Source organism: Chlamydotis macqueenii, chromosome 11, assembly GCF_036417535.1.
Source record: "Chlamydotis macqueenii isolate bChlMac1 chromosome 11, bChlMac1.mat, whole genome shotgun sequence".
Taxonomy (NCBI): Eukaryota; Metazoa; Chordata; class Aves; order Otidiformes; family Otididae; genus Chlamydotis; species Chlamydotis macqueenii.
In genome coordinates, this window is record NC_141566.1 from 12,413,869 (window position 1) to 12,525,122 (window position 111,254).

General features: G+C 41.8%; 5 protein-coding genes across 22 annotated transcripts; all 5 read right to left on the reverse strand.

Moving 5' to 3' along the window:
* Window positions 1-2,339: 2,339 nt before the first annotated feature.
* Window positions 2,340-20,864, reverse strand: GCNA (germ cell nuclear acidic peptidase). Of its 3 annotated transcripts, none has more exons than XM_086756421.1 (10): window positions 19,688-20,864; window positions 18,815-18,861; window positions 16,298-16,349; window positions 15,856-15,929; window positions 14,138-14,578; window positions 12,611-12,782; window positions 10,457-10,601; window positions 8,480-8,618; window positions 5,587-5,791; window positions 2,340-3,524 (listed from the first exon to the last, which is right to left on the reverse strand). In XM_086756421.1, the coding sequence occupies exons 1-10, from the start codon at window positions 20,044-20,046 to the stop codon at window positions 3,272-3,274; spliced, it is 1,887 nt and encodes a 628-aa protein (XP_086612547.1). In that variant the 5' UTR covers window positions 20,047-20,864; the 3' UTR covers window positions 2,340-3,271. The 3 variants fall into 3 exon arrangements, with proteins under 3 accessions (XP_086612547.1, XP_086612546.1, XP_086612548.1); XM_086756420.1 differs by having other exon boundaries at window positions 12,611-12,815; XM_086756422.1 differs by having other exon boundaries at window positions 12,611-12,815; window positions 18,815-18,952; window positions 19,688-19,754.
* Window positions 20,865-21,000: 136 nt separating this feature from the next.
* OGT (O-linked N-acetylglucosamine (GlcNAc) transferase) lies at window positions 21,001-49,411 on the reverse strand. Of its 6 annotated transcripts, XM_086756414.1 has the most exons (23): window positions 49,148-49,410; window positions 46,446-46,521; window positions 45,215-45,365; window positions 43,933-44,176; window positions 42,376-42,444; window positions 39,255-39,371; window positions 37,817-37,896; window positions 36,216-36,411; window positions 35,857-35,997; window positions 35,511-35,611; window positions 35,166-35,319; window positions 34,960-35,061; window positions 33,798-33,977; window positions 32,364-32,522; window positions 30,606-30,695; window positions 28,887-29,012; window positions 27,916-28,086; window positions 27,702-27,818; window positions 27,455-27,622; window positions 23,972-24,124; window positions 22,923-23,175; window positions 22,608-22,731; window positions 21,001-22,027 (listed from the first exon to the last, which is right to left on the reverse strand). In XM_086756414.1, the coding sequence occupies exons 2-23, from the start codon at window positions 46,495-46,497 to the stop codon at window positions 21,853-21,855; spliced, it is 3,123 nt and encodes a 1,040-aa protein (XP_086612540.1). In that variant the 5' UTR covers window positions 46,498-46,521; window positions 49,148-49,410; the 3' UTR covers window positions 21,001-21,852. The 6 variants fall into 6 exon arrangements, with proteins under 6 accessions (XP_086612540.1, XP_086612542.1, XP_086612539.1 ...); XM_086756416.1 differs by lacking the exon at window positions 46,446-46,521; XM_086756413.1 differs by lacking the exon at window positions 46,446-46,521 and having other exon boundaries at window positions 45,215-45,395.
* Window positions 49,412-50,085: 674 nt separating this feature from the next.
* TAF1 (TATA-box binding protein associated factor 1) lies at window positions 50,086-82,552 on the reverse strand. 5 transcript variants are annotated; one of them, XM_086756096.1, is made up of 40 exons: window positions 82,414-82,552; window positions 82,060-82,177; window positions 81,571-81,687; window positions 80,437-80,556; window positions 79,732-79,973; window positions 77,170-77,388; window positions 76,519-76,737; window positions 76,135-76,336; window positions 74,762-74,878; window positions 74,192-74,359; window positions 72,469-72,596; window positions 72,257-72,364; window positions 71,267-71,440; window positions 70,993-71,166; window positions 70,805-70,909; window positions 69,214-69,414; window positions 68,206-68,347; window positions 67,310-67,440; window positions 66,681-66,761; window positions 66,135-66,284; window positions 65,855-65,974; window positions 65,500-65,675; window positions 64,559-64,800; window positions 63,083-63,296; window positions 62,644-62,809; window positions 62,264-62,475; window positions 61,907-62,015; window positions 61,637-61,735; window positions 60,730-60,907; window positions 59,257-59,324; window positions 58,760-58,882; window positions 57,440-57,532; window positions 57,280-57,364; window positions 56,690-56,757; window positions 56,490-56,606; window positions 54,596-54,721; window positions 53,184-53,282; window positions 52,753-52,906; window positions 51,791-51,965; window positions 50,086-50,688 (listed from the first exon to the last, which is right to left on the reverse strand). In XM_086756096.1, the coding sequence occupies exons 1-40, from the start codon at window positions 82,537-82,539 to the stop codon at window positions 50,475-50,477; spliced, it is 5,880 nt and encodes a 1,959-aa protein (XP_086612222.1). In that variant the 5' UTR covers window positions 82,540-82,552; the 3' UTR covers window positions 50,086-50,474. The 5 variants fall into 5 exon arrangements, with proteins under 5 accessions (XP_086612222.1, XP_086612225.1, XP_086612221.1 ...); XM_086756099.1 differs by having other exon boundaries at window positions 79,732-79,805; window positions 80,437-80,577; XM_086756095.1 differs by having other exon boundaries at window positions 80,437-80,577.
* Window positions 82,553-86,352: 3,800 nt separating this feature from the next.
* Window positions 86,353-96,292, reverse strand: LOC104475528 (rho-related GTP-binding protein RhoG). 6 transcript variants are annotated; one of them, XM_086756505.1, is made up of 4 exons: window positions 96,164-96,292; window positions 89,533-89,691; window positions 89,169-89,239; window positions 86,353-87,588 (listed from the first exon to the last, which is right to left on the reverse strand). In XM_086756505.1, exon 4 carries the CDS (start codon window positions 87,257-87,259, stop codon window positions 86,684-86,686), a length of 576 nt encoding a protein of 191 aa, XP_086612631.1. In that variant the 5' UTR covers window positions 87,260-87,588; window positions 89,169-89,239; window positions 89,533-89,691; window positions 96,164-96,292; the 3' UTR covers window positions 86,353-86,683. The 6 variants fall into 6 exon arrangements, with proteins under 6 accessions (XP_086612631.1, XP_086612633.1, XP_086612635.1 ...); XM_086756507.1 differs by lacking the exon at window positions 89,533-89,691 and having other exon boundaries at window positions 86,353-87,280; window positions 87,543-87,588; window positions 96,164-96,259; XM_086756509.1 differs by lacking the exon at window positions 89,533-89,691 and having other exon boundaries at window positions 86,353-87,280; window positions 96,164-96,259.
* A 640-nt stretch (window positions 96,293-96,932) lies between these two features.
* Window positions 96,933-103,912, reverse strand: ITGB1BP2 (integrin subunit beta 1 binding protein 2). 2 transcript variants are annotated; one of them, XM_010125559.2, is made up of 11 exons: window positions 103,758-103,912; window positions 103,486-103,535; window positions 103,331-103,387; window positions 102,591-102,739; window positions 102,284-102,396; window positions 101,970-102,028; window positions 100,944-101,014; window positions 100,596-100,698; window positions 99,169-99,288; window positions 98,646-98,708; window positions 96,933-97,387 (listed from the first exon to the last, which is right to left on the reverse strand). In XM_010125559.2, the coding sequence occupies exons 1-11, from the start codon at window positions 103,819-103,821 to the stop codon at window positions 97,139-97,141; spliced, it is 1,098 nt and encodes a 365-aa protein (XP_010123861.1). In that variant the 5' UTR covers window positions 103,822-103,912; the 3' UTR covers window positions 96,933-97,138. The 2 variants fall into 2 exon arrangements, with proteins under 2 accessions (XP_010123861.1, XP_086612364.1); XM_086756238.1 differs by lacking the exons at window positions 101,970-102,028; window positions 102,284-102,396 and having other exon boundaries at window positions 100,985-101,014.
* Window positions 103,913-111,254: the final 7,342 nt, after the last annotated feature.

Sequence of the window (111,254 nt, forward strand, 5' to 3'; positions counted from 1 at the left end):
GCTTTGCATGGCAAGGTTTGGGTAGAAAGGGGCTACAGAGATGGCTTCTGTGAGAAGTTGCTAGAAGCTTCCCCCATGTCCGATAAAGCCAATGCCCACCACTGGCCACGGCCAAGCCCATCACCCACAGTGGCAGCACCTCTGGGATAACATATTTAAGAAGAGGATAAAGTTACTGCCCAGCAGCAAATGCAGCCAGAGTGAGGAGTGAGAATAAGTGAGCCGAACAAATCTGCAGACATCAAATCAGTGAAGAAGGAGGGAGAGAAGTGCTCCAGGTGCCAAAGCCCATGGCACAGACCACGGTGAGGCTGGCTGTCCCCCTGCAGCCCATGAAGGCCCACAGAGTAGTATGCAGATGCCCAAAGGAGGCTGTGACCCCATGGGAAGCCTGTACTGGAGCAGGTTCCTGGCAGGACCTGTGCCCCTGTGGAGAGGAGCCCACGCTGGAGCAGGTTTGCTGGTAGGACTTGTGACCCTGCAGGGGACCCACGCTGGAGCAGTCTGTTCCTGAAGGACTGCACCTGATGGAAGACTGTCTCCCATGGGAGGGACTCCATGCTAGAGCAGGAGTGTGAGGAGTCTCCCCCTAGATCTACTGGACAAAGGAGAAAGGAGCAGCAATGTTTGATGAACTGACCACAACCCCCATTTCCTGTTCCCTTACACGGCTGCAGGGGAAGAGGTAGAGAAAATTGTGAGTAAAGTTAAGTCTGGGAAGAGGGGAGGGGTAGGGGGAAGGTGTTTTTGAGATTTGGTTTTGTTTCTCATTATCCTACTCTGGTTTGATTGGTAACAAGTTAAACTGATTTCCCCAAGTACCTGTTTTGCCTGAGATAGAATCATAGAATCATAAAACAGTTAGGGTTGGAAGGGTCATCTAGTCCAATCCACCTTCAAAGGTCATCTAGTCCAATCCCCCTGCAAGGAGCAGGGACATCTTCCATTAGATCAGGTTTCTCAGAGCCTCATCCCAGCTGGCCTTGCAGGTTTCCAGGGATGGGGCATCCGCCACCTCTCTGGGCAACCTGTGCCAGTGTTCCACCACCCTCACTGTAAAAATTTTTTTCCTAATATCTAATCTAAATCTACCTCCCTCTATTTTAAAACCATTACCCCTAGTCCTGTCACAACAGGCCCTACTGAACAGTCTCTCCTCATCTTTCCTGTAGGTCCCCTTGAGGTACTGGAAGACCGCTATAAGGTCTCCCCGGAGCCTCCTCTTCTGCAGGCTGAACAGCCCCAACTCTCTCAGCCTGTCCTCATAGGAGAGGTGCTCCAGCCTTCTTATCTTCATGGCCCTCCTCTGGACCCTCTCTAACAGGTCCATGTCCTTCTTATGGTTGCGGGCTCCAGAACTGGACACAGTACTCCAGGTGGGGTCTCACCAGGGCAGAGTAGAGGGGCAGAATCACCTCCCTGGACCTGCTGGCCCACACTCCTCTTGGTGCAGCCCCAGATGCTGCTGGCTTTCTGGACTGCAAGCGCATATTGTCGGCTCATGTTGAGCTTCTCATCCACCAGCACTCCCAAGTCCTTCTCCTCAGGGCTTGTCTTGATCCATTCTCCGCCCAGCCTGTATTTGTGCCTGGGATTGCCATGACTCAGGTGCAGATGGTAATTAGTGAATTATCTCTCCCTGCCCTTATCCAACCTGTAAATATTTTGTTATATTTTCTCTCCCCTGTCCAGCTGAGGATAGCAGTGATAAAGTGGCTTTGGTGGGTGCCTGGCATCCAGCCAGGGTAAACCCTCCACAACCCCACACAGCAGCTTTCCATCTTCAGTGTCTTCCCACAATATGGCAGGGCTTTCTGCTTTTCATTTGCCGGTAACATACTATACAGTGGAGCCTCTTCAGCATGAGTCGCCTCTTCTGGTGACACTCCGAAGTTTCAGCCCTCTGGCCAGCCCATGATCACTTCCAAGATTCCTGGGCAGTCAGAGTTTCCCATTTGAGACCATTGCATTATGAGAGGAACTCACTCACTCCACGTAGCATCAGTTGCACGACATGTAAAGAGGACCCTCCCTTTGAACACCCAGCTCAGCACAGGCAATTGAGGTGCCAAGAGGAGCTGTGATTCAGTACCAACTATTTCCGAAGTGGCTCAAACTTCTTCATATGCTGACAATATTTCTTTTTCAGTTGGAATGTAACGGGATTGATAGAGGCAGGGCAGGAGGTGAGGAGCATGGAGAGATATTCTCAACAGCAAGCAGGGTGGATCTGCTGCACATAAAACTAGCTAGGAGAAATCAGAAGCTTTCACATACTATACCTACACAGCCATGGTTAAATTGAAACAAAGAAGCCTGGTTCACTGCCACAGTTAGTATAAAATTGGCATTTATTGGTTATTCAAAATTACTAATCCTCCGAGTAATTTGTTCACAGCAGACACAAACACCATAACACGTATACATGTTCTACATTAAAGACTTAATTCATCTGACTAGGCTTTCTCAGTCTACGGTGGAAAGTGTTTGAAGTTTTTCTAGCTTCTATGAAATCCCAGGGATAGAGGCACAATCACAATGAAAATTTAATCAGAAAGAGCTTTGATCTCACTAAGGACCAGTGGCCTTTGCAGAAACTCACGCTTCCTCTAACAGATTTGATGCATCATCTACCTACCGCTTTTAACTACTTACCACATTTAACAAAAACAGTCAAGTGATCCTTGACTCTCCTTGGGAGAATGCTTGAATCCATGTTGAAGTCTTCCTCAGGTCTGCCCCTTTTACTGCCTGGAAGTCATCCAGACAGAATCAGAGGGCTTTGGCTCATGGGCCTGGATTTTTCTTGCATCTGACAATCCCAGACCTAACAGTTCTGCAGCACATATACAGTGTATAGCATATCAGCTACCCAGATGAAAGAGTAAATCCATTACTCACCGGAGTCACTGAAGACATGCTATGAACCACTATGTGTAAATATTGTTCAGAAAATTCCAGATAAATACAGTGAGTCAGTCCCACAAAGGGCCTAGAACTGCATCCTCCCACACACAGGTGGTAACTATCTGAAGTCTAAGAAAGACACCCTGACTTGTGCATTGCTATGGACTTATGATCGCTATCATTACTTCTTGCTCACTCTTGCCCATTTTAGAAAAGGCCTTAAGGTCTTCTTTAATAGAAGTATTTAATGCTGAAATATTGAAGTTATCTGGAATCCTCCAAACCATTCTCAGACTCATGTTAGACTCATTTACTACTACATACAAAATTTAAGTGGCAAGAAAAAAGGAAGTGTATTGAGATATTACAAGGAATACTGAAGCCTAGTTTTTAAAGCAAAATCTGCACTGAGTTTCCGCATGACTTCTGCATGACTCAGCCCATGCTGCTCTCTTTTAGTAAGTCCATAGTTTTCTTTCATATATTTGTCAAAGGGCATTAGATGTGTCCTAGCAGGAGTGCCATCCTTCTGAGTGGGCTGACGCAGGACCAGCTGCCCCCCACAGAATGCACACACGAAGCGCTCTGTGTCCAGAGACTTGGAATGACGTCCAGTCCTGAAATGGAAAAATAAGTACTTTGATTTCACATTTGTGGTAGACAGTACTTGTGGGAAATGGCTTCTTTCTCTTCTGCCAGGCTACTTGGGTCACACTTCTAAGTTAGCATTTTAGAAGAGGAAACAGACTACATACTTCACACAGCAGAGCAATCAAATCTGCATTACACATTTCTTTACCCTAGAACTTTTTCCACTGCCTTTTCAGCTTAGTTCCTTCCTATGTCTCTTTTACACTTAGCCTAGTAGTATGAAGTGCTACAACGTTTTGAAACACCTCCACAACCCATGTTATCAACTACCCCTTGGAGTTTCTCCTCAAAGCTATCACCATAAATCTTCTCAATGCCCTGTTGCATCTAAGCAACTAACGCGTCGCACAGACATATTAAACACTGCAGGAAGATTCTTTCATACATGAAATACTACTTTCTTCCAGTGCTTCTGGAAGTAGCACATATGATCCTGAGAAGAAAAATCCCAGCCATACTTTCTAAGTATGCATGTAGCCCCTAAAGATGGTGGTAGAGGAAACAACAATTTAAAAAATAACGAAATAATAATAATTAAAAAAGTCACACCATTGTCAGTCACTTTCCCGGGCTATGCAGGACTGAATTCACAAAACATCATGCTCTCCCACTGAGACTGAGGTCATTACACACAGAAGCCTCTGGTCAGTTACAATCTTCCAGAAAAGGCAACACCTTCCATACCCATGAAAGGTAAGAAACCTGAGAAATTACCACAGCAACTATTTATTCTGCTTGATCTCAGCAACATATATAGTTCTCATTTCACAAATGCAGTAAGCAAGACAGAAGTCTGACGACCAGTGTTGCAAACTATCAGTAGATCTGTGTCCTAGCTTCAATCCTTCACATTACAGTGCTGCTCACATCTGTGTGGCTGCAGACATCTATTCTTCCTTTGATATATACACAAGCTGAAAGAGTCCATGAGGTAAAAGATCAACTAGAAAACTGACTACAGCTTTTATGGCGTTTTAAATCAATAGAAATCATTATATTGTTGGTCTCTACATTGCACCTAGCACTACCATACAAATATATAAGATCAGTCAAAATGTTTAGTCTTAATTCAAAGTCATCAAGACACAAAACCCAGAAAGCTTCCTCTGATACTTTGATCTAATATCTAATTACTGTCACTCACACATTTTGTGCCCAGTTTTTATGGAGACTTGTTCCACTTTTGAATTCCAGTTACAACTCATTCTTTCAGCATCAGATGGTACTCAGTATCTTTACAAGGATGAGCATATAAAAAGTTAACTCAGCCCACCATCCCAAGCCTAGCACGCTCTTGTCACTTGTTTTTCCTTAGATCAAACCTAGATTGTCGTCACTGCACATTCAAAGATGTTACCTTGTGAAATGTAAGATGTGGAGAGATTTCAAAATAACTTGGAATGCCTTATTTCTGCAACATATGCAGGTACTTTCCTTACATGCGTTCTACAGGAATATGCCAGATACAGACATTGCTCCATCAGTGTAGGCCCACAAGTATTACTCCTGATATAGTACTTATTTAAGACCAGAAATACCACCTGCTACAAAAACGCCTGTAATAGGATCAGTGTTGATCATGAGATCAGAGATGAGTGGTCAAAAACTTTCACAAATTCACTCAATATTGACAAGAGTAGAAGGTGAACCCAACTTTACATCATTTGAGCAACGTCTGAAAAGTGAGAGCAGCCACACAGGGTATGACCTCTCCCTGCCATGTCCTTCAATGCTGAGGCACATATTCTGATCTCTTACTGCTTCGCAAAGACCCTCCATCATCACCAGTGGTCCTCAGAAGACACTTCTGCCTGTCCTGACCTCTGAACCAGAACTGAAACTACCTGGAAACAAACATGTGGATTCACATAGTGAGGTTCTGTGGGCTCAGGAAATGTGACATGACAATTTGGAGAGTATTCCTATTGCTTCACAGTTTAACAGACTCATGATTTCTAGAGACAGGAGACTGCCAAGTTAGAGACAAAGTTAATACATAGTCACATGCAAGATCAAAACATTACTCACGTAGCTTTGCACAGAACACACTCATAGATGAATTTGTAATTAATCTCATAGCTGTGGCATCTTGTTACTACTGGCAGTTCCGGATGGATCACAGCTGATTTATTGGCATAGAATCTCCAGAATCGTCCATGTCCATCACGAACACCATTGATCAGCCAGGTGGCTGCATGGCAAGTCTCATGAACCAGTGTGTCTCGAAGACGATCTTGGGGTAAGGCAAACAAAAGATGTTAAGATCAGTCAGGTATGGGAAAGTACAGACTGTCATCCTTGGTCACTACTTCAGACCTTTGACACTCATTCTTTATTAAGATGCAAGAGTTAGTTGTGGGGTTGGAATTACCAATGTTTTGATAAAATAAAATGCTCCAAAACAAGGTGCATTTCCACTTTTGTAATTAGCTTTAATTCTGCATCCTAGTTACTTCCCTGTATGCCTAATTTGTTTGGTTTTTTTTTTTATACCAGACCTGAAACACCTTTATTTAGACCAAGAAAGATTGATTGCTTTTGTAACATGAAAAAACTAGAGTAGAGCACTGAATTTTCTACACAATTAAAATGCAATATTTCAGTTGGAAGTGACCTACAACGACCACCAGTCCAACTGCCTGACCAAAAGTTAAAGCAAGTTATTAAGGTCATTGTCAAAATGCCTCTTAAATACTTACAGGCTTGGGGCATCAACCACCTCTTTAAGAACTGGTTTGACCACCGCAAGATCCTGCACATGGGTTGGTGCAATCCCAGGCTGGGCGGAGAATGGATTGAGACCAGCCCTGAGGAGAAGGACTTGGGAGTGCTGGTGGATGAGAAGCTCAACATGAACCAGCAATGCCCGCTTGCAGTCCGGAAAGCCAACTGCATCCTGGGCTGCATCAAAAGAAGCGTGGCCAGCAGGCTGAGGGGAGGTGATTCTGCCCCTCTACTCTGCTCTCATGAGTCCTCACCTGCAGTACTGCATCCAGCTCTGGAGCCCCCAATATAAGGAGGACAAGGACCTGGTGGAGCGAGTCCAGAGGAGGGCCACGAAAATGATCAGAGGGCTGGAGCACCTCTCGTATGAGGACAGGCTGAGAGAGTTGGGGCTGTTCAGCCTGGAGAAGAGAAGGCTCCAGGGAGACCTTATAGTGGTCTTCCAGTATGTCAAGGGGACTTATAGGAAAGACAGGGAGAAACTCTTTAGCAGGGCCTGCTGTAACAGGACAAGAGGAAATGGTTTCAAAATAGAAGTAGGTAGATTCAAACTGGACATTAGGAAAATTTTTTTTATGCTGAGGGTGGTGGAACACTGGAATAAGTTGCCCAGAGGTAGTAGATGCCCCATCCCTGGAAACATTCAAGGCCAGGTTGGATGAGGCTCCGAGCAACCTAGTCTGGTTGGAGATGTCCCTGTTCATTGCAGGGGGGTTTGACTAGATGACCTTTGAAGGTCTCTTCCAATCCTAACTATTCTATGATTATGATGTCCAGTCTAAACCTCCCCTGATGCAACTTTGAACCATTACCATGTGTCCTATTACTGGATACCAGAGAGAAGAGCTTGGCACTTCCCTCTCCACTTCCCCTCATCAGGAAGCAGTAGAGATCTATGAGGCTGGCCCTCAGTCTCCTTTTCTCCAAACTAGACTAACCCAAAATCCTCAGTCATTCCTCACAGGACATTCCTTCCAGTCCTTTCATCAGCCTTGTTGCCCTCCACTGGATGCATTCAAGTATCTCATACCCTTCTTAAATCATGGGGCCCAGAACTGCACACAGTACTCTAGGCAAGGCTGCTGAGGCAATGCTGACAGCTGGTCCCTGACAATTTCAGTGTCCACAAACAGAAAGTCACTACTCCTACACTCATCATCCTCCAACTCAGAGGATTGGGCAGCCCAAAGTCTGTCAGTTTTATTAAAGACTGAGGGGACAAAAAGCATTGAATGCCTCTGCTTTTTCTTCATCCCTATTAGTCAGATTACCATCTTCAACAAGCATCAGGCCAATGTTTTCTTTAGACATTTTCTTGCTATTATCATACTTAAAAAAGCCCTTCCTCTCATCTGGCACAATACTGGTCATTTTCAACTCTAATTGAGCTTTGGCCTTTTGTTTCTTCTCCCTGCATAGATGAACTACAGTTCTGTAATCTTCCTGCAAAGTCTGACCTCGCTTCCAGAGATCATACAATTTCTTTTTCATCTTGAGCTCCATGAGGAGTTCCTTGTTCAGACAAGTTGGTCTTCTGCCCTGCCTGCTTGACTTATGACACAATAAGATTGCCTGCTCCTGCACTTCCAAAAGGTACTTCTTAAAAACCAGAACCAGACCAGCACTCGTGGACTCCTAACCCCTCAAAAGCAGATTCCCAGGGTACTCTGGGAATCTTTCAAATTGAATTTATTAAGCTACTTCAAAATATTCTATTAATTACAGAACTGTTTCTCACATGGGAACTACAACATTCATTTCCCCAAATTGGGAGGAGATGAGGGAGAAATAACAGTTATGGTATCCACCACATAACAGAACTTAATTTGGCACTGACCGGGTCTTTATTTCCGCTTTAAATACTTCCAACAAGGTGGAAGAAGTCAGATTTCAGATTGCCATTATAGTATATATATAGAATTAGAGTAACCTATAGGTCATCAAATCAATACAAAATATAAACAAAATACTGCAGTTAGCATGAATACATCTCTGTTCTCACATTTTTTAAATTTGCCCAGCCTCTTAGAAGGGTTGTGAGGGCAAATACTGCCATTAACCGATTTATTTATTCAACGTAATAAGAAATTTCAAAGCAGGGTCCAGTTCCAGATCTCTTAGGCCTCAGATTCCTGATTTTATCTCTCTAGAACTCACTTTCTTAAAGAAGAATCAATATATCTTTTCTTCTACCTACCTGCAGAGTCACAGACTTTCTCAGAAAGTTCTATGCGAGCGTAACGCTTTGCTTCAGGACCTTCTGTCTGCCCAGTTACACAATATCCTGCTGTTTTTCTCATTTTCTTATTCCAGATTATTTCAATTTTCTCTGGTAACTGAAAAACAAAGCAGTGCATGTAATCTGCCCTCTCCTACCTCTCTTTTCTTGTTCTGGCCCTCTGGCTTCCCCTTATATTTACTGCAAAGCCAGTACAGGATGTCTCTGTTAGTGCCCTTAATGCTCTTGTCACTTAAGAAGCCATGGAGGGTGGATTTGCATGTTATTCGCATCATCAGTTTTTCTGTAACCGACACTGGAAGTTTCACAATGTAAGATAAGATGAGAAGTCCCCTAGTTCCTCTGTTCTGCCTCCAACAGTGGCTACCACATGCTGCTTAAGAAGAAATACAAGGACAAGTCAGGCATAAACCAGAATTTCCTTTTCAAAAAAAGTACTCTCCCTAACTGCTAGTCATTTGCAATATAACACCTCACTGAGCCACTGGCGGTTCCTTTGCATTAAATAGCCCTTATAGTTGTTTTGTAGTGTTTTAGGAAGTGTCTGTATGTTTAAGAATACACATGCATTGTTAGTACCCATAATAGTCTATGATCAGAAGTTCTACAGCTTAATAATTTACAGGTCAAGTACTATCTGCTTGGGCTGTTCTGAACCTACAACTTGCCATTTTAATTTTATGCACCTTCACACTGCGAGACTGTCAACCACCCCTTGCTTATCCTCTGCACTGCTCATGATTTTAAGCCCTCATCATTTCTATCTTGGTTAGCTCTGTTCTTCTACTAACAGTACTCCGTCACCTAGATTAGTTAATGAGCTTAAGTAAACAGTCCAACAGTAGTAAGTGCCTTCACAGGTAAAGGGCTGAAGCACTGGGGAGCAAGACATTTTGTTTTCAGCAATACTGAGCCTGTTTAGCTCAGTTTTATGTGAAATTGTGACCTCAGTCTGTCCTTGGACAGCTCAACAATATTTTCTCAGCTGCACAGAAACATTTTCCTTCCTGAAGGAAATTCTATTGGAATTATTGAGGGCAGTGTCCCTCATTTCAAGGACATTTCTCACCAGAGGAAGCTCTCCAGTATCCCAGAAGATGTAAAGGTCAAGAAAAGGGGTTCTCTGACATTGAATTTTCAATTTAAAAACACAACTTATACTTTTGGGTTCACCCAAAACTGTTATTCAAAGGATAACTAGCTTTTTAATCTGTTCCAGAATGGCAGACACAAACATGCAAAAGGAATGAATTAAGATTGCACGTAGCGTGACTAAGCATGAGGCAACAGGCCCTAAAAACAAAGGAAAGTGCTTTTATGCTCCCTGCTCCCCAACATACACTCCCGTCACTTGCCTTTTGGCAGCTGCAGGCAAGAAAGTTGTGCTACAACTAGTTATCAGACTGTGGCAATACTGCAGAGTGCACTAGTACATGTTACTTCAGTAAAAGGTGAATGAGCAATGGTGGTAGGCAACATTGAGCTTCTTTCAGCAGCAGAGAGCCATAACTGCTCTTGCTGGGGTTTGCTACCACAGAGGCAGCAATAGAAACATCTCCAAGCTGCTGAGTTGATAACTATGCAGTTACTAGAAAATACAAGAAGATATAAATATCAGTCATCTCTTCAAAGATGAAACTGATCCAAGGCCCCTCATGCTGCCGTTTCTCTCATCAAGGACTCTTGGACACAATCCAGACTGCTCACTTAAGAATGGTATATCATTACAGCTGGGAAAGCAAGCCAAACTGAAAATCACTGCATTGCAGTGGTGATAAACAGCTTTCAAAGAAATTGCTTGAACTAATTCAAACAGAAGCCATTGCTATAAAGCTTAATTTCTACTAACTGAAGAGGATAAATGATCACATCAAAAAGTGAAGAGCAACATATCAACCAGCATTTTAGAATGGGAGTTATTGTTATGAAGCCAACCTTCTGCTCAAAGATGGTACTATTATATAGAGAGTAGAGCTTCTGCGCCAGCTCCTCCTTATTTTTCTTGAAATACTTCACATAGTGGGAAGACGGATTTGAGAGATCTTGCAAGAAACAGCCAGACACTGAGCACACCCTGAGCCTGCAAGAAAAGCCAAAAAGCAGTTTACTGAAGTACAGAGAGATCATATTGAAAAATTATGGCCACTTTATAGTCAATAAAGATCCCTGGCATGCTGCCACTGGCATAAACCCCTCCTGACTCTTTTTACTACCTCGTCCTCACAAGGCCAGTGAGGTGCACATGGTTATACTGTTGTGTTGGTTTTGTTTAGTGAGGTGGAGCTACAGTGGCAGCTTCTGCAAGAAGCTGCTAGAAGTTTCCCCTTTGTGTGGTGGACTCAGTCAGGCCTAGGGCAGACCCACCACTGGCCAGGGCTGAGCCAGCTGGTGGCAGAATGTTCCCTGAAAATGCCTCTGCAATAACGTACTTAGGAAGGAGGAAAGAGAGGAAAAAAAAAAAAAAAAAAGTGAATGAAGAAGTGAGGAAGCTGAAGTGGGGGCCAGAGGAGGAGGCGTAATCCTTGTGGGCCTTGCAGGCCTCACCCTCTGGCCTCCCACTGGGCAGCTGTCTGTGCCCAGGCCAGCTGCAAGAAGTGAAGAGAACCTGAGATGCATCTGCCTAAACTGGATTGTGAATAACTTCTTGTGAGAGCAATGGCTGCAGACGCCAAGGTCAGTGAAGAAGGAGGGGGAGGAGTAATGCTGCTCCTGGCCAAGATTCCGTTGCAGCCCGTGGTGCAGCCCATGGACCCTACAATGGAGCAGGGGAGGAATGTGAGGAGTTCTCTTCCCCTGAAGAGGAAGGAGCAGCGTAAAGCAACATGGGATGAACTGACCATGACCCCCATTCCCTATTCCCCTCGTGCCACTCAGAGCGGGGAAGCAGGTAGGGATAATTGAAATTATGTTCATCCTGGGAAGAGGGAGGGGTGGGGGGAAGTTATTTTTGTTCTCTTCCCCATTATCCTGCTTTGGTTTTAATAATAAATAGTCTTCCCCAAGTCGAGTCCGTTTTGTCAGTAATGGTAACTTCAATGATCTCTCCCTGTCCTTATCTCAAACCTCGAGACTTTTTTGTTATATTATCTCTCCCTATTCCCTCAGAGAGTGGAGGGAGAGAGAGAGAACGCGTAGCTTGGTTCCAAGTGGGGCTAAACTACCAACTGTCTTCTTCCCCGTTCAGGGGCATGAAGGGGCAGAGCTGTTGCAATAGTTCTGCAGTTACTTCATTAATTCACAAAACTAGATTATGGAACTCCTAAGTAGGAAAAGGGTGGCTCAGATCTTTGCAACACAGCAAGCCACAATTATACCAAAACTCGATCAATATATGAACAGCCCTAACATGGTCACCCACAATAAAGGTATATTTTCAGAAGCATAGGTAAAGATATTCTGGGAATCCTCAGGAATTCATTCAGGGGAAGCAGATGTTCCACTACGATGACTAACTCAAATACTGCAGCATTCTGACAAAGCATCAACTTTGAAGACATCATTTAAAGGTTTTGTACTAATATACACAATTATAAAATGACTAAAGGAGACATCATGTGGCTAAAAGGCAGAATAAAGGCAGCTATTAGAAACAAAAAAGACATTCTTCTGAAGAGCTTAAGCTGCATCCACGTATAGAAAAAGAAACATGAATTCTGCAAGTTATCAGGATACAGGTCAAAAATATAAAGACAAGTTTGTTAAAAGGTGACAATTACTAACATAATCAATTTTGATATGTTTTCAGAGGCAGACAGCCAGATAAATAGAAACTGTAGGGGCACAGTGCACATTAGAAGTATCCTGTGTCAAGACAAGAAATAGCTAGAGAGCTAACATTTAAAAGAAGAGTTAAAATCTGTCAGATTTATTTGTCATCAGTTTCTCTAAGTGGAGATTAGCTTATATTCTCCCTGTCATACCTGAGACTGAAAGCTTTGATTTCCAGGTACTTAACCATTAAACACTGCTGAACTGGTAGCAGCAATTTCTAGGTACCAGAAAAATCAGATCATCCTAGGCAAAACGCTTGTCATCTCTTTGTCCACCTATAATGGCCTTAGAACATAGTAAAAATGGAGAAACACTTACCTTTTCTCTGTCTTTGCTGATTGAGAGCAACCGACCAATTCATTCCTAAGAGCTCTTGCAGAAGTCATTATCCTGGAAGGTGTTTCTTGAAGTGAAATTGAGTTTGGCCTTGGTGTCTTGAGTCCCTCCCCTTTCAAGGGCTGGGCATCTTCACAGAGTGGCTCAATGTTTTCTGGTTCAATAGAAAGAGCCACAGGATTACACACTGTCAAAGAATCGGGAGCACAGACATCAGCAACCAGGTAACAGACAATGGTGAAAAAATATTCCACATATGCATATTTTTATTGTGCATTCTTGAATGCAAAGGCTTTTACAACTGATGGAAAGGTAAATTTCTACTATATACTACAAAAATTACCTTTCAATGAAGGAGTGGCAGACTCCAAACTTTCAAATATTCAGCTAGAAGGAAGTGTAGGGAAAAGCATTTCTGACCTCACTCAGGCATTTGTGACATTTCACCAATTCAAAATACATAACCAACACACTGGGAGCAGTTATGCAGAGACACCATTTGAACAAAAAAATCGTTCTAACCTTCTGTCATGTACCATCAGTCACATCCTTTGTTTCATAGGCAAGTTTTGACCATATAGCTGCCATATATTTCCCCAGTCCATGTCTGGGCAGATTGCTAAAGTGATTGACCTTCACACCAGAAACCAAGGACCACTTCAAGGTTTGCAGTTTCAGTAGATGTTCTCTCTCATAGCTTTTCTATAACTGTTCCTCTGTTTGTGCCACTTGTATCCTTTTAACTATTCAATCATATACAAAGAAGCCAATGCAGCTGCCAGTTCACTTCCAGAATGGTTTTCTAGACCACAATATTTCAATTGGAAAAAAACAAAAACCCAAAAGAAACCCAACCAAACAAACAAGAACTTACTGTTTCCTAGGGCATATTTCTATGCTATCAGCCATCCTCTTCCACAGGTCTCCTTGCCCTGAACTAGTCCTTGCTAGTGAGGAAGGCACCCTGTATTTACTCTTCTAGAAAAAGATTTGTTTTCACTTGCTCTTACTCACAATGGCCCTTTTTCCCTTTCAGTTGGAACTCGCTTCAGTTAAAGGAGAGAAGGAGCTACTGATCTAGGAAATTCTCATTATAAAATGTATTTTAAATAAATAAATTATAAATTCAAATACTAAATTAACAGCATCTAAATTGCTCAAAATTTCAGTCTTACCAGAATAACAGCTTCACATTAACTGCTATCGTACATAAAGAAATTAGACATCATTCAAAACAACCAGCTTGATTTGTTTTCAGAACAATTTTTAAAAATAAAAGTGCCTGCAGTTATAGGAATTACAAAAACAAGCAACAGTGAAAAACTTAACTCTTGATACCACAAGACTAGTAGAATCACCTTTCAGAATGTTTAAAGGAATAATTTCTGATTGCATGAAATTCAATTGCAAGATGCTGGGTCACACTTCTAAAGCATATGCCACACAAATGAAAAGACTTAGGCAATTAACACTACTACTGCTGCAAGTTAGCTGAGAACAATTGCTTACCTATTGTGCTTGGCTGATAGACAGTTTTACTTGGACTTAAGAGTGGTTTTCGAGGTATACTTTGTTTCCTTATCCGTTGTATTAATGATTCGAATTCCTCATCTGAGCTATTCGATACTATCTCTGTATTTTGTTGTAGTGCCGCAGTTGGCACTTTATTTTCTGTACTCTTTTCACAGCTGCTTTCTTTCCTTCTAACAAGCAAGTCTGGACTGCCTCTGGAAATTGACTCTTTCAGATTTTGTGGAGGTGGGAGTTTTATGCACCTCTGACTCTTTTTCGAGTCTTTCACTCCTCCATTTTGGTAGTCATGCCATGAACTTTCTACAAAGACAGAATCTTCAGTGTCACTTGAAGCCCCTGGATACTGCAATTCTTGGCAGCAAGTGTTTTTCTTTCCAGAAGTCATCAACTTCCTCGGGGTCTGAAGATCCTTCTGTGCTGCAATTCAAAAGAAACAGCTTAAAGTTTTGATAGTTTCATTTAGGAGATCTTCCTTTGTCTTAACACATGGCATAATCTTCATTCCCAGTAACAAAAGCTATGTGCACGTAAGGGTAAGGCTGCACATTTCATATTACAGTCTTATAAAACCATTAAGGGAAAGGTGACTTAAAAAATGCGCAATCTTAGCTGATGATACAGCACAAAGAGCACGCTTGCCAACAAACAAGGCTCCTGACATCTCAGATTTGACATATTAAGATCAAAGGATCATGTTAGATCTATTGGTGACTTATGTTTTTTTTTAAACGATGCTTCTGGTCCATTTTGCTTCCCCCATTTTTCCTCCAGAAACCATTCCATTAGCTTTTCACAGTCTGCAGCCGGCATACATGTTTTAGGGTTGACATTCACACCAGCTCCAAGAGATCCCACCCTTCTTGATCAGAAGCTCTATAGAGCTTCTCCAGGTTCACATAAGATCACTGTTATCATTCCTCATCTACTGGAATTCTGTCACCTGATCACTGGCCTAGTGGCTATGTCAAGAATTCCAGAGCCCTGTTCACTCCTAGGAAAGTCCACTTTGCGCACATCAATAAGAAGTGTTCCAGCCAGCTGTAGTTAGGCTCCGAATGTTAGTAAACCAAGGCACTTTCCATCCCTTGAGGGAAAACAGGGATCATCTGCTCAGACAAGTACTGGAACTCCTCAAGTCATAGTTTGCCAGAATATTTTGTAGCCAATGTTAACAGAGTTACACATAGGACCTTGGCTAAAGAAGCTCTGCAACACCGGCTTGATTGCCAACATGTGCATCAAATTAAAGGTATCTAGCTTAACAAGTTACCTTCTTTCTTTACTCAGTGTCTTTTGGCCACAGAATGAGCTGGTGCAGCCATAGGGACACGGCTTTACATATCTTAAGTCCCCTCTCCACAGTGATCACCTCATATTTGCAACTCAGTCTAACCAACCATGAGCTGCTACTCTTTTCACAGACCCAAATACTAGCAGATAGTCCATAGCCTCTGCAGACCTACAGCAATACTTCAAATTCTGTCCTGTTCAATACTGTCGGAACAGTAGGACCATGCTTTCCTCTGTTAATCTCAGGGGAATCAGAAAAGCCTCTCTTCTGTTATCCTCAATGGAGAGACAAAGTTGTCTTACATTTAACAAGCTCTCTCAGAAATTGACGAGCTCAGCAATGGATGCTATCTTGTCACTCATTAAAATTCCTGTTTCATATTTGCTGTTGGACCATTACTTACCATTCTTTGTTGTGCTCTCTCTCACTTTAAAGTCCAAGAAGAAATCGTCAGAGTCATCACTTAAGTCCTTCAAACTGTAGAACAAGCAAATAATGTGAAAAAAGGTAGGCATAAGTACAAAACCAGAAAAGTTTGCCTTACTAAAAAAGCAAGCCAAAAAAAGCCACTCAGTACAACATTATCAGTTGCTCACAGCAAATGTTACCAACTACATCCATTAATAGGAATGACAATAGAGCATGTACACCTCCAAACAGCCCGTTTTACATTTGACCTGAATGTACAGATTGAACACATAACAGTTCTTCTGTCTGCACTCACTCCTATACATTTATCTGCCTAAAAATTGCTAAAACTTTTGATCATTTTTCTGCATTCTGAATAGATTTGATACAGAAAACTAATGTATAAACATCAAAAAGTTATTAATTACAGCACCCACCTTTCATCCACCTTTTTAGAAACAGATTTGTGAGTTTTCATTCTAGCTGAAACTGAAACAATAAAAGATGAGTTGAGAGCAAAGTTCTGTTTCTTTTGTTATGCAGTTGGTTTTTTTTTTTTTAAGATAAAAGTTTGCAACTCCTAAAAATTCAGTCTAAATTCTTTAAAAAAAAACAAACATAAGAATCCTTCAGACATAATTCCAACTCTCAATTCCTCAAAGCAGACAGCAGCATTGTATAGCATTTCCTTCTTTATCCAATCCTTGCCCAGCACAAAGCCAGGTAAGAAGTGCTGTTACATATCATGCAGTATTCAATACAGCCTGTTCATATATGTGGATCACTGGGGGTGGAACTGAATGAGTTTATTAATATCTCCTCCAAGCATTTCAATGACTGCAAGTAGTAGTTTTCCTATTGCAAAGAGGTGTGTGCATATGCTTATTCCACTAAGTGACTCCAAAAAAATGTTCAAACCAAATAGTAAGAGAGCACTGCAGAAGAGTAATACAGGACTACTACTCAGAATTAAAGGTGTTTTAATCACTCCGGGAGTATTATGGTGACTGCTAAACACGAAAATATGGTTCAGGCAGTGGTACTGCATATGCTTGAAGTAGTGTCTCTTGAGAAGATTTTCAGAAATGCCACCAAAATTTCACACATCATCATAATCATAACAGATTCAGGAAAGTTAAAGTGGAACAAATTTCATTAAAGCATAGATCAGACTGGTGAGAAGGAAAACAACTGTCCCTTCTTCAGAACATAATGGGCAAGAAGAGTAGTTAATGAGTGTTTGTTCTCACAATCTGAAGCTGCATGCATAACTTCAATGGGATATGAACTTTTGCATTATGTCATAAGCCCAAAACCAGACAATATGTTTGCTTGATAAAGCTTTTATGGCTGATTGGTAGATTCTGGTACCAAGAATAGCAGCTGAGCTATACCAAATGCAACACTGAAAGTACACTGTAAGTTAAAAAGCATAGGATGGGACTGAGTGTTTTCCTCTTTGAAGGAGAGCACAAGGGGGAGGAAAAAAGAATTCAAGGCTTTGAAGCTCAAAAAGTATTTGGAGCAATAAGTTATTTTCAGTTTTAGCACCCAGTAGTCTTCATCACTACCTTCATTACAAAAGAAGTAAACTCGGCATCTGCTGCCTTCCAAGCCTCCACATCAAGGTGGCTCATTGAAGCACAAATAGCCAGCAGCCAGCTTTCCTAAATGATCACAACCAGTGTTCCTAGACTGTGAAAGCAGCACCAAACTAATAAGGCTGACAGCTGGTCATAGGAAACCAAAAGCTTATGGGAAAATACGACTTGCTACTTAATAAATCAATTCTCTTTAGTTTTTTTTTGTCTCTCGGCACATAATTTTGTTTCCTTCTTTCCTACAGCTGTCACAATAGTGATAGTACAGCAATAGAATAGCTGTTCCAGGCCCCGACTAATGACTAATTTAAGTTTAAAAAATTACAGGAAGGTAAGTAATGACCTAATGAATGGACATTATTGAAATAGGTATCAAATTTTAAAGCCCAGGAACTATACACAGCACATGTTAATGCTACTAGATGTAAGTAGTAAGGCTTGACAATGCTTAAGATCATCCACATGGCACTGAGCTGGAGCACACTGTGAACTCTAAGTAATGAGAAATCTGCTTTAAAAGCAGCTGGGCTAACACAAGAGTGATATGCAAAAGGCAAAATAAACAGATACTACTTGTTGCCTTACCATTTCTACCATCTCTGTTCAAATGTTGAATACGTAATGAGGCATATATTGCAAGATTTGCAAACCTTTAAATTACTTACTAGTCTGAAACCCACGTAAGATGTGGTAAAGCCATGATTAGTCCATCTAAAGACTGAACTAAATGGAACTCTTGCAACAGGAAAAAAAACACCAGTGCATACTCAACCACCTTAACACAAAATTATAGTCATAACGGCTATTATCAAAAAGAAAAATACGAATATCAGGTTTTGTATGTACAGGCTAAACACAAACATAGGAAGATATGCACAGAAGCCACCATGTAAAATTAGTATTCAATTCAATCTTATCAAGACCTTGAGCCACTATGAAAAGCCAAAAACATCCCTCCAACTGGTTAAGACTCGTGCAACAAAAGTTGTGACATGTAAGAGGGAATTCTGAGTAGCTTAGACGTGTGTTTGAAACAGTAACTGCTTAGAGAAAATGTTTATTCAAAGATGCTCTGTAGACTAAGAAAGAAGCAAGTGAGTGACAGGGAACACATAAAACTGAGGCAACAAGAAAAAATAATGCAAGGCAAAAAGCATCCATGATTGAGACACGAGATTCAAGAACACTCACTGTAGCATACAGCTACTGGCACTGCACTGCAAGGAGAAAGTGTACTTTGCGGTAGGAGCAATGAAAGAAAATAATGCGTAAAAACTACTTCACTACAACTAGACAAAAATGTGTCCTTTTTGTACTCCTTCAGAAAACAAACTAACATGCTCTATTACTTACACATTTCAAATTCATCATCGCTGCTGGAAGAGAAGTACACTGCATGGCTGTAAAAAACGAAATGCAGAATAATATCAAGAACATCGGGTCAACAGCAAGTACATCAGCATCTCTACTGGTCTGGCATACCTGTGAACACTGAGAAACAAATATATGCTGAAAAAGCACTAAACACCTCAGATAGGCTGAACTGTTTCAAAATTATTTAAAACAGAAATATTAGAACTTGTATATTATAACAACCATGTATGCTCAATATTCAAGTAGTAACCAATCACTGTTAAAATCTGAAAGACTGAACCATTAGGAGACACAGCCGTAGGATACTACATTAAGTTTAAGTTCAATTGGGGTATCAGAAGTCAGAAGAGAAAGCTTCTTTCATCTTACACGTTATATGATCATGTAGAGAACACTGAGTTGTATTAATAATGAAATCTCAAAACAAGCAACAATGAGAAACAAGATGCTTTTATATAAAGTGCATTTTGACATGGTTGCCATGAATATTCAGCAAAATAGCTTTATGAAAGCTACTGCAGTTTGAGAGGTAGAATGGATGCTTTACCACTTGGACTGCAATTCTCATGCAAATGTACAGGCATGCCATAATACTCTTACAAAATTATTTATTTAAATTTCTGACAAAACTCAAACATTTGAAACTTGAAAAATACACTACGCAATTGCTTAAAAATATGAAGACAGCTTCTTGTAATTAAAGTCAACCAAACTTTAAAGACTATAATTCTGAAACATTCTAATGTTATTGAAAAACTGAGGGCCTAAGCTAAAATTCTATTTAGATATGATTAATAAAAATAATGAAGAACACGACGGCTGGGGTTGTTGCCCCACCGAACCCCACCTCACCTGCCGCCCCGTCGGCCCGAGCTCGCTACGGCCTCTGTCCCCGGGCTGCGTCCGCCAGAAGCCAACCCGCAGCAGGAGCCGCTATCGCGTGAGTCCGAGAGCCCTCCGCCAGGACGTCCCCCGGCCCCGGCCCCGCTCCCTGCCCGCCCCTGGCATTGACCGTGTGCGGGCATGGCGGCGGCGGCGGCGGGGCCCTCCTCGAGGCCCTCGCCGCCCCGGTGGGCCTCCGGGGGCCTCTGCTGCGGCGAGGCCCCGTCCCGTGCCTCCTCGAGCTGCAAACGAAAGAGAGTGCGAGTAGCCCGCCCGTCCCCCGGACAGGATGGTGTGGGGGCAAAAGGGGCCGGCGGCCCCCGCTCCATCCTGCTTCAAATTGCCCGCGCGCCGCCACAGCGCTTCCGGCGCACCCGGCCAGACCGCATGCGCGCCGCCCCGCGCCTGCGTACACGGAGAGTGGCAGGCGGAGGCAGCGGGACGGTCGCGCCGTGTGTTCGCCGCTCGTGACGAGGAGGACTCGGCAGCGGCTACCGGGGAGCGGGCCATCGGCACACAGGCACAGGCGTCGCAAAAGGGTTGTTAACCCCTCCCTCCTGCTACCAGAAAGCTGTTGCTAACGGGAGAGGGTGCGAGTACCCACAGCCAGGCTCCCTCCCCGGTGCATGCAGGTGGTGACGGCACCCCCCCAAAAACGGAGTTGCTCAGCAGGCAGGAGACACCCGCACCAGCAGGGACCGGGGACTGAGGCACGCCAAGCAGCAGCAGCAGCATCTTGCAGACACCAGCGTCTCAAGCTAAGCACAACCAGGAGACAAACTCGCCCCACTACACACCACCCACACCCCTTGCACCATTAACAAGGCAGACCCCCATTTCATGGCAGTCCTTGACCCACCACAGAGCTTTAGGAGCTAGGGAATGCTGTTGTTGCTTATTAAAAAAAAAAAAAAAAAATATATATATATATATATATTTTACACATAGGCCATGACCTTCAAAGGCACTACAGAGTGTGACCTGAGGCAACAGCACTGTGAAGGTCCCAAGAAACAAGCTGCTCTGAGGCCCCAAAACACTTCCAAAGTAAGCCATGCACAAATCAAAGCTTTAAGGCTTGGAAGTGTTTAGTCTAACCTAGCAGAAATAGAAACATCTATGTACAAAATCTACACTTACCTGGGGTTATTTCTGCTGAAATAAATAGCACTATTTAAAACAAAATTACAGAAAGTAAGATGAAATGCCAGCAGTTCAGAATCTAGTTTTCTGACAGCACCACAAGAATGGCAGCAGAAAGTGTGAAACGCTGGTCAAATGAGTCAAACTGGCAAACCAAAGCTTTATTTTTTGTTGAAAGTCTTTGCTACAGTACCTAGGACTGTGTCTCTATACATAATTAACAACCATTCCTGAAAGATCTGTATTTGGCACCAGTTTGTGTTTACCTCAAACACTTGTGGGGAGGATTAATTTCAAATCAAATTTGTTTTTTCAACAGAACAGGAGCTGTCATCATGAAGCCAATTAGCCAAGTTATTGGAGCAGCTTAAAAACAAAACAAAAGTCTTTATCTAAACCAACACATTACAGAGAGCTCCAAAACAGAGGTCAAACATTAAAAGGCTGATATAGACTCAAAGTGGTTTATAAAACCTATAAAAAAAAGACTACACCAGCAAATATGCCTTTTCAGTTCACATAGTTTAGAAATTAATGCAGGGAGCAACACTCACTAGCTGGAAATCTTGTAATGGCAGAACCACACATATACCAACAGGAGTACCCAAAATCAAATGTTAAAATGCTCCAATTCCCAACTGACATAAAAGGAGAGGACTCAAAGGAAGATTAAATCAATCCATGAAATCATAATTGGTTGGGCAGTTCAAACTTCCTCCAGCAACCACTACGTCACTCATACACACAGGCTCACAAATACACAGCTCAATTCCATTCAAATTCCTCATGGAATAAAACAATCCCAGGCTCTATTGAGTCTTTCCCTATCATGCAAGAAATCAGTCTGGCTGTGCTTTAATCACCATCATGTATTACTTCAGCCACAGAGTACTAGGCAAAGTAGAAATGCACAGTTTTTAACTCATCATCTCTGCAGATTTGTTTGAGAGGCTCAGTTCCTGGACAGTTCCGGGTGGGCACACAGTCTCTCTTCATGCAGACTCGCTGGCCTCTACTGGCTTAATCATGTGATCCGGTTTGTTGCCAGCAGCATAATGATCCCACATCTGAACATAAAGCCGCTCCAGGTCCATTGTGTACTGTTTTGTGTTGAACAAAGGACTGGATATTCTCTGCTTCCAGACTTTGCCACGTATTTTTTTCAGGCTACAAAAGGAGGTAAAGCAGTCAGGAGAGGTTCCAAACACTGTTTACTTTTGAAATCTACTGTTTTCAGCTAACCCTGAACTGCCAGTACAAATGTTTCAAAAATAGCTGCTCCCTCACTTCCACCAAATTCCTATTGCTGCTTCATCCCCATATCATGTCTGACACAGCATGACCACTTCAGCTCAGAAGAGCTCCAAAATTAATGCATTAACTTGCTGCGCTATCTGTACTGCAGTCACTTTTTACAGCATGATTTTAACTTGCATTAAGTGACAAACTGCTTAATCTTCAATTTAAAAGAACAAAAGATGAACTATATTGCATTTTTTACCAGGTAAGAGCCTGCACATGAGCAATTTCTTCAGAACAAGTAGCACCATTACTCAATTGGGAGCACTGTTAAGTTTACTGTAAAAGCAGAAGCTGAGTTAACCACAAGGCAAGAAACCTCTGGACGAGGATTGCCTAGCTATTTTAAATATTTAAATATCCACAAGATAAAAACTACTGTTAAGTCTCAGCACCATCCCCAATACATTCTTGATGTTACCACATTACACAGTACACATTTACTTACTATTCCAGATCAGTTCCCAGTTTCACAGCAATATCCTCATATTCCTGTCTACTTTTTGCAATGAGCTCAAGACAACCCAGGCAAGTAAGCTGGGAGGCAGCAACTCGCGATGCAAGAGTCTCGCCTGTAACAAAAAACAAAACAAAACAAAAAATTGGTAACAGGACTAAGCTTATCAAGTAAGGTATTACAGAGTATGAATTATTTTCAGTCTCTCCAAGAGGCAACAAAGTTTGTTGGGCTTGCTGTTTGTTATTAAAAATTTAATAATATTCAAACTCATCTGTTCTATGTAGGTTCCCCACTATGCATTACCTGGCATAGTGACCATTGGAGTTCCAGCCCAGAGAACATCCATCCCAGTTGTGTGCCCATTGCAAAGTGGAGTGTCTAGACAAACATCAGCCAACTGTCCTCTCCTCACATGTTCTTCTTTGGGGGCAACAGGAGAAAAGATTATTCGGTTTTGGGAAAGACCCAAGTTTTGTGCATATTGCTGAATATTGGGTTCTCCAACAGCTGGGAAACGTAGCAGCCACAGCACGCTGTTTGGAACTCTTTTTAGGATCTGTAACAGAAATAAAGTAACAAATACAGAAAGTTTGGTCAGAAACATTCCCTTTTCCGAACAAGAAATTACCACATACCAAAATGAAGCAAGAGGCATAATAATTCAATACTTCCGTCTTCTGAGGTATAGAGCAGGAAAAAAAACAGATCACAATTTTGAGTGGAATTAGGAGGATTGAGTTTCTAATCCCACTGAAAGAGACAGCAACTCTGAGACTCTGAGCAATCGTTCATAGAACAGAACTTAAGCAGTAAGTCTTGAAATTTATGAGCACATTTATTTGTAGGTCCACGCTACAGAATATAAAAAAAAATACCCCTCAAGTAACTTTCAACAATACACTAAACTGGACCTTGATACAGATGCTCAGGGCTCAGATCTATCTATCTACCAACTGCCAAGGCCAGTTATGACTTAATTGTGCAGACTATTGTCAACCTCGATGACAAGGTTGAGACAATACTGGTTTTCGATACTGGTTTTCTGACCGACCCTTACACTAGGGAAGACCAAACTTACTTCATAATGGAGCGTCAGCACACTTAAGCTGTCTAAGATGTAATTTTTCACTGGTTAAGAGGCATAGAAGTGATGTGATATCAATTTTAAAAATTCCATGTTCTATTAACGCTAAGTCCTGCAACATGAACACTGTAAGGATTCAAATGGCTAAGGGTCAGCGTTTTCCAGAGAACAGTTAAGAGATTCAACTTGCATGAAGTTCCTGCTAACTTGAGAAGAACAGCTATGTTCCAGAAGTCTGACCTTAGACTTATTAGATACAGATACTCACATTAGCCCACATCTGTAAAGTGGAAGGATCAATCTTATACAGTTGATTAAAGTTACAGTATACAACAGCATCCTCTGGTAAGCCATATTGAGAACGGGTAGTAACAATTATAGTTCGTGGAACTTCTTCACCAGTTGCTGCTTTGTTGTTAATCTAAAGAAACAAAAATAGCTATTGGAACACTGAAACTGCAGGAAACAAGACATTCCCTGTGGAATTGTCCCGAGACACACTGCAACATTTGTTAGCATCGTAAGTTACTGTAAGAATATCTTTGGTTTTATTATACTAAAACAAAATTGTCTACTTACTCAAAAGAAGCATTTAACTAGTGTGTGTACATACTTGTGGGTGCCACAATGTTGCAACCACCAAGGCACAAAACACTGGGCATTTTCCAACCCTTTCTCTATCTCCCTGAAATTCTAAGTAACTGGAATAACTGTAAAGGAGAATCATATACAGAGGCATTACACAGGGACTGCTCCCCTCCTTAAGGTAACTTCATTTCATTGAGATAAAAAATGAAATTAAGACTTCAAGGAAGAATTAAAAAGTATTTAGAAAGCAAAGGTGTTTTTTGGTTTGGTTTGTTTTCTGGGTTTGTTTTTGTTTTGTTTGGTTTTTTTTTTAAGATAAAAGACAACAGGCATAAAACAGTCAAAACTGAAGATGCAGACTAATATGTTACTGACAGACTGCAAGGAACTAGCTGACAAGGAAATAACAGGAAATGCTGAACATCAGACTAGAAGAGTTATTAACAGACTTTCAAAAAAGAATGGCTCTTATAGCCTTCACAAAGAATAATATTATGCTAATAAAAAGACAGCAGGGGATAATCAGAATACTGTGCAAGAATCTTCAGGATTAGTAAAATGGAAGTATAAATTTTTATTTTATTTTTTTTTTAATAATGACAGGCAATGGTGGGACAAATGACAGGCACGGTGGGACAGATAAAAACCATCAGACGGAGAGCAAGGAGGTGGTTGGTAACAGCCAAAATGGCTTCACCAAGGGCAGATCGTGCCTGAACAATTTGGTGGCCTTCTATGATGGGGTGACAGCATCGGTGGACAAGGGATGAGCAACGGATATCATCTACCTGGACTTGTGCAAAGCTTTTGACGCTGTCCTGCACAACATTCTTCTCTCTAAACTAGAGAGGCACAGGTTTGATGGACAGACCACTCGGTGGATAAGGAGCTGGCTGGATGGCCGAACTCCTGGCTGGATGGCTGAGAGTGGTGGTCAACGGCTCAATGTCCAGGTGGAGACCGGTCACAAGCGCTGTCCTTCAGGGGTCCGCGTAGGGCCCGGCCCTGTTCAACATCTTTGTCTGCGCATGGACAGTGGGATAGAGTGCACCCTCAGCAAGTTTGCCAATGACACCAAGCTGCGTGGTGCTGTCAACACACTAGAAAGGAGGGATGCCATCCAGAAGGACCTTGACAGGCTGGAGAGGTGGGCCCGTGCAAACCTCATGAAGTTCAACCAGGCCAAGTGCAAGGTCCTGCACCTGGGTCATGGCAATCCCAGGCACAAATACAGGCTGGGCGGAGAATGGACTGAGAGCAGCCCTGAGGAGAAGGACTTGGGAGTGATGGTCGACGGCAAGCCCAACATGAGCCGACAATGTGCCCTTGCGGCCCAGAAGGCCAACCGCATCCTGGGCTGCATCAAGAGGAGCGTGGCCAGCAGGTCGAGGGAGGTGATTCTCCCCCTCTACTCTGCCCTGGTGAGACCCCACCTGCAGTACTGTGTCCAGTTCTGGAGCCCCCAGCATAAGAAGGACATGGACCAGTTGGAGAAGGTCCAGAGGAGGGCGAGGGCTGGAGCACCTCTCTTATGAGGACAGGCTGAGAGAGTTGGGGCTGTTCAGCCTGGAGAAGAGGAGGCTCCAGGGAGACCTTATAGTGGTCTTCCAGTGCCTCAAGGGGGCCTACAAGAAAGATGGGGAGAGGCTGTTCAGTAGGGCCTGTTGTGATAGGACGAGGGGTAATGGTTTTAAAATAGAGGGAGGTAGATTTAGATTAGATATCAGGAAAAAATTTTTTACAACGCAAGTTGCAGAACACTGGAACAGGTTGCCCAGAGAGGTGGTGGATGCTCCATCCCTGGAAACATTCAAGGCCAGGCTGGATGAGGCTCTGAGCAACCTGATCTAGTCAGGGATGTCCCTGCTCCTTGCAGGGGGGTTGGACTAGATGACCTTTGAAGGTCCCTTCCAACTCTAACCATTCTATGATTCTATCAACATAGATAGGGCAAAACAGGTACTTGGAGCCTTTTATATATATATATGTCTGTATTATTTTTTTTACATACATATTTATTTAAAATTTAGCTCAGTGGCAGTGCAACCAGCCAAAAATAAGCGTGTTCTTGACATGAATTACAATGACTCACTGCCACTGATTCCTTTAGAAGATGCACAAGATAATTTGGTTCAACAAAAGTTGTTAAAAGTGCTACTTATCCAGGTCACTGAGGAGACCTCAAAAACGCAATGCACAGTTCTCATCGACCTATGCCCAAAACCAGCTGATATCAACTTAGAATAAGCACACAGCAGGGCTATATTAGAGTGATCAAAATATAGAAATCCTATTTTAAAAATGCATTGACAGAGCTTAGATTGTTTTACCTTGGTCATGGGAGTGCTAAGACAAGAATTCTCTATTATCCTCAGGGGACAATAATTTCAGAAAAAAATGCCAGTAAGCTTACTGACCAAACTAAGATATAACCTATTAACAATGTAAAGGGAAGTCTCATCTGCAAACAAAAGAAATTATAAAAAGAAACCAAGGCATGAAATTGTGGATAGAGCAGTGAAAATAAAAGGTCTCATAATATGACACAGAAGAGCCTCCTGAAGGACTGCAAACTGAATAAAACTGACAAGTCAAAAGAGTTAGGCCAATATCAAAATACAGGTTTTTGGTTTTTTTTTTTTAAATAACTGTTCTGCTAAGGAAGAAGTATTAAACATAACCAATAACTGTCACTATCACTAAAATCCCACAAACTGTTAAGCACTGAAAGGTGGTGGTGTAGTGCATAGTTCAGAAAGGTGTAAGCACATAAAAATCACTGCTAAGATACAATGGAGTAACTTTGCCTGTATTACCCAGCAATTGTTTTCTAAAGGAAAAACACAACCGAAACTGAGTAAGAGCTCACAAATGCCCTGTAGGCAATAAGCAAATCTTGCCTTCAAATTCTGAACAACCAAGTGTCTCCTTTACGAAACAAAATCAAATTTGTTTGGACTTTAGAGACCTCTTAATATAACCTATATTTGGGGGAAAGATCATCTTCCAGTACATCTGTCACTTATAACATATTTGCAAGTTTTCCAAGTATGAGAACTAAACAAATAATCATGATAGAAGACAGACATTTACTTGGAGGTTTTTCTTCTTTGTTATGTTAAAAACATAAAACCCAAGAGAACAGCATCTTGAAGTGCCTCACCTGAGTAGTTGCTAATCCATTACTGATGTTGAACCCATTGATAGTTATCTGAATTTGCCCACGATTAATCATCTCAATCACCGCTTCTGCAATTGTGTTCATAGGAATGACTGGCATACTGAGGGCAGCATTGCCATCTGCATTGTCACAACTGTCAGGACACTTCATCTAAGATAAATCACATAAGCATCAGAGAAAGTACTAGCTTCAGTCTCTAAGACTGAATACACAAAGGAGTAGCTCTCACCTTAACAATCTTGACGTCAGGGAGGCTGTCAAGGAAAGCCTTCAAGTCAATGCCATTCAAAACAATTCTGTTATCATAAATATGACCATTTGACTTGAAATCAATGACTGCTTTTTTCTGTCAAAAAAAAGTTTTAAAAAAGTTATAGGATCTCTTACCAAGTGCTATTTTATAAAGAAAACACCTACTTTTCTTGTCCTATCTTTCTACGTACCTTCAGATGGGGGAACATGTTGGCGTGATCTCCAATAAAGAAAGTGTTTGGCATGTAAGCTAACTTCTCCGAATACTGCTCAGCCACCTCAACTGGAGAAGTTTCTTTATCTGTGATGATATAATCCATGAACAACGCCCCACTAGTTCCAGGATATCCCAGCCACATTGCCTACAAAACAAGAAAGCAAGACTCCAGTCCCAGGTGCATTGCAAAAATAAAGGAAGTTAAAAATCAACACATTTTAAGTTAAATTTTCCACCTACAGATTCAAGTTCCTTCTTGGGTTTTATCAACTGAAGCTAACTAACATCAACTGAAAAAAAAAACCATCAGCTGAACCACTGACATCGAACTTTCACTACCAAGACAGTGAACAGATCAAGATGTTCTAAGATTGACACCTCAAGCACAAGGCCAAAGTATCCAACTACATGCAGATATATCTAGAATACCAGCCATCAGTGACTACAGCTTCTCTTAGCTCAGACAATTTCTGTAGCCTAGAGTGATTCTGGTTCAGGCTTCTCCAATTCTCTTTCCATGGGCATTTTAGAAAATCTTTAGTCAAAAAGGTAAGTCTAACACTGATTCTGAGCTATTCTAACTGGAATTTCACTAAGCCTAAGGAGATTAAAATGCAAAAACTCATTTCCACAACTGCTTCAAATACCCTTTGTTCTCACTAATGCAAGAAAGTCAGTAGTGTACAGGAACCTTACAGAATCAAGGATTTCTCCTTCAGGACACAGTCAACTGCCCATAAAGCACATAAAAAAAAACTAAACTACTCTGCTGCAGCAGAATGATCCTATTTGCCTCACATATGCTAAGTCCTAAAAAGCCTCTCTCGCTTACTAGTCAACACGACCCTTCAATATTTTTTCCACTCTGCTAGGAGAAAAATGAAAAAACTCTTCATACTTGCAGTGGGGTTTTTTTTGAGATACAGAGCCCTCTAACTTAGTTACCTGGATAGGTGCTGGTCTCAGGGCAAATAATTCATTTCGAGCTCCTTTGGTGTAACCATTCATATTAACGAGAATGTGTATCCCGTCCTGATGGATGCGGTCTGCTGCTTTTCCATTACATGGTATCTGAAGAATAAGTAAATACATAAATAAAATACATTTTTGTTTTCATTCTTTCAGTAATAAATGTGTTTAGCCATCAGTATACCAATGGATGTCAACTGCACAATTGAATTTGAGTGAGACTTAAATCTTGTTACTCCTGGTTTTACAGAGTCCTCAACTCAATCAAAAAATTCCCTGCTGAAGACAAGAAAAATATAAGCTTCCTAGACACAGTTGAAGCTGTTGCTGACAGAAACTATTACTGTGGTACTTGAAGATTGCCTCTGCACATTCAAATCAGAGGAGTGACACAGCGTTGCCAAGCTCAGCAAGTCATGCAGAAAAATGTCACAAATGGACCACAGAAGAAACTTCAAGCAACACTGAAATTGCTTCAGTTCTTGGCTAAATCAGAAACAAAGAAGAGCAGAACTTCACGCAAGGTGTATCAATGACTTTAAAGAACAGAAAAACTTTGGAAATTACAGTATGTCTCTTTGTGTGTAATACTGGAAAGTAAACAATTTTCAATACATAATTACTCATCATCTACAAGCAGATAAAAGAAAATATTTGACAAATGTCTCTACTTCAGCAGCAGTAAAACAAAAACCAAAGGCTAGAAACTGAGGCTATACAAGCCAGAACAGCTCCACCACCAGCAGATCTCTGAAAGTTGCACTGTAACCTAAAAACACGAGTTTGATGCCTCAATAATTTTAAATAAGAAAACTCAGTGTATCACTCTGGGGAAAGGAAAAAATTTTTCCTAGCTGTTAAGTGCAACAACAAATACAAAATTGCTGCCCTGTTTTAGTATGATCCAGGGCTTTCAAAATTCACAGCTGCAAAAGCAGGGGGTGGACAGCTTTCCACAAGCGTAACTGAAGCTTGTTACTCTAAAACAATGTTTTAAAACATCAACTTTGCAAAATCCATCTCAAAGAGCAATTCTGCTGACATCAGTTTAGCATTTTTATTTATGCGGGCAATTTCTGGACAGCATGATGAATTTTAAAACTACATTCAAGTTTCATCTATCACCTAATCTGGGACTGTCCACATGCCAATCCAGCTCCATTATTAATGTACACTGATTATCCTATGCTGCTTTAGGGGGTTGTCAGTTATCTTGAGATAGTATAACAGCTCCTTGACTTCTATGTATACTGAAATTCCCATCAGTTTTCACCTGCAACTTAAAAAAAACCCCCAAACCCACCTGTAACTGTTACCAAAGTAACCTTTTGATAGAGGGTCAAAATCCTGCCATTAATCATTAAGCCTCTGTCCTGCTTCACTGGAGTAAAACAAGCTTAAACATATTTGCAGTTGTGGCATCTTGACTTATCCATGACACTTAGATGTGACTATTACCTTAAGACCTAATGGAACAGTTATTCAATATTGCTAATATTACTTTTTAGTAATCACATAGAGGTCACGCAATAACCACTGGATCCTAGGCAAGGTATAACACTAATACACTTCAAAATTCTCAAGACTAACATCAGCCTAATTCAAGAAATTATTGGAACTAAAATCTCACAACTACTGTCTGATCTCTTTTGTCGGTTAGGACTGCTAAAAGGTGAGTGCATCAAAAAACGTCACCTGAGATAAATCAATGAAATGATTTGCTTCAGCCATCACTTTTACACGGAAGTTTGTACCATCATCAGGACTCAAGGCATAACAGAACACCTAGAATATGAGGCACCAAAAGTTGAGTATCTGCAACGACTTCCCAACAGAATAACTTTACTATAAAACATACAGTATTGCAATTTTAAAGTAAATCTATTTTCATACAAATGATATTATATTTATTTGTATGGCATTTACAAGTCGAGAAAGAATACAAAAAAAAGGGGGGGGGGCAGGGCACGTGGCACTGGGCATTTGACACATTTGCAGGAGGCCCCAGTTATACGTAGTTCTGGTGCTACAGTATGGCACTGCATCTTGCACAGACATATATATAGTGTTCTCATCAGTGCAAGGTAAAATAATTTTAACAAATGGATTTGCATCAGCATTAAATTATCTAAGAACATCTTTTACAAGACACCTTTAAATTTGCTATTAGTGAGAATCATAATTATGACTCAGGTCAAACAAAAAAGCTAAGCCTTGAGGAAGCTTTTTAACAGGTTCTTTAAACAGTGACTAGTTCTCCAATTAAGAAACTGCAAACATACCTGAGAAACTGAAGGTTGACAGGTTATGCAAACAGGTATCTTTAGCTAATCTAGCACATATAGATACAGACCAAACAGCCAATATGTAGAGAATTTATTATCTTGCAGGGCAAAAGCATGGTTTTAGTAAAATAACAGATAACTTCTATTTAGTATTTAATTAAGTTCTGTAGAGCTTCATAAGTTGAGAACAAGACTGTCCTTTGTCTTGAGCTGATTCAAGGTTAAATGGTATATTCTCCTCACAGCCCATGTACTCAGACCACCAAATTAATTGTTTCATGAATAAACCTGCTTCACAGTCACACTGCTGATAACAACTCAGGCATGCAGCTGTGCTACAAAGATTTCACCCTACAAAGACTTCATGACCAGGAAAAAAGCCCAAAACCATATCAAACCAAAAAAAAGACTAATAAAAAACACTTTTGCAAGAAGGAAAGACTTACAACCCTTTACAAAGACAAGCAAATTCTCATGTCTTGGAACACAGGAGCTCAAAACCAAGGCAATTTAAACAAGTCATGAGGTAACCAATATAACTGGAAATTAGTTCTATTTACAGCTTCAATCCCTTAACATGACACCCAAATAAATACAGGCATGACTGTCTTTAGCATTGCTGAACTGTATACGCTCCTTCTGGAGTAAGCGTAGCATATCATTTCCTTTTGAAAAAGCAGCAGCCAGACCACTCTGAAGTTCATGTTTGTGATTCCAGTATCCCAGAGAAAAATACATGTAAAAAAAAAAAAAAAAACCAGCAGATGGGGGGGCGGGTAGGGGGAGGGGAGGGTGGGAAACAAGGCAGATGCGTGTCTGTAAATAAGAAGTAACCAGGCAGTACTACCTTGATGTTGAAACACATCTACTGGAAGAACAGCAGCTGAAGCTTAACGTTTTCCATAGGCCACAAATTCTACCTACAGTAATTCTAAGGACAGGTATCTAATTAGCCTACCTGCTAAGCAGCACTTCATATTTGTAAAGCAGGATGACACAGGCTGGAGAACTCTTCAACTCATTAAAAAAAAAAAAAAAAAAGCCCACTAACCAAAACCAAACAAACCTAGAAACGAAAATTTGCCCTTCTCTAGTTTACCTAGCAAGAAAAAGAAAGTGCAACTTACAGCCGTACCTACAGCTTTAACTGTGTCATTTATATTTTTACCTCAAATTTGTCTGAGTTATGCATGCCTGGGATTGACTGCATCAGGTGTGAGGTTGGATGGTTTCCAAAATCAGAGCTCACATAGCCAATACGAAGTCGACCTTCACTGGCCTTCAAATCCTTGGGATGCTCATATGGTGGCTTGTGAAGAACATTAATCTGTCAAGAAAATATACACAACTGTTTATAAACTCAGGAAGCAAAACCAAATGCTAAACAGAATGACAAAAAAACCCCATAAGTTTGTAGAATTAGCCTTATCCCACATTCAAGTAAGTGGTCTGTGGGCATCTGTTGCTTCAAATCTGCAATATGCGTATTCCATTGGAGCCAAGTATAATGTTCCAAAACTGTGTTACAAGACGTCACATGCCTACATTCACCCTAATAAAGACAGATATCACTACTGCAAGCTGACACTTCTGCTTTTCTACCGGTTTATTTTTTAAGTATTCCATCCTTGGTTATTAAATATACTGACATCACACCACTAGGATCAGGAAGTTCTCAAACTACAAGCCACTTGTGATCAGAACAGTACCCCTGTGAAGCATCACAGCATGCTTTCTGTTCTTACGCTCACCATCATCCCCAGACATCAGCTTGTAGCCACTATCACTGACAGGATTACCAGGCTATTAAGACAAGCCAGTTTGAAAGCTAAGTGTTATCTTCTGAAGTTTGAGATCTTTACATCAGCTAACCAGATCCTTCCACTGGCTGATAGCATATTTTCAATTATAACTGGCAACGTGCTGAAGCAGTCAATCTCAACATTCACAAGCATCAACAGATATGACTCTGGTTGATAAGAAAAAGAAGTTGCATCAAATTTTAGTTAAAGAATTTGCCATCAATTCCAACCGCACTTTTGGCAGCTTGAGGTGTTGTGCAGTCTCATGGAAATTGCACACAGTAAAGTAACTGCAGCACGAGAAGGTATGTTTTTGGAATTATGTATTCTACTATACACAAAGTACTCCAAAACAGAATCAGAACGAATACTCAAGTACTTCCTACTGTGATGCATCACCCCTGTAACGTTGCTGCTGTCACCACTAAAGCAAGTGCAGTTGGAAATCCAGAGCCAAGCACAAAGCTCACACATTCCAGCAAGGATTTACTATAGGCAAGACCAGGTACCAAGCAACACAGATGCTGGAAAGGACTAGATTTTCAGAAACACTATCACAGCTGCCTGGATCTGCTTTACTGTCAGGAAAGAATAATTTACTCAACTCTGCTTTTCTAAAATGCCCCTTGCATGTACTTTGCAAAACTAGATAAGTAACACTACATCCTCTCTCTCTGCAGGTCAGTGACTCAGAAACTTTAAAAAGGTGAATGTCAACTACGTGAGTATTAGACTTTCAGTAGGAACAGGCAAAACCACAGAGCATGTCAATCACAACTGGCCTGTATAAAGCTTCCTACCTTGTCCAAACACAGATTTCCATGTCTTTCAGCAATAGCCTTCCTAAAACTGTGAGTAAGTGGATACAGCATGCTATGATGTGGGTGGACAGAAGGCAGTCTGTTTTTCTCCAGCTGATCAGCTACAATGCTAACCAGCTTCTTCATTCTATCATCGTAGTCTGTCCAGTCACAGACAATCTAGAAAAATGAAAAATTAAAATATCAGGACAACAGCTTCCTTTGATCTGTATCAGGTATTTCACAAGTTGAGTGCAATGCTTCTTCCAAAAATGGAAGTGAGAACTTCAGTAATTACTGTTCATAAAATCACAGAGTAGTTTGGGTCAGAAGGGACCACTAAGGGCCATCTAGTCCAACCCCCGCTGCAGGACATCTCCAACCAGATCAGGTTGCTCAGAGCCTGGTCCAGCCTGGCCTTGAATGTCTCCAGGCATAGAGCATCTTCCTCTCTGGGCAACCTGGTCCAGTGCTCCACCACCCTCAGCATAAAAAATTTTTTCCTAATGTCCAATCTGAATTTATCTCCCTCGATTTTTAAAATCATTACCACTCATCCTATTGAAACAAGCCCTACTAAAGGGGCCCTGTCTTTCCTACAGGCCCCCTTTAGGTATTGGAAGGCCACTATAAGGTCTCCCCAGAGCCTCCTCTTCTCCAGGCTGAACAGCCCCAACCCTCTCAGCCTGCCCTCACAGGAGAGGTGCTCCAGCCCTCTTATCATCTTCGTGGCCCTCCTTTGGACCCTCTCCAACTGGTCCATGTCCTTCTTATACTGGGGGCTCCAGAGCTGGATGCAGTACAGGTGGGGTCTCACCAGAGTGGAATAGAGTGGCAGAATCACCTCCCTCGGCCTGCTGGCCACACTCCTTTTGACGCAGCCCCAGATGCTGCTGGCTTTCTGGGCTGCAAGGGCACATTGTCGGCTCACGTTGAGTTTCTCATCCACTAGCATACCCAAATCCTTCTCCTGAAGGCTGCTCTTGATCCATTCTCTGTCCAGCCTGTATTCATGCCAGGGATTGACTGTATTATCTTATTTTCTGATTTAAGACTTATGTCTACTCTTCATATTTAAAATTGTGATTGGTTGAGGTAATCAAGCTTAGCATCTGCTGCAGAGGAATCTTAGGAATTACAATCAAAGACTCCTCTTCCTCACCTGCAAACAGTGAGCCAAGTTGCAGTAGGCATCTGGGAAATCAGGTTTCAGTTTCAGAGCAGTGCGGTAAGAGGCAATGGCTTCTGGTATATTCCCTGAATCCTGTAAATGGAACACAGAAATGAGTCAGCAGATAAATATATACTCAGGGTAAGTACTCATGGTGCCCATCATACTCTTCACAGTGAATCATTCACACGTGCTACCTTATGAATAGAGGCCAGGTTGCTGTGGGCATCAGCAAAAGCTGGGTTTATCTGAATGGCACGGGTGTAGCACTGTAGAGCTCCTTGAACATCCTGCATCTCCTTCAAAGTATTTCCCATATTAGAATAAGCATCTGCAAATGTGGGGCTGATTCTGTGAAACAAAGATAATGTATGTAATGAACAATATTCAGTCAATGAGAAACCATAGCCATACTCAGACTTTTTGGTTCGCTAAGTAACAATCTGAATTAAAATATGCTAGTGTAAGTCACTTTCTGTACAAATCTATGGCATTTTTCCTGTTATGAAAGGCTGGGACTATTACAGAGAATATCCATTTACCTAATAGCCTCTTTGTAATGCATCAGAGCTTCCTGTAACTTTCCTTGCTGTTGCAGAACACTTGCTAAATTTGAATGTGCAGCAGCAAACTCTGGAAACACCTGAAGAAAAAGAAGTAGAATCTGTCTCTCAAATGCCCTAAGAAGACTGTGTATATATATTAAAAAAAAAAAAAAAAAAACAACAACAAAAAAACCCAAAAAACCTCATGTATTTCTTACTCTTCTTTTCGTGAAACTCAGGTGTCATGTTGCTCCACTTATGATCAAAGAGGGAAAAAACGTATGTCATATTACACATTCCCAACTTTAATTCCCCACCTCTCCCTCACCACATCCAACTGTACCTCAAGAGCCTTCCGATAAAGACGGACAGCTTCCTCAATATTCCCCTGTTCCCGTTTGATGTTTGCTAGATTGTTGAGAGAATCTGCATGAGTGGGACAAAGTCGAAGAGCTGTATTATAGCACTCTTCTGCTTCTACCACCTTCAAAAAAAAGGGCTATTGTTAGTATGGTCATACTTGCTGTAACAGCACTGTTTATGAGAAGTCATTATAAAAATCACTTTTAACAGTTTCAAGGTGGAGATTTCCTGAATGATTCTTCCTTACGATTAACTGAAGTTGGTGACATTTAATGTCTAAGATAAACATTCTCTGTATTTTAAAAAATTTCAATAAGGGAAAAAAAAAGTACTCCTTACACTGCCTTTCTCCTTCAAAGCGTTGGCCAAGTTACAATAGGCATCAGGGAAGTGGGGTTGTAGCTCAATAGCCCTCCTGTAGGTGTCTATTGCTAGGTCTATTAGTCCTTGCTCATAATACACACAGGCAAGGTTGCCATGCACAACTGCGTGATTTGGACTCAAACTCAAGGCTCGTAAATAAGCTGCCACAGCTCTGTAACAAGAAAAAGAAGAAATCGCCCACAGAGCAGCAATTATATTTACCTTGGTCATAAAAACCATACATAAAAAACCCCGCACAACTAGACTTCAAAGGATACGTACTATTAATACACACAAACCTGTCCTGTAAGATGTTATTGAAAATACAGAAGAGTATTGCCTGAATTAAAAGTCCAATCAAGGGATGAATTATTATTATTATTGTTATTTTAAAGGTATGCTCAGTTCTGTAATGACTAGTAGAATAACTTTGTAAAACAGGAATGTTTTCCTCCCACGTGATGCTGTATAGAGATCAGGTAAGTCTTCTGGAAAAAAGTAAAACTTTCATCTATTTTTTTTAAAACACTTGTCATGACCAGGATAAGCATGAGACCTTTGCTCCATTTTTTCCCCCAGCTTATTATTCAGTTGTATAAAATAAATAGTACCATTATTACATAACTTTATTCTCTCCACTAACATTAGTATCATGCTTTATTTACAACTTGACTTTGTTCAAAAGTGAAATCTTTAATTATATGTTCCTACAGCACTATATAAATGACTGATGTATTCAAATTCAATTTCTAGAAAAATCACAACAGTATACATAGTAAGTAAATTCTCAAAAAGGTGATGTAAAGTCTAAAATTATGAAGAAACACACCCGTTTGTCCCATTAATTTGTGATTAGAACAGAAATCAGAGTGACTTAGACTATGTGCAGTGCAACTAGTTAGAATAACTAACCTGTTTCCTGCAAGCTTTTATTAAATTTGCAGCCACGAACCATAGCTAACAGAAATTATAACTGAATTAACAGATGCAATACAGTACACTGCATATAAACACCACAGCCTAGATCTTATTCCAGAAACAAAAGATTCATGTATCGGATCAGAGGTCTCAAAAAAAGTTAGTTCAAAAAGACAGCAACAGTACTACAACTCCACACAGTAACATGATGCCAACACATAAGAGATATAGAATATTAAATCAGACGCTTAGCTGAATTTCAGCATTTCATAGAAGTAACATTTTAGAAGCGACACACTTGCAGATCATGTCCTGAATCACATAATGAAAATAGAGAACTCAAGGGTTCATGCCTTTCTCAGACATCTTATCCTTCACCTGTCCTCAGCCTTAATTTCAAATCTATTTCCATCACTACCTTCAGAAACTCTCATTTTTAACATTAAACACAGGAAAGTAACATAAATGAATGCATTCCACAGGAATTTTGTTTTTATTCCAGTAACCTGCTCTGTATGCATTTCAAAGCTATTTGCCTGCTTAGCTTACAGTACGCAAAGTCTTTGCTACACTGTCCAGAGATTTTACCTCAAGAATCTAATCTGTATTTCGACAGATCTAACAGGCCACTGACAGATCTACAGTACTTATCAGCTTACCTGTCAAATATCCTTGCCTCCTTCAGGACATTTCCCAGATTGATGTAAGCATCCAAAAAATTTGGGTCAAGTGTTACAGCCTGAAAATATTTTTAAGTAACAGTTTTGAGCATTAACACAAAAAAAAAAACCCAAACCATTCTCTATTAAACCTAGTTCTATTTTTTTTGGTGGGTTTTTCTTTTCAAATTTGACAAACCCAACCTGTAAGCACCTAAGACTTTATCAATAACTTAGGAAGGATGGAAAACTTAAGTTATGTAAATCAATCACAGAGCATCAAAACTATCTATCTGTACAAATGAAAGTACACACTATCTTCAAATTTATTCATTCCATTCATCTAGTCAGTTGCAACTACTACAGAATAAAATGTTAAATGTTCATCTCACGTTAGGCTGAACATACTTAATACTTCTGCCTACCTATGCTAAGCTGCCTTTGTTTTTAGGGGAAAAAACCCTAAAAAAACCTGATCCATATCCTTTATCTACTGCAACAGCATTTTAAAACTTTAGCAGCCCAGGAAAATAGGGGCAGCTTCACAACAGCGAGAAAAGAGAAAGTGCACCATATGGTGTACAGAAAATTCAGTAAACATTTAATTAAATGAAAACATTTTAACTCCCTTCAAAACTAATAAAATGCAAAGAACTTAAGAATGAATAAAGTTACAGAATATGCAGTAATAAGCTACATGTATTTTATAGGCCACATTCTTACAGTCTTTCTCATGGGAACTATTATTTACAAATTAAGATCTATCACTAACTAGACACAGATTAAAAAAAATACTGAGCAGTTAAAACTTTTTTTTTTTAGATCTTAAGTCATAAATATAATGAAAAAATCTGTCCACCACATCTTAAATCCAGTTTTAAGTCATTTCAGAAACTTAAGAGATTAGTACAAATTGAACTAAGCTGATAACTAGAAAGTATCAGACAACTAGTAAATGACACAAATCTAGAGAAGTCTGAAACAACAATGGTGGAAAATAATCCTGGAGAAGAGGAATTAGTGTGTCACTTGAAACTGTTCTCCTCAGTTACTCAATGGACAGTAATACTTGAAACAAAATCACAATGAAAAATTATTTTAAGCAGAAAGTTGTTCCTCCCTCTCACACACGAAACACGCAAAATATTATTCCCAAAGTAAGACTTAAAACATTTATTCTGGAAAAGGACTGCAAAACAACTTAATTAATTTTCTTATATTTGACATATGTGTGAAGTCCTTAGGGCAATTCTAAATATATCTCTCTAGTGGCATACAGGCCATCTGAAACATCAGGAAGCGAAAAAACCTATTAACATAGGATGTTAACTAACAGGATCATAAGTTCTCTGCTGATCAAAATATTTATATCACCTACAAGCAGACAACTGCATGTACACTAAAAACTGGCGGTGAAATGACTGGCTTAGTTAGTTACCTTTTCAAAGTGATGAATTGCAAGCCAAATTTCTCCTTGGGCATTGAAAACACAGCCAAGATTACTCCAAGCCACTGCAAAGTTTGGTTGAGTCTCAATTGCTTTTAAGTAACAGGCCTTGGAACAGTTAAAGAAGAGAGATACAAGGGAAGGGGAATATTTGTAAAAAGAAAAAAAATAAGAAAAAAGTAATTGTTAGTATGCTTTCTCTAACCAGCCAAAAGTGACCCTGCAGTATAGGCTAGCTTGCGCCAAAACTAATGCGCTGCAAACTGTTGTTGATCCTGCGCCAGCGCAAACCAAAACCCAGGTGCAAGCCCACCATTTTTCAGTTATGCTGATAACAAATTAACATGCCTTTAGACACCAGGGCACCACCGAAATAATCTTAGAAATAACTCAAGTAGTTCAGCGGAAATATCTGCCACCCTTAAGTGCATAAAAACAAAAAAAAATTACTGCATAAAAACAACTTCACTGTGACATAAAATTAAACTGTGAAATATCCCAAAATAGATAGAAATTACTTAAGAAAATCAGAAAAACTATGAAAAAAGATGAAGCCATTCTCCGGTTTTAATTGTCCTTGGCAAGTGAGATGGCACACCCCATCTTTTTCTTGATTCCCAGTTTCTTCAAATACATTCAATCATCTGCAGCTTCAAAACCTCAAATGACAGGATTGCATGAAGGTTTAGGTCCCTGTAATGCAAGCGCAAGAAATCGCTGCGCATCCTAAACAGCACGGCGCCACGCTATCGCTGCAAACTGCTTTGCTATATTGATTGCCCCTATGTCCAGTGAACGGCCAACCAGAATCATTAATCTACCAGACAGGCCCACAGAGAAACTTGCATATTAAATTTGATGTCCGGACTCTAAACGCATTACAATCCAATTTTATCCAAAAGGCTACAGCCTTGAGCTCGGGCAGTCACCCAATCAGAGATTAATCATCTAGTCAACCGTTCACGAGGGCTTAATCGCACGCAACGCGCGTTACCGCTGCGCAGCCTTTGCGCTACTGCAGGATCACAGCGCATCATCAGAAGAGCAGAACGCTGCAATCCAAACAAAGAAGAAAAAAGGAAAAAAATGAACAACCAGAAGAGTTAGAAGCTTTTACTATTAACTATCTCCAATTATTTCTTTAAAAAATACTTTAATTTACTTTTACTTTATTTCTTTGAAAGAATTTGTGGCTACTAGTATAAAATATTCTTACATTACTTGCTTGTAATTAAATATTTTAAGCTGTTTTTGAAGCCACAAGACAGAAGATTCAGGCATGGAGGCAAATGGTTTTGCTGTGGCAGTTACAAACCCGTTACCATATTTCTCATCATGTGACTTTTCGGTGCGTTCCTTGCTGGAAGAGGAGGAGGAGGTGTGTGTCTGCCCTAGATCCAGGCCTCGAGCTCCCTTCAGCGAGGCACCTTACGCATGGAATAGGAGGTTTCACCCACCTGAAACCTTCTAAATACAATATCAGTGGTGAAAAACCAAAAACAAGAGAGAAAATAAAACAAGATCATTAGTAAGAGTTCAACAAAGCAATTGCATTTTTTGGATATGTCTTAACACATGGGAATGAGGACAATCTGTCTGTAACAAGGGAGACATGCAGAAGGGAGAGGGTTAATCAGGGCAATTGCATACAGCAGGGACTTTTTTTTTTTTGGAAGAAAGGCTCTGAAATATCTACAAATAAATTAAATTTTAGTTCAAACTGTAAGGAATCTGCTGGCTTGATCTTTCGAATGGACTGATAACCAAAGAAACACATTGCAGTTTACTCAAGATGTTTTTCCTCATTTATTAAGTTCTCACAAAACGGAATAACACTTTCAAACTAGGTGTCTCCAGAGCTCTGAAACAAAGAAGTCAGCAACCTAAGGCAGGCGCAGTGTCTTGGCCTATACCAGTCACACTAAAGCTGCAGTGAAGTGCAATTCATGTTAGCTGTCCGCTTGGTGGGCTGAGAACCAAGTGTCTCAAAGACTGCTCAAACTCTAAATATTGCTATTTTCAACTTGGATCTGACAAAATCAATTAGGCTGCCCTAGGATGGTAAGCACATCCAAGTTGTCAAGAGAAATTAAAAAAAAAAAAAACAAACAAACAAACAAAAAACCCCCCCCAAACTTTGAACCTACACTCCCATTACCCCATAAAGATCATAACCCTCCCCAAACGGTGCTGCAGCCAAACAGACAGCTACGCTGTTCATACACTCCACTTCTTAGCATGCGCGTGGGGCTTGGAGTGACAGATGTGGAGTTCAGAGTGTTTCTGATTTCTCCACACTCCTCACCCCGGCAGCGCGGACGCGTAAGGTGGCTTGTAACAAGACAATTTCTTTGTGCAATCCAAGTTTTAACATGCCAAGAATTTTAAACTCATCTTGGTGTTCGAATTCTCAGTTTAGGAAACACAAGACTGCTAGAAGCCACCTTTCCACTATAGCAAGTTTTCTTTTGATCAGTTCATTTCCCAAACAAACCAGCTTTGTCCTTCTGATTTCTTTATTTTGGGGAGGGGAGAGGGAATACATGAAGAAAAGATATTCAGGAGGTTCGCATACTGCAGCTATTCACCATTTACTAGCCTTTCTTCCACTATCAAGGGAAGGGAAAAGTTAAAAAGAATAAAAATCTTCAAAAGCCAATATTACAAGGTAACATTTGGATAAGTTCCTTCTCCACTTACAAGCCACAAAGGACTTTAGAAGAGCAGTATTTTCAATAGCACCTGCATCGTACAGGGATCTTGAGCTAACCACAGGCTCTCTGCTTGGCACCAGCAGGCAAGCCTCAGATTTGAAGAGCTGTTACTTATTTCCAGATAAGAGCATGATGAAGTCCCTGCCCAATACTTCAGAATGGTATCAGATAGTCTAGTTCAACAGAAAGGCTTGGTAATGTTCCATTTCTTGACTTAAACCAACTTTTAAACATGGACATGCCATATCTTGCCCTGCAACTACTCTGGGGTGTTTTCAGTGCCGTCAGTTTTCAGCAGTTTCTCAGACTGTCTGTAGATCAACGCAGATTTGAAGACTTGGTGCAAAGTTCAAGTTTTCAAAACACTGACGTTTACATGTATTCTACCCAACACCTACCTTGGCTTCTTCCAAGCGACCCAGGGCTTTGAGCAGGTTCCCCAGGTCACTACGAACACAGTACAAGTCCTGAAAAATCAAAGTCACACTATCAGCTTCAGGACTTCAGACACCCTAAATGCATTCAACAGTGAACTTGCAAAGAACACCCCCAGCTTATTTTAAATTCTCAATAAATACATCACAAACGTAAGTTATTTTTCTTAACCTAACATTACAGCCAACACAATGATTTTAGTACTGTAAAAATATAACCATAAAAAAGTAAAAAACTAACTTTTCATACAATTCCTCTTTACAGATAAATACAAAAGAAAACTGAAAACAAATGCCTCATCCACAAGTTCTTTTGCCATTTTGAAGCCTCCTTACCCTTTTTCTTTTTTTAAAGCATGACTGCAAAACTGTATTCTTAAGTTACACCATTGCCATCATGGCTTTTAAATAGATTCTATATAGTGATTTTATCTCCTGTACCCCCAAAGCAGCTTTTCTCCCTCTTTTTTCCCCACTAATCTATCCACTTTCAACAGCCTTGCCGCATGTTCTTCCATTTGAAACCACAGCACAGGCTGCAACTGCATTATCTACCAGTAAAGACCACAGATAATGGGGACATTTTTGTCAACAAAATATTGCTAACAAAATAAGTTTCTAACCTAAACAGAACTCAACTCCTGTAAGAAAACATCATTTTACAGTATTTCTAACCAGTGCATAGCCTCCACTAGTCACATCACTTAGTCAGACAAGTTCAAGTAGGCTGAAAAGCACAGCAAAATAACATTCTGAGCTCTTGTTGGACTAGGTTTGTACTTGCTTTCCCAAAGGAAAAAGGATATAGCACACCAGACCAATGTTGCATTTAAAGTATTTTTTGACAAAACGCTTGACAAAAACATTATGGTAAGTAGTATTACACAAATTGAGTGCAATGCAAAATAAACAGAAGACAGCAGTCTGATATACTGTTTACCAAAATTGTAAATTCAAAACAGTCACAACAAAAAATTTAAACACCAGATCTATTTTACAGGAGTCACTTAGAGACAGACAATCAGTTTCAGCCTACAAAACATAAAAACGTTGCTTCTATAAACAGTCCACAGTGGAAAACTAACCAAGGCAACTCTAATCACCATGGAATTTCTGACTTTGTGATAAAGTAATATCTGATGATTTTTCAAAATCTCATATTCAAGTCTGAGCAGTGATTCTCTCACTGTAATAATACTGCCTTAAACCATACAGAGCTAAGTATGAGGTTATGCACGGAAACTTCTGACTTTTTTGGGGGGGAAAGCCACAAACAAATTTCAATTCCTTGCATTCCTGTTATCTCAACAATCCAGATTAAGTACCAGCATCCTTTTGTTGTATTGCAATATAAAACTTTTTGTGACAGAAGTCTTTCAAAGACCCTTAAGAGAAGTATTAAGCTTATAGTGTACACGTGAGAGGGAAGTATTATCACTTGCCGGTTCTTTTAAACCTGTTATTTGTGAGTCCTGGGACAGTAGTAAAGTATGAAGTTCTGAAAAATAAAGTGTTACTTACAGGGTTGTACTGAAGGGCAGATACATATGCCTGTACTGCTCCTTCCATATCACCTGCAGCTACCAGTGCAGCAGCCAAATTAATATATCCATCAATGAAATCCGGTTTGAGGCGTAGTGCATGTCTATAATGCTCAATTGCTTCCTGTAGCTGTCCACGTTCCTTGTACACATTGCCTAGGTTCGAGTAGGCTTCAGCCAACAGTGGATTCTGTTTAATAGCCAAAGTGCTGAAGTGAGCAGACCTGGAGAAAATTAGACAAGTTAGCAAAAAAAAAAAACAAAAACAACCCCCAAAAAACCCGAAAACCACCACCATCCTTGACTTTCAGTGTTTACCTATGAACATTCATGCTTATGTGAGCCAAACATACAGCCAACATATCTGGACTTATAAAGCCATCTTGTACATTTAGCTTCTCCTAGCTTAAACTGTCATATCCCCTGTTTTAAATTCTACTAAAGACAGACAAGTCTCATTTACGATCAGTAGGGTTCAAGTCATCTCACCAAATGTGAACTCAATGCACTGTGAACTCAATGCACTTGGAGAAAAGACCACAGAAATCCTGTGAAGCCTCAGCAGTATGCTTTAAGCAATGTTCCACTCGACATGCCTTCCAAGAAGCAGGACACAGCTGACAGATGCAGATGTAAAATTCTGTTGTATCTGCCCCCATTTTATCCCACATCTGAACTATTATTACAACTTCATTCAGAAGCCTGTATGAAATAAATCTCGGTCAAAAGTTCTTACTTCCTTCACCAGCACATGCAGACTTACAGCTAGAACAAGTAAACTTCAAAATGCTTGAGGCACAGAAAGCAAGATCAGGAACAGGAAAGCACAAATAATATAATAGATGACAAAAATCCTTAACTAATCGTGCTATTTCGCAGCAAACAGTCTTACAACTTAAAGAAAACAAAACCACAAACCTCCACACTGCAAACAGAATAAACAAAAGCCTTTGTTTACGCATGTATGTTAACAAATGTTCATGTGTACAATATTAAAATAATATGAGAATAATTGTAAGATCTGTTGTTTGTTGTAAAGCCAACAACTCTCATTTGTATTTCTCTTACCCTAACAAAATTCAACAAAGAAGAACATTATTTTTGACCAGTCCTTACTGCTAGCATGAAGTTACTCAGTATTTGCACTCAGTGATACAAAAAACAGAAATCAATGTCAGAATAGAACTTTTGTCAGCTACACTCAGCACTATTAGAGGTGCAAAATATAAAGAAAATTTGACAGAACATCTCAAGTCTCCTACCTGTCCAATCTGCGACACTGGAAGTGAATGGACGATAGTAATAAAAGCACACCAGTATTATCAGGCTCTTGTCTCCAAAGCTGCATGCAGTGTCTCTCTGCTGCTTCAAAGTCTCCTGCCTGATACTCACGATGAGCCAACTCCGCTAACCCTTGGAAGGAAAGCATACGTTTCGTTGGTTCTGGAGAATCACCAAAACATTTAAGGGGGGAAAACAAAAAGTTAGATAATGGGAACAAAACAAAAAGCAAAACAAAACAATGGGGAAAAAAAGCGTACACAACTGAAGGATGAAAATGTTTGAAATTACATAAACCACTGCAGCATGTTGCACTTTGAACTCTCAGATCTTCAAGCCCCAATCTACTAGTACGGTATTTCTAACATTATCTATACAAGTCCATGACTTCTCAGCTAATAATAGGAAATATGTAAACTAAAATGACTGTGAATATTTTTAAGTCAATAATTTTCTAGGAATTAACCTAAAATACATTTAAAAAGATTTTCAACATGATACTATAGTTTAGCTCATAACAGAAGTGCTGCTAACAGAACAATGGCTCTCCTCACTCTCCCCCAAGACTGTAAATCTTTGTAGTATTAAGGTCTAAAAAACTTAATAGGAAAATGAATGACAGCAGACAAAGACCTCAAAGCACCTGAACAAAAGAAAGTTTTGCTGTGCCAGTAGTGAAAGTCCTTTTTTTTTAAAAATAAAAAAAAAGCACCACGTGTTACATTTCTTGAATCCTCTACACTCCTACATTCTCTACAACGAGTAAAAACCCCTTCACAGAAAAAAAAAATGGCCTTGGAACAATATCTGATGAAACACTAAGAAGCACTTCAATAATTACATAGCTGGCCTACAGAAGGAACCACTAAACAGATAGGGTACATGAAAGGAGTTACTGCTTCTAGAGGCTTAGCTGGAATGGGAGTGACAAAATGGTTTTGGTATTTAAGTTAGTTTAGTATTTAAGTTAGTTTAGTATTTAAGTTGTGGTGATCAAAATACTGCAGTAAAATACTATCTCTTTAAGACAAAACAACCTTAAGTGTGAAAAGGAAATAAAATTTCTTACAAATCATAGCTCTGTGTTAAAATACAGACGAGCGCAGGTTGGAAAAAAACCACAACCGTTCATCCTAGAAGGAAGTGTTGGTCTTCAAATTCTGCCTTTATACCAAAGACTATTAAAAGGTTTGATTACTGCAAGTATCTTACTTTTCCTCCTGAGGTCCAGCATTTCCAGTATTCTGCAGCCACTTAATTCCATTCATTAAGCACTTCCCACCTGGACCTACAGAGTTTTAAAATTTTTAATGTAACTGAAATAGATAAATCCTTCTCAATACAAGGAAGCACCTCAATATCCGAGTAGACATATTTTTGCAGTTAGGTACTACAAAAATCTTGAGATGCTTTAATTCCTTTGTGAGAACTTTAAAGATAGCAAAACAATCACAAAGAGATTAGGTACAGAGTTACTATCTAGTGTTTATTTTATGAAATTGGAATTGATGTAAATTATTTAAATTATTTTCAAAATTGCTTTTCTAGCACTAGCAGGTTCTGAAGATAAGATTGCAAACGTTACACGATATAACTAAAGTTGTTTTTTCCAGATAGTATATTGTCTCTTTCAGTGCTAAAACCCCTACCCGTTTCACAGTAAGTTGGAATTACCAAAGCTCCTTGCTTTCGGATACTTGACAAATTAATAACCAAGTATCTTAATCCAGGTTAGATTCCTATTTTCTAGGAGCCTAGCTTAATAGTTTTCCAAACCCTGACTAAGGAAAAAGTGAACTTTAGTATCTGGTTAAACCTACTGGCAATAAACAATTACAATTGTTATTCAACATGAGAATGACAGCACCATTTATGAAAGACTGAGGTACTGACAGTAGTAATGATACCGGAGTACCAACATGCTGTTCCTCGCTCCCTCCCTCTGCCATTAACAACCAGACAGGTTTAGCACCTCTGGTAGTTGGTGTATTTTCAAGTTCTACTGTTGGCACAAACATAGGGAAGCTGGACAGAAGAAAAGCATGTCCCATGGACCTAACTGAATAATTTATTTTTCAAATAAATTTCAATAGTGTTACTAAATTTCAAAGCTAAAGTTAAAAAAAGTTTAGACTTAAATTCTTATGATCACTTGGAAAGAAGCTTCCAACTGTTACCTTAATGCTACATTTTGCATACGTAACCAAAAAAGTGAAACTAAAGTTGCAACTCCCAGGACAAGAGAGAAGGCGGGGCAGAAATACTGTATTTAATACCTGGGAATAAGAATTGCCAATAAAAGCAACAAAATAAGCGAAACACTAAAATTTTCTTTCATTTACCAAGTCTCATCACAAAACAACCCTCCTCCAGAATAGATAAAGCAAACCAATAAAATAGTGATCTACCTCACAACAAGTATTTTAGCAATGATCTTTGAGAAGTTCATTGAAAAATAGGAAGTGGACAGCTATATCACAAAGTTCAATAGAAATCTGTCTGAAAAAAAAGTTCTACAACCCAAAGAATCCATAACGCAGCCATCAACAGTTACTCACTGAATCAATTTCTAAATAAAATAAATGCAGGGAAGAGTCACAGCCAGAAGAACTCCTTGTCAAGTCTTGCATACACGAATTTATGTACCTAGGTTAATGGGCTACATGCCTTGACTATGACCTTGGAAAAGTCTAGCACATGCTATAACAAAGACCTTTCCTGAGACTTTTACAGAATATGAGCAAAATAAAAACCTGCACAGAACTATCACATATGTACCCAAGACCATTTTTTTCCCCAAAAAATAACAACCTAAGCACTTACCATACGCTCATGCATAACCTTACGTTTAGATAAAATCTAGGCCTAGACAGAAGCAGGTGACACCCCCATCTGGGAGGTGGCAGTGACAAGGAGTACAGAACTCTCCCCAAGCGTGCACGTTTTTTTTCATCTCCACAGATCAAGGCTGCAAGAGAATGCTGCAGCCTTGCTGCCTAGGCACGTGGTTCTAGCTGAGGAGCAACGAAATATGGTATTGCAGCACTTAGCCTCTCCATCTCCACCTCTCTAGCACTACCATCTCCCTTTCCATCTCTGTCTCTGCACTGCTACCCCATATTTCTCCACAGATCCTATTTTTCCTCCTACTCTTCCCAGACATCATTTCATTTTTTCATACTCTTAATTCCCTCTGGTTACAGAAACTCCCAAAAATCTGGAGAATAAAGCTGCGTTGTCCTTTCATCCTTTCAGTAAGCAAAATACTTATTTTTCTTGCTCTACAAGGAAAGGGAGATTTCTCTTCTCTCATCTGTCCCTCAAGACCTGGATCTATAAACTAGACATAGAACAGGCTCTTTCTTAGCTACAGCGCGCTGTCTTGCTGTCCACAAAACCACTGTACATCTCGCCTATGCCACAGAAGACCTGGCTTCTCAAGCGCAGCGAGGGATCCTGGACCAGTAAACACACATTTTGGGTCAGATGTTTACCCTCCTTCGTCCTCTACAAAAATACAGTCACCTGATCATCGGATAAACATAGCAATAAGAAGGCACCGCAGCAAGAACTAATCGCGCAGCGCTCCTCCACCTTCAGCAGCGGCTCACAGGCTGTGGTCGGGCAGCATCGACAGGAGCCCGCCGAGGAACGAGCCCGAGCCTGCCCGCAGTTCGCAACAGCCCCGAGGCGAAGGGAAACAGAGCCACTGCCTCGCCCAGATCGCCGCTTCTGGAAAGTTCCGCCGAGAGCGGGCTCGGCGGATGGGCAGCGCCGCGCTCGGGGCGAAACAGGTGCGGCCCTCGGGGACACGGACAACTGCGCGGCCCCAGATGAGGGCAGCGCCTGAGCTCCGCAGGTGTGCGGCGCGGCTGGCCCCGGCACACCTGTGCCCGGGCGGCAGGCCACGGTACCTGTACTGTCAGCCACGTTCCCCACGGAGGTCGCCATCGGGAAAGGGGACCAGTGAGGTTCTGGTGGAGGCAGCAGAAGGGCCGCGGGTGTAGAGATGCCCACTCGGCTGAAGCGGGCGACGCAGGACTGAGCTGCCCACGCTCCCAGGAGGATAACGCGACGGCTCCCGAAATGGCGGCAGCGGAAGCAGTAAAGTGTCGAATGGCTGCTGCCGGAACTAGCTTCCCTGGCAAGTAGTCCGGGAGGAGTCAGCCACCAGGCCCGTATAGAGTTCTGTGCGGCGGACGGATCCCTACCGGAACTTCCTTCGTCTCCTTCCACCAAGTCCGCCCTCCAGCCGTGCGACTGAGCGCGAACCTCTCTTTGTCAGCTCCGGTAGCCTTCCGCACAAACGCAACGGAACCGCGCGTGCGCAGTTGCGCTGCGTCGTGTCCGTACCCTCGTTCCCTGACGCGTAGCGCACATCCGGGTGCTAGCGGTGCGGGGTCGCTAGGAGGGGGAGGGCCTCGTGGCCCGGGCCCACAGCACCCACGGTCGCCGCGCAGCCCCACCGTGGCGCGAATAAGCGGCAATGAAAGCAGCGCGTCTTTCAACCGTCTCGAGTTTTATTGACATTAACTCAGTAGGCAGTACAATAGAACTTCATACAGAACCCCAGGGTCTGTGCGTGCCTTCCAGGTGACTGAAAATGAGGAATCTCAGAATCTCCTGTGAATAATGAGCCTTCCCGAGACTCAAATTTCATATTCTGATTTCTGGGACTAATTGCAACTTAAAAAAAAAACAAAACAAAACAAAACAGGGCAGCTGTTTACTGAAGTATTCAAAGTAGTTGGGCAGTTACAAAACCAGTCCTGGGGTAAGACTTCAGACACTGTGTTCAGGCTGTGGTTCCAGAGAAAAACCTTCCCTTTCTGAAATGAAAATTATTTTATAGTTGTTTATCAACAGCAGATGTTTTATTCTGAGCAAGCTTTTTTTTTTTTTTTTCTGACAGGCAAGATCCAAGAGGCATCCAACAATTTGAGAAATTACTTTACATCTAGAAAGACTGAAGAACAAACCATACAAATCTTACCTAGATTCTGGAGCTAGTACAGGCTACAACAACCCAAAACTTTGTAGGGCATGCTTGTCTAAAGTTTATTTTTCGCCATCTACTCGGTCACATAACATGTTTTATAACCGATTAAAATATTATATTAAAAAAAAATCTACCTCTTGTTAACACAGTCCACACTACACTGTTCCTTATAACAAACTGGGACAGGAGGAATTCAGGAGCCAACAGTAGCCCAGGATGACCATCATCTCAGGAAGAGCAGTTTATTCATCTGAGTCCAGGTCACTGTCTCCTGCAATGGAATGAAAGTCCTCGCTGTCGTCATCCTCAGACAGACGGACCTGACTTAATACACTTGGCCCGCAGCGCTGCTGTTCTTCCTCTTCCTCCTCTTCTGAGATCTCATACCCTCCAATACTGCTGAAACTAGTATCTCTTGTATTGGATTTTGGGTCTGGTTCTTCATAGCTGCCATAACTAGAAGAAAGAAAATACTCTTACTATACCATCATTTCAAATCAGCTGCTGATACCAACAATTCTGTATTTAACTCCTCTAAAAAGTCCCTGGCTTGAAGTCCTTGTGGAACTCTCAGAACCCGTGTGCACTTCAATTCTGTCAATGACCAGCTTTTTAAAGTAAAAAAACCAGTTATCTTGAGGAAACAATTGTCTACTAGCATCCTCATCCCACTCTGATATACTCAGGGCAGGAAAAACACATTGCTCCTATACCTTCCATCTGTCACCTTTACTGCAGACAGAAAGGCAGGCAGCCCGTTCTCATGATCTTCTCTAGCATTTTCTGTTGACTATTGTCAAGGTACTGGGCTGGACTGATCATTTGCCTGACCCAGCATAGCTACCTGAACGATAATTTATTAGGCAAATATAAATAACAGCAGTAAGGGACTGAATTCTACATGGAGAAAAAGAGCAGAGAATCTAATGCTAATACTCTACAGAATGGCCAAAGAAGGAAGAGTGAATGCAAAAAAATAAAGCTGATACTGCTGTACTTGTAATTTTCTAATAATGGAACTGCTTCCAAAATTCCAAAATGTGCATATTCTGTATTCCTATTCTTTTGGACTTCAACTAAGTAGCCTCCTTTCAGGTAAGGAATGCTTATTCTGAGAGAAAGAAAAAAAAAAACAAACCAAAAAACACAAAACCAAAAAACAAACTAACAAAACCCATGAAATTAACCAGCTAAATCATCTTTTAACTTCAAAAGCATCTTGTAGTTTCTGAGACAAGCTATAAAAACCTTTATTTGTCCTGCTTTGAAAAGCCACTATGTACAGGAAATCATCTAATTTACAAGAAAGAACAGGTTTTTAAAATTTAACTAGTATTTTTATTAGTGAAAATCTAACAGCAAAACCAAATTTCTGCTGACAAGAAGTAAATTGCAATTATGGTATTTATGGCTGCAACACTAAAAATGGTGACAAAATAGAAGAAAAAACATGAGATAATATTCAGCTTTTTATGATAAATACTTTATAGTAAGAATCTTTAAGAGAAGGGATTTTGTTTTGAAGAATTATTTTACCAAGATTCTCAGCTCTAATCACCTGATATTACTGTCCTCCATAACATGAGATGTCTCCCCACCATCTCCTTCGTAAGACATGCTTTCTTCATTGTCCATGCCCATTCGTGTGTTCTCTTGAAGAACATGAGGTTGTTTAGGTCTCACTGCACTGGGCTCCACATCAGAGTCACTGCCACTCTCACTCAGTTGGATAGCTGTGGAATAAACCAACATTTAGTCACAAATCAACAGGTTTGTTCTGTCAGTTACATAGCCATTGTCTTTGTTTAAAGGCTACAATATTGACTGTAAGGAATGTATATAAAGGAACATATACAAAAGATATACCTATGTCTCTACAAGGTAGCAGAATGGGTATTTAGGAGGTGATACCACTTACTGAGTGTTATTCAACAGCAATCTTATTACCGCCATTACTCAAAAAGGCCTTATTTGCTTGTCTACTCTGAATAATTCCCCCTTCTTCCCCCCTAATAATTTTCAGAAGCCATCACTAAATACCACTGCAAGCTTTTCTGCATGGCAGTTTTTTTAGTAAAACAAGAAAACAATCTGAAGAACTTTCAGATCGCTCTTCCAGTTCTTGGTAACAATTGACCACACAGTTTCATATTTATTTAAACGCTTTGCTTTTACTAAACTGCCCATTCCTGGCTCTGCACACCAAATCATAGTCCCAGTCTTATCAGAACCATCTGCAGTTTCACCCTATGAAATACAATTGACCACATCTTGTCTTAACTCTGCTTTTTTTTGCATCCATACTTACAGTACTCCTATTCCACTTTGTTTTCAGTTCCATTTATGTTCATCCAGTTTTCTCATCTTGCCTCTTCTTTTTGACTACCAGACCCCCTGGCCTACATATCCCAATTATGCTCTACACTCTATACTGCATGTTTTGTGATGGAAGCTTGAAAAGACTAGCTGGGTTTGTGAACAACCAGTTTCTATTCAACCTTTTATAAAAAAGACACCTACATGAGAAAGGATTATCTCCCTCTTCATCACTCCCATCATCATCATCATCCTCTCCATCTGACATGAGCAAATCTTCATAGAGGACACTGGCCTGGGGCTGCTGGGCTGATCCTTCTTCTTCATCAGCAAGGTCACCATCTGCATCTTCAACTTCCTAGGTCATACAGAACAGGGATAGAGAAGATCAAACTACATATGAACTACTGCTGCTATTTCCAGTATGTGTGTTTTATTTATCACACTGTTCATTCTGAAATATTAACTCATTTCATAATTTTAAAAATACATTTAAAAGTCCAGCTATTCGTATGAATACCACTATCTTTCAGGGCAGCAGACACAACAGACAACCCTTATACTATGGAGATTTCTACCATGAATATGCAAGTCAACGTGTAGACTGTAGCTGGGATTTCTGTAAATATACTCACTGGGGCTGGAGTCTTAGGCTTCCCATCATCATCCTCATCAAAACCTTCAATATCTACATCAGAGTCTTCCTCGCCCAGCCTACTTCGTCCCTGGCGCATCTGAATGGGGAACATAAGTAGCAATACCATTGAGGAAGGCACTATTGAACATAAACCAAAGGGTGTGACTGACTTCTGGACCACAATGATGGATGCGGAAGTACAGGGCATGGGAAAGACCAAAAAAAAAAAAAAATATATATATATATATCAGACTGAGAGCAAGGATCCTTTCTCTCTTTATTCCAAGATCAGAGAGCACACAGTCTTCACGCACTTTTATCCTAATGCGCTCATTCTTGAAAAGGGAATCTCCAGCCTTACAGCAGAGTTCTTCGTTTACCTACTTATTTCTGGAAAATATCACTAGATCTTAAAAAGTGCTTATTTTCGCAAAATATTTTAAAAGTAGACAGCAGCTTCCAACAAATCTTCTCCTGCTCTTCTCTCCTGTTCTTCCCTCAGTCACCATGACTCTGAAGTAGAGAGGACATGCAGATTCTGTCCCAAATGCTATAAATCAAAAGTCTATACAAAGCTTGAAGACTTTCAAATCTAGAAGGCATTCTCAAAGCTACAGACAGCCAAAATACTACACAGAACTATTCATATTCAATCTCTGTTTGTCTGGATTGTTCAGAATAGCTCTCATTAGTCTTTCTGGCACCACCTTCAGTCTCGTGGCCCTCCTCACCTTCTTCCTCCTCCTGGTAATTTATTTTCATGGTCATATTACTGCATCTCCTTCTGCTATTCCTTTCCTCCAACATTTTTGTTTGTTTGTTTAATACAGAATAAAGACTAAGAAAAAAATATTCTGTGCTTACTGTAACAAGTTCATTTATAACTATTTAATACCTTTAACCTATCTGCTTCTTTTTTGTTTTACAACTACAAGATATCTACAGTGGCAACCATCTCTTCCTAGGTGTTTGTACAGCTTCTAATCATCACTGGATGTAACTAATAATCTAATTATCATCTTCCAGATCTGTAGAATATACTTCATCATCTTCCTATTCAAAATCAACAAGGGATTGCATATTAGCACTTTGTAGCATGAGTCACCAGGTTTCTACTCCCAGAAGTAGTGAAGCAAACAAATATCCAGCCTTAGGCAGATTCTTTTGCTGCTTTTGATTCTCTATTCTTTGTTTGCAGTATCTCGATTCCCAGTGCTCTTTAAATTTTGCCTTTTCCCTCAGAGCAGTCAAAATGAAGAAAATTGCATAACTTTTTAAATGGATTACCTTCTCTGCTTGGGAAACCTGCTGATCTTTGTCCCCTGTTTCCTACAAAGTAATTGCCTCCTTTCAGTAATTTGCTTATACAACCCAACTCTCCAACCACATGAAAAAATGGAGGATTCTGACCTGAGTTTCTTGCTTCTCTGGGGTAGTGACGGGAATGTCCATAGCAGACAAATTGCTCTCATCTTGATACACTGAAGCATCGTGTGACATACTGAGGGAAGTGTTGGTATCATACAAATCAGGTGGCTAAAGTATATGTGGAAACAGGAGACATAACATTCTCAGGCACTGAACTAAGACTAGAACAGTATCTTGAGAGGCAAGACTGTAATTTCAGGACTAAATACCAAATGCATTTACTAGCACGGTGTTTATATTATTAAACACTGTTTAATCAAAATAAGCTATTTATTCTTAAAGAACAAACATGGCAAAATGCAATGGCTCACAACCTCAGGTTTGAAGTTTGCCAAATAGCAGATTTAAAAATAGAAGTCAGTGTTTCTATGCAGTGCAATCCTACATAGGCCAAAAATGTAAATGGACTCCAAAAGGATTAGAGAGATTTATAGAGAATAGGCCTCTCTGCAGCTCATAAATACAAAGGTCCAGATGCAACACCAGTTTAAGGTGCCTGAAGAGCCAATTGCCAGAAGCAGAGCAGCTTCACTGTAAGAAGGATCACTGTACGTTTGCATCCACTTACTTCTGGTCACTGCCAGAGACAGAATACTTGATTACATCAACCTTTGGTTTGACTCAGCATAGCCCTTTTCATTTCCATTTCTACAATGGAAATGGTGTCGCAACCACAAATGCTGCTATCACAACTGGAAAAGGTCTATCACATGAAATAGCAAAACTTCAACTTTCAATCAATTCTATCTAAGTCACTGTCTCAAGAGTCTCTAAAGCTGACAAAAGGAAGAAAAATGTGGACTTTGGATAAAGTGTTTTAAAAGCCAATCTGTAGTTTGTATGCCATTTGATCTCTGAAGAGTTACTGAGGAACTACAGATTAGGATTTTGATAAAATGCCCTTATAATACACAGTTTATGTATCATGACAATCCTGAAAGTGTTAAGAGTAGCGGCAATATTGCTTAAATTAGGCAAAACAGGCCTCCTAAAAACAGACATGTAAACCACAAACAGACCTCTACTTGCTGTACTTGCTTTTTATATCCTTCAATCTAACTCCTGAATACTCATATGGGGAGATAAATATTTGTCTTCACAACTGCATTTGAAATAAAGGGAACTAAAGCCAAGCAACCATCACCAGATATGCCATCTGACACAAGTTGCAGAGTGTGGGAAGTGGGAGTGTACCTCCAGCCAAGAAGCAGAGAAAAAGCAGTCTGTCATACAATCTCCAATATAAATTCTGCTTCCAATTTGGTCTATAATACATACAAAATAATTGTCACACACAATTGTCTGCTATAAGATAATAATGAGAAGTAAAATAAGTTATTCCCATTAGAACCAAAATAAAGAAATGTAAAGAATCTCAAAGAATGCAGAGGACTTGTATTTTGCTGACCATATTAGGCAGTTTCTTTGCTCATAGCAATAAACCTCTTCAACAATGCCCCCACCAAACAGCTCTCTGGCTTCTTCTGAACACTACAGTATTGATGTTTTTTCCTCACGTTCTCCTCACTGCTTGCCTTCTGAGGGTTTCTAACTGCTACACTCGCACAGTCTTTGAATTTCTAACCAATATTCAGTTCTACCTGACTGTACACAGCACATATTGAGACCAATTTTGCAAGTTGCTTGGGAAATCACTTTATCTTAGGTACCTCACTCTCTGAAGCATCATAACCACTTCTTATATTTATCCTTAAAAAACAGCTGTTAGCACACCATGTAGCATTCTACCAAGAAGATACTCTACTAAAAGACAAACTGCAGACAGATGGAGAACAGTAAACAAAGAGGTATCTCTAGATCAAACATCCAGGAGATTGAAACTAAAAGGAAGAGAAAACTTTGCTTGGTCACTTGCCTGTGGAGTGTAGGGACCTGGGGTCATAGGATCAAGACTTTCCAGATCTGCCTCTTCTAGTGCTGCTTCCTTAGCAGTAGAGATGTCTCTCTCAAGTTGAGTCAGGTGCTCATCATACTAAGAACAGAGAAGCTTGCTAAGGTTGCAGAACAGAAAATTTAAACATACAAAAAAATATTACAGCAGAGTTGTCCACATACCTCAGCTAAAGTTTGACAACAGATGTTTACAATCTCCTGAGCTGTTTTTGTGTACTGACTGTCTGGCCCTGTAGTAAGAAACAAATCTCTTTATGCATTTTGACATTTGTTCATTTCCAGCTGCTGAGACAGAAACACTGGTTTTGGTTACACAGCTGTGATGACAACAGGTCCCTAAATCTCAACACCTTCTGATCTAAGGACAAATAAAAAGCAGGGTTTACATTTAGCTAACAAAGAGCAATTGGTTTGTTCCAGCATTAAAAATATGATTTATGAGACAGGAAGGTTGTACCCTGTCAATCTCAAGGAAATTCCCAGAAACAAATCACTGAAGCAGAGATGTGTACTGAACAAGCAGAAAATCCTCCCCAAATATAACTCTCCTGTTCTGCACAAGATGGTAAATAAAGCACCTTATGACAGTGAAAACATCACTGTTTAAGCATCTCTTTTTCTCAGCAGAAAAGGAAAATATCAATTAAGCTCAGGATTCACGGCTTCAGGCTTTGACAGTACTACAAAACAGGTGCCCAGATGTATTCATTTAAGTACAGAAGGCAGTTGAAGCCTGATTTTCCACCACCTACCATTGTACTTAATGCTGTTGGCAAGGATGAGGTTAACATCATCCAGGAAAGTCTCTCTGTTCTGGTATTTGTGTTTGGAGATATTCTGGAAGAGATTGTCACCCAGTAAGTAATCAAGTCTAAATATCTCTCAAGTGGCTGCTCAGTTCAAGCTACACACCTTGCGGATAGTCTCCAGATCCATTGGATTAGCAATCACCTTGTAATAATCTGGAACGAACTTTTTGTTAACTGGATGATGAAATGGCCAAGACTGAAGGAAAGAAAACAGACAATTTTAGAAAGCTTCTGTGTAGAAATTTTTACACTTTGTGCTATAAATTTCATAAAGCAAGTCTCCAGAACTGATGAACACTCAAAATGTATAGGAAGCATTTGCACAGAGAGGTGGTAGATGCCTCATCCCTGGAAACATTCAAGGCCAGCTTGGACAGGGCTCTGAGCAACCTGATCTGATTGAAGATGTCCCTGCTCCTTGCAGGGGGGTTGGACTAGATGACCTTTGAAGGTCCCTTCCAACCCAAACTACTCTATGATTCTATGATAAGTGTTTATAACAAGTCATCTTGAGTCCAATCGTTTACCTTCAGGAGGGACACAGAAAACAGATCTACCAGTTGGCTTTTTAACTAGGCCTGTTGATACCTGTTTGACAGCAGGAACATGTAATACAAAACAATGATACAAAGGACTTTTCTATTTAATATCCCTGCTTACTCCACAACACAACTGCAGTGTCCAGCAAAACACTAACTGCTTGTACAATAAACAAAGAATAGAAACCTAGGTCTGACCTCACAACAGGGGCTATATATACCAATTTAACAGTTCCTCATGGTGTGACGGCATAGAAAAATTCTAAAATCTATTCCTAAACATCAGAAATGAGAACTTTGTGACAACAGAGAATGGAACCAACAAAGTTTTAAAGAGGAGAGGCATCAAGCCCTCTCCCATTCAGTCTAACCACTACAAACTCTTCTTCCTTACTCCATTCAGACACAATACACATTATAAATGAATGACACTGAAGTCCTTATCTCTGCAGTTTTATCTGGTAAGCTTAAGGGTTTATTTTTAATACTAATGAACTAGTACAACACTGGATAAAGCTGATCAATTATAGGTCAGCTTGTGTTTCGTTCACATGTGAAAACTGTACCTTTGCAGAGTGCTTTGAGATCTACAAAAGCAAGTGCTGTAAGCAGCAGGAGAATAATATAACCATGCTTAATGAAAAACAGCGACTTCATACTAATGGGAGGTTGACACAAGCACTATGCAGGAGTGAGAGCAAGCAGGAAAAAAAACCTGGAACCCAGCCTTCACTTCTGGACCTTTGCTCCAGTGAAGGGGTGAGTACAGGCGTGTCTGTGCCAGTCAGAAAAATCACAGGCCAGTTCCCGGACAGAGCACTAACAACCACAATGTAAATATACAGCCACAAGGCTATAATCAACACTGTATTCAAGCTACATACATCTGGAACTGCCATCATCTTTTGAGTGACAATGTTATCCAAAATGAAGGAAAAGGCCACTTGATCATCATCATCCAGGAGGGGATTAATTGCTTTTTCTAATCGAGCCAGTTTATCTTCCTTCTGCAATAAAAGTAAGGAACATCAGTGGCTGACCCTAGATTAGTAACTGTTAATATCAGGATACTCTGTCCCAGAGAAACTCCCATTCACCTTTTTATGAAGACACTTGAAAATAAAGGAGGATAATAGCTTAGATATAAACCTACATACAAGATAAATTAACTAGAGTAACAAAAGAGCATCTGTTTTTTGAGAATAACAACATGAACTGTTTAAAATAGTAACAATTCAAATACATCCTGGGGTGAAGGGTGTATTCTGCTCTCCTTAAAGCCCTGTGTTTTGCCTACTCACATCTTTTATCTTCAAACTCGTCAACCACCCTGACCATCCCTCCCTCTCCACTCTGATCACAACTCATTCACAAGACTTGCCTCTTTTAGCTTTTCATCACACAGGTCCAGCATGGACTGAGATATCTGCGTCAGTGAGTGCTTTGGCCCTGCAAACAAATAGCAAGTACAGTGAGATACTCCAGCCTTATTAAAAAAGCCTAGTTATGTCACATTATGAATTAATCTTTACTCCTAAAGCATCCCTGATTATATTTCTAGCACAGTTGGGAGTATATCCTCAAGTATATTCTCAATGCACACAATTATTAAAGCTTAGTATGGATTTTATATAAGAAGAGGTTATTTGGAGCAAATATTCACATTTCTGGTATACATTCTGTTAACATTTGGAAACCCTATGAAAAGGCAGCTGTGCTTGTGGAAGACTGGCCTCTAAGCCCTCCACTTTTGCCAAACTCTCAGAGTATAAATCATTAAATTTCTGTTTCCTTCACTAAATCCATTCAGTGAAGCAGAAATGCTAAGGAAGGCAAGATGGACATTTAAAGAACAGTCAGAAAAATCACAGCTTTAAATAATTTCATGATTCCTCAGACACAGAAACAAGTATTTGCAACAGAACTAGGAAAAAAATCTCATTTGTTAGGATAAAACAGGGACTCAGCTCTCGAAATAATAAAGGAAGCAGTAAAGGCACAAAACCAGTGCTGTCAGTGTCACCCTGAATGCTGCACAGGTCAGAGAGACTCAAAGCAGCTGGGATGTTTTTTTATCTGCCAAATTAATACTTTTTGGACAAAGACCTTTCTATCAGTGCTCAGAATACAACTGACGTACAGTTGCTTAATGAATCAGCACTTTTCCCCAGCAGATGCATGCTCTATTGCAAAGTCTACGCTTTTTGTTTTTTTAAGTTAGATTTCTAACTTTCCCAAATGGGGAAGAATTTATTGCAACTAAGAACCAGAACATGCAAAATCATTACAGTAAACTCTACTCAAAGCTGCATGCTCCAAGGCAATGGCTTCAAAAGGTATGAACTATTCCTATTTGTATTGAAAGATTCATTCACTAAAGCATCATAATGAGAAAATAAGTTCACAAGTATCGCCCCACTGATCCATGTCTGAAAGCAAAAAGGAAGGACACTCATAATGTAGTCTACTGAAGATAATGTTTTGCTTAGCTTCACCCTATATTAAGGGGATATGCAGGACTTTGCTTCAGTGCAGTTTGGCTTAATACATGCACCAGTGTCTTCAGTCACTGATAGGTCCATAACTGAACTTCAGTTACTACATCACATTCATAATTTAGTTACTGTTAAATGCTAGTTCTTATTTATTAATTAGCTAATTAACATTAAGGTAGTCTTTAAGGTATATAGTCTTTAAGGTATATCTGGAAAAACATAAGTTTATTGTTGCCATCTGACAGTGAATTTATTCTGCTTTTCTGTTGTTTTTGTTATTTCTAAAAGTAAAAGATCCACATCTCATGCATGTACAACGTATTAGCAGAAACAGTTTCCCTGCATTTTTAATAGCCTACCATTGTATGTTGCACTGTTCTTAACAATTAGTTCCAGATGTTCTCTGAACTCTTCTCGGGATGGGTACTGCCGCTTACGAACATTTTCACGCAGGGTCTGTAAATCCATAGGTCGAGTAATAATCTTATAATAATCTTTGACAACTTTTGGATTTACAGGTGTATGAAAGGGGTATGTCTGAGGATGAAAAGAAAAAAAAAATGAATGTTTATTAACACAGTACCAGCACAACTAATCTCAGTTTAGCCTCCACAGTCGAACAGACACTAACTTATAAAACCTCTACACAATCCATTCCTTAACTGCGCCAGGGAAAATATTATAAGCTCAGCCCCACAGTGGCTATCACTTTCTTCTACAAAATGTTCTTTAATATTGCTGTAGGAAGAAAAATTTCAAAAAGAATTCTCAGATGATATTTTTAGTTATGCAACACAAGTCAAGAAACTGAAATTTAAGTTATAACTTCAACTAAAATCTTCCATTTAATCTTTGGGTTTTGCAAGTTTCTGGTAAAATCTGGTCTGAAACAGTGAAGTACAAAATTTTCTCCAGTGCCACATGTATAAAAGTATTTCACATTGGTAGATCAAGCATTATGCATCTTTTTTCTGGGTTGGGGGGTGGGGGGGGCGGAACAACAACAACATCCTCCCAGGCTTTGAGTATGTATCCATACAGAACTATTCAACATTATTTTCTGATATGAATGTTTTCCTCTCAGAAAGATTCTAAGCTGAGATAACTTGTGAAATACTGAACAGCAACTGGGTGCAGGGCAAGGGGGAAAGGGGTGGCACACCACTTATCTGAGAAAAGCCTAGTCTAATTTTGGTGTCTCCAACACATAACATACTTCAACTACATTGCTTAAGACAGGCTTTTGGTCTCATAGCTTAAACTTACATTAGGAAGATCCCTTATGTCATTGATGATGCCCTCCAAGATGGATGACAGTGTCACCATAGGATCCGTTCGCCGTCGATGGATAGATTTATGAGGACGCTAAAGAAATCAGAGGCAGAAAAATTAAGGCAGTTCCAAGACGCAAAGTATTTACCCACAGAAATCCTAGGCAATTTAGTTTATTCATTTACAGGGCAGGAGTAGTAAAGAAATTAGCCAGTTGGTACAAGTAGAGTTGCTACAATCAGCTCAGTTAACACCTTCACTCACATTCAGATAATCACAGTGAATGGTTGTCCCTACTCGCCGCTTCTTCTTTGGAGGAAGCTGCTGCTTAGGAAACTTCAGGACCAATGACTTCCTGCGAACCTCATCCGCACTAGGTAAAAATAAAAAAAGCATAATACTTTCTCCAGCCCTGTTGTGAATCGAGACCATTTGTTCCCCAGTATTGGCTCTGGTCCCATCTGCCATAATACCAAATACACAATCAAAGTACTGTAATAATAGCCTATATAAAGCCCTGTCACTTTATTCCTGTGATTAATATACATATGAGTATTCTCCACTAAGCTCTAAATTGGTTTTTTTCTTACTACCCACTTATATCCCTGCTTCTTCCCTTACCTCTCTATTAGTTGTTTTCCCAGGACAATTTTTGTTCCTTCTACTTTGATGAGTTCTTCATTATCATTGTGAATGACGGTTTTTTCCAGCTCTTCCTCCTGTTCCTCTGTCATTGCAACAGGATTAGAAGGTGGGGCATTTGTTTGGTAGTAAAGAGGGCAGAACTTGTTAGTCCTCATATGGCCAATTGCACCACATGCTCCACATTTTAGCTGCAAAAATACAACAAAGATGACATATCACAATTCACACATAGGCTCTTAGTTTAGAGGCAAAGGATCATTAACATCCCCTAGTCAGACCTTCAGTACCTCACTAGAACAGAAAACTTCTCCAATACTCAAGATGTGTTAGCATACTTTACATATGGATAGACTTACTTTCAAGTCCGGACGCTCTTTCATTTTCTTGGGCTTCTTTTCTGGAGGGCCCTTGAGTTTCTCTTTTTCTTGGTTTCGTTTTAACCGCCGTAATTGTTCCTGGATCCTGCGCCTCTCCTTCCGCATTTCCTCACGGTGCTGTTCATCAAATAGAGCAAACTTTCGTCTGGGGCAACAAAAAAAAAAAACAAAACAAACAAAACAAAACACACAAGTTTTTCATCCGGATTGATGATTTACTAGGTACTCTTCTGCTAGGTCAATCACTGCACAAAATTCATAATACTCTCCAAATGGACAGCCATCTTTCTCTCTCTCTACACAATTACAGTGCCAGGCTTCTACATTCAACTCATTTCTTCATACTGCCGTTAGAATGAAATAATTTACAGGCAAAGTTAAGGGAAAAAAAAAAAACAAAACATCATATAGATCTTACATGAACTCTTCATCCTTGGTAGTCCGTATTCGGCAGTAGGCGTCAATAACAGCAGGCTTCCGAACTGTCTCACACCTCACATACTCTTTCCCATCTTCATCTCTAAACGTGCGATAGATTTTGAGGCGACGGCCAGTAGCAGAGGAATTAAGACTGGTTACAGAGGCAGTGTCATCATCTTTGTGAGAGTTTGCTGAGGCTCCTGAAGCTGATGCTACAAGAGAGTGTTTTATTTACTTTCAGTTTCTTTCACACTGTAGAAACATCATTGTTTAAATACAGCAGATAGTTTTGGCTTAAACCTTCCAAGACACAAATACAGGAAAACCTAAGCAACAGAAGTCTCTGCACTGCTTGTTTACATTCTCTTATCATGACATATATCAACTGGAAATAAAGGTAAGCTACTGAATTATCCACGTGGATTATAAAGCCAGAAGGAACAGTTACAGTGAACAAGGACTCACAGGTGCCTAAGTGGAACCTGTAAGACAACTGCAACATGACCCTGCAGATTGCTTATAGTTGCAATGGTTTTGATCACAGGTATGGAGATCTGGCAGAAACTGAAGGCCAAAAATTATCCAGTTCTCCAACTAGTGTTACAACCAGTAAGCTAGCCTTGTCTCATGTGACCACAGAATCTTTCTAGCACCATCCATAATTTTGGCTGAGAGATTTTGTTCAAAATAACACTAGATATGTTTTCATAAGACAGCAATCATCAGCAAGTCTTCCACATACCCCTTACTAAATTATTCCAGTAATTATTAATGAATTATTTATTCCCAGTCTGTGTTTCCAACAACAACAATAACGTTGACCTAGATGCAGCAGAGCTCAACTCTGCTCATACACATGTAACAAGTAACAGTGGTCATGAGCACCATCCTACAGACAGAAGTTTATTCACAGGTCAGACAGTTTTACCTGCCAGTTAGGGACATGTCAAGTTCTCTGTGCAACGCACTTAAAATAAACACATCTCCAGGAGATCCAAATCTGGCAGCTGCCCAATTACCTCCCAAACACACTGCTACAGCACACAGTGCAACAGACACTGCCATCAGCCTACATATTGTGCCTATCTGTTTCACGTACATAGCTCTGTTTACACATGAGATCCAATTAGAGCACCATAAGCTGGTGGCAGGAACTATTTGTGAACACATCTTGAGAAAACTACTCAAAATCACCCATCCTCCACCCCCATAAAAAAGGGAAACTTAAGCAGCCAGCAGCAGTGAATATCTAAAGAAATACCAGAGTAAGTTTACAGTTCAAAATAAGCAAAGCTATGGGGCAAAGAAAACACTTCAAATGCATTTTTAAACAGTAACTAGTCAGGAGAAGGAAGGTGCCCCAGATAAGCATGTCTATACTGTCCTCTTGAGAGGCCAGATCAGCACACTTTGTAGCCTGACACAAAGTTCTGCATCCCTTCCCAGGCACATTCTTCTGGTTGCAGTTACTTACACAGCCCCTTTTTGTCTCTCCTGTCCTTTTTACCCCTCTCTTTGTCATTGCCACTGTCTTCTCCCAGAAGCATCCTTTGCAATTCCTTTCGTTCCTGCTCTTCTCTTTCCCGAGAGAGCTGAGAACTAGTTTTCTTGTTCTGTAACATATTCTCAATATTCTTTCCCATCTCTTCAAAGTCACTGTCTTCAGCTGAGCTGCTATCTGTGTCTGTTGACAAAATCTCAGTGGATTCCAGAACCCTAAAACAGGAGGCACCGTGAAAGTCAGTTAGTGTCCTCCTCCCAAAAAAAATCAGCCTGTTACTTTCCCAGAAATACAAATATAAAAATGACAAAGGTTTGAAAAGGAATGTTGCAAATCACTACTACAAGAATAGGCATAAAATATTCCCTTCTTAGTCCTCCTGTAATCCCCATGTCCAAAAAATCAACTGTTCCAAGCCAATCTTCTCCAACAAGTTGATCTCTTCATCATTAACAGAACTATATTCCCTCCCCACTTTCAGGGTCTTGGGCCAGAACAAGGAATAATGCATGAATTGTTCTGGCAGTTCTAAAGAATAGGACACAGAATTGGTAGCTGCTACCCAAGAGAGATGGCAAACTGCTGTTAACAAAACAAAACAAAACAAAAAAAAAGAGAAAGAAAATAAATAGGGTGGTGAACTACTGATCTGTGTCTCATGCCATTATATGTGGCAGACTAGGCAACTCATTCTACCATTCCAAGAGGTCTATGACAGCAAGCCACTAATGCTAACCCATAAGTTTCTATTAACAGCCAAACCTCTCTTTCTCACTGCTGTATTTTGTGGGCCAAACCAGTTGAATCAATATCTATACTACTACATATCAGTAAGCCCCAAGCATACATAGTTCTGGACTTTAAGGTGGGGACAGAGCGGGGTTCAAGGCTGTAAGCATCAGATAAGAACTTACTTATTTTGTAAATCAAAGATGCGCTGACATTCTTCTTTGTATCTCTCCTGATGTTCTGCTACAGAAAACCGAGACCCACGTGCAAATTTGCTCATAGGACCTTCCCCTGAACGAGCCTGCTCTGTAGACATCGTACGTACCACATCAATCACTTCCCACCGGGACAGCTTCTTTATCTGGAAAGTGGAAGACAGACTAGAAATGGCTTTAGAGACATACAACTGAGGTAGCTGACTGTGAATTTCAACTCCTTTCCACACAATATCACAGTAGAAATCTTTAAGTCCGTTAAACTGTCAGCTGCTGAACCTGTTAGTGAAGAGAACTCTGTAACCTGCTCCAGGTTCATGCTCACCTCCTCTTCAGGCACTCCAAATTTACGCAGAAGCTGTTTGGCATTTTTGAGAGAAAGTCGACGCAGATCAGCATCTGTCCCAGTCACTGTCTTTTTCACTGGCTGAGGTTCTTTATCATCCTGTTTAGAGGAAATGTAGCCTATTAATGTCATCACATCATAGTCTTTCCTAGGCTCATCTTCTGATATTTTCTCATCCTGATGACCCATATTTACTCCATTTCTCCCACTTGACTTTCCAGTTATTGCTCCTTGTCCAACCCAACCTTGGGAACTATACCTTCTGCTGAGTTGGTTTGTTTGGAATCTTCACATAAGAAAATCCTTCACCACAACCGGTAGGATCTGCTACACCAGTCACTTCTAGGAGGCACTTGCCCTTCATAGCAGCAATGAAAGCTCGTGTGGTGTTCCATGGAGCTGTGCGCACCTGCCAGCAAGAAGAGAAACATGTCCTCACAGTCCTGCTACCACAAGGATTCTTCTAATCACACTGAGAACCTTTCAACTGCATAATGAGGGTGAATTCCACCTCTTGATCCTTCAGCTGCCCTGACAAACCCTCTATGAAGAGCCAAAGTGCTAAACAACTCACAAAAGGCATTTAAGGCAAAAAGCCTAGTCCTGAAGGAACCTAGCAAGAAGGATCTCCAAATACAGGTATAAGCTCAGCAGCAGAGTTCCCAGGAAAGTCACAAGAACATTTGATCTACTGAATCCTACTTCAAATACGTCCTTTATATTTGAAGACTTATTTATCTCATTTATCTCCTGCCATGCAGATTCATATATTGGCATGCATGCTCATGCATCGGTCTGACAGTACCTCATCATCAATCTTCATTTGGAAATCTTCTTCATTCTCCTCTTCTGGTGCAAAGAAGGATTTCTCTCCGTAACCTGCATCCTGCAGAGACATATTAGGAAAAGAATGAGAACCTAAAGTCTTAAAAAGGTTACTAGAGAGAACTAAAAGCATATTATTAATCTCCTGTGGAGACTTGTCATGCTGAACAAGCACATGTCCACAGACAGTTGTGTGCAAGATTCACTGTGACCTACAGTATCACAGATGACAAACTGCCCAGTATTTTGACAAACTCCTTCACTAAATACTGCACTTGACTTCACAAATATAAGCAGTCTCTCACACAGTCACATACTGGTTACTTTCTGCTGTAGAGCTCCAGGTAGAAACATGCTCTTTCTTGTACCTTCCCCTTTGCTACCTGTGAGCATAGCTAATTCAATATCTAAAAAACATGTGATAAGAATACATGATCTCTCTCTTTAAGAACTTAAATCCTTTTTTACGCAGCAGAAAACTTCGCAAGTTGCCCAGCAGTCAGGGCCTAATTTGCCTACTTCACAGCAAAATTAGCTTTAGGCAGAAGGTGTAACAAGCTTCACCCTTCACACAAGTAACTTGCCTTATAGCCTACAAGAAGTGTTTACCTTCAGTCGCTGCTCAGCTGCAATCATACTGTAGTAAGCACAGCATTGTTCTGGGGAAACCATTGCTCTGATCTCTTCCTCTGTTGGCAATCTGAAATCTGGCTTTAAAACCCACCAATTTGAGTCCATCCCTGAAAAATGCACAGATCAAACACTGAGTAGTTTCCCACAAACGTTGATTGCCATCATAATCCTAACTGTATTTCAAGATTTGGTACCCTGCTGCAATGTTGGCAAAAGGAGCAAGCGTGACAAAGCCATGACACTTAGACCGCTAAGAGGGATAGTTTTTTTCATTCTACATTTGTCTAAATCAATGCCCCCTAACTCAGTGCCTGTTATACCAAAAAATGCTCATACCTTAATGCTCATTCAATGTATAAACTACATTCCAAAAGCATTTAATCACCTTTCACTTCCTCACCTCAAACTACTTTTCCCCATGGCTAGCCTAAAAAGCTTTGTATTACCACCAGTTTATAATTTTGTACATACAAATATCAGAACTCAGGCTTCAGAGAACTATTAGACTCATAAAGATGGGACAAGCTTCTACTGGCATGTATTTGCTTGCAAAACACAACATAATACTTCCCACAGAGGGAAAATGTATGGGTTGGTGTCAAATATTGTTACTTTACAAGTAAATAATTGCCCAAAGAGTTATAAAAAAAAATTTCCAAGGTCTATTCATTTCTGACCATTAAGCACACTTGTCCGAAAAGAAAGTGTGCATTTATAAAAATTTGAACAAAAAAAACTATCAGATTACATTTCAGTTCTTCAAATAGATGTTTTAAAAAATGGTTTATCAGGAGATGTTTCCTCGTCCTGCTCTCTTTGGAATTCCAAAAGCAGCAAAGAATGGCTGACTGCCACATGAAATCTCTCAATACCTGTGCGTTTGAAATCAGCACAAAGCTTTAGTCGCTTTCGGATGCTACTCTCTGAGTGCGAGGGAAAGGCCTTCTTGATATCCTCCATGCGAATTCTCCGAGGACGGTCTCTGCTTTTCCAGAAGAGGCGATAAATAAAAACCTACAAAACAAGACTCATTTGTGATGTGCGAGGAAGGATTCCAACAAACCTGCAAAGACAGTATAGACAATGCTGTTTCTAGTGACTACTTCAGACTTTCTACTTAAAATCCACTGTTTCTTACAAACTTACTTAGAAAAGCTTTCCAAGCCACATGACTGCTTCGGGTTCAGCTATCTTTGAGAATGAGATGTGGGAAAAAATATTTGTCTTAAGTTTTGTATTATCACATTAGAAATGTTCATGCTTTGGTACAGAAACTTGAACTCCAGGAACAGCAGGGATTTTCCTGCTCTGCAGATACCTCTTGAGTTATAATTTTTAATTAAAATGACAGTAAATTATTATAAATTTTCTCCAAAATCTAAATTTGAGGATATTTATTTGAATGGTCACTGACAGCCCCAAAGCTTAAGTGCCTCGAGATCTAGGAAATCAACAAAGACCAATGGAGCAACTCCAATCCTGTGCTATGTAATAGGAATGTGATAACATCCCTTAAATGCCTCTTAGTAAAACCCATATAACTGTCATTTTATACAACATAATCACTTCAAAGTTAATTTTAATTTCTTCTGTTTCCTACACTTTTATATAATCTTATAATCTTTTATTTTGGCTAATAAAAAGCCTCAATCATATAGTTATCAGATAGGATGCAAGCAAACAGAAGCAGCATGCTATAAATTGTTGGTTAAATGACAACCAAAATGGTCTGTATTGTTAACATCCAACTCTTGTTGGGGCGCGTAGCATAGCAGGGCAATGAGCTTCTCAAATCAAAGCTGTCCACATGAGTCCCATGTCTATGCCACGGGCTTTCTCCAGAGACCCCTCAGATCTCCAAACTGTCTCTTATCACATACCTGCAGAAAATCTCTGATATGTGTGTTAGCTCGTTTAGAGTTGGGACCAGGTACTTCATAAAGTGGGCACTCCTGACCAACTACAAAAATATCTACTAATTCTCGAACATAATAGCCTTGTCGTGTCCGGATAATCAGGAAATCTGTTTCAGGCATCTTATGTAAATAGATAGGAGCCCGGAAAAGATTGTTTTCGAATGCCTAATAAAAGAAACAAATCAAAGTTTGAAAGTCAGGTTTTGATCAAATTTTCTGTAACTCAATCTACACAAAACATAAACACCAGTCATTCCAATGGTACACCATCATTTATATCACAATATATGTAGATGTACAGTCAGAACATTCCTTGCTTATGCAGAGAATAACCAAGGATGAAGCATAAAAGCATAAGAAAACCTAGAAGAAAAGCAGAAAGAGTTTGAAAGGCTCTTTTGACTGACCTTTAAGAAGGTACTTTAAAAAAGGAAAGAAAGAACACATATGCAGAAGAACACTATAACCATGAAAACAAGCCCAGGATACATGTACGGTCTGGGAACAGGAGAAGGCAACAGAAGCAAGGACTGAAGACTTTGCTCAGGAAAGGAGGTTGTAAGAACCTAACCAGAAAAGCAGAGAGCAGCAGAGTTCAGTGTTTGAAGGTAAGAAAGTTTAAATTAGCACCAAGGAGGCACTAGACTGAGAGTAACTGGAAAGACTATCTTCTTCTATAAAGGGTTCTTTCCACCAGTATGGCTTCCACAAGCCTTACTCACTGCTACTGTCCCGCACTACTCTCATCCATATTGTAAAGCTTTCCCTGAGATGGCCCTGACCTCACTTCAAGCTTTCCAGAAGTCCTGTTTTATCTATTATTAAGTCCTCTTAGTCTTGAACAATTAGAATTATCAGTTCTGTGACGAATCTCTAATACCAACCTTGACCGTACATTTTTCCTGTGGTACAGCATGGAGAAAATTATTGCTACAGCAAGAGCAGATAGCATTAACTTAAATAGATTTATTTTTACATTTATCATGGATTTTGTAACCAAGTGGTCCTTAAAACATTCTTAATTCCTCTCCCCATCTCAGCTGTATGCATTTCAACAACAGAGAAAGGCTCATAAATGCTACACACTTGACTAGTAACTGGCATCCAGCAGACAACTAGCAGTGCATTTCTCAGAACACACACATAAGGTTTTGATCACACATCCTGGACCATAATAAATACATGTTTTCTGTCTCCTTGAACGCTATTTACTGAGCTCCCCAACATTCAAGCAGCTTTGGCCTTCCACTCAGTTGTCTCTAACAGTATTTCTAATGCCATTACAAAGCAAAGCAGTAAAGATTCACTTCCTGCAATTCCTTCATGCCTACAACAATTTTAAAAAACATAAAACAGATTTAAAAAAAAAAAAACAACAACAACTCAATTGTTATCAGTAAACAAAGAGACTGAAAATGGAAATTAAACTGAATCTGGGTTTTTTGGGGTTTTCTTGTAGGCAGTTGAGCATTATTTGTGATTCAGCAGAGCATGAAAGATTCTGCCTATTACTCCACGTACTACTTTACTGTCACCTTATGCTTGCATTTCTCACCTGCAGTAACTGGCCTGGATGTAAAGAACCCAGGAAGGGAGAAGTGTGACAATAAACAGTCTCTCCATATTTGCAGTCTGGAGCTCCCGGATCTTTGCCAGGTTTCTGCAACATGCAATGAAAGTGCAGTTAGCACTCAGTGCAAGGAAGAAGAAAATCGCTGTCCAACAGCAAACCTGCGTACTCACCCTTTTGTAGTAATTCTTAATCTTTGTTGCCATGCCAACCTGCATCATTAAAGGGGCATTTTCCTCACTGTATTCAGCAAGGATGAGATCTCCATCCTTGCCAGTTAGGTCCTGTGGTGTGCGCATGAAGAACATTTCACCCCCACCAGAAGCCTGACGCTCCTGCTCTCTCATCTGTGCCAGTGAAAAGACAGCATCAGCAAAATAGCACAAACATATCTGCTGTGGAAATAGAGCCACAGCAGATATCAGATACAGGGAAAAATAACTGTACCTTGGCTTTCTTTTTTATGTGCTTCAGCAGAGGTTGCACAGCATGGGGCCCTGGCTGGGACAATGTACCAAAAGAGTATTTCTTCAGGGGAGGTCGATGAAACTGTCGGAGCTTCATAGGACCCATATGTGTGGGAAAGAATGGCTGGCGAAGTTCCACTGCCGGGATAGAGTGCTAACAAAATGTGTGTTAAGAATGACACATATCATCTGAAAACCAAGATAATCCTCCTATCCTGCTAACTCTTATATAACAGAACCTAGTAATATTTTTAGTAATATTTTTTTAACATACATGTTGCCTTTTCACAGGAAGTGCTTAGGTCCACACATAGATCTTTCCTTTCTGTACAGAGGTGACTTCAGTTTTGCTATTTCAAATGGCACCCAAAGAGAGGATTTTTTTATTAACTAGGAGCATGCAAAGCCATTATCCCTATCAGTAGAAGCGACGTGCATTTGGAGTTACATACATTTTTCCCATTACAGAAGAGGCTGGAATTAGATGAAGTTTTAGAAGAGGTCACTGAATATCACAACGAACGAGGGGAAAATATCAGCTCTTCACCTAGGGCTACTGAGCAGTAATTCAAAAATATAATTACCTAAATTATTTTTATAATATTCAGACTAAAACACACACTAGTAGCACAAGTATAGCCTCACCTGTGTGCACCACTTTTCCCTCCCTCCCACTACTGCTTCAGAAAGAGTACTACAGAAAGAGACACGAAACAAAAGCATGGCAAGTATGATACAGCAAGATCTGGCATCTAAACCTCAGTTTGATGGGGCAGTCATGAAAAGTTAATTCAAACTCCTTTCTAATCATTTTAATTAAATAACAGTAAAAATCTCTCTCATGAACACTTAACTGACCTGCTGTACTCTAAATTATGTTTCTCTACAAATCCTAAGTCATACTCTCAGCTAGAAACCTCCTACCAAGACACTCTATCTCTCACTTTATAGCCAACACTACAATGATTACCTGAATGATGTTGCCTCCAAATGTTCCTCGAAGTCCCTGCTGTTTGGGGTAGTAAAACTCATCATTGGAGAGGTTCCAAGGATCCTTCACCTCTGGCTGAGACATATTCTAATTCAATTTTAAACACAGAGAGAGAGATGTCAAAAAAAAACCAAAAAAGTCACTCTTTCCATGTCATTCCCAATCTGCAAGGTGCTAAAGCTTATGCTCACCTGCTGTGGTTCTTCCTTGATGACACCTGTTTTTCCCAACAGGATTCGACTCTTCTTTAGAGAAGATTCTTTCTTATTCTCTTTTGATGGAGAGTTCAAAGTCATTTCTTCCTTTTCATCAGGAATTTCTAAAAACACAAGCAATCACACTGTAGGGCACTTATCCTAGGGTTCCCTTTTCAGTACCGCAACTTCCTACTGAGCTGCAACTTGGTCCAGCTATTTTAGTGGTTTTGTTCAGTTTCTGAGGTGACTGTCCTCCTTCTACACTCCTCTCCCATTTCCTCCATACAGCTTAATATGAAACAAACTCAACAAATACAGAAGAGCTCCATGCTTAAATCTCTACTTTACCTTCTTCAGCAGCATGATATTTAAGTGGGAGGAAGGTGATTGTGTGGATTGCTTGATATATCCACTTCTCAGCATAAAATTTACTAATAATTTAATTGATGAAAGTACAAGAAATAAGATCTGTTCTGACAAAGCTATTCTAAAGAGCTGAGAGACAAGGCAACAGGAGTGCCAGTACATGTTTCCCAACTACATGTATTAATAATCCTTTTCTTCCCCACATATATACAACATGAAAGTGAGTCTGAATCCAAAAATAATACGGACCTGAACTCAAAAGGGATTCCTGAAAAATTCCAGAAAAGTATTACGAATTTTAAAAGCAATTTGTGAAGCATGGATTCTCCAAGTAAGATTTTAACAGGAGAAGCACAGCTTAGGCACATGGACTTGCTAAATGCTATATCAGCTTTATGCACAGATTTCATGTCACTCTATATAAAATAAGAGCAGGCTCACCTTGGTCAGTATTTATACAAGTATTTGCAATTTTGTGGTGTATTTGAGACTTGGAAAGAAAATACTGCAAGTCTATTTGTCTTTACTTTAACAAAGCTCAAATTAAGAGTAATTTTCAATGTTTCTGGCTAGTATCAAAACATTCCAATCAATACATATAGAAATTCTTAGAACTGACCCACTTTCCTGAGGAAGAAAATGCGATCTAGGCCATATAAAAGTGTAGCAAGATATGCCTATTCTTAAATTACATAAGACTGCTTGAAGAATACCAACACACAGATCTAAGAAAGTAGTGATTTTAGTAGTCCAAGTAAGAAAAAAATCTCTCCAGCTTGTAACAATATAAGCAGGGAATACACTCAAATCAAACTCCAGTTCATGGAGTAAGTTCATGGCAGCAACAAAAACACTGAAAGGTATTAGACAGAGTCATTACTCCCATGTGCTGTTACTGTAGCCTGAAAGAGGCTTAAGGAATCTGCTTCTTCAAGCTTTGAATACATGTCATGCTGAGAGCAGCATGAGCTAGTTTGTGGTTTACTTCTCTACCTTCCCTCTTCAAACCAACATTCACACTAGTAAAATTAAGATCATTACTTCTAAAACACACCAAGAGTCAGATGAATTATGTTAAATTTAAGGTTCAGGGCATTAATTTTTACTCTCCTCTTGCTGCTTTTAACTTGGGGGCTGAAAGTATATACCACACCATTAGAGTTATTAGCACTGCCTTCTTCTGCTTAGGCCTTTGATTACTTGCAAATTATCTTCAAAAGCCAGAACAAAGAAAGGTTGTAAGTACTGCTCCAGTCCACTTATTTCCATTACAGTGTGACTATAAATCCTTGCTTCCATTTCCACTTGTCTTTTCCCATTTGAGTCAAATTTCTGCATGCCATAAACATACCTAGAATTATGTTTTCATCATTTGGATCAAGTGTTAAGACAGGGGGATCCAAGTAGGCTTCCATTGCCTGATCATCCCAGATGATATTGTCTTCCCAACGGCCATATACTAACTCTTCATTATCAATTGGGAAAATAGAGTACCAGGGCTTGTCTTCATCCAGGGAAACTGCAATAATCATAAGACAGAATCCTTAAGAGTTTTATAGACTGCCTTGCAGAAAACCATTTCAGAACTCATCCCTACAACTTATTCCCTCAACTTTCCCCACCCTTCAGGGCTTTCTGATGCAGGACCTCTAAAAGGCAAAAGAAAACTCATCTTAGAAGCAAAGAGGAAGCAAAGCCCCAAGTCTCAGCTTTACCAACACTTAGAGATTTTTCTCCATTGAAACACAGAGAACACCCAAGAATGAAACAGGGCCTCTAAGCAGGCTTCAGAGCAAACAAGTATCCCTTTTATCTGCAGCCTGTTGCCAAAAAAGGACCCTGCTATTACACAGAACAAGTCTATACAGAAATATGTGTCACATGCACCTCTTCATAGGCCAAAGATTGACATCCTCATTACCTTGCTGTTCAGGGGCCTGCTTTTCTTTGCTCTTTGCTATACCTAGGACTCCTGCTACATTTGGTTTCTGTGCTAGTGGAATTGGTGGATTGAGCAAAGAGCCACTGCGGTTCAAACCTAGAGAAAAGGAAAACAAAAGCAAGGTTAGCTTGAGTGGGACGGTTAAGGGGCATTGCATTGCCTTAAATCAGAACTTGGGGGTTGCACGGAGAGTGGTTTCCAGCCTGAACCAGGATGGGTGTACTGCTCATATCACAAAGAGTGTCATGCGTTATTAGTATGGGTAAGACTTACAAAAACATGTTCACCCACAGCTTACTGATGGAGTCTCCAGCCTCTTCAAAATTACGTTTGGCTTGCTTATGCAAGCTTACAATGCATTATGCTTATGCATCTTACAATGCATAAGACACATTTCTATATGGACCTTATAAAAGTGAGAGGCCTTAAGCAGACAGTTGGCCTGGCCTCCAACAGCTTCCTGTCTTATATCAAACTGTCATAGAAAAAAGGATGGCCAAGCACACCTCAAGGAATCATTCTGTGGACGCAGCTTCTCCTAGGGCAGATCAACTCACCTATGCTCATATGCCACTTATGTTACTTAAGTTAATGCTTCTGGAAGGCATAAGACCTAATGCATGTGAACAGACCAATCATGTTTAACATGTTACTGTAGCTTTTGATGGGACTCAAACACAATGAGCCTAGGCCTGAATAGCTCAGGCATAACTGTGCTGAAATTAAAATTGTTATAAAAAGCTATCTCCAATTCACCTACCCAACTCCTCAGAGTGTCTTGTACTCATAGCTGAAAAGGATTGACACTACTAACCAATAAAAATTTGATATTCCTATTAGTCTTTCCTTGTAGAAGGAAGATAAGATAAAACAAAGAAATGATAAACATTCATTCTAGAAAAGCAGTTTAAATTTAAAATGCATCTGTGCCTAGGAGAAATCTGAGCCTTGTAAGAATTGTTACTTCTATCTATAAAAATCAGAATACCATTACAAGTTCAGGAGAAATTTCAGAATACTTTTACACAATTCTTCCAATTAATAAAAAAAACATATAAAGAAAATTCCATTGGTCTATAAACAGCAGACAACCTAAGTGTAGCATTGCTTGATACTAATGCAAATGGATGTAGCATGTGGTATTCCACATGGAGAGAAGAAAGTCAGAGTTGGTACTTTCTTTAACAGAAGGGACCTACTCTGTTTTTAAAAACAAAGAAAGTCTCAGAATTCTGAGCAGAGCTGTGATTTTGCCGAAAAACATTCCCTGACATATTCTGTATTTGAGACAAAAGCATGCAAGGAGTCAGCTCAACTACAGCAAATACAATTCATATCAGACCATTGATTACCTTGTTGGGCATTGTATGCAGTAGCATTTCTAGTCATACTGGATGGCAGCCAGCCTGCCAGACTTGCCCGCTGTGTCTTAGTCCCTTTGTGCTTGACATCTTCTCCATTCCAGATAACATCATCCTCCCATTGAAGCTGTGTCACCATAAGGAAGTGCTCATCAGCTAACAAATCGTCCTTCTCATCCATCAATCCTGCATCCTGGAAGGAAAGAATAGTTGCTTGAAGATCTACATTGACTTTATACTTTCAAAGGAGGAAAATTAAAAGTCTTATTTTTCATAGTGCACAACTATACATCAGCCCATCACCAAGCTCTCATTGTGCAGCAATCCTCAGTGTCACACACATCTCCACACCTTCCCCCGCAGTTCTTCTCTCACCCTCTCATCTGTGTGTCCTTTAACCTCCTGCTCCTTCTTCTCTTTCAGCTTGAAACCATAATCAAATCCACTGCCATCCTCAGGGATCCCCAGCATATCATACCAGAGCTGTGCTGGGCCATAGCGCCATTCTGCTACTTTAGGCTTTGTATCCGTCACTTTGTCTATATCACCAGTTGACTGGGAAAATTTTGATTCCACAGGTGCCATCATGGTAATCTGAAGCACAGCAAAGGAGGAAATGGTTACACTGATGGTCTAAGTGTTAGTAAGAGGTTTCTTCCTTACAAGTTTCCCATCTTATTCTCAGAGGAGCCAAGTATTTCTAAGAAGTGCTTTTCTATACTTACTGGTTGCCTTAAGAATGTTCTGCAATTAGACTTCCAAGAACACAGAGATCTCTTCTTGATACAAAGCGGATAAGCTCTCCTATTGAACACGTACCACGGAGGCAGCCTTCTCAGTAAGAAGCAATCACCTGAAGTCACTGACTAGTATCTGGAGAAGAGCTTCTGCACAGCTGAAATACAAGCCAACCCTGTCCTCCAGTTTTATTTTGGAGGAAAAGCTCTTTATTCTAAAAGTGGCTATCCAATCCACTATCACCCTTAGTGCTAGCTGGCGACCCTCTCTAATTCTCAGATATCCCACCTCATCATCTGAAAGGCACTGCTCAGGAGGGGGAGGAGCAGCAAACTCATATTCCCAAGGAGATTTTCCTTCCATTCCACTCTCAACTACAACATCACCCTCCTGTATCTGCACTTCTTGTGCCAACTCCCGATGTTTCTTCTTGCGTTTCCTTCGGGCACTACGCCAAACCGATGGAACATTCTTTCCAGGGCCAAAGAGACGCAGGAAACGCAGCACCTAAAACAGGAAAAATCGAGAGGGTCAGAGAAAAAAAAAAAACAAAAACAAAAAACAAACCACGGTGGAATGTTTGTCTGTCTTTCCCTCACCTGAAAAGCAGCAACGAAAGACAGCACTCTGAAATTCAGAAGCTTGGCATGTACTACATGTTTGATGGGACTCAAACACAATGAGCCTAGGCCTGGATAGCTCAGGCACAACTGTGCTGAAATAAAAATTGTTATAAAAAAAAAAAAAAAAAAAAAAAAAAAAAAAAAAAAAAAAAAAAAAAAAAAGCTATCTCCAATTCACCTACCCAACTCCTCAGAGTGTCTTGCACTCATAGCTGAAAAGGATTGACACTACTATTCAATAAAGATCTGATATTCCCATTAGTCTTTCCTGATGCATTAGTCAACCCCTGAGGCAATCAACAATTTCTTGGTTATACTTGAATAAAAGTTTCCAATCCATGTGTTTGATGGATCCTACCTTTTCAAAAGGAATTAGTCTTAATTTCAGACACAAAGACACTCAATAGAGGGAAAAAAAATTGCCTTTACATATTGGGCATGTGGTAAGACACCACCTGGAAATAATTATTTTCATTCCGAACAATCCACAACCTTTAGAAAGACACAGAGACTGAAGAAGAGTTTATAACACTATTAGCAAAAGAGACAAAGCTAGAAGATAGTTATATAAAGCAGAGATTTCTTAAGCAATCGGACAAAAACAAATACCACAGTCCAGAAATAATACTCATTTTTATTTCCACCATAATGCAGTTCCCCTATATGCATATTGCATACCTCCAAAACCTGCACTAATGACAATGACAAACTCTCTCTTTTTTCTACAATTATGATTGCTGTTTTTTAAGCACTGGTAATTGTTTCTTCAGAGCACTCTTATAAAGAGGGAAAGCAAATTAACCAACAGATTCTGAAACAAGAATTAAAACTGAAGATTTGTAAAGAGACATCCTATTAATGTTCCCTGTTACATCTGTTATGCTGATCCCCAAAGGAAATAATGTTTCTGTGACCACTCGTCTGTCTATCTCTGCCCACATCCACGTTATCCTTCTTCCCAAAACTCCTCAAGATTACTTCTGAACCCTTTGCCCTTGGTTTCAATGACCTTTCACCAAGGGCAAAGTTAAGCTGCTGACAGTTTAATGAAACACAAAGTCTGCTTCTCCACATGCCATTTTAAGTTTTATCAAGAAAAACAGTGCTACATTAACACGCACACTCTCAGACATCAACCAGTCCTCACAGCCAAATCTACAGGATTTCAGGCTTTGCAAGCTCTAGTGCTCATTAATTAATCATGAAAAGTGGTCAGCACTAACAGCCTGCATTAACTGCTGCACCCACCAGGCACGTTCAACACTGCACCAGTCTCTGACATTCATTACATGCTGAGGACCAAAGAAAAGAACACACTAACTGATATAAAATACAGTAAAATGGGAAATACCAAATTTGCAAAAGCCAAGACGGCACCTGGAAGGCTAACTTCTGTGCTAGAGCCTCACCTAGATTTCTAATAGGCAAAGGTTAACTAAATCACTAAAACATGACATTTAATAATACAAATTGCTCAACTCCTGACACAAAGTCTGTGATGGATGCTCACATAAAAACAAGTTATCCTGGCTCAGAACCATCTGTTTGGCAACTATCAGCTCACCTTTATTCTCCTTCCTCTCCCACATTTCCTCTCCTCTTGACATCTTTAACACTTTCAAAATGATTATTGAAATACATTGACTACATTTGCTATTTGGGAGCATTTAGGAAAGTATTGTAATTAATTCACTTTGTGCAAAAAATGATCATTCTTTCAATCAACCTGTTATTGAGCTAATTTCTGATCCATACTCAGAATAGTTTTGAGGGAGGATTAAGTAAAAGATATAGACCACAAGTTGCTTTAGGAAGAGCACAACAAGCTCAGGACAGCGTGAAAGGAGTACCAAATATTTGCCAGAAAAGCCAGAAAGCAGACAGATTAACATTATGTTTTTTAATCATCTGGCAAAAGTATTCTCCACTACCTCGGAAAAACAATTTTCACAAATAAACAGGGCTGTGTTGTGGTCTTACAGAACAGCAAAACATTACTTCACACTGTGATTGATATGATGCTTTTTTAAAAGCTCCTGCAAATTGCAGGAAAAGCATTACATGTTAAGCAGTCTGGAAACAGTAGTAGGTAGAAACTAAATAAAGTACTGAGGTGAGCAAGAACATCTATGTGATTACTTGCTACATACCCTTAATACTATATAAGTCATATTTAGAGGGCTTACATTATGCAGTTTCTGTCACTTCCACAAATCTCTTACAATACCTTGCCTGGTCGAAATTCCGGGAAGAGCTCTGTAACACTTGGCAACTGTTTGGTAGCATCTCGCTGCATGATTCCTGCAAGAGGAAGTGTGAGTTTGCCTTCCTTGGATTCTGCCTGCCTGGCTTCTTGAGGTCCCATCTCTGACTCAGAATCAGAGCTGCTGCTGAAATCCACCTTGTCAGAGGCAGCAGAGGAAGGAGCAATGATGGAGGGCAAAATGATACCGTCTCCATCTTCAGATACTACAATAGAACAAGCACCTTATAAACAAACACATTTCCTCCCTGTCCCCTAGTACAACCCCATAATGCCACATCTACTGTTTATATCAAGTTATGCAAAAATTAAGCCTTTGCAGGTTTACTGAATACCATTCTGGTTTAACCTTTCATTTTATCCTAAGCGTTCCAGGTGAATTTCCCAGCCACAACTGAGAGGGTGAGATAGAAAAGCAGTTTCATTGACAGTATCAGTATTTTAACAATCACTGGAAATATAGTATTTCACCCTACATTCCAGACAATCCTATAACATTGCATGTCAGGACAAAGACCCACCTTTAGATGCAGTCTGCAGAACAAATTTTGACGATGTGTGGTGCTTGCCGCAGAACGAACTGCTACATAGCAGTGTTTGCTTCCTTCAGACACTCACATTGCCAGAGAGAAGAAGAAGAAGAAGAAGAAGAAGAAAGTCCTCACTCACCAACAGCAGCTCCATCCTTTTCATCTTCTCTCTTTCCAAGTACTGCAGGTGGTGGTGGCGGCGGCATCAACTTGGAATCAATATCTTCACAGTCAGCATCGTAATCATCCTCATCTTCATCTAACCAGTCAGGAAAGAAGACTGCATATTAAGCAGACAATAAAAGGGAACGAGGCACCCTTTCTATTTATACTATCTCATACCTGTCCCAATCTGATGAGAAGACTACATCTTCTCGTTAGTAAGGAGACCATTTTCATTTTGCAACTAGATCCAAAACTCTTACAAGTTCAGTTTCCTGCACAAACTCATTTGCAAGATTTAAATTAAAGAAAGAGTGGGAAGGAGGGAAAAAAGCAAATGGACAGAAACATAACTGAAGTACTTTAAAAATATATATATTTTTTCTGATGTCATCTCCCCTTATTCATGCTTTGCAGAGCAAATAAAGCTGCTAAAAAAGTAAGAAAAATGTGGTTAAAAAGCCCAAGTCTCCTTTACATGCCACTAACCACAATATGTCAACAGAAGAGATAAGTGTGAAGCAGCTTTAATGAATGTGCAAAGGTTTAGCATTCGCACTAGCAGCTACTGAAAGGGAAAAGCTGCATGTTTTCGAAAATCTGTTCTAGGCCGGACAGACATCCCTGGGACCAACAAAAGAACCAAAGTGCCTTCAGCAGAAAGTCATTTCAGGAAAAGAATTCAAGAGTAAAACAGCAGAGAGATATTAAGATCAAAGTGGCTCTCTAAGGGAATAAGGACTTTGTCTTTGAGTATCTCCATGAAGCACTTGGCCTACTGCATAACCATCTTCCTAAGAACACAGCTTAAAGATATATGAGCAGGTATTGGGTATTCTCTGCAGAGGATCCCAGAGCAAAGAGAAGATCCTAGTTTCTCTTCTGAATATAGTTTAACTCTAATGAGGAACTAATTCCTTAAAAAAAAGGAAGATATCAAGCAGTGGCTTCATCCTGTAAACATGGTTTCACAAAAGCTTATATTGGGTTCTTGAAGCAAGGAGTGAAAAGACACAATGTCACCTGAATAACAGACTGTCAATTTTTAGGGTAATGCCCATTGCCCCAGAATACCTTCTACAGCTAGAGTTGTAATGCTAATCATATTTACCTCGTCTTTGAACTGGCTGCAGGCTGCCCATTGCCTGCTTATATCTACGGCTCTCATCTTCTGCCACTTCATTAATATCTGAATAATCAACAGCATCTTCCGTGCTTTTAACCCAGCCTAGGAAAAAAAGAAATCTAGTCACACAAACTTTTATCCTAATATATATTACTAACTTCAGACTTCACTATGTACATATTAATCCTTTCCTATGCTTTCTTTTCCCCTAAAGATTGGGAAGTAACCAACATTAGCACAAGGAACACCTTTCACTTACTCAGTGAAGCTGTTCAGAAGCTCAGAAATAAAGAGAGACATAATAACACTGTGCACTAAATAGGCTTGTTTAACACAGGGGAAAACAGAATAAACTTATTTATGAGGGAGCAGAGAGAAGTTAAAAATAAGAAAAAAAAAAGTATAAAAACTTAAATACAAGCTCTGATCCTGCAGCCCCTCTGTCATTTAACTGCAGGTACCCCAGTGCCTAACCTTCCTCGTCCAGGTGGGCTCCGTCTGCCTCCGGGCTGTCCTCCTCGCTGGCCGTGATCTCAGTGATCAGGTTGCCCAGCCCCAGCACACCCAACCCGGCCAGGTGCTTCTTGGATTCCTGAAGAGACCAGAGACAAGTCTCAGACGGGAAGCTCAGCCGGCTCTGCCAGCCAGGCCGGGCCGATGCCCTAACCGCCTGCTCGGCCCCGTCTTGCAGCCTGCCCCACCGACACCTCCTCCCTGGCCCGCTCCGGAGCCGCGCCGCTGGGACCCCACGCCCTCTCCCGTCACTCAACCCGCGCCGCCGGCTGCACCAGGCCGCGGCGGCGTCTCCCCGGAGCGACACAGCCCTACCTTGTCGAGGACACTGTCCCCCTCCAGCTGCCCCGCCTCATTGATGTTGCCGAAGAGGAATCCAGCCAGCGAGAACGGCTCGGCGCGGCCTCCATCCACCTCCTCCTCGCTCTCCGAGTCTGACATCGCTGCGACGCCCACCCGGAACCGGAACCACGGGCCCAGCCGCCACCGGAGGGAGCCCCCGCCGCCCTGGGCCGGCAAACAGCGCCCCCGCGCGGCCCGGCCACGCAACGTCCCAAGGAAGCACAGAGGCTCCAGCGTCCACCGAAAAATCGTTTATTGCATTTAAGAGAGGGAGTCTGGCTTTCCACGGGAAAGAACTACTTTTAGAACAGGTGCGTTACAAACAGCAGGGTGAGTTAATACGAGAGCCAGAGAGATGAGGAAAGGTTTATTAAAACTTAAATCTGCATAATTTAAAAAAAAAAAAATTTCTTTAAAACTGTTAGCTGTAATACAAATTCTTCTACAGTATAAAATCAAGTTGCCAGTGTATGTATCAGTACCACACTTAAGAGTCTTGGGCTCCCACTGCTGATGGGCGCTCCCCACAGCCCACCTAGGGGTCAGGACCCCTGTGAGATGCAGGCACTCCCCAGGGTCAGCCCAAGCAGCACCGAGATTTCCACAGAAGGAGGTTCACCACTCAGAGACAAAAGCATGGTGAGGCTCTTCTAGTTTAAGTTTCATAGAAATAGCTACAGCTGTAAACTGGAGAAAGCACTTAGATATCTAAGCCTGCCTCATAACACCCTTTGGAAACAGAATTCCCAAACTGTGCAGCTCCCTGTAGACAGCTTCAGCTATATTAAAAACAAACAAACAAAAAAAAAACAACAAAAAAACAACAAACCCACTTAAAATACTTCTGACAAACTTCTACAAAATGAAAGATTAAAATCAGTCTCTTTATAGAGAGTTTCTTCCATTAATTAAGACATACACACTGCTTTTCTATTCAGTAACAAACTGAGGAATCTCAAACAGTTTGGGAAACCTACACAGCCTAACTCGGATTTTCTGATCTCCCAAAAATAAAAAAAAAAAAAAAAACAAACCACCCAACCAAAATCCAGCCATGGGACTGTGTGAAGTTTGTGTTTGTTACCTGCCCACAAAAAAACCAAACAAAAACAAAAACAAATACAAAACCCCATCACCACGCAGGAGGAATGGAATTGGAATGTAGACTGAAGCACTGGACTACTTAAAATAAAATGCACCAAGAACTGTAGGGGAGTGCAGGGGGAAAGGAAGGAGGATCACAAACTGAGAATGCCCACAGAATGGAAAAGCTCATTGGATCCACGCACTCCTGAAGCTGAGTCTCCTGAAAAGCAGAGCCTGCAGGAAACCAGCTGTCAGCCAGCAGGACTTTTGCTTCTGGCAGAAAGTGACAGAAATAACAAGGCATCTAAATTACTATTAAAGAGGTACTCCAAAGTCAGTAAAGAGCTTTTGATGGTGTTCAAAGTTCACTTTCTGCTGATTTTCATCACTACTTGTGGTTACTCTCCTCAACAATGTGCAATCCATTCATTAAGTAATTAGATGAAGATAAAGTGTTCTAGAGTAACATAATCAATAATGTAATCAACTCAAATCAATTGATTAAGTAGTTGAATTTTATCTCACTGTACTCTCTTCCAGTCAACACCAGGATGGCCGCTCTGTGAGCCTACAGAAACAGGGCAGGGTTGTGCAACAATACTTGCTCACAGGATTTTTTTCTCCACAAAATTATTGTAATCCAGTTAGGAATAACCACAAAAGATGCAGAACTGAAAGATTTCAGTACATAAAAAAGCAATTAAAAACAGTAGTAGCTTCAGTACAAAATTGCAAATATACGTAGAAAAAAAAAAAAAAAAAGAGGTGTCTGTTGTTTAAATCAAAAGTCTATTTAAGAGCAGTTCAAACACATCACAAATGTTTTAAAGTACATCTCTGAATGAAGAAAACATTATGGGCTTGTACCAGGGTAACAAGACAGTTGATTTAGGCCTGACTAGCATAAAAAAAACCCATGTGCACTGGCTTAAATAAATACATTTTAAACACAATAAACTATTTACGTGGTTACTGAAATTTACCTACAGAAAATAATCTTGAATTACAAGGCACAGAGTTAATTGCTCCCTGCAAGTCAAGCCCATACTAAAGGCCTACAACTAAAGAAAAGGCAGAACGTGGCGAGTATATGAGTATCAATGAAATACTCCTACACCCTCACAGCCTGCAGGAGGAGCCATATCTGGAACAGCACCACTTCTACAAGTACAAAAGACGCAAAGACACTTCAGGCATTGGCACTTGGTGAAGAAGAATATGCAGAACCTCTAAGCTTCTGCAAACATCACAGATAACGGGTGTTTTGGTGTTGCCTGTGATTAGGCAATGTTTGGAACTCAGTGTTGGTTCACCAGCCACATATACCAGTATTTGGATTAACTGCAGTTTATAATCTATGGGTTGCAGTTCACTGAAGTAGTACCAGTATGAGCATACCTCAGATACACAAAATTGCAGTTAGTGTCAGCATCACTTACACCAGCTGAAGAAAGGCACATCCTCTTCAAAGGCAGGAATTAGGGCACAAATATGAATGTTTCTATCCACCTGGTATTTTTGCCCGTATCAGATCAAGCAAGGTCAAATTAACAAAAGATCCCTAGTAGCCTTGTTGATACATTTTCTGTCATCTTGCTAAAATGAGGCTTTTTTTTCTGTGCAGGGTATACACCACTGCAGTTTTGCATGTGTAGGAATCACAAGAAAGCAAGTTCTGAATCACCAGTTGAGGCTGGAGCTGGACAAAGACAGCACTGTCAACTTCAGACAACAAAGTCCAGTCCAGCACCATCGGTTTCACACAAAGTATCTTTGAAGCATGCTGCTTTCATACCACCAAGCTGTAAGGTTAAATCTAAGGAAGGTCTCATGCGCTCACTCCTCAGCTGGTCCCAGAATCACACAAAGAACAGTGCATATCCTGAAAATAAAAGCCAGCTGCCACTCACTAGAGCTGCTAAAGAAAGTTAGAAAGTACATTAAATAGAACTTCAATTAAAAGAGTCTATAATAACCGCTCACCTAGTAGAGAGGGGAAAACTGCCCAAGAAACCTATCCAGTAACTGGCTAACCATTAGAAACCATCACTGAGTTGCCAGGAAGAAACAAGTGTTTCTGGTTCCTGTAAATAGAACCTCCAAATCACCTGTCAGTGTTCTCCCAGAAAAACAACAACAGAATTTGTTGTAAAAATCTCAGGTGATGGCTCCAAGAACATTAAGAAGAGAAGCAATTAATTCCTCAAGAGCAAACAGGGTGCTTATCAAGTCTCTGGGATTCATCAAAGCGATCACACTGAAAAATCTTGTCTTGAGAAGTGTCATCCCAACTACCTCGGTCAGTCTGAGAAAGTAACCATTAAATTTATTCTCAGGGTGCAAAGTCTCTTTGGACAGTGAAATAAAAACTCGATTTAGAAGATTATGGAAGACTTGCATCTAAACTACTCTTCCAACCTCTCCAATTCAAAACTATGAAAATCACTCATTTGAATTCATTATCCTAAGTTCCTTACATTAGGACAAATAAGCTCCTCCTTCTGATAATAAAAACATTGCAGGTGTTTCCTGGGTCTTGCTCATTGCATTAAATATGCCTTATGCTAACTCTTCATATAAACAATCACAGTTCACGATAAGGTGAATCTCAGTAATATTTCAGGCATTTTTTGCATGTAAACAAATTGTTTTCAAGCTTTAAATTGACAAATTGAAACAACTGGACAGCCAGACTTATGTTTGTAAAACAAATGATATCAGTAAATAAAGGATGGAAAAACAGCAGCTACACTTAAAGAAAAGTTATCAGAATTTGTGCTTTTCAGCAAATCTAGTAACTGATAGCTATCTAGTAAAGAAGTCTGGCTTGAAAGAAGTTCCTTCTTTTATATTCCTCCACTAAATAAGGACAGAAGCCAAGTGATGCCTGGAGAAGCTGGAGACTGGAACTTTAGAAATAAAGTAGATATTTGACCTATCAATTGGAAAAAAAACCAAAACAAAACAAAACAAAAACCACAAAAAAACCCAAACACTTCTGTTTCAGTTTCCCTGAAGCAATAAGACTGCAAGAATTGCATAAAACATTTCTGCTTAGAGCTGTTAGTGCAAGATGCAAATCTTCAATTTAACTCATTAAAGAGCACTCCAAGACTCTAGTCAATATTCAACTTTGAACATCCATCACCCGAGGTAACTACAATAAGACACATTTTCTTGTGTTCTTCTTTGTCACAGGATACAGAACTGCACGCACAGCTTCAGCAAACACCTCCCGGACACCCTCCTGATTCAATGCTGAGCACTCCAAATATTTGACTGCCCCAATTTGTTTAGCCAGCGAAGTCCCCTGCTGCAGAGTAGTGGGAGCCAAGCCTTGCTCTTTCAACTTTTTAACTGTTTCCAGGTCATTTCTCAAGTCTCTCTTCGTGCCAACTAAAAGAATGGGAACATTTGGACAATGGTGAGAAACTTCAGGATGCCATTTGTGCCTCACGTTTGCATAGGAAGAGGGGCTACCAATGGAGAAACAAACGACGAATACATTGGTTTGAGGATATGAGAGTGTGCGCAGGCGGTCGTATTCCTCCTGGCCTGCAGTGTCCCAGAGATTCAGGCTAACTGTCCGGCCATCAACAGTCATTTGGGCACTGTAGTTATCAAACACAGTAGGGATGTACTCTTCTGGGAAGGCATTGGTGGTATAGCTGATGAGAAGACAGGTTTTTCCCACAGCGCCATCTCCAACAACTACACACTTTATAGTCTGCATTCTTTATCCAGAAACGAAGTCCTGCACAAAGCAAGAAAAAAAGTTAGGAAAAGCACACTCAACGACAGCCATTTGAAAGACAGGCTTTAGCAAGTGTTTTTAATATTGCTAACAATTTTTACCACAGCTAGACAAACTCAGTGTCTCAGAAGTCATTATGAAGAGCTCACAGGCTAGAAAGACAATAGTTAAATGGAGACGCAATGAGTTGAGAGCATAGTGACAAATGGCTGCATTCCAACCATGTAAGTACAAATTAGTCAAATTCTCAGTCTTCCCTTACTGTCAGACAGCTTCCCACAGGCAAAGGGACAAGTCCTTAGAGGTACCTGCAAATGGAAAGAATTTATGACCTCAGACCTAGTAATAAGATATTCTGTCATTTGTAGGTTCACACGCACATCTCTGTACACACACACCCCCTCCAAGATTCACACTTCTTGTTTACGTAGTCTACTGCCTGAAGAGTCTACCACCAAGAAAGGTCCAAAAATTATATAATAAATGAAGATACCCATTGCTGGGCTGCATTGGTACTGTTTATTATAGTAATTCGCTCACCTCAGGATCAGACCTCAAGAAAATGCATTATTTAGAGGACCCCAGATAAAAGGTTCATAAAGTAGTACATACAAGAAAAGCTGTTATTTGAACTAAAGCTAGCCATAGTACCCAGATTAGAACACACAAAGAATTTTTTCTAAAGAAGCCAAGAACAGGTTATTCTCACTAATCACTGACAGAACAAGCAGAACTTAATAAGCTTGAGCTACAACAAAGAAAGTTAATACTGAGCGTTAGTACATGCTGTAAAAGATCAGCAATCAGCCAGCCTTCCTAGGCAGACTGGGGAATTGTTACCGGAGAAATTTGACACTTAAAGGCTTCTCTATCCCTTTCCTGATATGTGAAGAGTAGGTTGATAACCAAATGGATATAGCCTAAAACTCAATTCATTCTAAACTTTCATCACATGAACAGCAGGAACTTTGAAAACAGCATGGAATAACTACAAGCAGTCATTTGTTGTACATTGTTCTATGCTGGAGCTTCCACTGCTAGCCTGAACAAGAAAGAACTCGCATCTGCCTTCTCACCCAAATGCCTTTGAGGGACTATTAGTAATCCTCAACTTGCAACCAGCAGCAAATATGCTGCTTCAAACACAAGAAACAAACAGTGGGAGGAACTATATTGCATATTCCAGAAAGATCACAGCTCCAACACCATCAAAATAGCAAAGGGAACATATCAAATTGACCAATAGTGAAGTATTTCACTTATAAAAGTCATGAAACCCTCTCCCTCCAACTTCCTCTTCAAGACCATCCAAATGAATCAACAACTCATTACCATTTAAGTCTCAGCTTTGTCCTTTTTGACAAAGTCTTTATCTGTATCGACATACTGCTGTCTTCCCACTAGGAGCACACATGATTCTCCTGTACTAAGGGAAGATAGACTACCTTAAGCTTTGGCACAAAGCTGCAAAAGGCAACTCAAGTAATATCGACTGTGGTCACTCCTACATGCAGTGCTTCTATCAACATATGTACGCATGCACTATTGAAAACCAATCTGTGGTGGGAAGCCGTGCAGAAACCTTGCTCCAGAAAGACCCAGCAGGACATTGGAGGGGAAGAATTTGGAGGAAAATAAGCAGGAGGAAGATGCAGAAGCAGTTTATCCTTTTTTTTTGAAAATGGCAGGAATTACATTTCTAAAACAACATTAATCACCTGAAATGAAATCTGGTAACTACTTTTCAGCCTTAAGCATACATGTAAGTTTCATTATACATATAAAAAAAAAAAAGTCATCCCTTGTCAAGACTCCAGTCAAACACAGAGAGATATGTATACAATTGTATATTGTAAAGGTAATCAGTAAAATGAAGAACACCACTGACCAGCAAAAGCTGACAGCAGGACTGCATATATTATTCCAGAAGAGTTGCACCAAGATTTTCATTTAACAAGGCTAGAAGGAAGAAAAAGAAAGTTCTGTCAATATTAGAAGCTTAGAAACACTTCTTGCACTTTGCAAACCCCAAAGTTGAAACCTCTTTTAATATAAAGTTACTTAAAACATTACAAATTAAACATTTTAACCATTATATTAATAGAGCTTGAACACCGTTACTGGCAGCATACAAGACAACATAATATTTCTGAACACAAATAGTTTAAGTCCTACAAGCAAACAGTGACAGAAAAGCGAGTGTATTCTAATACCATAACACTGTTCTATCTGAAGATGCAACCGTAACTCACCATCCTAGTCTCTACTGCTGCTCTCCCCGTAGAGCAGATCACTACCTGCTTTGACACGCTGCCATGCTCTCTCCAGCAGCAAGGCTGCCTTCAGACATTTCCAAACTCTTTCTTCTTCCCACCCAGGTAGCATGCCACCTCCTCAGCTGTGACCACACACTGAAAAAGGGTGAGGAGTTGTTTCATTCAGTTTATCAAGTAGTACCACAATTAACTTGCTGGTACAACCAAGCCAGTGGCAGCACATGGCGGGAACGAATCATGGGGGAGGTACACTATATGCTGCTATTGCTACCAAAGTATCAGTGGACTACAGCACAAAGAGCAGGTTTTAAAGCTTATTACTGTGTTTACTTCAAACCACTGAAGTCCTAGAAGATCCTGTCCCAGAAACCTTAATGGTGACCAACAATTCCAGAGCAAAAGTTTTTTCCAAATGAACTACCTGTGCCACAGACTACTATTTTGATCAGTCAATAACAAGTGACATCACAGAGACGGCAGAAATAAGTCAGTTAGATACACGCAATAAAAACTCAACTACAGCAACAAAAGTCTCATGGAGAGCAAGATACACAAAGCCTTTTATATACCCAGTTCCTAGTTTCTAAAAGAAACAAATTGCAAAAATATAGAAACAGATCTCTCTTTAAAACACAAACTACAAGCGCCACCAAGGATTTACACCTCTATGCATTTCTGTCCAGAGCTTTTCAAAGAAAGACAGGGTATTCCAGAATTGCACCCCTACCTGCACACACCAGGCACTGATTGAGGGTCATCACACCAATATTGTAAGACAAGACAGGCAGTTTCATATATTGGTAAACTACAAAGCCACGTGTATCCTGTACCATCACCAGCTAAAATAATTTAATTAGAAATTTTAAATCGGGCTGAATCAAAGTGTGTTACCCAAAGATTACTTTGTTGAGGCTTTATTTAAGAGGTCATTAAGAGGTCATTTTCAATTCAGAGAACAGTAGTAAGGTAACAAAAAAGCCTGAACACAAATGCTCTTCCACAGCATTTCTATCTTGAATTACTTGACTATGGCTTGCATTTTAAAAGAAAGTAGGAGTAGGAAATAACTCTACACAAACATGCCAAAGCATCAGGCTAAGTATGAACTACACAAATACAACTAAAGAGCTTGTACACTTTCGAGTATGCTTCTCTGCAGGGCTCCTGTAAAGTAGGTTGTCTTCACTAAAAGGAATCACGGGTATAGGCAATACGGAAAAACAAAAACGCACCAGGATACACAAAATTTAGAGAAATTAATAAATAAAGAGTAGAAAGAAGCTCCTACACTCCAGAAACCTGCATGTTGTTGTAATCTTAAGGTGTAATTTAAAGATTTACATATTGAAGAAGGTATTTTTTATTTAACCCACAACGAAGCAAATAATACTACCTCCATCAGGCCTTTTCTATTAAACCCATATATCACTTTGTTCAAAATGTATGAAGTCTCTATTTATTTTTTCTTGTAAACAATTTGCCTAGTAATAAAACAGTCATAAAACAGCATAAGACAACGTTCAAATTTGCATGAAAAACTCTTTCTTTCTCAAGCACCCTTAAACTTGGCGCTGCACGCTACTTGAATATAACTGTATGCCAAAAAAAAAAAAAAAAAACCAACCATACTCCAAAACCAAAATTATCAACAAACATTACCAGGAGCAGGAAGCTGGTTTAGGGTTTGTTTTGAGTTTTTTTTGGTGAGCTTCAAAAGAATTTGGGGGGAAAATTTTAAAGATAAAAACTCTACATACAAGAGGGGAACAAGTACTAAAGTACTGAAGTACTGAACAAGAACTGAAGGAGAAAAGTAACAAGAAATGAAAAAGAGAAAAATACAGATTAACACATCAACACATCAAAAACAAGACTTAGCATTTAGAAACAGAAAGCTGGGCACAAGCTTAAAAGCCAAGTTTAAAGGATAATCGGCAAGAGAAAGGAGTGAATGGCAAGTCCAAAGTAGTGAGAGTTAATTTGGTTGCTTAGTCCTGCCAGAGAAAGGACTTTCATTACAGTTAAGGTTGAAGATCATCAGAACATAGAGAGTTCTTGCAGTTACAGCAGAATGGGAATAATTTTCAAAGAATAAAAAAAAAAAAAAAAAAAACCAAACCCAACCAGCTCACGAAGAACAGTTGTGCAAAAATATGTAGATGAGTTATTTCTATCTTGTTCATCAGAGCCTTTGATTTTGAAAACTGGCATTCCTGTTTGGGTTAATTTCCTTCTCAGAAGATGCTGCAAAGTCTGCCTGTACACCTGGTACTTCCTTTGGAATGTGCAAGATTTCAATCAACGTGTCAAGACATCTTCTGGAGAGCCGCTCCTGTTATGATCTAGTTACATATTTTCTGATATCATTAACAGATAGACAGATTGCTCTTCTGTAACTCAGCTGGACATTTGGTGGGGAAATTCACTATTTGGATTTCACTCCCCTCCCCACAAAGCTATCATAAGTGGAATCATAATTTCATATTGCATCAAATTTTTTTTTATGGGAGAGAAAAAACTTCTAGATATTCCCTTTAATACTTCTAAAGGAAAGTTACCTGTCTGCTGAGAGAAGGGAGAAAACAGTGATGGAAAACAGAGAGGAAACATGAACCGGAATTCTTCTGAGGCTTTCTAGATTTATGCTTTTTATACTTCCTGCACTTCAAAAAAATTCTTACAGATGAACTATTTCTTAGCAAGATATGTCTCTGTCCTTGCTATGTTAACACCAGATGCCTCTTTGTTCAGTGGATTTTAGCTTTGATATTGCTCTTCAACAACCTCATCTTCACAGAGTTTGTCAGGTCTTCCGTATCTCTCTTTACAGTTTGGACAAGGCCCCATTTTGGCCAAAAATGAGCAGAAAACACACTAGGAGTTCAGTAGAAATCACCTGTGTTGCTCTGCTCAGCCACTACCTTTGATCAACCCCTCCCTGTCTTGCAGGCTCAGAAGTTTGATACTGCTTTATCAGGAGCAAGCAGAAGTTAAGAGATCAAGATGACTTAATTGTTCATCTTTCAGTAACAAAAACTACCTCAGAGATTGTTCACCCTGTCCACCTGATACGTGAAGTCGGGCAGAAACTTTCAGCAATTAACTGGGTGGGTAAGGTAGTTCTAAATACATCCTACCACACTCACTCATGCAAAGGAGTTAAAAGATTTTTCATGTTTAGCCACCAGACCTGACAAGAAAGAGAAAGGGGGTCTCAGCAGTTTAATCAGGACTGTGTTACTATTCCACATCAGCTCAGCTTACTCATTGTTTGAGGCAAGCACCAAATGAATGGACAAGTGACAGACTTTTAGAATGCACGCCAAGAAAGAGTAAAAAAGTTAAATAGGAGACCTCATCCCTAATACCCTTCAGCAATGAATGACTTACTTGGACTTCTCAGTGCTTTTCTAAGTTTTCACATTGCTTTTTGTCCTGCCATTTACCTGCAAGAGAAACAAAACAATACACAACAACAGCCTGGGGGGGGGAGCGGGGATTAAGTGGTCTACATTAGGTATTTGGGCACCTCAATCACACAAGCCTCAGTGCATCAACACTCTTAATACAGGCACTTATACTCCAAATTTTATAGGACAGCAACAATATTAGTGACCAAATATGAATGACCTTAAATAGATTATCTTTATTGGATAATAAATATTTCCAAAGGGCATCAGAAACAAGCTCCTGAAACAGCTGCACAGCTGTGAAATACCACTACACCTAGGTGCAGCTGCACAGTCATACAGGAAATAAAAACTAGGACTTCAGTAGACATCTGCATCCCTAGTATATGAATGTGACATGTATCCTGCAATAATCAAAAGCTGCAGAGCATTATACTTTACTTTCCTCCTGCAACCACGTGCAGAAGCATAGATGCATCAAAACAGGTATCCTTCACAATTTATTTGAACACAATTGACCCTGACACGCTTCAAGGGCGAGCACAGTAAAGGTGTAAGGCTAAAAGCCAGGACTGTAGGGTTCTGTGCCCAGATCCACTACACATATCCTGGGTGATACAAGCAACTTGCAGAGATTCTGGTTATCACAAGTAGTTCATAAAAAGTGAATAACATATGTCCTTCCTACCTTTTATAGATTCTAGCAAGGCCTATTCATTACTGAAAAAAAGACACTACCTCAGATATGGGGTTCTGTGAAGAGGCACATTAAGCACGTTGTAGGATGAATGATAAATCCAGTTAAAGCATCCCGGATTCCTATTTGAGGTGGAAAAAACCTCTGTTATTCTATCTTCCTATCATCTTTTGTCACCTGGCATTCATTGGCACTCTAAACGCTCTGTATTTTTAAGAAAAGTTGTAACAAAGTCATTGTTGTATTTGAAGGGCAATGTGTATATTGGGAAAGTCTGTGCTTTTTCCTCAAGAAAAAAAAAGCCCATACATACTTGTCATTCTCTTTGACTTCTCCTTCTCTGCCCCCAAATGTCACTAGTGGTTAAAAAATAAAAAAAAATTAAAAAAAAAATTAAAAAAACAACCAAACAAAAAATGCACTTGGTCAATCAATAACAGTTTTCAAAAGGGTCTTCAAACAGTTTTGACACGATTAAAACATTACTCACAAGCCTGCGCGCAATGTGTATTGTATTATGACTTATGCACTACAATACTGCAATCTTTGCCAGCCCCGTTTGCATCAAGTATTGCAGTTCTAAAAAGCCCACAGAGGTTACTAGTGGGCAAGGGATTACTACTAGAGGCAAGGAATCTCTCAGCAGTCTATCGGATTTACACATGCAAGGACAGGAAAGTAAAATAAAAAACAAAACAAAAAAATACTCCTTTTAAAGATATGGATCTTTACATGATATCAAATTTTGTGAAAACACTTTAGACTCCAAAAGAATCACAGCCTCACCACGTAAGCAAATCAAACTGCATATTCAGTTTCCTCCTACTCATTGCAAGCTGCATATTTCATTGTTTTTCCAAGATCTCTAAAGTTCCTTCTAGGAAGAATACTTAAAAGCATCTTTTTACAATGGAAATAATAAGCTAAAATGCCAAATATAAGTGTCTCATAAGCTTAAGTTCCCTGCAGAAAAAATTGTGTGCAGCTGAACACTGGCAAACTGGCCAAACAGAGCCTTCAAGCTATGTATTTTACATTTCACACAAAAGAGAATGTAAGCTTTTTTAAATCAAAAAGTAAGCTTGGGAGAAAGAGCACACAGCTCATGATGCTGGCACAAGGAGCAACTGCACTCCAGCACAGGACATATGCTGCAAGCATAGGGTACACATAAAGAACAAAAGCATTTAAAGCTTTTTAATAACTCAGAGTAAATATGATGGAAATTCACAAGTGTTTATAAGGAGTAAACAGATAATGAGTATGCATTGGTTCTTAAAAAAAAAAAAAAAACCAAAGGGATATCTAAATCAGAAAGAAAGCTGTTCAGAACAAATAAAAAGTAGCATTGCTTCTCAGGGTTTGAAGTTAAGCTAGCAATCCCTCAGTACACGATGTTACAAATACTGAAACTTTATAGGACTTAAGAAGAGAACAGCTAAGCTTATGAAAGAGCTCTGTAGCAGCTGTTAAATGAGACAATAACTGTGACTCCTGAAACTCCTCAGCACTCAGAATATTTTAGATCACTACCTTGCTCTACTTTTCCCAACATAACAATTTCAGTTTTGCACGTTTTAGAGAGCTGATCAAATACGACTAGTCTTAAATATCCCCGTAAAGGAAAATCCACTCTCAGCACTGAAACAAGAGACCTTTAGAAAAGGCGAACTCATATGCCAACTACTGGGAGCAGAGGTCGCCCTAAATCTGCGACGGCACTCCTAATGTGGATTAGCATTAGCCTGACTTCAGAAAGCCCAGCCCAACTCAGCCGCTGTGGAAGAGGGAAGAGCGGGACTTGCCCAGGGGGCCATTCCTGCTTCCCGTACGTCCCTAAGCAAGAAATGGTACCAGGGAAAAACTTGTTCCAAAACACTTCTCTTCCTCTGCGCCTCCAGCATCGCCGGGGCCCCTGATTAGCACACTTACCTCCACGACGACCGCCGAGTCGGGAAGCCGAGACCTGCCCTCCATCTCCCGCAACCTCTAGAAACTACGAAAACACCGCGCCCCGCGGCCGAGGGAGCGATCACTCCCAGGTTCGCCCTGCCTTCCTCCGTGCCCGGCTGCCTCCCCAGCGGGGCAAGGGCCAAGGAGCCGCGAGCAGCCTCCCCCGGGACTGAAACCGACATCGCTGCAGCTCTCAGGCCGGGAGAGGCCGGCGTCGGCCCCGGCCCGCCGCCCCGCTGACAGCGTGGGCGGCGGTGGCCGAACGCGGATGATCATCGCCCCCAGCGCGCCGCCTGCCCCGCACTCCGCCCGCAGACACGCAGAGTACTCAGGGACCGCGGAGGCCGCTGCTTCGCCGCTGGGCCGGGCTCCTCGCCACCGCACTTCAGTTCACCTCACAGCCCCTCAGGGCCCGCAACGGGCCGGGCCGCGACGCGCGAGGAGCCCGAGGCGCCGCCCGCCCCCGCGCCCTGACATCGCGCCCCGGCATCGCGCCCCTGCCGCCCGCCGTCCTGACGTCCTCCCGCCCCGCGAGGCCTGCACTCACCTCCGTGCCGCCGGCAACCGCTGCTCCCAGGGCAGCGGGGGACCCTAGATTCGGCTGCAGCTCCGCGCCCGCCCGTACCGCCGCCGCGCGCACGCGCGCCGCGCCCGCCGCGCGCAGGCGCCCCCCGCCGCGCCACCGCCCCCGGAGGGCCCGCCAGGGGGCGCCGCGGCGGGAGGGCGGGGCTGCGCGGCCTTTCCCGGTGCAGGGAGCGGCGCGTTCAGCGGGGCGGGGCGGGACTCGGGCGGGTCAGAGAGCGGCGCGCGTGCCTCGTGGGCCTCTGCCGTCGGGCTTTGGTACCCGAATGTTTTAGTACAGTCGGCAAATGTTCTGCGTCGCCCTCTGCCCCCTTTCCCAGCGCGGAGAGCTGTTGCACAGCGAAACCCCCTCGGGGCTGGCCTCCTTGTCTCCCGTTGCTTGGTCGGTACCGACCTCTCGCATCCAGGCAGTTTCACGCCTATAAAGGTCTTTGAAGAGGAGGACGTCAAGTCCCTCCTGGAGCCGGAGGCAGCGATGACGTTTCCTTCACGCCCGCAGCTGCCATCTCCGTCCCGACCCTTCCCGGGCACGGCTGCCCTTCCCCACCGCCGGGGCCGGGGGAGGGCGTTGAGCTCACCTCGCTCTACGCCCCCGAGAAACGCCAGAAGGGGCGGGCTGTGAGCAGACGGGCGCCAGGGAGGCCCGGCACAGGCTGCCTGAGGTGCAGACAAGGGGGATTCTCCCGTTGTCCTCCCTTGGCCCGGCACAGAAGAGGGAGACACAGATGGCAGGATTCAGCCCACTGACATTTAAGTGCCTATTGGGAACTTCAGAGTATAACCTTGCTCTGGGTCTTTATTACTTGCCCCTTCTAGCCAGGGAAGAGGGCGTGCTGCAGCCTGCACGTGGCTCTGGGCTGAGTCTGCTCCTCTGGAGCTGGTGCCAAGGTCCCTGGCAGCTCGGGAGCCAGCACTGCTCAGCTGTTGAAGCGCTTGGCTGTCAATTGCTCGGTGTTCCCAGCTCCACCTCCTCATCTTCCTCCTCTGACCAGCTCAAGCCGTCATCGGAGTCCTCCTCCTGCGCTGCCCCAGGCCCCTCTGCGTTGGCAGCTTCCTTCTGCTCACCACGGGAGTGCAACCTGCTTCGAGGGAGCTCCAGCGTGGCCCAGGAGCCGGGGCTGGCTTTGCAAAGCGTGATCTCCACCTTGTTTGGGACCATGCTCACAAAACTCCTCTCTGTTTCAATGACCTAGAGAGAGGGAAAAGTGAGCTGGGGAGGGCAGGCAGCAAATGCCCATCCATCCCATTACTGGCAAAGCACTGCCCCGGGAGAAAAGAGGAGAGATGTCTCCTCATGTGCCAGAAGACAGAGCAGGATGAAACCTGGGCTGCAGCTGAGCTTCCCAGTGTCAGGTCTAAGCAGCACGGGAAAGCTCAGCTAGCCGCAGCCATGCGCAGGGCTGCAGTACAGGCCTGTACCCATGGCAGTGATCTGTGCTGAGGCACAGCATACGCACAGGCATACCCACACCCAGCACAATCTGCTGCCTGCAGGCACAGGCAGCACACGCCACACACCAGAAATAAAGGCAAGAAATGTGCATGCAAATTCCTGACTCTCTGCGCCTCCCCAGCCAGCAAGCAGATGAAAGATCAGAGAGCAAGTCTCTCCCCTTACGCTGCTGCCTGCCCACAGGCACAGCAGGATTGCAGGGGGAGACAGGGACCTGCCGGGCCAAGGACCCTTTAGGGCACTCTGGGACCAAACCCAGAACACCTACATAAACAGCAGTGATGTCCAGCTCATGTCTTAGCCCATGACTGTGCAGCCACCAGCAGCCTCCGAAACAGCCCTCCTCACAAACCCTGAGGTGTTTCCTAGCACACACGGCTCCCAGAGGTTCCCAACAAGAGCAAGCCAGCGCTGTCAGAGCATTTACAAGAAAGTAGCCAAATAGGCACCAAGCCCAGGCACAGTCCTGGCTGGGGGACGCACCCCCCGGCAGGGGGTGCCACCACTATGGGATCAATAGAGAAAAACCTAATTTCCCCATCAGCCTTTGCTGCTATAGAAAACTGGAGCTCTGGAAATAAATAAGTCCTGTCTGCTGCAACAGCTGTGGTGGACCTGTGTTCTCCACAAGGCTTTGAGAGTTGGCAATGAATCACATCAAGAGAGGGCCTATGAAATGTCTGTTTGTGCCACAGATGTGCAAGCGGGGGAGGACATGGCATCCTGGGGGGCACAGCATTTCTGTACAATAATACAGTCAAAGTCTGCCTCATGCTCCATACACAGGAAGGACCATACAGAAATTGCAGCAACAACCATTTTGCTGCTTTTTCAAGTCTGAGAGTCCTGACTACGCAGAGAGCAATTTTCCTTACTGGTAGCCTGTGTTTGGGGCTGCAAATGCTTCTCCCAGAGCACGGGCTGCCTTGCAGCATTGCAGCCCAGCTGCACACAGACTACTGGAATAGGGAAATCAAAATAAACAGGATCTTACCCCCCAGAGATCCAGTTCTGCCTGGAAAATCTTATTCCCTTCAAAGATGACGTGAACATCAAGCTGTAAGATCAACAGAAATTTATCTGTGTGGATAGCACAGCACTGCCAGAGCTCTTCCTCCAGACAGTGCAGCTGCCTCCCAGCACCATAACGCATCCCATATCCTGGCTCTGGTGTAATGGTCTGGTGATCCCCTTGGCACCTGGGAGCATTTCACCCCCTTCAGTGCATGCTGGGTTCACCTCTGCCACCAGTCAAGGGCTTCAAGGCCAGCTTCAGCGAGTAGCTTCGCTGAGAGTCACTGAGTCAGAGTGGCTAGGCAGATGATGCTGCAGCAGCAAACTTGCTGGGCACACAGCTCGGGTATGGCAGGTCAGCAGTGCCAACTCTGACTGCAGCAACAGACCAAACAGGCCATCAAAGAGTGCCAGGCACCCAGCTGGCTCCTGGCTGTTGGCTCCTCAAAATCAGGTGCCATGAAAGCATGCATCCCCAGGCCAGCTCTGCTGGCCCCACTCACCACGGTGTGGTTGGCTTTCACGCTGCTGAGGGCAGGTAGGGGGTTCTTGGCATAGATCGTCACCACCACCTGGCTGCTGGTTTGGTGCCAGTCCTGCCGGCATGACACTGCCTTCTTGTCCTGCCAGAGGGAGGAACACAGCACTGCACACCCCAAACAGAGATTTCTCTGCCAGAGGATGCTCCTTTGCTCGTCTCCTTCACAGAGCACTGGCTGAGGTCAGCATCAACTAAACAAGATAAAACCCTGCCTTTCATGCAGGTTTTTGAGGGGAGGTGATTCATGCGAAGGTGGGCAGACCCTGCCATACAACATGAGCCATCTGTGCTGTGCTTGGGGTTGCTCCAGAAGGACATGCCAGGGACATGCCAGGGACTCTTGTTCCAGAGTCACTCTGCAGTGCCAGCTCATAGGCGCTGTGCACAGTCAGGAAACACAGCCTACAGGACAGTGCAGGGGCTGTTGCTGAATATGGATCCTGCCATCATGCTAAATTTGAGAGACAGATGTCCAACTGGCCATGATTCACCTTTCTTCCACAGGACCCCCACCTGATCTGTGCCACAGGCAGTTTTGGCCCCACCAGGCATTTCTGAGCATCACCAGGAGACAGACCCCCTGCAGCCCTCAACATTGCCAGCCAAAGAAATGCCCCAGGGGGAATCCCAGCCCCAAACTCAGGTGACAATTAGCACAAAGCATCTGCATCACAACATCACAGTTCATTCACTGTAGCCTCCTTTACATTCACTGTATGTTTTCTGCTCCAGGACAAAGAACAGACTGGGCTCAAAAGGTGTTGCTCAGGGCAGTGCTAACTCAAAGGAACATGATGCACTTTCAGGGATATCCTGGGCCACTTTGATGCCACTTTCCTAGCTCAAGCCTGTTTCCAGCCAAGAGCTTTCCTGGAGAAACTTACATACACACACACAATATTGGGAATTGGGATCTTCTCCCCATTGCCCTGCCAAAACATCATGTCACTATGTAGATGAGGAAGCAGTCGCAGAGGGAAAGCTTAATTAAAACCATATTTAGTCATCTGCAGTCATCTGTCAAAACTTTGAGGGTTTTTTTTTTTGCAGGGCTTTTCCCATGCTCAGCTGCCTATCCCTGTGTGGCAGTCTGCAGCACGGGATATGCAGTGCCAGGGGCCAACTGCTGCCTTGTTCAGCTTCCTATTGCACATCTCCCTGTTGAGTGTGAGAGCCAACACATTTTGTGAATGCAGGAGCAGCATTTTAAACAGCAGATGGGTGAAGATTAGGCATTCAAACCCTGCGCAGTTGTCTCCTGAAGGTTATGAAAATTTGGAGGATTAAATGGAAAAACCCATGTGAATGCAGAACAAGGAAAGAAGCACCCCTTGCATGCCAGTAACGGCACTTTCTCACACGAGTCACCCCTGCCAGGAGCCCCCTTACCCCTTTCTGGGTCCAGCAGTGCCGCCTGCTGCTGCAGCCCGGCTGCTCCAGGAAGGTGCTGAAGTCTGTTGTTTTTACTCTGCAGCAGCTCCAGTACTTCATCCTGAGGAGAGCAGGATGACCTGAGTGGGGAGCGCTCAAAGGGAGTGGGAGAGAGGACCACAGCGGGCTTTGGGGTGGTAGGGGAGAGGGGCTCAGAACCAGCAGCTCCCCCTGCCCACCTGTCCCCTGGAGGGATGTCATTCACGACTGCACCAGCTGTGCTGCTGAGGCCACACAACCTTGCAATGAGGCACTTTCAGCTCTCAGCAGTGTCAGTTTTCTCCCTGGTAAAGCCTTGTTTCTTACCCTTCACGGAAGACAGGAACACCAGGGTGGAAAGTACAAACCTCTGTATTGCTCTCTGGGCCCTGGTAGATCTGTGGAGCAAGAAGCAGAGCATAAGTTTCAGCTGTGCTCATGGCATGGCACATCGTGGTGCAACCAGGCATCTTCGCATCAGTACCCATCCCTGCATAGGGCACAACACGATGCCCAACATCACCCTTTCAGCGGGGCCAGCATCTTTGAGAACTCTCTCTGTGACCATACCCAGCCAGCAACCTGGCACTGGTCCCCGCTCCATGCTGCAGGGCAGCCACCCTCACCTCACCGGGACCCCCGTGTCATTCCCACAACCCTGGCAGCAGCCCTTCCCTATGCCCTCTCTCAAAGATAGCCTGGTCCTAGCCTGAGGCTAGGCAGCACCGGGACAGTGGGCAAGTTTGGACACCGCAGAAACTCGCTCCAAGGTGCAAGGCGCCATTTGTCCATCCTGTCCGTTCTCCTCCTTCCCAGAGTGTGTCAATCTCATGTCCTCATCCACCTCCCACCTTTTAGTCCCTGCTTGCTCCCCTCTCTGCTGCTTTCCAAGCATGCTGGCCCTCCCACAGCTTGGTCCCTCCAGTGCATGCCTCAAAGCAGGCAGTCAGTCCTGCAAAAGGCAGCCTTGGGGCAAGTTAGAAAGTGGGCTGTGCTGCATTAATTAAATGCAGGTGGGAATTACTCCACATGCATTTTACCTGTATACCCATATCCTGAATATGTGCTATATTTCATTGCAAGTAATTAGCAGCAGTGAGCCACAAATGTACCACCAATCCAGGAACCTAGAAGCCTCTCGCAGGAATGTGGCTGGGAGGCAACAGAGGCAGCTGCTCCAGGGATGGGAGGAGCAGGAGCACATGGAGCCGATGGGCACTGCCACCTCCCATCTGCCCGGCACCTTACTCTGCACCTGGTGGCAGCTGGGAGATGAGCTCCCATGCTGAACCTGCGATGCTCTCAGCCATGCAGCGCAGACAGTGCAAAGATGGGACCTTGCTGGGTACTCACCGCCTTGCAGGCTGCATTCTTGCAGGTGGTGCCAGTTCTCACCTGGGCAGCTGCCTCCCCTACGAGAGCAATGCAGCTTCACCCTGGGGCATGCACCGCCCACACCTGCCCCCAAACCCTCCTCACCACCCCGCTGCCAGCCCCCCAGCTTAGCATATGTGGCCCCTCAGCACACTCCACTGCAATACACCTCTGAGACCCAGCTCTTTGGGTTTGCAGGTGGCTGAGCATGCAGCACTCGTCTTCCTGTGCTGGACCTGCCATGCTGAACTTGCCACATGCAACCCCACTGCCATCCATCAGCTTGTCACTACCTGTGCAACTGCCCTCAGATGCCTCATCCTTGGAGGACAGGTTCAGTTTTTCCAGTGCCTGCTCCAGAGACCTGGACACTTTAATTGGCAGCAGTTGTCTTGGCTCATCAGAGCTGGGAAACAGCAGCAGCAAAGGCCAAGTGAGTTTTGGTTTGGTTTTTTTTTGTGGTTTTTTTTTTTTGTTGTTTTGTGTTTTTTTTTTTTTTTCAATTTAAGTGTCAATGCCTCTCCTGTGGAAGCAGCAGGGCAGGACACATGCAGAAGAAGCAGCACAGCAGGGTGACATTCTTAGCTGGGCCAATCTCACCTTGGTCTTTCCCGCTGCATCTTCTCAGTTGATTTTGGTCCTTGGATGATGAGCTCCTCCACTGGTTTGGCCTTTGACTTGTGTGAGGTCTCCTCTTGGCTGAAAGGCTCAGATGGCTTCTCCTTGCTGTGAAACCCCTTTGTGCACCCCTGAGCAGCAGAGGCAAGCCTGATGCCCACTTTGCCCTCCCTAATCTGGCGGTTGCTCTCAAATCCTGTGAGTTTCCATGCTCTAGTGGCTCTGTGTCCTGCAGGGATGGGCTCTGACTGTGCACCAGGACAGGGGTTGTGTTCGCAGAGATTCCCAGGGACAGGGTAGTCTGGCAGCCTCACCAGGGCCATGGCAGAGAGGTCCCAGCTATGTTGCACCTCAGCCTGGCAGCTGAAGGGCAGCAAAAGTCTCCCCCATGTCCCCAGGGCCTCTGCTGCCTCCTTCCCCCCACCCAGGACCACTCAGACATTCACAGCTCTGCTGGAGCTTGAGGCATTTGTGTTCATCCTATAGGATCCTGGTTGGGGATCCCAGCCCCTTCCAGCACCCTTCTCTGGGAGCACCTGCCTGCACTTTGGGAGCAGCACTCTTGCTTGCAAGCTCCTTGGAAACAGATAGCAGATCCCCGGTGGCAGGGCAAAGGGGGCAGCCATGATGTGGGATGGGTATGGGACAGGATAGGACAGGGCAAGGGCAAGGAGGAGAGGATGGAGGAGCAGGAGTTGCATTTAGGCTTGTAGGTTGCTCACCTTTATAGAAAGGAACTCAGAAAAATCTGTTGTGCGCTTCTTGCAACAAGACCAGCCCTAGGCACCAGGAGATGACAAACTGGTCAGGTGTCGGCAATCCTACCAGGCACAAGGTCTCCCCCTGCAGCTGCAGCCTCGGCTCCTGCCCCACTCACCTTCAGGGCATCATGGAAGATGGGGACACCTGGGTGATACAGGCAGGAATCTGAAAAGGGAAAATCAGGCAGAACCTTTCAGGATGAGCAGTCTTGCCCATGTGTGACAGCTGGCAGCTCCTGAGCCAGCTCCTGCCATGCAGGCTGCCTGCACTGGGCTCGTCTTAGCCCTGCTTAGCAGCTCAGGACACAACATGGAGGCTGAGGCCACAGACCGGGAAAGTGGTACACATTCCCTCTCATCCCAGTGCAAGGCAGATGAGCCCACTTACCTTTGGTGTTGTGCTCAGGATCAAACCTCTGCCCGCAGCCCTTGTTACAGCACAGCGACGCCATAGCTCAGGCGTACTCGTGGCGTCCTTTATTCATTCCACAAAAATCCCATCAATCTCATCCCTGCCCGTGATCCCCTCTCTGCTTCCCCGCAGTTTCCAGCCCAGGCACTGGGAAGTAGCTTTGCCTATCTTTAGAGGCAGCCAAAGGAGGTGGCTGGTAACTGGAGAGCAGGCTAAATATGGACATAGCAGCTCAGCAGCTGATGAGACCCGAGACCTGGCACCCATGTTATCTCGAGAAGCATTTCTGTCCTGCCTCTGCACTCGGCAGAAGGAATGGGTACTGCAGGGTGGCTCCGCACCTGGAGCAGGCAGGGCATCCGGAATGGAGGCATCAATACCACCCCAGTGCTCACGCTTAGCTCAGGGCAACCTGTGACTTATCTTGACCAGCTGCTTTCAGTTTCTTTAGCATTTATAGAAGCAGCTGAAAGTTTCCTGCAAAGGAAGGGAAGAGACTTCCCAGAGTCTCAGGGCAAAACCTATGCTGATCTCCTGCAGCACCAAAAGGCACAACCGTCTGCTAGACAGAGGCATGAGTGGACCAAAGCAGTGCATATGACCAAGACATCCTTCGATGCAGGGTCTTCTGCAACCCAGGGGTGAAATCTATTCCCTAGAAGATCATTGTCATCACAGAAGAACAGTGCAAAATGTTATGTGAACTCATACCCAGGAGGGGTTTGCTTGGACTCTCTGCTCGCATTCTGAGACCCAAGGGTTTTCCTCTACAACCAGGAAACCCTGTTGAAATAAAAAATTTTTCTTAGTTCCTATAAGCACCTAAAACAAGTACTATCTTCTTTTTGTTGTTCTTGTTTGCAGAGACAGCTGTTTCCTGGGTGCTGCCCTGACCTACTGGGGCAGACAGCATTTGGACAGCATTTCTGCTTAGGAACTGGGTTCAACATAAGCCCTTGGCACTATCAGACAGCGCAAAGGGCAGGTCCTGCAGGCAGCAGCTCCCCAGGGAGTCCGCTCAGGAGGGGAACCCACAGGATCCGCCGTGGCTGATGTAACCCCATCCCTGTCCCATGAGTTTGTTTAACCTAGTCAATCCCCCTACAACACCCTGAAGGATCTGCTGCCACCCCAATGGAATCTCCAAAGCCCAGAGTTAGGATGAACCCTTGCCGAAATTCTGGAGCTCACCAGGGAGATGACTCCAGACTCACTTCACACCGCCCTGCTGCTCCACCTGTAGCTCAATTGTGCCATCCCTATCTTGGGATGCCCCAGCCAGCAGCAGCATCAGGGTTTTCCTTGTCATCTCATTAGCAGATGTCATTTTGACAGCTTCGCTGGAGGGGAGGACACATATCATCATCACAACTGGTGACATCAGTGATGATATTACCATTACAGCATGTATCACCATCACATCACTAACCATACCTGGGTAGCCTGTGTATAAACTCATATCCAGCCCAAAAGCTAGGAGAGAAATGTGAGGGCACTAGAGAACCATCTGTCACGTTCCGATTTCGGATAAGAGGAAGGCCCCCTTGTGTTCTAGCCGACCTCAGACAAGTCTGGGAGGCTAGGGGCGGTTGGACCAACCTCACATACACCGGAGTGTGGTTTTGCTCGTATTCTCGGGAACAGAATTAAGACTCTAAACGGAGTCAAACGCCAGGTAACTTTATTTACCTGAGAAAAAGTTCGCAAATGCAAGAGAAAAAAGAGAAAGAAAGGAAAGAGAGAGAAAAGAAAAGAGTTTCAGTTGTAATAGCTACCACCACGGAGCTGCGGCATCCCGACAGTCCAGTTCACTCGGTGGGGGAACGTTCCGTCCGATGTTGATTCCGTCGATGTTGATTTCCGTCGATGTGTTGTTTCCTTGATGTTTTTTCCCCTTGATGTTTATTCCCCTTTTTCATGTTTGTTGTTTTTGTCCTTTTATTGTTCGTCTCATTGCATGTTCATTGTATTCCAAGAGCTGGTTTGCCTAGCCGCACCCCTCACCTGGCGGTGATATGCATGCCCATTACCGTCGCTGGGCCCCTCTGTTTTTTCCCTCTGGCCTTGGGTTTGGGCTTATGCTGGGGGGTAGGGCTAGATTTCTCAGAAGCAGCTCTGTATTCAGGTCCGCAGGACAACAGGAGTTGGCTTGCAAGATAACGGGAACTGGCTTGCAAGATAACAGGAGTTGGCTTGCAAGATAACAGGAAGACCCTAGTAACTGAAGTTCCATTGTTCGGGGGGTGGTTTGATGTTTCAACAACATTGAGACAAATTTTTGACACAGTCTTTTACACCACCCCGTGGCTCAACATTGTTGCCTCAGGGACAGGTTTCTGTGGTGGCATGAATGATAGAGGAAAGGAGAGAAAAAAAAAAAAGAGAAAAGAAGAGGAAGAAAGAGAGGAAAAAACCCCCCCAAAACAAACCAACCACTATATATATATACAATTCTAAACGTTATTGTTTGTCAGGCAAGTTACAAAACTAAAAGAAAGAAAAAAAGAAAGAAAGGTTCTTTCCTAAACTTCGTATCAGGGTACAAAGAGACATAAAAGCTAACTAAAAGCAAACAAAAATATTTCTCTTAACTATAACATCTTTGACTTAATTAACAATATCTTATCTAAGTAAATGTTCTTTAACATATCTAAATCTAATTAACAACACTTATGTTGTCTTATAAAACTAAAAATTTGTCCCAGGCCAGGTTTGAGGCTTATGGCTCTGGCGGATCAGAAGAAGCAAGTAATTGTTTACAAGGACAATCACAAGGTAAACAAGGATAAACCAACAAAACTATAGCAATGCACAACATGATAAATGCCCCAAGATAAAGCACCATGAAAATATTAAGCATTTTGTTCATTTTTTTTTTTTGCAACCAGTTTTTTTCTTTGGCAAAACAGTTCAGTTTTTTGCTTTTTGGTGAGGCTGGCGATCAAGTCCTCGTGGAGCTTGTGGCTGTGCAATCCTGGTCCACCAGAACTGGGGTCTGGATATGCAGCAGGAAAATGGATTTCCATGCCTCCAACTCAGAGCACAGTCAATAAACAATAACACTATAAATTTGTTGTCAATTTTACATTACCCCATGGATCCATGGGGGTTTAAAAAAAAAAAGAAAAAACAAAAACAAACAAACAAACAAACAAAATCTCATATCTTTCCATCGTCTAGCGATGCTGAGACATTAATTAACCTTTTCAGTCTCTATCACCATCACACCAGCACGAGCCACCCGGCTTCAAGCTGATACCTCTGTTGAAGGACTGCGGTGCCTCAAGACACAATAAATGACCAAATGGTCCCAAAGGTGGGTAAAAAAATGCTGTTGGCATCCAAACCTCTGCTTGGGTAGGAGTGATGTCTCAGGACCTGGGAAGCCAGGCAGAGCCCTGTGGCAGCAGAATTTGTCCCAGGAGCTGAGCACAGCTATAGGGTTTCAGATCTCCTTGCCCTTTCCTGAGCTGTCAGCAAAGCTGCAGCTGTCATCATCCCCATGCCAGTGAGAATCTGAAGCTTGACATGGGGATCTGGAGCTCAGGTTACCTCACACTCCTCAGAGGAAACACCAAGTGGAAGCTGTGGCTGACCCACACACTGAGGATCATCGCAGAGGGACCAGCAGACACCTAGTAGGGGCCATGGCTGAGCACCCAGGGAGCAGTGTCAGGCAGCCAGAAGCATGCAGCAGACCACTCTGCCCTCCCTCCCTCTGCTGCACCACTGCAAATGCCTGCAGGGAATGATGTGGCTTGAAAGACAGAACCAACTGGGAACATAGCACAGTGACATACAGTAAATTGAGGTGTTCACAGCTCTCGACCCAAGGGGAGGCTGCCTAAGGAGGACAAGGTGGGCAGGTGCAGCCTCACACAAAATATCCACCATGAAACAGAGATGAGCTCCAAGGAAACCGCTCGGTCAGCTGCCAGCAGACTCCAGGCTCTGCCAGAGCTGGCCTTTAAAAATTAGGAAAAAGAGGAGATGAGGTTCAGGTGATGGCAAAGAGTGCACTGGACTGCACATTCATCACATAGTGTCTAGTTTGAAGCTGTGGCTTCTGGCAGTTGTATTTGGGCCACAGGGCTGCGTTGCTGAGTCCAGCCCTCCTCCAGGGCAGAGCTCCAAGTAAAGCAGAAGTCACTGTGCGAGCCAGCTGAGCAGGGACAGTCATGACCAACACCTTTGAAACAGCTTGCAAGGAACGGGCGAGTTGGTTTATGTGCACTTAATTTGATATATAACAGAACAAAAAGGAGGTAGAAGAAAAGGACCAAATGATTCTCAAACCCAACTTAATGTGTTTGTCCTTGAACACTCAGGGTCAGTGCAAAACAGGCCCCCAGAATCCTAGGGAGAACATGCTGGATGTTTCCGGGGAGAGAAACCCAGCTCACCCCCAACCCTTCAGTTGTTCAGGAATGCTCTATGAAGCTTTGGGTAATGGGAAAGGAGTGCATTTCTAGAGCATGGAATAGTTCCTCCATACAAAAGGCAGGTTAGGAGAAGGAAAATCCCTGACATATATATTACCACTATGTACGTTACACAAAGCTAGTAGGCAGATTCTTGCTTCAGTTATTTGGGAAATAAAATCTTCCCCATAAGAATATGTGCTGAGCAATTCTACAGCAGAAGTTCTCCCCAGCCACTCTTCCTCTGAAAGTGCTGCTCAGGGGTTACGTACCAGCTGTTGTCCAAGAGGTCAGCACTGATTGTACTCAACAGCTCAGAGAACAGGTTTGAAAAAGAATGGAAAATCATCAGAAACAGGGATGTGGGCAATCTTTATCTCTCTCACCACCCTTCCACAGCTTGAGTTATTACAGGGCCTAACACTCTGGTCTCACTGAACAATTAGACCTTCAAAGTGGAATCAGCTTCCTGTAGTTCAGGCAGTGTCTTGCTCCCAGAGATAATTTTGTCTCCTTGGAGCTGAGCTGCTAAAGCAGCCTGTTTACTCCAGTGCTCACTCTGACAATTCCTCATCAAAAAGTGCACTTCAATCCTCAACAGGAACCAGTCCAAAAAGAAAGTCTGGTCTACTCCTAAGACTCAGTTTTCTTGTCATTAGGCTGGCATCCATAAGAAAAACCTGCTGCCTGAAACAGCCTGAACTGTCAGGGAGTGTGAAGTTTTACAGGTTTTCCTTTAGAGGGTGCTGTTGCCTTAAAGCATGGTCACTATGAGCTCAGGTAGAGCAGAGTGGCTAGGCTGCAGTGAGGGAAAGCAACCTAAAGGCAGTGTTGTGCCTGGCTGAGGTCCCTGCTTTCTTCTTCTCCTTTTGGCTACCTCTGGCACTTGGGGTGACTCACCAGGTAGACAAGCAGGTACCTGAGCGATGATCACCACAGAAAAGGGAATAATGGCTCCTTTCAGCAAGGCCACAGGAAATAACATCTTCCTTCTTTCAGCTCCCAAAGGTAGCTTACTGTAGAAGTAGTTTAGCATATTCCACACTTGTAGCTTTCTATGATAAATGACAGCTTCTACTGAGATGCACTGTGCCAGGCAAAAAAAAAAAAAAAAGTTTGTCTACTGCTTTGATGTGACAAAATTATCCAGGTACTAGCTGGAATTTTCAGATTTATCTTTGATTCTTGCAAATGCAGTCACTGTTGTTTAAGAGGAAGCTGCATAAAGCACAAATTGTAACTTCTGAAGCCCACAAATGATGGGGATTTAAAACTAAGAGCAAAGTGATAAGAACCAGCCTGCTCATCCCTCCTTGTCTGATATGAACTGATACTGCATAAGTGCATTTTAAACAAGCTGATTAGATATGACAGCAAAATGCAAGGGTGTCTCTTCATGACAGACAAAATACTTCATCAGTCTGCAACTACGTAACAGCCAGTGATCTGGAAAAGCATGCAGAGGAAAGCATTGCTTTCTGCAATCATAACAGCACATCACAACAGTGCTTATGCAGTCCAGCCTCAGGAGCTGCACTTGCTGCCTTATCCAAGCAGTGCAAGCACCAACAGCAAAACAGAAAGTGCTTCAGCAGACTCCAGCATCTGGAAGTGCTCTGGAGTGAGGCAGCCTTGCCTGCTCCTATGCCCAGACTTAAATACTTCTGTACTACAAGCAGTCCCTGGTGCTATTACCTCCTGCTGCATGCCTCTGAAAACTTTAGCAAATGGGTTGCTGTTTGCTTTAAACCTCAGTCACAGGTTTTCAGTTTCCTCCTTTAAGGATAATTACCTCTAGCATTCACACCAGAGTGTAGTTTTAGTTTTCTTCCTTTGATGTCACTAGATCTTAAATTTTCACTTTGTACCAATCTTGGTAGATGGACTTTTGAGCAGTGCTAAATCCCTTCTTCCCCATCTTGTTACTACATCCCTTTTCTCCTAGGGAAAGGCAGTAACCAGATCTATTCTTATCTTATATTTGAATAGGATTGATGCAGCTGCAGCAAAGTACTGCTGAACATTTCAGCTCTGCGGTTTCCCTAAGGCAGCAACTTCTCTTTTGACTACTCACTAACAAGCAAGCCAGTTGAGCAATGGGCAGGAGAATGAGAGACAATACAGACACCTGGGTACAGCTTCATAGTTTCTTCTCCTACTATTTCACACTTTGGAATTAAACAATGTACTTACCAAACACCCATGGTATTAGCAAATGTTGGCCAGCCATGTTCCAGACACAAGCCACAAGAACAGATGCATCCTCTGCAGGGCAGCAAGAAAAGCTAATCGGCATTCTCACCAACTTATTTGAGATTTTGCAGTATTTAGCTATCCTAGCCAACATGCCAGGTGAAAAACATCATACTCTTCATACTGTACCTACATACTTATAGTCACAACCTCCTTGATAATCACCATCAAATACTGCATCACCTCAGTAAACCAGCTACTGATGCAGATGCTTTCAAATGTGGAGAACAAAACAAAACAAGCAAAAGAAACAAAAGCACCAGCTGCAGTCTGTCTTCAATATAGCTTATCAATCATCCCATTCCAGGCTAATTATAAGACATCAAAGGACAGGGGTAAACCAATAAAACCTCCAGAGTGATTATTTCATCTTTCCCTACTTAGGGTGCCTACAGGACCAAACTCTCATTTTTTTTAAGGCCTTGGTAACATGAAGCATCTGAAAATGTTTTCATATTACATATTATTTCACAAGCCTGTAAAGCCACTCCTTATGCTTTTAGGCTGTAACTTTCTCCCACTCTTTCCCACCTAAATTTCTAGGCTTCCCCCTCTGCTCCCTCATCCGCTGTGTCAAGAGCTTCAGCGAGAGAACAAAACTCATAGAAGGCTGCTGGCCCCACAGATTCCCCCATGTATTACACAAGATAAAGCATTACTGTGGCCACTGACAGTTGTGAGTCCTCAGCTTCCTGGCCCAGCACAGGAGAACCCTGCAAGAAGGTCTGCATCTGAGCCAGAGGCAACTGCAAGACAGGGCGGGGACAGACCACTTCATACAATGCAGATGAGACACGAA

Excerpts from the sequence above, each read along its gene's own strand:
- GCNA (XM_086756420.1), bottom strand. The coding sequence starts at position 20,046 with ATGGAGCGGGGGCCGCCGGCCCCTTTTGCCCCCACACCATCCTGTCCG. Across the intron at positions 18,862-19,687 it reads TCGGGCCGACGGGGCGGCAG|CCATGCAGTGTACTTCTCTT; the intron begins GTGAGGTGGGGT and ends CGTTTTTTACAG. Across the intron at positions 8,619-10,456 it reads GTACCATCTTTGAGCAGAAG|TTACCAGAGAAAATTGAAAT; the intron begins GTTGGCTTCATA and ends TTTGTTTTTCAG.
- OGT (XM_086756413.1), bottom strand. The coding sequence starts at position 49,184 with ATGGCGACCTCCGTGGGGAACGTGGCTGACAGTACAG. Across the intron at positions 30,696-32,363 it reads ATAACTCAGACAAATTTGAG|GTGTTCTGTTATGCCTTGAG; the intron begins GTAAAAATATAA and ends CTCATATTCTAG. Across the intron at positions 27,819-27,915 it reads ACATGTTCCCCCATCTGAAG|AAAAAAGCAGTCATTGATTT; the intron begins GTACGTAGAAAG and ends TTTTTTTGACAG.
- TAF1 (XM_086756095.1), bottom strand. The coding sequence starts at position 82,539 with ATGTCAGACTCGGAGAGCGAGGAGGAGGTGGATGGAGGCCGCGCCGAG. Across the intron at positions 71,441-72,256 it reads TTGGAGGCAACATCATTCAG|CACTCTATCCCGGCAGTGGA; the intron begins GTAATCATTGTA and ends ACATTTTGTTAG. Across the intron at positions 68,348-69,213 it reads ATATCAGAGATTTTCTGCAG|GTTTTTATTTATCGCCTCTT; the intron begins GTATGTGATAAG and ends CTTGTTTTGTAG.
- LOC104475528 (XM_086756505.1), bottom strand. The coding sequence starts at position 87,259 with ATGCAGACTATAAAGTGTGTAGTTGTTGGAGATGGCGCTGTGGGAAAA.
- ITGB1BP2 (XM_010125559.2), bottom strand. The coding sequence starts at position 103,821 with ATGGCGTCGCTGTGCTGTAACAAGGGCTGCGGGCAGAGGTTTGATCCT. Across the intron at positions 102,029-102,283 it reads ATCTGAGGGCAGTTGCACAG|GGGAGGCAGCTGCCCAGGTG; the intron begins GTAGTGACAAGC and ends TTGCTCTCGTAG. Across the intron at positions 97,388-98,645 it reads CAGAACTGGATCTCTGGGGG|GTCATTGAAACAGAGAGGAG; the intron begins GTAAGATCCTGT and ends CCCTCTCTCTAG.